Here is a 144179-nt window from a genome sequence, read left to right as displayed (position 1 = left end):
AGAAATACTCCTTAGCAACCCCCCCCCCCCCCCCCCCCCCCCTTCTCAGACAATCCTACAGGTGAAGAAGCCAGATGTGGAGGTCCTGTCCTGGTGTGGTTACACGTGGTCTGCGGTTGTGAGGCCGGTTGGATGAACTGCCAAATTCTCTAAAATGATGTTGGAGGCGGCTTATGGTAGAGAAATTAATATTAAATTCTGGCAACAGCTCTGTTGGACTTCATGCAGTCAGCATGCCAATTGCGCACACCCTCAACTTGAAACATTTGTGGCATTGTGTTGTGTGACGAAACTGCACATTTTAGAGTGGCCTTTTATTGTCCCCAGCACAAGTGCACCTGTGTAATGAACATGCTGTTTAATCAGCTTCTTGATAAGCCACACCTGTCAGGAGGATGGATTATCTTGGCAAAGGAGAAATGCTCATTAACAGGGATGTAAACACATTTCTGCACAAAATGAGATAAATAAGCTTTTGGGATATTTTATTTCAGCTCATGAAACATGGGACAAACACTTTACATGTTGCGTTTTATAATTTTGTTCAGTATACATCACCGTTGAAGACAATGTGAGTAATCAGATGATTGGAGTAGTCGCTGTGTGTGTGCGCCGAATACAACCGATGTAGACCTTACCGTGAAATGCTTACTTACAAGCCTTTAACCAACAATGCAGTTCAAGAAATAGAGTAAAGAAAATATTTTCTCTCTCTCTCTCATATGTATATGTGTATGTGTTTGGTATGAATTGCAGTAACTGTCTGGGAGTAGGGGACAGCCAGAGCACCATCCTACCTAAGAAGCTGGACTTAATTTTCCTCCCACTCAGGGTCAGCCTCAGTCCTGGCCACTGAGGATACTACAGCGCATAGATAACAGGGCCACAATGTTCAAGAGGATGTCACAGAATGTTGGACATGGAAATGTCTTCCATAGAGCTGACGTCTGTTCTAAGTGTTTCTACCACTAGTTTGGGTTTCTGACCCACCGTTTCCCTCATTGTGTGTCTCAGAGGGCGAGCTCTTTGCCTGGGTCCACAATAGCTACAGCTAGCTGGGGAACAGGACCATTAACCAGGGGGGGTGTTCACTGCTCAACAAGAGCAGGTTGGCAGACACTATGATCACTCGGCTACGCATGCCTCTCCCTAATGTCAATATGCCTTGTTCATTGCTGTTTTGATTAGTGATTATTGTCTTATTTCACTGTGGAGCACTGTCTAGCCCTGCTCAATATGCCTCAGTATTCACACCCTACCATACCTTTGTCTGTACATTATGCATTGAATCTATTCTACCGCGCCCAGAAACCTGCTCCTTTTACTCTCTGTTCCGAACGTACTAGACGGCCAGTTCTGACAGCCTTTAGCCGTACCCTTATCCTACTCCTCCTCTGCTCCTCTGGTGATGTAGAGGTGAATCCAGGCCCTGCAGTGCCTAGCTCCACTCCCATTCCCCAGGCGCTCTCATTTGTTGACTTCTGTAATCGTAAAAGCATTGGTTTCATGCATGTTAACATTAGAAGCCTCCTCCCTAAGTTTGTTTTATTCACTGCTTTAGCACACTCTGCCAACCTGGATGTCTCAACCTAGCCGTGTCTGAATCCTGGCTTAGGAAGACCACCAAAAACCCTGAAATTTCCATCCTAACTATAACATTTTCCGACAAGATAGAACTGCCAAAGGGGGCTGAGTTGCAATCTACTACAGAGACAGCCTGCAGAGTTCTGTCATACATACCAGGTCTGTGCCCAAACAGTTCAAGCTTCTACTTTTAAAAATCCACCTTTCCAGAAACAAGTCTCTCACTATTGCCGCTTGCTATAGACCACCTTCTGCCCCCAGCTGTTCCCTGGACACCATACTTGAATTGATTGCCCCCCATCTATCTTCAGAGCTCGTGCTGTTAGGTGACCTAAACTGGGACATGCTTAACACCCCGGCCATCCTACAATCTAAGCTTGAGGCCCTCAATCTCACACAAATGATCAATGAACCTACCAGGTACAACCCCAAATCCGTAAACACAGGCACCCTCATAGATATCATCCTAACCAACCTGCCCTCCAAATACACCTCTGCTGTCTTCAACCAGGATCTCAGCGATCACTGCCTCATTGCCTGCGTCTGTAATGGGTCTGCGGTCAAACGACCACCCCTCATCACTGTCCAACGCTCCCTAAAACACTTCAGTGAGCAGGCCTTTCTAATCGACCTGGCCCGGGTATCTTGGAAGGATACTGACCTCATCCCGTCAGTAGAGGATGCCTGGTTGTTCTTTAAAAGTGCCTTCCTCACCATCTTAAATAAGCATGCCCCATTCAAAAAATGTAGAACTAAGAACAGATATAGCCTGTGGTTCACTCCAGACCTGACTGCCCTTGAACAGCACAAAAACATCCTGTGGCGTATGGCATTAGCATCGAATAGCACCCGCGATATGCAACTTTACATGGAAGTTAGGAACCAATAAACACAGGCAGTTAGGAAAGCAAAGGCTAGCTTTTTCAAACAGAAATTTACATCCTGCAGCACAAACTCCAAAAAGTTCTGGAACACTGTAAAGTCCATGGAGAATAAGAGCACCTCCTCCAAGCTGCACACTGCACTGAGGCAAGGAAACACTGTCACCACCGATAAATCCACAATAATTGAGAATTTCAAGCAATTTTAAGCAATTTTCTACGGCTGGCCATGCTTTCCACCTGGCCACCCTACCCTGGTCAACAGCCCTGCAACCCCCACAGCAACTTGCCCAAGCCTCCCCATTTCTCCTTCACCCAAACCCAGATATAAAATCTGGATCCCTACAAATCAGCAGGGCTAGACAATCTGGACCCTCTTTCTAAAATGATCAGCCTGAAATTGTTGCAACCCCTATTACTAGCCTGTTCAACCTCTCTTTAATATCATCTGAGATCCCCAACGATTGGAAAGCTGCTGCGGTCATCCCCCTCTTCAAAGGGGGAGACTCTCTAGACCCAAACTGCTACAGACCTATATCTGCCTTTCTAAAGTCTTCAAAAGCCAAGTTAACAAACAGATCACAGACCATTTCAAATCCCACCGTACCTTCTCTGCTATGCAATCTGGTTTCCGATCTGGTGTTGGGTACACCTCAGCCACGCTCAAGGTACTAAACGATATCATAACCGCCATCGATAAGAGACAATACTGTGCAGCTGTATTAAACGACTTGGCAAAGGCTTTCAACTCTGTCAATCACAACATTCTTATTGGCAGACTCAACAGCCTTGGTTTCTCAAATGATTGCCTCGCCTGGTTCACCAACTACTTCTCAGACAGAGTTCAGTGTGTCAAATCGGAGGGCCTGTTGTCCGGACCACTGGCAGTCTCTATGGGGGTGCCACAGGGTTCAATTCTCGGGCCGACTCTTTTCTCTGTATACATCAATGATGTCTCTCTTGCTGCGGGTGATTCTCTGATTCACCTCTACGCATACGACACCATTCTGTACACTTCTGGCCCTTCTATGGACACTGTGTTAACAAACCTCCAGACGAGCTTCAATGCCATACAACTCTCCTTCCCTGGCCTCCAACTGCTCTTAAATGCAAGTAAAACTAAATGCATGCTCTTCAACCAATCGCTGCCCGCACCTGCCCGCCCGTCCAGCATGGACGCATACTCTGGACGGTTCTGACTTAGAATATGTGGACAATTACGAATACCTAGGTGTCTGGTTAGACTGTAAACTCTCCTTCCAGACTCACATTAAGCATCTCCAATCGAAAATTAAGTCTAGAATTGGCTTCCTATTTCGCAACAAAGCATCCTTCACTCATGCTGACAAACATACCCTCTTAAACTGACTATCCTGCCGATCCTTGACTTCGGCGATGTCATTTACAAAATAGCCTCCAACACTCTACTCAGAAAATTAGATGCAGTCTATCACAGTGCCATCCATTTTGTCACCAAAGCCCCATATACCAGCCACCACTGTGACCTGTATGCTCTCGTTGGGAGGGACAAGGTGCCCTGACCGACACTGGAGAGGTGAGGGGTGGAGGGACAAGGTGGCCCTGACCGACATTGGAGAAGTGAGGGGTGGAGGGACAAGATAAAGGAAATGGAGAGAGAGAGATTGGGAGATGAAAGGATAGAGAGATGGATGGATGGATGGATGGATGGATGGTGAGGTCCCGAGTTGCGCAGCGGTCTAAGGCACTGCATCGCAGTGCTGAGGCTCCACTACAGCCTGGGTTTTGGCCGGGGGGCTTTATTTGGCTCATCGCACTCTAGCGACTCCTTGTGGCGGGCCGGATACCTGAAAGCTGACTTCGGTCGTCCACTCCTGCATGGAGTGTGTTAAGAAGTAGGGGCTAGGTAAATCATGTTTCGGAGGATGCATGTTTCGACCTTCGACTCTCCCAAGCCCATTTAAGGAGTTGCAGCGATGAGACAAGGTTGCAACTGGGAAGAAAATGGGGTAGATTTTTTAAATATATATTTTTTAAATTGGATGGATTAGAAAGCAGGGAAAGACAGGGTGAAAGAGGAAATCTACCCTATATTTCTTTCTCCATGGAGGACTGCTTATATTCTAAATAACACTTGTGTCTGTCAGATAACCATCTGAGGGGCTTCCCAACAACATTCCACAGACCATGGGTTGAGATTGAGAAACAGTGCAGTCTAAACCCCTTACCATTGTGCCCTGGTCTAAACTCACTTACTGTGAACCTGTAAACCTAAGCTCTAATATAAAGGCCCTATTGTTAACATCTGTTGAGTCACCTTTATGTCACAGTGATCCAGTGACTATTAACATCTGTTGAGTCACCTTTATGTCACAGTGATCCAGTGACTATTAACATCTGTTGAGTCACCTTTATGTCACAGTGATCCAGTGACTATTAACATCTGTTGAGTCACCTTTATGTCACAGTGACCCAGTGATTATTAACATCTGTTGAGTCACCTTTATGTCACAGTGACCCAGTGACTATTAACATCTGTTGAGTCACCTTTATGTCACAGTGATCCAGCGCCTGACACCATTCTAGAATGAACCTGTTGTATTGTCAGGGTATTGCTGTTAGATCTGTACTATTACACCTGAAGAAAATCAAGTTAATCAGTTGAATGGGACTTTCTGGCTCTCCTGTATGCAGCCCTTCCTGTGTGCCCCTCCTGTATATCCCTCCTGTATGCGTGGGGCTACAATAACTGCCAGGTGGGGTCAGGGTCCACGGCCAACCAGCCCAACCACAGGAGTTTGTCCAACTGTCTGCAGAAGAAGGTGGCTGTTAGCGTCCCCTGCGGTCAAACCTCCTCTGGCTGTGGTTGAGAATGGAGAGTTGAGTGAGAGTGGCCACTGTTTGAACGTGGGTTTGATATTAAATGTGTTTAATATTTGTATTTAATCAGCCTGTGTGTGTTTCTCTCAGTTGTACTGCTGGGCAACAACAGGAATCAGCTGACACCTTTAATTACTCATGATATACAGTATTCTGCCAGGGAAGCCTACTTTGCAGGTAACATTTAATTGAGAAGGAGTGGGGAAAGTATGTCTAACCCACAAGATGGTTACCTCATCAACTGGCAACACACAGAGTGATAGACAAATGTGCACACCAAAGACAGACATGCAATATTGCTGGAAATGTATTGGCAGATATTGTGTTAGGTTTGACTTTTTAAAACTTCTTAGGGCTATGCCCCTTTTTTCTCCATTTCCTGCCTGAATGATGTGCCCAAAGTAAATTGCCTGTAGCTCAGGACCTGAAGACAGGATATGCATATAATTATTACCATTGGAAAGAAAACACTTTGAAGTTTGTAGAAATGTTACAATAATGTAGGAGAATATAACACAATAGATGTGGTAGTGGAAAATCCAAAGAAAAACAAACTGGAATTAATTCTTTTGAGAGACCATCCTCTTAGAAATGCAAGAGAAAGGTCATATTGAAAATTTGCCTCCTGGATGCAATTCCTATGGCTTCCACAGGGTGCCAGCAATTTGTGGTCAAGGTTTCAGGTTTGCAACTTCAAAAACAAATAAGAAATAACAGTTTTAGTAGAAGGACCAAGACTTGAAATTCGTGTTTGTGCGCTCCATGAAGAAATTACGCACCTGCTAAAATCGGTTTCCTATTGAACATACTTCTTTCCGAAATAAATATTATAGTTTGTTTACATTTTAGGGTATCTGAGGAGGAAATATAAACGTATTTTGACTTGTTGAAACAACGTTTAGGGGTAGATTTTCAGATTACTTTCTCTGCAAGTTGAACGAGTGGATTACTCAAATCGATGGCACCAACTAAACAGACTTTTTGTGATATAAAGAAGGAATTTATCTAACAAAACGACAATACAAATTATAGCTGGGACCCTTTGGATGACAAATCAGAGGAAGATTTTCAAAAGCAAGTGAATATTTAATCTTTATATGAGAATGTATGAAACCTGTGCCAGTGGAAAAATATTTTGATGTGGGGTGCCGTCCTCAAACAATCGCATGGCATGTTTTCGCTGTAATAGTTACTGTAAATCGGACAGTGCAGTTAGATTAACAGGAATGGAACCTTTCAGCCGATATAAGACACTTATATGTACCTAAATGCCATAATAATATTTATGATTATTTATTTGAATTGTGCGCCCTCCAGTTTCACTGGAAGTTGTCCCGCTAGCAGGACACCGATCCTTTTAAGCCAATAGTGGTTAACCAGGGGTGGAATTATGTCAATATTGAGTAGATTTCTTGTGAGATTTGTTTATGACAGTTTGTAGTGGAACATGTATACTTTCAGCTACTTACTCATAGGTGGGCTGCGACCTGTTGGACACCCCTGTTCTACACAGACAAAATAGACCTACCCTCAGAGGACGCTATTGGTCAGCCCCATACACAGCCACACCCACCAAGCCTTACTGACAAGGGGATTGATCAATATAGGGAAGGGTTAAAGACTCAGTGAGAGCTTGACTGCTACCAGTCAATCTCGTATATTGGGGTATAACTCCTCTATAGACCAAGGGTCATTGAGTTATAAAGGTCCAGAAACATGCAATACATACACATAACCAAGCAAACATCCAAAGTCAACAGTGATCCAGGCTGTCTATCCTGTATCGTTGTGTTAGGTCTGCTGGACCTGGCCACGGCCTACAGTGACAACCAGGCTGTCTATCCTGTATCGTTGTGTTAGGTCTGCTGGACCTGGCCACGGCCTACTGTGACAACCAGGCTGTCTATCCTGTATCGTTGTGTTAGGTCTGCTGGACCTGGCCACGGCCTACTGTGACAACCAGGCTGTCTATCCTGTATCGTTGTGTTAGGTCTGCTGGACCTGGCCACGGCCTACTGTGACAACCAGGCTGTCTATCCTGTATCGTTGTGTTAGGTCTGCTGGACCTGGCCACGGCCTACTGTGACAACCAGGCTGTCTATCCTGTATCGTTGTGTTAGGTCTGCTGGACCTGGCCACGGCCTACTGTGACAACCAGCCTGTCTATCCTGTATCGTTGTGTTAGGTCTGCTGGACCTGGCCACGGCCTACTGTGACAACCAGGCTGTCTATCCTGTATCGTTGTGTTAGGTCTGCTGGACCTGGCCACGGCCTACAGTGACAACCAGGCTGTCTATCCTGTATCGTTGTGTTACGTCTGCTGGACCTGGCCACGGCCTACAGTGACAACCAGCCTGTCTATCCTGTATCGTTGTGTTAGGTCTGCTGGACCTGGCCACGGCCTACAGTGACAACCAGGCTGTCTATCCTGTATCGTTGTGTAACGTCTGCTGGACCTGGCCACGGCCTACAGTGACAACCAGGCTGTCTATGCTGTATCGTTGTGTTAGGTCTGCTGGACCTGGCCACGGCCTACAGTGACAACCAGGCTGTCTATCCTGTATCGTTGTGTTACGTCTGCTGGACCTGGCCACGGCCTACAGTGACAACCAGCCTGTCTATCCTGTATCGTTGTGTTAGGTCTGCTGGACCTGGCCACGGCCTACTGTGACAACCAGGCTGTCTATCCTGTATCGTTGTGTAACGTCTGCTGGACCTGGCCACGGCCTACAGTGACAACCAGGCTGTCTATGCTGTATCGTTGTGTTAGGTCTGCTGGACCTGGCCACGGCCTACTGTGACAACCAGGCTGTCTATCCTGTATCGTTGTGTTAGGTCTGCTGGACCTGGCCACGGCCTACTGTGACAACCGCCTGAAGCGTCTGTCAGTACATCATCAAGAGAGTCTCACTGTTTGCCACGACGCAGAGGTCAGTCCCACCCCACACCTCACACCTAGCAACAGGTAACCCTTCATCCAATCTGCATTAACATACTTCACCCTGTAGCTGTGGTTAGGAGCAACTTCTACCAAGCCTACTCCAGGGTTGTGTTCATTAGTGCAACTTCTACCAAGCCTACTCCAGAGACGTGTTCATTAGGGCACACCGTAGCAAAGAAGGACGAGCGTTTGTCATTGGACAGGTTTAATTAGTACCCCCCAGTTTCAGACCGTTTTCTTCCATTTCGTGCCTATTGAACACAACCCAGGAGGGTTAGGTTCAGTTGAGTTCTGGCTTAATTGCTATTCCGGTGTGATGGTTGGAGTGCTAACTTCCAATTTCCTGTTTAACCCTGTCGTGTTTCTCGGATCTGGAGGAGTTCTGCTTTAAGTTCTGTGTGTACCACCCGACGGCGGTGAACCAGACTGCGGCCTTCTGGCAGATCCAATGCATCCTGTTCTAAGAGTTAATCTGCAGAGCCAGACGCTCTGGAACCAGAACTGACCACTGAAGCACGCTGATTCCCCTCCCACAGTCTCCCTCAAAGGGGGCTATGCTAAAGCTGCGCTAACAAGGTCCTGGCCTGCAGTCTGATACAGAGCCATCCAGCTGTCCCGTTAGCCTTAGTGTTAGCCACAGTGCCTGCTTCTGGTTGTGTCTACTGCACATGAGATTGGTGGCAAAGGACATTCAGAAGAAGCTACCCTAACCACTGTATTAGGGTTGTTAAAAACTTATTTGATATAGGGGGCAGCATTTTCACTTTTGGAGGAATTGCGTGCCCATAGTGAACTGCCTCCTACTCTGTCCCAGATGCTATTGGATAGAAAACACTCTGAAGTTTCTAAAACTGTTTGAATGATGTCTGTGAGTATAACAGAACTCATATGGCAGGCAAAAACCTGAGAAAAAATCCAAGCAGGAAGTGAGAATTCTGAGACTGGTTGATGTTAAAGTCATCGCCTATTCAATTCCCTGTAATATATGGATCTGTTTGCACTTCCTACGCCTTCCACTAGATGTCAACAGTCTGTAGAATGCTGAATGAAACCTCTAGTGTGATGTGTGGCCGGATGGGAGGTGTGTCAGTCATTGGTCTGGCAGATTGCCAGTTCTTGCTCACGCGCTTTCCTCATGATATCGCTTGGCGTTCCATTACTTATACAGACATGACGGAATGCTTCGGTTGGAACGTTATTGGATATATATGATAACAACATCCTGAAGATTGATTCTCTACTAAGTTTGACCAGTTTATTCGACTTGTAATATAACTTTTTGAAGTTTTCGTCCGACGTTTGCCTGCATCTGCGCGAGCGTTTGGACACGTGTACTACACATGCTAGCAAAAGTAGCTAATTGGACATAAGTAATGGACATTATCAAACAAAACAACGATTTATTGTGGAACTAGGACACCTGGCAGTGCATTCTGATGAACATAATCAAAGGTAAGGGAATATTTATGATGTAATTTCGTATTTCTGTAGACTCCAACATGGCGGAGAAATGTTGTTAAATCTGAGCGCCGTCTCAGATTATTGCATGGTGTGCGTTTTACGTAAAGTTTTTTTTAAATCTGACACAGCGGTTGCATTAAGAACAAGTGTATCTTTAATTCTGTGTAAAACATGTATCTTTCATCAAAGTTTATGATGAGTATTTCTGTTATTTGACGTGGCTCTCTGCAATTACTTCGGATATTTTAGAGGCATTTCTGAACATGGCGCCAATGTAAACCGAGATTTGTGGATATAAATAAGCACATTATCGAACAAAACATAAATGTATTGTGTAACATGATGTCCTATGAGTGTCATCTGATGAAGATCATCAAAGGTTAGTGATTAATTTTCTCTATTTCTGTTTTTGTGACTACTATCTTTTGCTGGGAAAATGGCTGTGTTTTCCTGTGGCTATGTACTGAGCTAACATAATCGTTTGGTGTGCTTTCGCCGTAAATCCTTTTTGAAATCAGACATGTTGGCTGGATTCACAACATGAGTAGCTTTAATTTGGTGTCTTTCATGAGTGATTTCATGAAAGATTGATTTTTATAGTAATATATTTGAATTTGGCGCGCTACATTTTTTCTGGATTTTGGCCAAGTGGGACGCTACCGTCCCACCTATCCTAGAGAAGTTAAAGAATTGTTCTGAGGACGTATTAGATATCACCTTCTGTCTACCTTTGCGATTTGGTAGTGTCATCCTGCGTCTCTGGAGGCCAGTGTTTTTATTTTCCCTTTGTTCCTTCCAATCGTACGTGTGGATTGAGTTTGTTCTTGACAAGTGAGGAGCACGTCTGCACTTCCTGATGTGCAGTGGGTTGTGGGAGTGTGGGAGATTTAGTATGTATCTTATCACTATGGCCATATATCACTCTGGTGATATCCATGCTGCAAAATTAAGAGGGTCTCAGGTTATAAAATGGTTGTCTTGTCATAGGGCTGGATTCAATCCATATCGTGGAAGAGCCGAGTAAAAATGTCAAGGTAATTTCCGATTGTGCAGACAACATCATGAAAATTCTGCCCACGCATCGATGAAGCCGTGCTTTGTGATGATTCTGAACGGTCAACTAGCTAGCGACAACGACACGAAGCTGCCATGGGCGGAATCGTACCTGGTTTGTTTTGGCTAGTTTTATGCCATGTGTTTTTAGGTGTTTTGACTGATTTCATGTCAATGCTAATATGTCTAAAAAATTCGCTAGCTAGCTAACCATGCCAGAGTTCCCGAAGAACATTGGGTTGGCTGAGTTATTGGATGCAGTATTTTCAGCCTGTGTTGAAAGATGTTACAGATTATTTCAGACATAAGGTATTGTTACTTTTCAGTAATGTATGTACTGTATCTCAGCTGTACAGAAATATTGTACAGGAATATTATAATTGCCTATTTTTATTATGCTTATGTAACAGTATAACTTTACGTCGTCCCCTCGCCCCGACACGGGCGCGAACCAGGGACCTTCTGCACACATCAACAACGGTCGCCTACGAAGCATCGTTACCCATCGCTCCACAAAGGCCACGGCTCTTGCAAAGCAAGGGGCAACACTACTTAAGTCTCAGAGCAAGTGACGTAACTGATTGAAATGCTACTAGCGCGCACCCGCTAACTAGCTAGCCATTTCACATCCGTTACACTCACCCCCCTTTCAACCTCCTCCTTTTCCGCAGCAACCAGTGATCCGGGTCAACAGCATCAATGTAACAGTATAACTTTAAACCGTCCCCTCGCCCCGACCCGGGCGCGAACCAGGGACCCTCTGCACACATCGACAACAGTCACCCACGAAGCAGCGTTACCCATCGCTCCACAAAAGCCACGGCTCTTGCAAAGCAAGGGGCAACACTACTTAAGTCTCAGAGCAAGTGACGTAACTGATTGAAATGCTACTAGCGCGCACCCGCTAACTAGCTAGCCATTTCACATCCGTTACACTTATTAAAAATCATTTGTAGATATATTTACTGACATACGGAGTGTGAGACGGCTGGGTCAGGTTGATATGGCGAGTGTCAGGTTCCAGTTATGATTCCATTCCAACAATCAGTCATTTATTTCTATGACATGACATAACTATGACATGACAATGACTACGACCACGACATGACTATGACATGACAATGACATGACTATGACATGACACAGACTCCAAAGTCTGTTCAAGAACGTTGAAGAACGTTTTGGGGAAAGGATACCTTCCGTACAAACCGTCACTCAACGCAGCAAACGTTTAATCCAACTGAAAACAGCCCAGGTGAGTAAAAAAAAAAATATAATACTAATCTTGTTGATGTTCTTTCTTAAAAAGGTATACCTGTTTTCACAATAGCCTAATAAAGGTAGGCAATCTGAAACCATGCTAAAATAGTGCACGTGACTTCCAGTAGTTTCCAAATAAACCGACATATGCAGCATTGACCTTTAATCCAATGTCCTGGAACACGGTAACTTTGCCTTTGAAAGCTGCTTGTCTACAAACATGATTGAATCCCAATCAAAGTATGAGCGAGGATTGCATTGTGTTTGGACAGGCAGCCGAATTTGTATATTTTTTCACTAATTGCTCTTTTGACCAATCACATATCTTTTTCAGAGCTTATCTGATTGGCCTAAACACCAGGCTTACATTGGTGGAAAAAGTACCCAATTGTCATACTTGAGTAAAAGTAAAGATGACTTAATAGAAAATGACAAGTGAAAGTCAGCCAGTAAAATACTACTTGAGTAAAAAGTCTAAAGGTATTTGAATTTATATATACTTAAGTTTCAAAAGTAAATGGAATTGCTAAAATGTACTTATGTATCAAAAGTATAAACCAGTTCTAATTCCTCATTAAGCAAAGCAAACAGCACCATTTATGTTTTTGGAGAGATAGCCAGGGGCACACTCCAACACTCAGGCATAATTTACAAACAAAGCGTTTGTGTTTAGTGAGTCCGTCAGATCAGAGACATTAGGGATGTTCTCTTGATAAGTATGTGATTTAGACAATTTTCCTGTCCTGCTAAGCATTCAAGATGTAACGAGTACTTTTAGATATCAGGGAAAATGGAGTAAAAAGTAAATTTTCTTTAGGAATGTAGTAAAGTAAAAGTTGGCAAAAATATAAATAGTAAAGATACCGCAAAAACGACTTAAGTACTTTAGACCATATCTTACAGCATGATGTAATAGTGAGGGTGGAGGACATAATATGCAGGTTCATGGTTCAAATCCAAGTGTGGTGTTTATTACCTCAGAATAAGGGAAACTCTAGTCTGCCACAGACAAGTGTGGTGTGTATTACCTCAGAATAAGGGAAACTCTAGTCTGCCACAGACAAGTTTGGTTCTTCATTTATTACTGAATGAATAAAAAGTGTGCAAACATGTAACAGTGCAGTTAAAAGAAAAGTGGATGAGCAATGAGACACATGCAAGTTGTTCCTACCCATATGATTTAGGAATAACTCTGAACCCTAATCATGTAGATTATAAGAAGTTCTAAGTACAGAAGACGTTAAACATTTCAGTCCGGGATATAAAAATGAATGCTTTGAGGTACTACGCAATGCAACGATTTCACATATAAATATACACTGAGTATACTAAACATTTGGAACACTTTAATATTGAGTTGCATCCCCCCCATTGCTCTCAGAACAGCCTCAATTCATCAGGGCATGGACTCTACAAGGTGTCGAAGGAGTTTCACAGGGATGTTGGCCCATGTTGACTCCATAGTAGTGTAAAGCTGGCTGTCCTTTTGGTGGTGGACCATTCTTGATACACACGGGAAACTGTTGAGTGTGAAAAACCCAGCAGTGCTGCAGTTCTTGACACAAACCAGTATGATTGGCACCTACTACCATACCCGTTTAAAGGGACTTAAATCGTTTGTCATGTCCATTCACCCTCTGAATGGCACACATACACAATCCATGTCACAAGGCTAAAACATCCTTCTGTAACCTGTCTCCTCCCCTTCATCTACACTGATTGAAGTGGATTTAACAAGTGACATCAATAAGGGATTATAGATTTCACCTGGTCAGTCTGTCATAGAAAGAGAAGGTGTTCTTAATGTTTAGTATACTTGCTATCAACACAATAGCAACACTTTTTGGGACCTATTTATATAAAAATATATATTGTTTAAAGTTAAAACATCCTTTTGTTCCTGGCAAGCAAAATGGCAGCCTCTTGTTTCATAATTGGTTCTCGGTCTCGGAGGTTGAACATACAGTATAAACAACAACAGTACTTTTTTGGGGGGGATTATAATATTGACAAGGTAAGAAAGTGGAACTACGTGAAAACTATTGTGAAATCAAATTCTCAATATGGCTGCAAAATGCACCCCATAAAATCTTGTGATGCCAATGAACTGAATGGGGGAAGGTGGATTATGGGGGTTGTAGTTGATCTGGCAGGGCTGCTTATCTCTTCAGGGCTGACCTGGCATCCCTTATGGCTGCCGTAGCTCTCTGTAACTCCATTTGCTTCTTCTTAAACTCTGAACAAAGGGGGAGAATACATTTAGATTTAGATTTCACAAGCTTTAAAAAAATAAGAAGCCTTAACATTCACACAATGCTATGAAAACTCCTGTTCACCAGTAATTAAACCACCAATTCTCACCTCTCTCCTGCTCTGAGAGCATCTGTGATAATTTTCCAGAAGCCTCCATCACTCTCAGAGAGAGATCATAATCTGAGAGCGAGAAACAAAGTCACTGATTCTGATAATATGCTCCCAACATGGATTCATTTTATACAACCCAACAGTGCCACTCACCCTCCTGACTGGCCTTATCCGACAGGATCCTATTGGAGATGCTGACCATGTCAGAGAAGAAGGTGGTGAAGATGGACTGTGTACAGCCTGCTTCATTACACCTTCCCCAGAACACTCTGCTGGCTGCAGAGTCAGAGCCAGAAGCAATAGGTGAACCCAGGCCTCCGGGCCCAGCCGGAGGACGATTGGAGACAGAGTGTGGAGAGGACACAGGGGTGAAACAGCAATCAGGGGGGACGGGTGAGACCGGTGGACTGGTACGAGTAGGTGTGTTGGTGACATTGAGTGGACCAGAGTGGACGGATGATATGGGACCAAGTGTGAGAGAGCTGCCATGTCGACCAGAGAGGACAGGTGAACCAGGACTAGCCGCAGAACACGGCTGAGAACTGCACACTGAGAGGAGAGAAAACAAAACATGTCTGCATTATCAAAGCTTTTCCAAGACTAAACTGATAAGTAGGGATAGTAAGGAGTGTAGGAGGTGAGTAGTTACCTGAGATGTTTGTGTCCTGAGAGGGTTCTTCAGACGCCACACACAGCATCACAGGCAGCAACAGACTCTGAGACTCAGCATCCAATATAGAGATACAGTAATGATCAAACCAATAGTTTAGGACCAGGATAGAGACACAGTAATGATCAATCCAATAGTTTAGGACCAGGATAGAGACACAGTAATGATCAAACCAATAGTTTAGGACCAGGATAGAGACACAGTAATGATCAAACCAATAGTTTAGGACCAGGATAGAGACACAGTAATGATCAAACCAATAGTTTAGGACCAGGATAGAGACACAGTAATGATCAAACCAATAGTTTAGGACCAGGATAGAGACACAGTAATGCCACAGGAAGTGTTGGACAAGAATAGTCAGAGTTGTGTAACTCACTGAGTCTATGACTGTATGGTCCCCATCGCTATCGTCTCTGTTTTCAGGTTCTGGCTGACATCCTGAGGAAAACCACAGTGGTTTTGTTATTATCAGGTTTGATATTAAACCTCCTGGCAATATGCTGTGTGTGTGTACCCTGACATGTTTTACCTGTGGTGAGAGCCTCAGCATGATTTCTGGGATGTAGAGAGAAATATTATTTTTCTAACGTCACTGTACAATACAGAGGCAGGCAACTGTTATCTCCCTCCCTCCCTTTCTAGAATATTTGGCATACACAGGAACCGCCTCAACACTGAAAAGATAACATGTCTCATGATTGGGTTTTCATACCCATCAGACTAAACATGCACTGCCACCATTGAAAGTAGTTTTATTGATACCAGACTGGAGCACCATCATCATTACCTGTGTTCAGAGAACACACCGTCTTCTAGATCAGACTCCAAAGGGGCTAACTCCATGTCAATTCCATTCACATCTCCGTCTGTTACAGAACATACACAAATACTAATCAATGCAATGTAACACTCGTCTTGGTAAAAACTATATTGAACAAAAATATAAATGCAACATGTAAAGTGTTTCGAGATAAAAGATCCCATAAATGTTCCATATGCACAAAAAGCTTATTTCTCTCATATTTCTTGCACAAATGTGTTTGCATCCCTGTTAGTGAGCATTTCTCTTTTGCCAAGATAATCCATCCAGCTGACAGGTGTGGTATATCAAGAAGCTGATTAAACAGCATAATCATTACACAGGTGCAGCTTGTGCTGGGGACAATAAAAGGCCACTAAAATGTGCAGTTTTGTCAGACAACACAATGCTACAGATGTCTCTGTAGCGAGTGTATCTGTAGCAAGTTTTGAGGGAGTGTGCAATTGGCACGCTGACTGCAGGAATGTCCACAAGAGCTGTTGCCAGAGAATTTAATGTTAATTCTCTGCCATAAGCCCCCTCCAACGTCATTTTAGAGAATTTGGCAGTACATCCAACCGGCCTCACAATCACAGACCACGTGTAACCACACCAGCCCAGGACCTCCACATCTGGCTTCATCACCTGTGGGATTGTCTGAGACCAGCCACTGGGACAGCTGATGAAACTGAGGAGTATTTCTGTCTGTAATAAAGCCCTTTTGTGGGGGAAAACCCATTCTGATTGGCTGGGCCTGGCTCCCCAGTGGGTGGGCCTATGCTCTCCCTGGCCCACCCATGGCTGCACATCTGCCAAATCATGTGAAATCCATAGATTAGGGCCTAATGAACTTATTTCAATTGACTGATTTCCTTATATGAACTGTAACTCAGTAAAATGTTTGAAATTGTTGCGTTTACATTTTTGTTCAGTATAAATATAAATCGACAATAATCAAGATAATGAAAAGGGATCCTACTGGAAGAATAAAGTAACCTGAGTTTGAGAAATCGTCCTGAATACTCTTGCTTCCCTTTCTGGACTTTTTTGATGATTTCACTTCCGGTCTGTGACAGAAAAAGTAACAACTTACAAAGTGTTCAGAAAAATAGTGCCCAGAGAATTAAAGAGACATATTTACATATTTAGCTTTTGACCTCAAAGAATGTTAATAAAGCTACATGCACTCAAAAAGCGAAACAGAACAGAGCAGGTCAGCATCAATGAAACAGATCACCCAACTTCAACATGCATACAGAATTCCATACTCACGTGCTAGAGGAGCTCAACCGTCTCTGTTTCAACAGCAAAAGCAAAGAGATTACGGTTCACTATGATATTATCATATATGATTACATGAGCATGTTCCATGACTTTCTTAACTGAAGACATACATCCATTCTCAACAGCTAAATACACACCTTGGGTGTTTGTTTCTGCCGTCGTTTAGTAGACATGTTGGAGTCACTATGGGAAGATGAGGGTCCTGCCACTGCATCAAGTCCTTTACAATTGAAACATACATTTCTACATGATAAATCTGATCTTTAAACTACAGGGAAACACAACCAAAGGAGAAGTCAAGTCTATGTTGATGTGAGTCATTGGAGACAAATGACTTACCTTTCAGCTCTTTCTGCAATGACTGTGGTTCATCCTTTTCACAATTTAACCTGAGTGACAGAGACAGACATGCCAGGCTCTCACAACTACATAATAAAGCACTGTACTGACATCAATGATAGAAATCAAGGAGCAAAGATGAATGGGATGGAAGGATGAAAGAAGGAAGAGATGACACACAGAAAGCTACCATTGCTGCAATGCTATCACACATTTTCCTACCTTAGGGACACAGACCTTCAAAAAGAATCACTATGAGACATAATAGTCACCCCAACCCGAACTCCCTAGCTCATGGACTAGGTCAGGTAGTCAGCATCAATGAAACAGATCACCCAACTTCAACATGTATACAGAATTCCATACTCACGTGCTAGAGGAGATCAACCGTCTCTGTTTCAACAGCAAAAGCAAAGAGATTACGGTTCACTATGATATTATCATATATGATTACATGAGCATGTTCCATGACTTTCTTAACTGAAGACATACATCCATTCTCAACAGCTAAATACACACCTTGGGTGTTTGTTTCTGCCGTCGTTTAGTAGACATGTTGGAGTCACTATGGGAAGATGAGGGTCCTGCCACTGCATCAAGTCCTTTACAATTGAAACATACATTTCTACATGATAAATCTGATCTTTAAACTACAGGGAAACACAACCAAAGGAGAAGTCAAGTCTATGTTGATGTGAGTATTTGGAGACAAATGACTTACCTTTCAGCTCTTTCTGCAATGACTGTGGTTTATGCTTTTCACAATACAACCTAGATGACAGAGACAGACATGCCAGGCTCTCACAACTACATAATAAAGCACTGTACTGACATTAATGATAGAAATCAAGGAGCAAAGATGTTGTTTTGGAATGAAAAACACCTCCTCATACTCACTTGTCAATGCCACTATCCATGTGTTCTAGACTGAGGCTTTCCTCTTTCCTCTCACAGACCAGACAAAACAACTGGAAATGGGAATGGAAATTGATTCATTTATTTGTATTTGCTTCTTAGAATTTAGCTGGATGATGTAGTTCAATGATGGCCAGCGGACAGGGATAGTGACCAGGTAATCAGTCATTTATAGGCCTAGCTATTAACTATCCATTCCACAAGTGTCCTGTATGTGTGTTATTACAGTTCAGTCAGTGGAATACAGACCTTGGGTGACGTTTCTCTATTGTTGTTCATCGCTGTTTCTGAATCCCCGTTGAAAGACAAAGCTCTACTCACTGTTTCATTGGTTGCTGTGTTGAGACAGAAACATCCCTCATCAACATGTCAAAGAAACACCTCAATAACTTACTGGACCTACCAGCTGGACCTGCCAGCTAGACCGGCAGAGGCTGCGTGTTTGTGTACAAAGCCAGGAAGATTTGCCCTGATTGACTAATAGGTATTTAAATCAACTAAACACATCCAGATGGATATTGGGATGAACAAATCAATTGATGTCTACTATATTAACAGTTACTCAGGTAACCTACAGGCATGAACCGGCCACCTCACCTGCTATCTCCAGATTATGCTTCTGACAGTACAACCTGTAAAACACAGAGACAGTCATAGAGACACATTTAATAACATGCTCATGACCTTTATCTACTTCCCCAGAATCAGATGAACTCATGGATGGCATTTGTATGTCTCTGCATCCAGTATGAAGGTAGTTAGAGGTAGTTTCGTGAGCCAATGCTAACAATCGTTAGCGCAATGACTGAAAGTCTATGGTAGCGCATTGCGCTAACCCTAGTATGCAACTTCCACCTGCACGCAGAGAGATAAAAATGGCATCCACAAGTTCATCTGACTGGGGAAGTAGATAACTATTGTTTGTTTGTTTTTGCCTTTTTCATTTGGACACTTGAAAACAAGATGGTGCATCTCAAAAGAATTCATCCTGCAAAATTTCAACTAAATAAATAAAGGGCTTCATTGCCAAAATCCTGAAGTATCCCTTTAAATTGGTCAGTGAGAACCACCTCTCATTTGCAATGAAGTTGAAAAATATATTTCACAGTTGTTTAGAAAGAAAAGACGTTGTGCCTTGCACTTACGTAAACTTCTCTTCTCTATGGTCATCGAAGTTTTGGGCCCCATCTCGCACAGCGCAGGGGTAGTGGTAGGACTTCTTACAGCGTTTCACCTCACATCCCACCGTGGCACCTTTCTTCTTACATCTGTAACAAATCTGGGTAGGAGAAAAAGTACAGTAAGCAACAGTTTGTTTTGTAATGGCTACATTAGATAACTAAACATAATACATAACTAGAGGATCTGACGAAAAGAGACTTAATTCCTTCAAACAACCAAGGGAAACAATAAAATAACCTCACCAGTCTGTTTCCCCTTTTCAACTCGATAAGGACGTCTTCCACAGAGAAACCAAACAGGTCGTCAAACTCTGGCGAATTCTGGCAAATAATCCCTGAGGAATACAGCTGCAATTCAGACAACACATGGAAGAGCAGAGAGTTAAAGGGGCAATCTGGGATTCAAACAACAATCTGGGATTATCATAGATGGTCAGTCCTTGCATCTATGAGTTTGAGTGGTTACATAACACGTATCTCCCCCCAAAAATACAAATACAAATAAAACACATAATAGGTCTAAATGTTAGGTAAACAATCAAATTCACAGATGGGAGGACTGACCATCCATGAGATCAACATTAGTTTTAACTATGTTTTGAACCATTCAGTGTGTGTTCACAATTACATTGTTTACAAACAAACAATGGAAAAAAGTTATTTTGGGGGTTCTGATTGGGTATGATAGTTGTACTAAACTCATAAGGCATGCAAGGCCGCGGGAAGATGTTTTGGGGTGGGGGATTTTCTCCCCGCTCTGCTGACGAGTATTTTTTCTCCTAATGCAGGGTTTCCAAACTCGGTCCTAGTTGGTTATTTGAATCAGCTGTGTGGTGCTAGGGCAAAAAACTAAACGTGCACCCAGTGGGGGCCCCAGGACCGAGTTTGGGAAGCTCTGGTCTAACCAAAACGACCTAGAAAAGCACTGTAATCGCTCAGCACAATTTTTTATTTATTTAACCTTTATTTAACTAGGCAAGACAGTTAAGAACAAATTCTTATTTACAATGACAGCCTACCCCAGCCAAACCATCCCCTAACCCGGGCGATGCTGGGCCAATTGTGCACTGCCCTATGGGACTCCCGATCATAGCCAGTTGTGATACTGCCAGGGATTAAACCAGGGTCTGTAGCACTGAGATGCAGTGCCTTAGACCGCTATGCCTCTAGGGAGCAGTTGGGGGACACCCAGAACCGAGTTTGGGGAAACCCTGGGGTAGACATAAATACAATAGGAAATTACTATGAAATAATACAATGTTTCAGTTTTGTATATTACTTTTTATATTTTTTATTACTTTATTTTGAATTCCTTAAAGTCATCTCATCTCTGCTCAGACAGTAGCAACCAAACAGCTCTCCATAGCTGATGTGAGCAAGAACTTTAGCCAGGTCAACATTCGCAAGGCCGCAGGGCCAGACGGATTACCAGGACGTGTACTTAGAGCATGCGCGGACCAACTGTCAAGTGTCTTCACTGACATTATCAACCTCTCCCTGACCGAGTCTGTAATACCTACATGTTTCAAGAAGACCACCATAGTCCCATGTGCCCAGGAACACTAAGGTAACCTGCCTAAATGACTACCGCCCCGTCACACTTCCATCTGTAGCCATGAAGTGCTTTGAAAGGCTGGTCATGGCTCACATCAACACCATCATCCCAGAAACCCTAGACCCACTCCAATTCGCATAGCGCCCCAACATATCCACAGATGACGCAATCTCAATTGTACTCCACACTGCCCTTTCCCACCTGGACAAAAGGAACACCTGTGTGTGAATGCTGTTCATTGACTACAGCTCAGCGTTCAACACCATAGTGCCGACTAAGCTCATCACTAAGCTAAGGACCCTGGGACTGAACACCTTCCTCTGTCACTGGACTTCCTGACGAGCCGCCCCCAGGTGGTCCTGGCTAAATTCCCAATCTGGCCCTCAAACCATCATGGTCACCTAATAATCCCCAGTTTACAATTGGCTCATTCATCCCTCTCCTCTCCCCTGTAACTATTCCCCAGGTCGTTGCTGCAAATGAGAACGTGTTCTCAGTCAACTTACCTGGTAAAATAACGGTAAAATAAATAAATAAATAAAATAAAGGATAGGTAACAACACATCTGCCACGCTGATCCTCAACACGGGGCCCCTCAGGGGTGTTCGCTTAGTCCCCTCCTGCACTCCCTGTTACCCACGACTGCGTGGCCAAGCACGACTCAAACACCATCATTAAGTTTGCTGACGACACAACGGTGGTAGGCCTGATCACCGACGAGACAGCCTATAGGCTGGAAGTGTGGTGCCAGGACAACAACCTCTCCCTCAACGTGAGCAGGACAAAAGAGCTGATCGTCGACAACAGGAAAAGGAGGGCCAAACAGGCCCCCATTAACATCAACAGGGCTGTAGTGGAGCAGGTCGAGAGCTTCAAGTTCCTTGGTGTCCACATCACCAACAAACTAGAATGGTCAAAACACACCAAGACAGTCGTGAAGAGGGCAGGACAAAGCCTATTTCCCCTCAGGAGACTGAAAACATTTGGCATGGGTCCCCAGATCCTCAAAAAGTTCTACAGCTGCACCATTGAGGGCATCCTGACTGGTTGCATCACTGCCTGGTATGTAAACTGTTCAGCATCCGACCATAGGGCGCTACAGAGGGTAGTGCGTACGGCCCAGTACATCACTGAGGCCAAGCTTCCTGCCATCCAGCGCCTCTATGCTAGTCGGTGTCAGAGGAAAGCCCAATGTTAAAAAGACTCCAGCCACCCAAGCGAAACTGTTCTCTCTGCTATTGCATGGCAAGCGGTACTGGAGCGCCAAGTCTAGGTCCAAAAGGCTCCTTCTACCCCCAAGCCAGACTGCTGAACAAATAATCAAATAGGCACCTGGACTATTTACATTGACGCTCCCATTTGTTTTCACACTGCTGCTACTCGCTGTTTATTACCCCTACCTACATATACAAATAACCTTGACTATCCTGTACCCCAGCACATTGACTCGGTACTGTTAACCCCTAAGGTTATATATAGCCTCGTTATTGTTTTACTTAAGTTTATTTTCTTAAATCTATTTTCTTGAAAATACATCGTTGATTAAGGGCTTTTAAGTAAGCATTTCATGGTAAGGTCTACCTACACCTGTTGTATTTGGCACATTTGACAAATCAAATTTGATTTGACCTTTCTCTGTACTCCCCGTACTGTCCTGTCTTTAGTCATCCTATTTAGCTAGGCTAGCTGCAGAGTTGTCTGACTATATCATTTGACTAGTTCTTCAAAGATGACGAGGAATACTTTCAAACTGTCTACCCATTTATCTCGTCGTTGTTGTGTAGATTCCTCTCTCATGCGAACTACGTGCATCCGACCTAATGTAGGAGGGATTCATGTGGCTGTTGAACTAATTACGAAACGGAAAAAAACAGCCCAAATGGATTATGGTCATTGTAGTTAATTATTACGTTTGCGCTGAACTAGGTTGAATATTTGCTTAATGAAAACTCCCTTTCGCCCAGCGTCCCACATCGTTCTTGAGATGATTTCTCTCGTGAATGATTTGATTTCTCTAGAGAAAAAGCGCGTTGGGATCACAAAAAAAATTAAAACGAACTAAATCGACGTCCGTTATTTAGTTGTTTAATAACAAAAAAATATTTCGGTTAATCGTTCATTATTACCCCCAAATAACTGGCCCACATCTCCAACCTAGGCCAGAGAAGACCTTTGCCTAGGGCTAACTGCATTGAGAATTTAAATGGGAAAGTAAACCACAAAGCCATGTGTAACAGTGTAACTTTATGGCGTCCCCTCGCCCCGACTCGGGCGCGAACCAGGGACCCTCTGCACACATTAACAACTGACACCCACGAAGCATCGTTACCCATCGCTCCACAAAAGCCGCGGTCTAGGTTCCGGAGCAAGTGACGTAACTGATTGAAACGCTATTAGCGCGTACCCGCTAACAATTTCACATCCGTTACACATGCAGCCTATCTAATCTGTAAAGGTGTCCTTCTTTAGTGGTCTCCTATCGTAACCAAGCCCAAATAGTGCCACACCAAAAACAGTACAATATGAAGATGGGCTAAAACTGCTCCTCCAATAGAAATCCCTCGATCACACTTGTAGGCATTGTCATGGCGACGTTGTCTAGCAAAGGCATAACAGTCGTGTACATGTGCACGCTGTCAAATCAAAGGCACTCCTTCGATATGAAGTTGGTTTTTACAAAAATGTAAATGTGTCACTTTCACGAGGTTGGAGCAACAAAATGTTCAACTAAGACACTGGCTCGAATCTATGTTGTGCTTTAGGATTGAGAAGTGTGCGCTCTGAATTTACGAATGGACATTCTGACAATGCTCTGAATTTACGAACGTCCAGAGCGCACACTTCCTAAACCGGTATGTTCCGCAAACGTTCCCGGAACTCTCGCGATGTTGCACCTTTGGGTTTAGAAACCCTGTGGCCCCACTGTCAACTGGGTTTACCACAGCTTGTTAGCTCAGTGTTTCCCAAACTCGGTCCTCTGGACCCCAAGGGGTGCACGCCGTAACACTACACAGCTGATTCAAATGATCAAATCTTGATGATTACTTTAATCAATCAAGTTTATTTTATATAGCCCTTCGTACATCAGCTAATATCTCGAAGTGCTGTACAGAGACCCAGCATAAAACCCCAAACAGCTAGAATGCAGGTGTAGAAGCACGGTGGCTAGGAAAAACTCCCTAGAAAGGCCAAAACCTAGGAAGAAACCTAGAGAGGAACCAGGCTATGAGGGGTGGCCAGTCCTCTTCTGGCTGTGCCGGGTGGAGATCAGCTGTGTAGTGCATAGGGAATACACCAAAACGATTCCTTGGGGATCTCGAGTGCTGGCGCAAAAATTCAAACGTGCACCCCTTGTGGTCAAGAGGACTGAGTTTGGAAAACCCTGTTAACTCGTTTTAGTTCTCTTTACTAGCCTATCAGTACCAAAATCTACAACCAAAGAAAAATTACCCGCGTAGTTTCAATAACAGGTCGCAGCAATAGAGCTTTTAATCTTACCAAGCAGTTCTGATGAGCGGTGACAGAACCTTTCGTTGATAGCGGTCCAGTTGTCCGATTTTCCTCGGACGTTTGACAAAGTACGCATTGGACTTTCTTACCATGTTGATCGGTACCCATCCTGTATGTGTTCGTGTATTATCTTTCGCAACAACTTCCCAAAATCAGAAAATTGTTCGCGCCAACCTCCGTTGTCAGTCTGCCACTTCGAAATTCCGTGTTGGCTGGGCATCCGGTTTCGCTTCTTCAGAAATTTTGTCGAGACAAGTCTAGGTGTGGTTTTAGTTTCATTCTACTTGGGGGTGCAAGAGGGCATTGTGCACTGCCAACCACAGTAAACGGCCGGGATCGTCAACTATACTTAACAAAAATACAAACGCAACAATGTCTAAGATTTGACTAAGTTAATGAGGAAATCATTCTATTGAAATAAATTAGGCCCTAATCTATGGATTTCACATGACTGGGAATACAATTATGCATCTGTTGTCAAAGACGCCCTAAAAGAAAGGGATCTCGTCATGGTCTTTCTGTGCATTCAAATTGCCATCGATAAAATGCAATGGTGTACCATCACCCCACCACCATGGGGCACTCTGTTCACAACATTGACATTAGCAAACCGCTGGCCCACATGACCATACACGTGGTCTGTGGTTAATTTCAAACCTTGCTCACGTTTGTTACCATCACGTGTCTCTATTTAGCTTATGAATAGTTGGGAACATATTTCTTAAATTAAAATCAACTGGAGCTCATTTCCTGGTGTTTTATGTCCACCAATGAAAATGTTTAAATATGTTTCTCAGAAAAGTTGCAGAACCCTGGTATAAGAATACATTTTGAGAAATCCTCTTTGCCACCTAGTTGTTTCCTCCCTTTCCACTGTAGAGCATGTGCAGAAACTTTGTCATTTGTACCTTTCACTATATAAAAAAAGTAAAGTTCAGGACATTTTTCCATCTGAAATAATCACAACTAATTTACATAACAAGTTTAATTCATTCCCAGAAGGTCACAGGTCTCAACTTTACTCTCAAGTATACTATATTACAGTGTATTCTAAATAATTAATCTTATAGTACTAGTGGACATAGTAACCGTTAATAAAACATTTGATCTACTAATTTGCACATTCAGTATATATTAAGTCTGTTAAGGGTTAGTGAGCATATAATATACAGTACAGAGGGAGACTAAGAATCACCTACTAACATCACCAATAACCTCAGAACCAATGTCTGTCAAAAGATTATATTACCAATTACTAATTTAATGTATAACATGCCACTCAAGTTAGTGGTCAGGGTGAAAAACTGCATTCAAATGTCACAGAGTTCAGATATCATAGAGTCAAATATCACAGAGTTAAAGGTTGAACATGGGTAGAAAAATATGTCAAATACAAAAGGTTTGAAATATTTACATTTCGGTTAAAAGGAGGATCTGTTTTTCCTGACGAGGGGATTGGACCATGGGATACTCCAGGTCCTATACCTTCCTAATTGTATCATATTACTCCAGCGCTAGCCTCCCTACACTGGCTTCCTGTTAAGGCAAGGGCTTATTTCAAGGTTTTACTGTTAACCTACAAAGCGTTACATGGGCTTGCTCCTACCTATCTTTCCGAGTTGGTCCTGCCGTACATACCTACACGTACGCTACAGTCACAAGACGCAGGCCTCCTAACTGTCCCTAGAATTTCTAAGCAAACAGCTGGAGGCAGGGCTTTCTCCTATAGATCTACATTTTTATGGAATGGTCTGCCTACCCATGTGAAAGACGCAGACTCGGTCTCAACTTTTAAGTCTTTACCGAAGACTCATCTCTTCAGTGGGTCATATGATTGAGTGTAGTCTGGCCCAGGAGTGTGAAGGTGAACGGAAAGGCTCTGGAGCAACTAAATGCCCTTGCTGTCTCTGCCTGGTCGGATCCCCTCTCTCCACTGGGATTCTCTGCCTCTAACCCTATTACAGGGGCTGAGTCACTGGCGCTCTTCCATGCCATCCCTAGGAGGGGTGCGTCACTCGAGTGGGTTGAGTCACTGACGTGATCTTCCTGTCTGGGTTGGCGCCCCCCCTTGGGTTGTGCCGTGGCGGAGATCTTTGTGGGCTATATTCGGCCTTGTCTCAGGATGGTAAGTTGGTGGCTGAAGATATCCCTCTAGTGGTGTGGGGGCTGTGCTTTGGCAAAGTGGGTGGGGTTATATCCTTCCTGTTTGGCCCTGTCCGGGGGTATCATCGGATGGGGCCACAGTGTCTCCTGACCCCTCCTGTCTCAGCCTCCAGTATTTATGCTGCAGTAGTTTATGTGTCAGGGGGCTAGGGTCAGTTTGTTATATCTGGAGTACTTCTCCTGTCTTATCCAGTGTCCTGTGTGAATTTAAGTATGCTCTCTAATTCTCTCTCTCGGAGGACCTGAGCCCTAGGACCATGCCTCAGGACGACCTGGCATGACTACTCCTTGCTGTCCCCAGTCCACCTGGCCGTGCTGCTGTTCCAGTTTCAACTGTTCTGCCTGCGCCTATGGAACCCTGACCTGTTCACCGGACGTGCTACCTGTCCTAGACCTGCTGTTTTCAACTCTCTAGAGACAGCAGGAGCGTTAGAGATACTCTTAATGATCAGCTATGAAAAGCCAACTGACATTTACTCCTGAGGTGCTGACTTGCTGCACCCTCAATAACTACTGTGATTATTATTATTTGACCATGCTGGTCATTTATGAACATCTTGGCCATGTTCTGTTATAATCTCCACCCGGCACAGCCAGAAGAGGACTGGCCACCCCTCATAGCCTGGTTCCTCTCTAGGTTTCTTCCTAGGTTTTGGCCTTTCTAGGGAGTTTTTCCTAGCCACCGTGCTTCTACACCTGCATTTCTGTACAGCACTTTGAGATATCAGCTGATGTACGAAGGGCTATATAAATACATTTGATTTGATTCAGTCAAGATGTCAGAAACTCCAGGCCCTGGTTATAACGCCTTATAAAACCGCTTTGATCTTCAGCGGTGCTCCGTCATGATGAGGTGAAGCTCATGACGCAAGCATCTCTCATGGCAGACCTGGCTGTCCTCACCGCTACAGTCTCTCTCTGTAGCTCCCTCAGTCTCTTCTCCATTTCTGGAAAAAGGAATAAAACAAAAAGGGCATCAGGGTGACAGCAGTTCTCTGGGCTCTGTGTCTGACTACTGGCCAGTGGGTGTGACCGGTCAGGGTACGAGCCCGGAGGGACTCCTGCATGCCACATGACTGTGTTAGCCCATCGAGCTTAAGCCTAGCCATTAGCTCGGGAAGATATCATTCTTCAGGTGTCAGGCAAGGTTACTTGTACTTCTGAACCAGAATTCCTATGAGGAGCTAACTTATGGGGACTTTATTCCATGCACCACAAAGTGTGTGTATTTTGTCTTAAAGGAAAATTCCACCCCAAAACTATCTTCTGGTATTTGTTTCATTAGTCCATTGTTGACATAGTCCCCAAATGTTTTACTTGTCAGCAATCAATTTTTCAAGATATGTAACTTTCAAACTACAGAAATCAACCCCTTTGAAAGATTCACATCTTGAAAACTTGATTGCTGACAAGCAAAACATTTTGGGGATGTTAAAATACTTTACCTTGGTCTCTTTTGGTAAAGATCTCTGGCAGCATCCCAGAGGCTTCCAGCACTTTCAGGGTGAGGTTGAAATCTGTGAACACAGGAAATTATTTAGGTTAATATTGTTACTTTCCCCAGTTTCTGTGTTGTGGGTTTGTATGTGTGTGTTTCAGGATGGCGTCCTGGATTCCAAGCAGCTGATTGGTCGGCCCCCGTTGCAGATTGGAGCTCTGACCCCACCCTCTCGTCAGGGGATACAGCTGTCTGCAATTACCGACTCCTTCTGCAGCTTGAAAAGCCAGTGTTCCTTTGTTAGGAGGGAGCTTCTTTGTATGTGCTGTGTTGGTTGTTAGTCTGGTAAATTTGTTGTAAAGTATTTTGTAGTAGCTACTTCTGAGGTATGTGTAACAGTTTAACTTCCGTCCCTTTCCTCGCCCCTACCTGGCCTCGAACCAGGGACCCTCTGCACACAACAACTGACACCCACGAAGCATCGTTACCCATCGCTCCACAAAAGCCGCGGCCCTTGCAGAGCAAGGGAAACTACTTCAAGGTCTCAGAGCAAGTGACGTCACCGATTGATACGCTATTAGCGCGCACCACGGCTAACTAGCTAGCCATTTCACATCGGTTACATATGCCAAAAGGACTTAGTGTTTTTGATTATTGAAATTGTTCACTTTACATTAGTAATTATTCTGTTTTTGTTCCCAGGGGGGAAGGTGAAGGCGCCGTGGGAGTGTTTAGGCAAGAGGCCTGTCGGGCATACATACAGGTAATCTGTAGTCTTTACTCTGTCTATGCACACTAGGTAAGACCTGGGCGGACCACCCCCAGTATTTTGGTTAGTGCACCAGGTGACTTTAACAGGTAGATAGGAGAGGGGGCTCTAACTTTCTTTGCTTCGGTTCCATCCAGCCCCCTTTCCCCACATTTACCGTGTTAAGGAAATAAATTCCCTGTAAACGGTAATATTCTCTGCCTCTGTCATCCTTACCCGCACCCACAATCACATACCTCTTTCACTCCACAGGGAGTTGTGTAGCAGGGTGTTGCGTTCCCTCCTCCAAGAGGCGTACGTAACAAAATGGGGGCTTATCCGACCCGTGACCTCTCGCACCCCCAAGCGAGAATCATACCCCTATACTGACACTAACATAAATGTATTACAAGCACACGCCCAACAAGGAGCAGTTTTACAATGGGCAACACTACAGTTGACAAGTGCACTTTGAAAACGTGCATGCTCCGGTTTAGTTAGCCGACAACCGTACCAAGCCGGTTTATCTATAAGGAGTCGCCCGTATCATTCCATTTAGTGCCCTTTAATTCCTCAGGTGTTCAGTCTCACCTTCCTCGCTGGCCTGCTGGGATGCGATCCTCTCAGTGATGGTGCTGAGACGGGAGGCGAACTCCGAGAAGATGAATTGTGTGCAGCCTGCCTGGTGGCACTTCCTGAAAAACTGTGAAGCCGGACTAGAATTGGACCCAGAACCAGACGAGCCAGGAGGCCCCGAATCCCCAGGCGACCCTGAACCACAGCTGGAGTCTGGGGATGGAACAGAAAGGGGAACAGTCAACTCCTGATAAGTGCACATTGGATATGTAAATAGGTAGGTAAATCAATCATAGTCCAAATGCTGCCGCAAATTATTTTCACTTGCGTCACTGTTTAGTTCAGTGCACACATTCACTATAGTCCCAACTCCACACACACACCTGTTTGGTCTGGGAGGAGGGAGTCCAGTTGTTCTACTTTGATGATGGACAGATGGCTCTTGGAGGACTGCCAAGACAGAAAGGAAGAGGTTTGAGTAGAAGAAATGAGGAGCAAAGGTGCTGTAACTTAGCCTGGTCCCAGATCTGTTTGTGCCATCATGCCACTGTCATGACAAGAAGCTGAATGATAACAGAAACGGACTGGTACCCAGGCAAACTGCAGCTAATTACAAGAGTAAAAGAAACATTCATTTGAGCAATGCTTTCCCAACTCACCTCCCCATTCTCATTCTTAAATGTTGGTCCCTCAAGTCCATACTGAAACCCAAACTGCTCTGGAGCTCCACCTACAGCATGAAAGAATCAGTATATGAGAGACATAACCACAATATCCTTCTTATGAGACAATCTGAAAGATCACATATTTGACTACACAGGACATCTTGGATTGAAACTTAATACAACAACAGAAACCAACCTTCTGTCAAGGCTATCTCTGAAGTATTGGGTTCTTGCCTGGGGGATGTTAAGAACACAGAAATACAAAGTTAAACCGTGAGAACAATGTACAGTCTGGCAAAGGCTTGGCCATTTTTAAAAAATACTAAAATCACACATTTATATGAACTAAATATAACTAGTCTGTCAGATTAGATTATGGTCTCTGACAATCTATACAGTGGCCTACACAAACGTGTTACCATTGTTTAAACACCCAATAAACATGATACACTGAATTGGGGAGCTGTCAATGTGTTGACTCCTAGTGGAACCCCTTCTACCAAAACCAATGAGTAAACTGACATTATTCAACTGCAGCGCTTTGCTGTACATGTTTTGTGTGCTGCTATTTTGGCCGGGTCTCTTGCAAAATAGATGTTTCATCTCAATGACACTAACCGGGTAAAAGTAAATTAAAGTACCCACTTTGACATCCCTCTTTTAGGGCATGGCTCATCTTCCTCATCCTCATGTGTGCTCTTCTTGGAAAGGGTCTTCTCTTCCTTTATTGCAGCTTCTCTTTTGCTGTACTTCAACGACTGAAAAATCATTCATACCACATAAGCATTAACAAAAAACATCATGGTATGTCATGTTCCAATAAGATTTACTATTAACGGCATAATACGCTGAACACAAATATAAAACGCAACATCCACCATACAGATGTGGCATACCAAGAAGCTGATTAAACAGCCGGATCATTACACATGTGGGGACAATGAAAGGCCACTAACATGTGCAGTTGTCACAACGCCACACCTGCATAGTCATGTGAAATCCATAGATTAGGGCCTAAAAAAGTTTCTTATATGAACTGTAACTCAGTAAAATCTTTGAAATTGTTGCATGATGTGTTTATATTTTTGTTCAGTATATCGTCGCCCACCAGATGTATACCAGAACAAGTGGTTGAGCTGCTTTTTTGTTTTAAAATTGTACATGTTGCCCCTGAAGATTTTGTTGGGTGGTTTTATAGACTACTCGTAAAACTTCAATTAATACCCCGGGCGTTTATTTACTTCAATTACTGAACACAACTGCTGGGTATTAGAGACAGACTTCTAATTGAGCCTTTAATTTACCCCCCCCCCCCCCCCCACCCCCACCTTGCAGTCTCGCCCTCATCGGATCCACCTTAGACAAATGTTGAATTCCTCATTCCTTTTGGATCAAATTCTGGGAATTTGATGTGCTTTCTTTTTGGTGGCGCCATTGCTTAGTCTGGCTGACACGACCCACGTGACCACACAGCAAGGAAGCTGACACTGATTTAGGTGTCAGCCAGACTACCCATGGCTAGCAACATTTCAGATAAACCTAAGTTCCCAAGGAATTTTTATAAAATTGAAGCTTATTTACTGAATTCCTACATAATTCGAACTCTCAAATATAATTTGGAGCACAGCAAAAACAAACAAAATGGACTCCAGACATATCCTTGCTATAGCTTCATTCACCCCAGTCAATATGGGATTTAACATTCTACAACATGTCATACAATAATTAGATGCTATGAACTAGCTCAGCACCGAGATTAAAACTAGTTTAGATTCATGTCACATCAAACAGCAGTTACTTAGCCAAAGTCATCTACTAAACACTTCGGTGGGGACTGCATGCAGCAAGGCAAACTGGTGATGTGACGTCATCGCAGCAATGGCAAAACAACATATAGCGACAAATCAAAGTGCCAATAGCCGATCTCACTGAAAAATAGTTGTCAACACTGCTCTCCATAAAGCCAGCCAGCCATAGTTGGTTGTTTAGTAACTATGGGGCAAAATCGACAGGTTTGGCTTAAATTGTCAAAAACATGCAAACTTTATTTTGTCTCCAATGTTTATTGAAAACAAATACACTTGCACTATAAGCACTTGTATCAAATACATTGTTAGTTTCATTTATTTAACTAGGAAAGTCAGTTAAGAACAAATTCTTATTTAAAATGACGGCCTACCCCCGGCCAAACTCTAACCCAGATGACGCTGGGCCAATTGTGCACCGCCCTATGGGACTTCCAATCGAACCAGGGTGAGTAGTGACCCCTCTAGCATTGAGATGCAGTGCCTTAGACCACTGTGCCACACGGGAGCGATGGTTACCTAGCTTGCGAATGTTTGCAATATTAGCATAGACATGGTATCAAGAACGAGATAAAACTAGCAGAAACGAGCAACCTATGATTCCCCACATGGAGCTTCATTGATGCTAGCAATCTGGCCATCCAGAAACACAAAATAAGGACTTCTGCCCATTGAATCTCCGCATCGTTGGTGACGTTGTCAACTAACCCATCTAGCTGTACAAACAGCCTTGCCTCATGCTTTTAGGCGTCCACATGGTCCTAAAGTCTGCCTAACAAACCGCTAAACTGCATTTGCCTTTTAAATCGGGATTGGAATGATTAGAATAGCCTATTTTAAATGCTTAAACTAGGGTATGTCGACTATTAAGTTTTACGGGTACCCTAATAACATGTACTAATATTCGATGGACAAACAAACATGGTGGATGATAATAATAATAGTTCTCTACTTTACCCCGACGGTCGTTTTTGATTTACCACCCAAAGCTTCTGTTACGATGGCTGGGTGCTTGTTTTTGATGTGGTTTAACATGCTGCCGTTGTTGTATCGGAGTACTGCTTTGTATAGCCGACATATACACATATCAATGCCTTTTCTGGTGAAATACATCTAAGATGTGCTACTTTGAGCACGTCACATCGCTTCCGTTTTAAATTGTGACAGCTTTTATCTAGTCAAAACCTTCCCTTTAGATCTCTGATGCACTAGCCAAATTAGCAAGTTAAAAAACACTATTTAGAGCGCGGTTTTAACAGAACGTCAAATCGATAAAAAATAATAATAATTCCCGGCTGGCATACAAGCGGATATCCGCAAATCCATGTAACGGAAATGTGCGCATGATTATTGAATCGATAGATTAGTCATGAATTAATATAATATAACTCCAAGAACTTTATTGATCGTCTCAAATATAGCTCTTAACATCAGCAAATGTATAGCTATTTAGTGCCGACTTGGTTTTTATACCTACTGTCTCTTGGGCGCTCCAATATCTATAGCTCCATTGCTTTTGTCTGGTTACCAGCACAGCGTCAGAAAAGACGGAGGTCTCAAATTTGTTCTGGTAACGTTAGTCCTTTTCGGAGGTCCAGTTTACCTGATGCCGAGACTCTAAATGCCTTTTCATGCCACTGGTGCTACCTCCTTTACATCTGATATTCCGGTCGCAGTGTTTACATTTTGCCAGTGCAGCTTCTATTCTGTCGAAGCTGTGCCACACAGCTGAACCAAAGCTGGGTGAACTTGGTGTAGACATTGTGAATGAAGAGAACAAATAAACAACCAAAACAGCAGAGTAACCTATGGGTTACCTTCACCAAAAGAGCTGCGTGAATGTCAGCGCAGATACTGTATATAATGACGAGATGGTTTTGTCTCCGCCCTAACAATGGAAGTCGTCCCAAAGGCGGGAATGTAGTCGGTTTATCGCTTTATTCCCGCGGACAGATTTTGACGGGAATGAACCCTCTCGCTTCGTCTCTTCCTCTCTGGTGAGAGTGACCAAAGAATTTATATTATTTCGACAAGATAGTCGAGTGACCGCTACAACAATGGAAATACATATCCTCAAACATGGAATACAGGCGAGAGCAGGTGGGACCATTCTAGCAAATTAGAGGGCAGATTCGCGTGTGAAAAAAAGGCACATCTTCGATAGTTTCTCTCTAAATTGCCACGTGCGTCCACTTATCAGTGCATTCGTAACAACCTAACCATTACTAAACTTCGTTTCGATCAAATAAGCCTCAAGTAGCAAGCAACTTTTGTTGACCAAATTCGACACTCACTGACCTCCATACAAAAATCCCTCACTTGTGGTCTTATTGTCGTGGACACATTTTGGGCGGCGTAAACCCGTTCACTAAGCTTCTTTCTCTCGAAATGACCAAACTTCGCCCATTTACCGTACACTTGGGGTCAAAACTAATGACGCATTTTGAATTTATGGCAACCTCTGAGTAATTAAGGTAGGCCTTACAAGCGGAGCTAGAAGAGAAACTTGTCTTTGTGACCAGTCCAGATATCACACTTTTACGAGTTTGCTGTAGTAGCCTACCTAAGAAATAAATAAAACACTTACAGGACTCTTACCTCTAACGGTCGCCATCAGCTCTCGCTGTGTTTTGATGTGTCTTAGCGACAGATGATGGATCCTTTCTAAATGGTTCAACATGGATGTTGTGCTACCGCTCGTCCGCTTCAGAACAGCCGCACACAGCTTGCATGTCACACTTTCGGAAGATATTTCATTGAAATATCTCCACGTATGACTTCTATATTTTTTACGGTCTCTGCTTCTACATGCCATATCTCACAACTGCTGGTTCTTAGTGTAATGGAAGGATAGTTTGAGCTATCTCAACCGCTAAGTACGGTCTTTGGTAGCCGTCTGGATCTGCGACATTTCATTGCGCATGTGCTGGGATTAAAAGTGAACATCTTCACCACTCCACATAGCCGACACATACAAAAGCAACATTTGAAAATAATAAATCAAGCATTCTGCTTGACAATAGCACGCATTTTATTTTAATTCTCACACGCACATAAACGAGTCCAATTTGAGCCCCCCACCAAAAAAAAAAACATAACCGCACAAACGGATCTATCGGACCCGACTGCAAACCGCCATTAGGAAAGACTGCTATCCCAACCCGAACCATGTGGAATTGAACCGACGGCCACAACCCGAGCTAACCACAATTGTCCTTCCTGCTGCGCATTTTAAGCTCCACGTTTTGCTACTCTGCAATCAATAGACTTACCGTGCATTTCTCAATGTGTTTTTTCAAGCTGGAAGTGCCTGTTCTATGGCTATCATAGGCTAACACCCGCTTGCACTTTTTGCACGCTGCGAATCCATCCACATGTTGTTTGTCAGCGTTAACGATTACTCCAAAATGATCCCATACATTTGATTTAACTCGTGCCCTGTTTTTCACGATTCTGAGCTCCCTATTTTTTATCTTTTGGGTCAAATTCTGGTTTTCCGTGATATGCTTTTTGCTTTCCATTTTTTTCGGTCTTCTCTGGCTGTGCGGGTAGGGTTATCCTGTGGGTAGTTTTCACTGTGTCAATGCGCGCTGCATGTGATGTAAACTGGCTGCAAACTACCATAGCAAAGAATAGTTTAGCTGTAGCCTTTTATACGCATTCTAGAATGACATTTACAACAATACAAAAACAGATAAGATGCAATACACACACTTTACACTGTTCATTTGAGCACTTTTTGGTTGATCTAGGGTTCTATTAGCCCTTGACTCTCAGTTGCATTACATTACACTAGTCATTGGACAAAGGCGTATTTTGTAGGAGTTTTAAGAGCCCGGATGCTCGGTCTGAACATTAACATGCATTGCTTGTGGTACAGTTTTGGGAGCATAAGGACATTATCTTTATCAGCTAGAAAATAAAAAGTTAAATTGATACACATTTATAGAGTTAGTGTCCCCACACGGGCATATCGCCATGTTACAGCACTATAACGGAGAACGGAGGCGACCACCTGTGCTAATTAGCTATCTAGCGTGTCCCCTGAACGCCTACTCTGGAAGTGCAGTTTCGTTGGATGGAGGCACCCATAGCTGTATGGATCTATTCAAATCTGCTACAGTAAGTGTGTTATTTTAAGTATTCTTTCTCGCCATAAGGGCTATATATTTCGAAATCTGTATTACAAGGGAGACAAGACAATGGTCTCATAGACTAGACGTAACATAGTAAACGTAAATTGGGAAAAGGCAGAACGCCGCCTAGAGTTTGAGAGCTAGGGCTCTATTCAACCTGTAGCGCCGAAGATCCGCTTTATAGCGAAATTGATAATTAATAGCAACGTTCCCATTGTCACGGAGACTGCATTCACGGGTAAACACAACATAGGTAGGCTCAATCGGAAACTACCGTTAAATTTTAACGCAGATCTTCCACGATATTTGGGTGATAAGATTTTAATCCAGCCCTTAAGGCTCTATTCAATCATATCTGCTTTAGCCGATATCCGCATAGTGGTTGTGTTGGAGGTGGAACTGCATTAGAGCTGTCAATCCACAAGTGGCTGCTGGCATTATATCTAAAGTGGACAATGCTAATTGGCTGCACAGTTGCATTAGGATAAAGCCCATAGAGCGAGAGGACTCATCTTTGTATCTGTGTCTGACAGTATTGAGGCTATCTCCATTTTGAAGTAGTCAATTTTCTTCTTCACAACTGGCTGATCCCTCTTGATCACCATGAGGGATTCAGCCAATGAAGTTCATTTTAGTCACATCAACCTTTTTATTGCCCAATTAACCTATAGTCACCCTGCCATCAACCAGATGTTTTCAGGGATACAGCTAATTCAACCCAACCTAATTTACCTTTCCCCTGAAAACCGGATGTGGGAACTCCGCTCAGGTGTTTTCTTTTATGCCTGCTACATTAGGTTAACCTATAGTAAACAAATCACTCACTTCCACAAACATACATAGCTTGTCCTACTAACATATTTTTCAGCATAACATCCTAGTTTAGATTACATTTTTTTTGTTGATTTAACCTTTAACTAGGCAAGTCAGTTAATAACAAATTCTTATTTACAATGATGGACTAGAAACAGTAGGTTAACTGCCTTGTTCAAGGGCAGAACGACAGATTTTTACATTGTCAGTTCGGGGATTTGTTCCACCAACCTTTCGGTTACTGGCCTAACACTAACACTAGGCTACCTGCACCCCTATCACATGTTTACTACATTTTTACTTGATTTAACTAGGCAAGTCAGTTAAGAACAAATTCTTATTTACAATGACAGGCCTCCTGAGGGGACGGGGCTGGGATGAAAACATGTATTATTTATATATATAAATAAAAATAGGACAAAATACACCAAGACAAGAGGGACAACACTACATAAAGAGAGACCTAAGACAACAACACATGACAACACAGCATGGTAGTGGTACAAACATTATTGGGAACAGACAACAGCACAAAGGGCAAGAAGGTAGAGACAACAATACATCACGCAAAGCCGATTAAACTGTCAGTAAGTGTCCATGATTGAGTATTTGAGTCTCATCCCAACAGCCAAGTTGGCAGAAGAACACATTACTCTGCAGCAGATGTGTTCAAAATCACACCCCTTGACTTACTGTAGTTATACTGTAATCAAAGTTCTGTTATAAGAAGTGGATTTGATAGGTTGCAGCAAACAAACGATCTAGTGTTTAACCTGTCATTACCTGACTGTATATACTGGGATGATGCGCTTTCAGATGTCTCTTGAGGTTGGTAGTATTTTCCCCCGTCAACTTGTGGGTGCAAACGCTGTCTTCTCCCGTGTAAACGTTGCATTCGGTCTTGTTTGAATCGACACGATTAGAAAAGTGGCTCCAAATGTTGCCCCTTTTTCTACCGGCAGCTTGTACCATTGGGAGAGTAGCCATGGCGTGTGCCTTATTTGCATCAATCATTTGTTGCCGCCAGATTGGAGAACGGTTGCCGGGCAGAGCGGTGACTAGTGAATGACCGGGGCACGATATGTATTTATTTTCCATCAATAACAGCTTTGCAACTTTGGCCTTACAATTCTGCTAATGTCCTCTATGCTTTTGATTCGACCAAACAAATTACACTGAAAAGGTCTCAATCTCTACGAAAACTCTTGTCCAGACAGTCTATGTACTAGTCAGATTTTAGCCTTGGAGATAGTCAATTTATTCAGTTATCCTCTCAATTGCCACTGGAAAATAGGTGTTTGATGACTATCTATCACTTTTCGTTGACAAAATTATTCATTTTTCCATCCAAACTTTTTATCCGCATAGGAAATTTAGACATTTCTGACTTGCTAACTGGTTGAACGCGGCATGTGTATGTAACAGTTTTGATTCCGTCCCTCTCCTCGCCTGGGTTCGAACCAGGGACCCTCTTGCACACATCGACGCTAGCCTACCAGACGAGCTAAATGGCTTTTATACTCGTTGAGGCAAGAAACACTGAACCATGCATGAGAGTACCAGCTGTTCCGGGCGACTGTGTGATCATGCTTTCCGTAGCCGATGTAAGACCTTTTAAACAGGTTAACATTCACAAGGATTACCAGGACGTGTACTCGGAGCATGCACTGACCAGTTGGCAAGTGTCTCTTACTGGCATTTTCAACCTCCCCCTGACCCAGTCTGTAATACTTACATGTTTCAAGCAGACCACCATAGTCCCTGTGCCCAAGAACACCAAGGTAACCTATCTGAATGACTATCTCCCCGTAGCACTCATTAGTACCATGAAATGCTTTGAAAGACTGGTCATGACTCACATCAACACCATCATCCCAGAAACCCCTAGACCCACTCCAATTCACATACCGCCCCAACGGATGACGCAATCTCTATTGCACTCCACACTGCCCATTCCCACCTGGATAAAAGGAACACACCTACGTGAGAATGCTGTTCATTGACTAAAGCTCAGCGTTCAACACCATAGTGCCCTCAAAGCTCATCACTAAGCTAAGGACCTGGGGCCCGAAAACCTCCCTCTGCAACTTGATCCTGGACTTCCTGACGGGGCGCTCCCAGATAGTGAGGGTTAGCAACCACACATCTGCCACACTGACTCTCAACACAAGGGCCCCTCAGGTGTGTACTTAGTCCCCTCCTATACTCCCTGTTCACCCACGACTGCGTGGCGAAGCATGCATCCAACACCATCAAGTTTGCAGACGACACGAAGGGTGGATCATCGACGATGTATGAGACAGCCAATATGGAGGAGGTCAGATACCTGGCAGTGTGATGCCAGGACAACAATCTCTCCCTCGATGTCATTAAGACAAAGGAGCTGATCGTGGACTACCGGAAAGAGAGGGCAAAGCTCGCCCCCATTCAAATCGATGGGGCTGTTGTGGAGTGGGTCGAGAGCTTAGTGTCCACGTCACTAAGGACTTATCATGGCCCAAACAAACCAACACAGTCGTGAAGAGGGCACTTTTCCATTAGCTCCCTACCATCCAGGACCTATATACTAGACAGTGTCAGAGGAAGGCCCTAACAATTGTCAGACTACAGCCACCCATGTTCTCTCTGCTACCGCATGGCAAGTGGTACTGGATCACGAAGTCTGGGACCAAAAAGCTTCTGAACAGCTTCTACCCCCAATCCATTATATTGCTGAATAGTTCATCAAATGGCTACCTGGACTATTTGTATTGATCCCCTATTTTTTTGCACGGACTTTCTTGCACTGGTTCTATGCACACTCAATGACTGTACACACACACACACACACACACACACACACACACACACACACACACACACACACACACACACACACACACACACACACACACACACACACACACACACACACACACACACACACACACACACACACACACACACACACACACACAAATATACACATACACATTGACGCCTGACACACTTTCACACTCTTCACATACGCTGCTGCTACTCTGTTTATTATCTATCCTGATGTACATATAGTGCATTCGGAAAGTATTCAGATCCCTTGACTTTTTCCACATTTTGTTACTTTGTAACCTTATTCTAAAATGGATTTAATTGATTTTCCCCCCTCAATCTACACACAATAACCCATAATGACAGAGCAAAAACAGGTTTTTAGAAATGTTTATGTTTAAAAAAACACATTTACATAAGTATTCAGACCCTTTACTTTGTTGAAGCACCTTTGGCAGCAATTACAGCCTCGAGTCTTCTTGGGTATGACGCTACAAGCTTGGCACCTGTATTTGGGGAGTTTCTCACATTTCTTCTCAGCAGATCCTCTCAAGCTCTGTCAGGTTGGATGGGGAGCATAGCTGCACAGCTATTTTCAGATCTCTCCAGAGATGTTTGATCCGGTTCAAGTCCGGGCTCTGGCTGGGCCACTCAAGGACATTCAGTGACTTGTCCCAAAGCCACTTCTGCGTTGTCTTGGCTGTGTGCTTAGGGTCGTTGTCCTATTGGAAGGGGAACCTTCACCCCAGTCTGAGGTCCTGAGTGCTCTGGAGCAGGTTTTCATCAAGGATCTCTCTGTACTTTGCTCCGTTCATCTTTCCCTCGATCCTGACTAGTCTCCCATTCCCTGCGGATGAAAAACATCCCTACAGCATGATGCTGCCGCCACCACCATGCTTCAACATAGGAATGGTGCCAGGTTGAGAGTCCTTTAGATGCCTTTTGGCAAACTCCAAGTGGGCTGTCATGTGCCTTTTACTGAGGAGTGCCTTCCATCGGTCCACTCTACCATAAAGGCCTGATTGATGGAGGGCTGCAGAGATGCGAGAACCTTCCAGAAGGACAACTTCACATAGGAACTCTGGAGCTCTGTCAGAGTGACCAAGAACATCAGGTTCTCTAGGAAGAGTCTTGGTGATTCCAAACTTCTTCCATTTAAGAATGGAGGCCATTGTGTTCTTGGGGACCTTCAATGCTGCAGACATCTTTTGGTGCACTTCCCCAGATCTGTCTCTGAGCTCTACGTAAAATTCCTTCAACCTCATGGCTTGGTTTTTGCTCAGACATGCACTGTCAACTGGGACCTTATATAGACGGGTGTGTGCCTTTCCAAATCATGTCCAATCAATTGAATTTGCTACAGGTGGATTCCAAGGATCATCAATAGAAAGGATCATCAATAGAAACAGGATGCACCTGAGCTCAATTTCAAGTCTCATAGCAAAGGGTCTGAATAGTTTTATGTAAATATTTTTAATACATTTGCAAAACTTTCTAAACCTGTTTTTGCATTGTCATTATGGGGTATTGTGTGTTTGAGGGAGAAAAAAGTCAAACATTTTATAAGGCTGTAACGTAACCAAATGTGGAAAAAGCCAAGGGGTCTGAATGCTTCCCGAATGCACTGTATTACGGAAATGACCTGGTACCCCTGCACATTGACTCAGTGGGGTACTCCTATTATATACTGTAGCCTCGTTATTTCATGATGTTACTATTTCATTTTAATTTTTTTGTCAAATTTTCTTACTTTTGAACTCTGCATTGTTGGGGAAGGGCTCGTAAGTAAGCATTTCACTGTAAAGTCAACAACTGTTGTATTCGACGCATGTGACAAATACATTTTGATTTGGTTAGCTAACATGCAAAGTACCTAAAAAGTATTAAGTAGTTGCTAAAATGCTACAGTTGTCCGTGATGAGATTCAAACCAGCAAACTTTTGGTTGCTAGATGTTCGTGTTACACGCCCAACCAACCACCCTACGTAACTTGTGTTATGGTAACGCATCATACTAATTTGAGTGTCCCGGATTGACGTTTACTATGTTACGTCTTGTGTGTGCAGTCTCCGGTCAAGACCCTGGTTACGACCACAAGCATGCAGATGAGCTTCCCATAGACGGTTTCTGACAGTTTGTGCAGAAATCCTTTGGTATTGCAAACCCACAGTTTCATCAGCTTTCCGGGTAGCTGGTCTCAGACGATCCTACAGGTGAAGAAGCCGGATGTGGAGGTCTTGGGCTGGCGTGGTTAGATGTGGTCTGCAGTTGTGATGCGGCTAACGGTAGAGAAATGCACATTCAATTCTCCGGCAACAACTCTGCCAATTGCATGCTCCCTCAACTTGAGACATCTGTATCATTGTGTGTGTGACCATTCTAGAGTGGCCTTTTATTGTACCCAGCATAAGGTGCACCTGTGTAATCGCCATGCTGTTTAATCAGCTTCTTGATATGCCACACCTCTCAGGGTGATGGATTATCTTGATAAAAGAGAAAAGCCCACCAACAGGGATGTAAACACATTTGAGAGAAATTAGCTTTTTGGGAAATTTCTGGAATCTTTTATTTCAGCTCATGAAACATGGGATCAACACTACATGTTGCATTTATATTTGTGTTCAGTGTAATTCTCCGAGAAATATTTGATGGTTTACACATTTTTGCATTGGATGGTTCTTTCATCAAGCAGGTTCCAGTCTATAAATATCTATCTTGGCTTTTCAAAAATTAGACATTAAAAAAAAAAAAAAAAAAAACACTGAGCTATTTAAGAAGCTGAGATTTAAAGTAAGTGTCTTTTTATAGAACATATCATGCCTCTCCTTAAAGAGCAGGAAGCAGGTTGTACAGGCAACCTTCCTGCCAGCTCTTGATTATATGGTGACAACATTTATCAGAATGCAGCAGCCACTACTGTAAAACCCTTGGATGCAGTGTACCATAGTGAGCTTTGCTTTATCACAGGTTTAATACTTATCACTGCATCATTTATCAGATCAGCCGCACCTCCTTAATTTCCATAGATCCCTTCACTTCTCTCTTATTATTTTACAAAGCTCTTTTGCACAAGCTTCCAACATCTCACTTCTATAAAAAAATATGGGGCACCTAACTCTTGATGCCCCTCGTGTCTCTACCAACGCAGGTAAATCAGTCTTTAGTTTTAACCCCCCCCCCCCCCAAGTTTGGAATAGTTTACAAACCTTATTAAGTCTTGAATCCCTGGTGCCAAAAGGGCAGTTTAGAACACGATGAGGAATGAGGATGAGGATGAGGAATGAACTCACTGAGGTTTGCAAGTGTTGTGGAGGTTTATTAGTGTGTTGGCTGGTTGCGGAGGTTTATTAGTGTGTTGGCTGGTTGCGGAGGTTTATTAGTGTGTTGGCTGGTTGCGGAGGTTTATTAGTGTGTTGGCTGGTTGCGGAGGTTTATCAGTGTGTTGGCTGGTTGCGGAGGTTTATTAGTGTGTTGGCTGGTTGCGGAGGTTTATCAGTGTGTTGGCTGGTTGCGGAGGTTTATTAGTGTGTTGGCTGGTTGCGGAGGTTTATTAGTGTGTTGGCTGGTTGCGGAGGTTTATTAGTGTGTTGGCTGGTTGCGGAGGTTTATCAGTGTGTTGGCTGGTTGCGGAGGTTTATCAGTGTGTTGGCTGGTTGCGGAGGTTTATCAGTGTGTTGGCTGGTTGCGGAGGTTTATCAGTGTGTTGGCTGGTTGCGGAGGTTTATCAGTGTGTTGGCTGGTTGCGGAGGTTTATCAGTGTGTTGGCTGGTTGCGGAGGTTTATTAGTGTGTTGGCTGGTTGCGGAGGTTTATCAGTGTGTTGGCTGGTTGCGGAGGTTTATTAGTGTGTTGGCTGGTTGCGGAGGTTTATTAGTGTGTTGGCTGGTTGCGGAGGTTTATTAGTGTGTTGGCTGGTTGCGGAGGTTTATTAGTGTGTTGGCTGGTTGCGGAGGTTTATTAGTGTGTTGGCTGGTTGCGGAGGTTTATTAGTGTGTTGGCTGGTTGCGGAGGTTTATTAGTGTGTTGGCTGGTTGCGGAGGTTTATTAGTGTGTTGGCTGGTTGCGGAGGTTTATTAGTGTGTTGGCTGGTTGTGTACTGTAGTTTTATTTTTTGCTGTTGCATTGATTTATTGAAATATAATTTTGTGAGTTGTTTGTTCTCGGAGAACTATTGTGAATGAGACCCTGGTCTCAATTGGGCTCCCCTGACTAAAAAAAACTGAAAAAAACCTCTGCAAGGCAGCTTTCAAATAACAGTAACCACTCACTGTCCAACAGGCAATAAGATAGTCATAGGCCTACTACCATAGGTCATACTGGTTACTTCCATGGTCACATGTTTGAGGTGATTGGTAACACTCAGAGGACAATCTGAAAAGCTAAACAAGGTATACTTGCATTCATAGTCTTTTTATTTACATTAGCTTTCAATTTAAAAATAAATAAAGAGTCTTGTCTATTTCTAGACAATCAAAGGAACCATGAATCTTGGGGGTGACAGAATTGTAACAGTGACACAGTGTTACATTCCCCAGTTTCTGTGTTGTGGTTTGTGTATTTGCATGTATGTATTTCAGGAAATAGCTTCCTGAAATTCTCCCCAAGCAGCTGATTGGTCAGCCCCATTGATGATGGGAGAGCTGACCCCGCCTCCTTGCCAGGACGCAGTTGTCTCCAATTACCAACTCCTTCTGATGCTATATAAGGCAGAGTTCTGTTGCTCAGAAGGGAGAGGAGGCTGATGGCTATATACTGTGTTGGTTGTTCTCAGAGGGAGATGATTGCTGAGCGAAAGGAGGAGGCTGATGGCTATATCATTTGTTGGTTGTTGAGAGTGAGACAGTACATACCATTCACTGTCTAGGCACACTAGGTAAGACCTGGGTGGACCACCCCCTGTATTTTGGTTAGCGCACCAGGTGGTGCTAAGTTAAGTAGTGGGTAGGCAGGTAAGATAGGAGAGGAGGCTTTGATATTTACTTTCTTTGGTTCCGTCCAGCCCCTTTTCCCCATATTATTACTGTGTGAAGGAATAAATTCCTAGAAAACGGTAAATTCTCTGGCTTTTGTCATTCTTACTCGCACCTACAGTCCCGTACCTCTTTCACACCACGGGGAGTTGAGTTTTCCTAGAGGCGTGCGTAACATAACGGGGGCTCATCCGGGATTCCATTAAACCCACCGGACCCTGCTGCACTGAGCTCTTTGTGGTTAGGGCTTGAGGTGTGATGGTAGGTTGTGAGTGTGGATGACTTGTTTAGTTATTGTGTTCAGTAGTCTGCAGTGTACAAGATGGCTGCCTCAGCTATCCAAGTTCATTGAAGTGCCCTCTGTTGATAGTTTGGTGCGGTTGCGGAAAGTAGACCTTTTCGCTGTAGCTGACCATTATGGAATCGTTATCCCTGAGAAAGGCTGAGATTTTGGTGCTAGTCAGGGAGGGTTTAGTGAGAGAACGAAGTCTCTCATTGCAAGATGAGGAGCGGGAGGCTTCAGGAGAGGAGATGGGTAGACCTTGCGATGCCAAGTCGGAGGACAGGGCGGAGGAAGGGGTTGCTCGTACCCCCTTTACATTGCCCCGATTTGACCCTTTATCTTCCGCTTCGGGTCGTTCAGACGGGACCGCTAGGCTGAAGGTGAGGCTGGCCCGTTTAGAAATGCAGCAAAAAGATAAAGAGATGCAGTTTTATCTTGAAATTAGGAAAATAGAAGCCGACAAGGAGGTGAGGATCCGACAACTGGAGCTAGATGCTGGTTCCAGTGCAACTCCACAAGCTGCTTATCAAGCCCACTTTGAAGTGAGTAGAAATATAGCTTTAGTCCCTCCATTTCGAGAGTCGGAAGTTGATTCATATTTCCCTGCTTTTGAGCGTTTGGCCGCTCCTGTTGCAATGTATATTGTCTGGTAAAGCCCAGGAAGTAGTAGCTGCTCTCTCGCTGGAAGACAGTTTACACTATGATACAGTTAAAACTACCGTGTTGCGGGCTTATGAGTTGGTGCCTGAAGCTTATAGGCAGCGCTTCAGGAACCACAAAAAACCCTCTCGCCATACGTTTGTTGAGTTTGCAAGGGACAAGGAGTCTCTGTTTAATCGCTGGTGTTGAGCCAGCAAAGCTAACACCTTTGCTGATATTCGGGAGTTGATGCTGTTGGAGGATTTTAACAGCAACCTTCCTGATAGAATTCTAGTTCATTTAAATGATCAGAAAGTGGCGACATTGGTCCAGGCAGCAGTGTTGGCAGATGAATACGCTTTGACACACAAGACTGTCTTTGGTGCGCCTCGTTTTGAAGGCCGAACGATTAGGTCATCAGTGCCTCGTTCAGGTCGCTTTTCCTCTGACAACCCTAAGCCTTTTCATGAAATCTGTGAATGTTTTTACTGTCACCAAAAGGGTCACGTGATTGCAGACTGCCCGGTTTTGAATAATAAACCGAAACGGTCCCAGTCACCGTCCCCAAAAATGAAAAGTTTAGTCAAGTCTTTGGCTCGTTTGTTGGCCCGAGGTATTGATTCAGCATTTGAGAAACCGGATCCTGTCTATGCTTCGTTTATCTCTGCCGCTGTGTTTCCTTAACTGGAGAACAAGCTGATCAAAAGCCTATACAAATCTTACGAGACACAGGGGCAATGCAGTCAGTAATCGTTACTGATGCCTACAGTACAAGACCAGGTACTTCAAAAACACATTGTAGAACACTACATCAATGAATTGATGGTGTCATAACTCAGAACAGTAAATAAATACAATTCACTATCCATTTAACAAACATTTCCTTTGTTTAAAAGAATATTACAGGCTACTGAGACAGGCTCCTGGATCTCCTCTTTAACAAGGTCACCCTTGATCCAGCACCGCATATGTGGAAGCTGTGCTAGCTGTCCATCCCAGGACCCCTGTCGGCCCCATGTGAGAGGCCTGACGAGGAGGCGGCCGTAGCTGGATTTGTCTCCCACTTCAGTCTTGGGGGTGACTGAAGCCTGCTTGACTGAAGCAGGGTATGCAGGTCCCCATCAATCTCTGTAGGTGGTGGAGTTTTCTAAAGTCAAAGTAATTGACGTTTACGTGATATGACATCACACTTTGTTACTTTGTATTGTTTCTTCAAGCATTCGGACAGGAGAGCAGTGTTACAAATTGTACGAGTGAAGGGGTCCTGCACACTGTTGGGTGGCTGGGTGCCTATATAAGGCATATGGCTCTAATATCTTTTAAATGTCAAATGATGTCTCACCATTATTTCTCACCTTAATTTATGTTGATCAATATTTCGGTTGTGCTGGCTTAATTTGTAAATGATCAAATAAATGTCTGAACATATTGTTATTTATAATGCTAATGAAGAGGCACCAATACATTGTCCAGTACACTCATTATATGCTTATGTTTTCATACACATTCCCTTATGTCTACGCTTCTAAGGTGTCTCGGGCTTTACTCATTCTGCTGAAGTGTATTCTGTAATTAGTTACAAAGCAATAGTCTGATTAAACTTCATATGGAGAAAAGGAATGCTGTATTCTATTTTGGAAACATGCAGCTTTGTTATTGGACTAATTATATGCATAAACACAGTGCAACTAGAATGATATGTAAACGTGACACACGTCAAGGCCATGAGAGCATTTTGCAGAGAAAATGGGTTCTGCATTACAATTTAGGTAAGGATTGTTGACCTTGTTACCAGGCCACGACCACAAGGGCGTTGTCAAGGCAAGCTCATGAATATAAGCTCTCAGCCTGCTCTTTCAGGCTTCCTGATAGTTAGAGATGAATGTACAGTTTCTCCAATTCTGAGCATTTTAATGGTGTAAAAATATTATGGGTTATGTTTTGGTCATGCAAAGGCTATTTTTACTTGGGAAATAGGATGATTGTGTGGTACGTTTTAGGATAAATTGTAGAAGTAGGTGGGGTTTAGGGTCATCACTAGTTAACACAGACACAAAGTCCTTTTTAATATAAAAAAACAGACAATGCTGACAGACTTTCTGAAAGAAAATAGTGAGGTAATAAACTATCTTTATAAATGATTGTAAAGCAATAAATAATTTAAAACTATACACTGGATTCTGAGTTATTAACAAAAGGAGGAAAGTTCACAGTACACATGGAGAAATCCCCGTAAAATGACTAGCATACATCCGAAGTCATGTTTAATACATGTGTGACTGGACAGCCGTTGGAGTGGATGAAAAAGGGATCTCAAAGTTAATTGACGAGGACAACCAACAGTGAATACTGTGACTGCTCTGTCTGAATCACAGGAGGTTGGAGGCACCTTAAATGGGGAGGACAAGGCTCATAGTAATGGCTGGAACGGAATAAATGGTTTCCATGCATTTGATACTATTCCATTCACTACATTCCAGGCCTATTTATGAGTAGTCCTTCCCTCAGCAGCCTCCTGTACTCTGAGTCATACAAAACTGTTGCAGGACAGGGTAAGCTAATTAAGAGGACAAGAGGGAAGAAGGCCAAGCAAGGGAGAAAGAGATTACATTACAGAGATAGAAATATGTAGAATAACATCTTTATCAAAGTACATAACTAGTCATTCACATCCCTCAGCTTTCAAATGCAGTGTCTCCTTGCTGTCCAACAGGCAATAAGATAGTCATAGGCCTACTACCATAGGTCATACTGGTTACTTCCATGGTCACATGTTTGAGGTGACTGTTGCTCTGAGTGTTACCAATCTGAATAGCTAAACAAGGTATACTTGCATTCATAGTCTTTTTATTTACAATAACTTTCTATTTGAAAAATAAAAAAGAGTCTTGTCTATTTCTAGACAATCAAAGGAACCATGATGTGGACCAACAGAATTGTAACAGTGACACAGGCCTACAGTACAACAAGACCGGGTCAACACGATCCATGTCATCCCTGACACCTGATCAGATTCAAAGAATTAGAATTCTAATTCATTCTAGAATGTTATTCAAAATCTATTGGTTATGTCAGGTTCCATCTTGTCCATGGCATTTTGTCTGCCGTAGTGCCATTGATATTAGCCTGCCCCAGGTCTGCTTGCATAGCTGACGATCAGATCTAGGAACAGTTCACCCGTCACCAATCCTAGACCTCATACTCCACTTGCTCATCCTGTGGATGAATGGATAGATGGATGAATGTAGCTTCTTAATACAAACACTGCACTGTGTCTCTACAATTACACCAGGGCACCAGATCCATTCTCTAATCAATGACACTACTATCTATAGACTGGTCACTGGAACACTGGCATTAGTTGGCATTTTCTTGAAGTGGCTGACCAGTATCCTAATCCAGGGGCTTGCCTCTGGATAAGGAGAGGCAAAGTTGGGTTTTGGGTGGGGGAGAAAGTACTGCTTTGTTGGGGGAGCCACCAGCTGGTGCTGTAGCGTTCGGCTCCGGAAACCAGGGGCGGCCTGATGTGGCCAGGGAAGGTTGGAGGGTTCAGGGCTTGATGTCAGAGGAGCTGGTGTTGGTCTCACAGCAGCTGGATGAAGTGCTGAGGTTCCCTGAGCCACTGCCCTCTGCAATATATACACACACACACACAAACACAGAGGTTAGAGGAGATGGTTTAGGAGAGATACGCACACACACATATAATTGTACCTAGATGGAGAGGTTGTACCTGAGCTGGTGAGAGACTGGCAGGACGTGGACTCTCCAATCAGGGTGTAAAGGTTGGCAGCAGCCACCCAGACCTCCTGCTTAGTCTTCAGATTCTTCACAAACCTGCAGAAACACACACAACCCCGTACGCCCAATCATCACTTAGCTACCTTTTACTATGATGTGTCCTAATGAATATTACCCTGTTTGAATAGACTATTGTGATAGTGTGAAACCCAGTGTCGAGGTAATATTCTCACCACTGGCCATCTTCTCCCTCTTTGATCAGCTGAACCGTTTCACCACTCTTGACTGACAGATCCTGGGCGCTACACTTCTCATAGTCAGACACCACTGTGTACTTCCCTGCACACTGCACACCGTCAAGATAGGGTGTTACATTGTATGTACGATTGTAAACTATTCTTTTAAAACGGTTTGTACGTGGCGCTACAAAACAGCTTGGAGTGGATGACAATCACCACACAGATACACACTCACCAGTTTCTTTCCCCCCTCGTCCTCAGGGTCTGAGGTTAGGGGCTCTTCAGTGCTAGAGTACCCATCATTCTCCTCGTTGGCGTCCAATGAGAGAGAGCCCTTGGTCCATCCTAGAGGAGGAAGGGAGAGAGGGGACATAAGAGTATGGTGTGGACACACACACACACACACACACACACACACACACACACACACACACACACGAGAGAGACAGAGTGAGAGCAGGCACTGCAGCAACTTCTGCTAGACCAGATACGGTCAGTGACGGGGTGGACCGCAATCAGAGAGAACAGGACCAAGTCCAGTGGAACTCAACCACAAAGCCATCAGTGAGCCTACAGTAATCGTGCTGGACCATTCAGAACCGCAACACCACTAAGCAACCAGGAACGTGCCCGTTTCTTGATAAATGTATTGCGTGTGCATACATACACTCAGGCCTGGGAACACAGTGTGTAGGGAGTGAGAATGATGTGGGGCAAACCTCTCAAGGAAATTCGGCAGCCATTTTGTGATCATTCCACATTTCAATAGTCTAAACCAGTCCAGTCGAGTGCTGTACGGTTACCTCTCCTCTTGGTCTGTAAGAGACTCGAGGTGCTGAGCCACCTGACTCTGCCCAGGTGGAGGTGAGCGTGAGGTCCTGGGTCTGAGAGAGATAGATACACACGACCCTAATGAAACACAGTCAAAGGGATAGACCGCAGCGAACGTGCTCAACCACAGTAAATGACCGAGCGTGGTAACTACGACCACTGTTGCCTGTCAGTCAACACAATGTTGACTGACAGGTCAATGAACCATGTTTTCTTTGTCTGAGGGGAGAAACTGCTGTGTGTAAAACAATCACCCTGACCAACCACGGTTGAAAGGATCAAATACAGTGACCGTGGTCGACCACAGAGTCAGTGAACAGAGTTATTATGGGATGGTGTACCTTTGAAGCCGAACGGAGTGGGATCACTCTTTATCTCATGACGTTTGGTTTTATGGTCAGGGCTTGTGGCAGAACCTAGCCGAATACAAGAGAAGAGAGTGAAGAGGAGCAGCTAGACACTATCAGGAAGTAGAAATCAGTAGTAGCACATCTTTAAAGTGGAAGTTACAGGAAGTATGTCTACTCTGTCAGTAGTAGCACACACCACAGGGTTGAAAAACAGAGATACAGGGTCTGAAGCGGTCTATTCACTATCAGCTACAGTACAGCTCTAATTGGTCGGCTAAAGCTATGGGACGAAGTTACCTCTCTAGACACTAATCTGTACCTGGCAGAGAGAGAGGCATCCTGGGTAAAGTTAAGCTTTTATTGTCAGGAGGTGAGAGGTCTGTGGAAGGAAGCATGCCGTTTTTTTCATATTGTAGGCTAGTGCTGACATTAGCCTTGTAAAGTCCTGTCATGATGTAGTAACGTAAGGTACTATGGCAGCCCCTGGTGGCGAGATAGTGCTATTACCTTTGCTGAAGTTGCTGAAGCCCTGCAAGGTAAAACGCTTTTTAGCTACTGCTGCTCTGTCTAAGGTAGGACTGGTCACTGCCTCGTCTGGGCCAGGAGAAGGAGAGGAGCAGGGAAGAGAGGGAAGGAGGGAGAGGCGAGTGGGATGAGAAACAGGAGAGTGACAGGGAGAGGTATGTGAGACACAATAGAAGAAAGGGAGCGAAAGATAGAAAGTGCAGTAATGAGAGAAAGACATCCGAAATAGAAAGAAGAGACCACATAGGGAAAAAGGTGTAAGAGAGGAAAGTGAAGAGAAAGATTAGTCATCTCATCAAAGAGGGAGAAGCAAAGTTTAGTAAAGTGTAAAAGTCAGAAGCTAGTGTTGTTTAGATGAACAAGGAAAGCTTTAGGAAAGTGATAAGTATTAGACACAGGTGAGAGTAAAGAATAGTGCTGAATTTAGCATTAGACCCAGTTGAAAGGTGGTGGTCTGAGCTGGGTTTGCGTTATACAGCAGACCCTCCTACCCCCCCTTTCTGTTCACCTTTGGTTTTTGGGGGGGAGTTAGCGTCAGGGTTGCTGGGTTCTCCCTTCTTCACCTTCATGCTCCTCTCCTCTCTTCTAAATGAACTGGGGAAACAGGAGGATGAAACGAGTCCGTCAGAAACACACTGCAACCCACTGAGGGTGCGCAACATGTTGTGTTCAGGTTAAAACCATGATCAATTCTGTACCCACAAAACCCAGAACCATGTGATTTATACTAGACATACTAGACTGGAAAATAAATCCTTTTCATTGGTGCAAGAGAGGCGAAGACAAGTTGCTTGGCTACCCAGACTCCTTGCGCCGGCCAAAAGCTACGTCATGCCCACGGACGTTAGTATCTTCTCCACAATGAGTCTGGATCTAAGTACCTCCCCGACCCAATTGTCATACTTGACTAAAAGTAAAAAGATGCCTTAATAGAAAATTACTCAAGTAAAAGTGAAAGTCACCCAGTAAAATACTACTTGAGTAAAAGTCAAAGTATTTGGATTTAAATATACTTACTAATCAAAAGTAAATGTAATTGCTAAAATATACTTAAGTATCAAAAGTAAAAGTATAAATAATTTCACATTCTTTAAATTATTAAGCCAGTGGTTCCCAACCTTTGTCAGTTACTGTACCACCAACTGAATGTTGCTCTGCCTGGAGGACCCCTGAAGTACCCCCTCATGTGCATTTTACCAGTAGGCCATTGGTCTCATGATTCTTCTCTAGTACCCCCTGTGGATAGGCCCAGTACCCCCAGGTGTCCTAGTACCCCCTGTGGATAGGCCCAGTACCCTCAGGTGTTCTAGTACCCCCTGTGGATAGGCCCAGTACCCTCAGGTGTTCTAGTACCCCCTGTGGATGGTCCCAGTACCCTCAGGGGACCTAGTACCCCTGGTTGGGCACCACTGTATTAAGCAAACCAGACGGCACGATTTGTATTTACGGATAGCAAGGGGCACATTCAAACACTCAGACATCCTTTACAAACAAAGCATTTGTGTTTAGTGAGTCCGTTAGATCAGAGACAGTAGGGATGACCAGGGATGTTCTCTTGATAAGTATGTGAATTAGACCACATTTTCCTGTAATGTAACAAGTACTTTTTGGTGTCAGGGAAAATGTATGGTGTAAAATGTACATCATTTTCTTTAGGAATGTAGTAAAGTAAAAGTTGTCAAAAATATAAATAGTAAAGTACAGAAACCCCAAATAAACAACTTAAGTAGTACTTTAAAGTATTTTGATAGGTCAATATGGGACAAATGTAGGAGAGGGTCTGTGATAGGTCAATATGGCACGGGGTGTGGGAGAGGGTCTGTGATAGGTCAATATGGCACGGGGTGTGGGAAAGGGTCTGCTAGGTCAATATGGAATGGAACACTTGTCACTTTAATAATGTTTACACATCTTGCATTACTCATCTCATATGTATATACTGTTTGTCTATACTATTATACTGTATCTTAGTCCGTTCCGCGCTGACATGGCACGACCATATGTATATAGTCTTATATTTATTATACTTAGATTTGTGAGTATTGGGTATATGTTGTGTAATTTGTTAGATATTACTGCACTGTTGGAGCTAGAAGCACAAGCATTTTGCTACACCTGCAATAACATCTGCTAACAACGTGTATGTGACCAATAAAATTTGATTTGATATGGGACAAGTGTGGGAGGGGGTCTGTGATTGGTCAATATGTGTCAGGTGACTGACCCGAGGCTGACAGGTTCTCCAGCGGTAGGAGGGAACTGGAAAAGTCCGTCTGACGACCTCTGTTGGCTGGCTTCTGGAAGACATGCAGGGAGATCTACCACAGTCCCACCTTATCATGAGCACTGAACAATGTAATACTCAATGTAATTAGAATATAATACACTCTAAGTATTAGAAAGAAAACAAATACTATATGACCCCAGGTCTACCTCTGTAGGCCTCCAGCTGTGTTGTCAGAACCTTCCGGATCTCGTTCACCCACGTCGTTTTCACCTCATTCGTCGGGGCCTGAATTACAACGATGAAACCCATTACTGGTTAGTGCAGATATATGTGTTACATTACAAACAGTCAGATGTGATTTGTGTATCATTGTAAAAAATAAATACATTGTCATGTAATCTATAGCAGTCGAATGGGCAGGATTTGAGTGCTGGTCACGCACCTGCACAATGTACACCTCCTCTCGTGAGTTGCACCAGACCTCAAACTTCTTGTTGTCACCTTTGGCATTCTCAGTGATGCCCACAGCACTCATCTGGTAGAAGGCGTACCGTGTTGGAAAATGTTACCTTCTAAAACATCTATTTTAACTCACTTGCAATATCAAACACTTGGTAAGACCGACAGACACACAACACAGACAGACAGACAGACTCACGCTAAGGGACTGTTTGAAGCTGTAGGAGGGGGCTTTCTCATAGCCCTCCCCGTTCTCTTCGCGTCTCTTACAGAAGAGCAGGGCTTTCTCGTGCAGGAACAGGTGTCTCTGCATAGGCTTGAAGCGGGCCATGTCCTTGACCTTGGCGTGACCTTTCTTGTGTTCCGTCCACACACTGAATGACCCCTGCATCAGCAGCCGGCCCAGGTCACCCAGGTGACCCTATCAGAGGAGGGGTCAGAGGTCAGGAGAAAGTTCATGTGTCATCATAAGCTATGGTGCTGCTGACTCATGTAATATTCACATCTCTGAAGTAATGTGATGTTGACGCCATGAAAGGAATATGTTTCATACAATATGCAGTACATTTGATACAATATGAACTACATTTGATACAATATGAACTACATTTGATACAATATGCAGTACATTTCCTACAATATGAAGTACATTTCATAACAATATGCAATACATTTGATACAATATGCAGTACATTTCATACAATATGAAGTACATTTCACAACAATATGCAGTACATTTCATAACAATATGCAATACATTTGATAACAATATGCAGTACATTTGATATAATATGCAGTACATTTCATACAATATGCAGTACATTTCATACAATATGCAGTACATTTGATACAATATGAAGTACATTTCATAACAATATGCAATACATTTCATACAATATGCAGTACATTTCATAACAATATGCAGTACATTTCATACAATATGAAGTACATTTCATAACAATATGCAGTACATTTCATACAATATGAAGTACATTTCATAACAATATGAAGTACATTTCATACAATATGCAGTACATTTCATAACAATATGCAGTACATTTCATACAATATGCAGTACATTTCATAACAATATGCAGTACATTTCATACAATATGCAGTACATTTCATACAATATGCAGTACATTTCATACAATATGCAGTACATTTCATAACAATATGCAGTACATTTCATAACAATATGCAGTACATTTCATAACAATATGCAATACATTTGATACAATATGCAGTACATTTGATACAAAATGAACTACATTTGATACAATATGCAGTACATTTCATACAATGTGAAGTTGAGCGATGATAAACTCACATCGTATCCAGTGATAGCAATGAGGTGCATGGAGTCATTGACAGCCTTCAAGATTCCCAGGATAGAGGTGAGCGCCTCCTGCAGGGCCTCTGTCCCCTCACAGCCCTTACTGTACTTTAGCAGCTCCTACAATTCAAAGACACACATTGACGTTTTGGATCTGTAATGGAATGGTGTATAAAGAACAAAGTACAAAGGATATTAATATGGACCTAAATATTTTAATGTTTGAGACAACAAAGCCAGAATCCTTAATTGGTGAAACTACCACGTCCCTTTGGGATATTACAACATCAAAGAAGTTACTACAAACAACCGACACAGTTTTCGCCATCTGACATCATTGCACGCACGATAGAACATCGGAATATGTACTGCAACTTTTTTTTACCACGATGCTGGATGCTTCTTTCATCAAAAAAACAAAAGAAGAACAGTGGTGCTGTGTCCCCTTTATGGATTTCATCTTTAAGGCATGAGGAAGTGAAGGTGAGAGGATGGAGCTGGGCTGATGAGGTATGGACTATAGGGGATGAGGGGCAGAGGGATGAACAGTGGTGCTGTTTCCCCAAATGCAGATTAGATCTTTAAAGATTATATACCTTCAACAGGAGCTGGTATTTGGTAATCCTCTGGACCGGTTTCAGGAGATAGGAATCCAAGCCCAGTTTATGTTCCAGCTTCTTCTGACATTCCTGGTGCAGACCAGAACAGGGAGAAAAGATTAGTAGGAAATCATAACCACTCAGGCCTGGAGCTTTTGGGGGTCTGTGTGTACCTCAGGGGAGGTGTGTATATGGTGTGTACCTCAGGGGAGGTGTGTATATGGTGTGTACATTAGGGGAGGTGTGTATATGGTGTGTACCTCAGGGGAGGTGTGTATATGGTGTGTACATTAGGGGAAGGTATATGGTGTGTACCCCAGGGGAGGTGTATATGGTGTGTACCTCAGGGGAGGTGTGTATATGGTGTGTACATTAGGGGAGGTGTGTATATGGTGTGTACCTCAGGGGAGGTGTATATGGTGTGTACCTCAGGGGAGGTGTGTATATGGTGTGTACCTCAGGGGAGGTGTGTATATGGTGTGTACCTCAGGGGAGGTGTGTATATGGTGTGTACCTCAGGGGAGGTGTGTATATGGTGTGTACCTCAGGGGAGGTGTATATGGTGTGTACCTCAGGGGAGGTGTGTATATGGTGTGTACATTAGAGGAGGTGTATATGGTGTGTACATTAGGGGAGGTGTGTATATGGTGTGTACATTAGGGGAGGTGTGTATATGGTGTGTACATTAGGGGAGGTGTGTATATGGTGTGTACATTAGGGGAGGTGTGTATATGGTGTGTACCTCAGGGGAGGTGTGTATATGGTGTGTACCTCAGGGGAGGTGTGTATATGGTGTGTACATTAGGGGAGGTGTGTATATGGTGTGTACATTAGGGGAGGTGTATATGGTGTGTACATTAGGGGAGGTGTATATGGTGTGTACATTAGGGGAGGTGTATATGGTGTGTACATTAGGGGAGGTGTGTATATGGTGTGTACATTAGGGGAGGTGTGTATATGGTGTGTACATTAGGGGAGGTGTATATGGTGTGTACATTAGGGGAGGTGTGTATATGGTGTGTACATTAGGGGAGGTGTATATGGTGTGTACATTAGGGGAGGTGTATATGGTGTGTACATTAGGGGAGGTGTGTATATGGTGTGTACCTCAGGGGAGGTGTGTATATGGTGTGTACCTCAGGGGAGGTGTGTATATGGTGTGTACCTCAGGGGAGGTGTGTATATGGTGTGTACCTCAGGGGAGGTGTGTATATGGTGTGTACATTAGGGGAGGTGTGTATATGGTGTGTACCTGGAAGAATGTGCAGTCGGAGCACTGTCTCCACAAGCTTTCAGAGCGAGGTTTATTCTGACAATACTTCTCATAGATCTGCAGGTCTGTCATCTGAGAGAGAGAGAGAAATTAAAGAAAAAAGAGAAATAGCCCTGCTTCACAATCAGACTAGTGATTTAGACGCCACATATCCCAGTTCAGTCTCCAATCACTGACCCTCCTCAGAAAACAACGACCCACAAGTTCCGGGCAGCCTTGGTACTCTTCTAACTCCCCCAGAAAGATCCTGGAAGATGACAAGAAACAGAGAGATCATCAGTCAGTTAATACAATGACAGTAGTTCTATCACTGTGTAAGCACCATTATTAACCGCTAGGGGGGCGTTCATTTACCTCTTGTGGAAGGTGTAGATCTCTGGCATGTTGCCAAACAGCACATCTTTCTTGTTCTGCAGAGGAGCGGGCATGAGGCTGGTCATGGCTGGATTGTCCATCTCTGAGGCATAGCCCTTAAATACACAGAGAAAGATGATTTAGGATGACCTAGAGACAGATCTCAGGTCAGTTTTGTGAACCAGCACCTCTAATGATTGAGCTCATGATGTGGAGAGGGTAAGCTGAATACTTAAGACAGATGCACACAGATGAAGACGACTGACAGGGTTCATAGGGTCCAGGGGAGAGGGATTGAGGATTAATTGGTCCAGGGGAGAGGGTTCATATGGTCCAGGGGAGAGGGATTGAGGATTAATGGGTCCAGGGGAGAGGGTTCATAGGGTCCAGGGGAGAGGGCTCATATGGTCCAGGGGAGAGGGATAAGAGGGTTAATATGGTCCAGGGGAGAGGGCTCATATGGTCCAGGGGAGAGGGATAAGAGGGTTAATATGGTCCAGGGGAGAGGGCTCATATGGTCCAGGGGAGAGGGATAAGAGGGTTAATATGGTCCAGGGGAGAGGGCTCATATGGTCCAGGGGAGAGGGATAAGAGGGTTAATATGGTCCAGGGGAGAGGGATTGAGGATTAATGGGTCCAGGGGAGAGGGCTCATATGGTCCAGGGGAGAGGGTTCATATGGTCCAGGGGAGAGGGATTGAGGGTTCATATGGTCCAGGGGAGAGGGATTGAGGGCTCATATGGTCCAGGGGAGAGGGTTCATATGGTCCAGGGGAGAGGGATTGAGGGTTCATATGGTCCAGGGGAGAGGGCTCATATGGTCCAGGGGAGAGGGATTGAGGGCTCATATGGTCCAGGGGAGAGGGTTCATATGGTCCAGGGGAGAAGGATAAGAGGGTTAATATGGTCCAGGGGAGAGGGATAAGAGGGTTAATATGGTCCAGGGGAGAGGGCTCATATGGTCCAGGGGAGAGGGTTCATATGGTCCAGGGGAGAGGGATAAGAGGGTTAATATGGTCCAGGGGAGAGGGATTGAGGATTAATGGGTCCAGGGGAGAGGGTTCATATGGTCCAGGGGAGAGGGATAAGAGGGTTAATATGGTCCAGGAGAGAGGGTTCATATGGTCCAGGGGAGAGGGTTCATATGGTCCAGGGGAGAGGGTTCATATGGTCCAGGGGAGAGGGTTCATAGGGTCCAGGGGAGAGGGTTCATATGGTTCAGGGGAGAGGGTTCATATGGTCCAGGGGAGAGGGTTCATATGGTCCAGGGGAGAGGGTTCATATGGTCCAGGGGAGAGGGTTCATATGGTCCAGGGGAGAGGGCTCATAGGGTCCAGGGGAGAGGGCTCATAGGGTCCAGGGGAGAGGGATTGAGGGTCCATATGGTACCGGGGAGAGGGTTCATATGGTCCAGGGGAGAGGGTTCATATGGTCCAGGGGAGAGGGTTCATATGGTCCAGGGGAGAGGGTTCATATGGTCCAGGGGAGAGGGTTCATATGGTCCAGGGGAGAGGGTTCATATGGTCCAGGGGAGAGGGTTCATATGGTTCAGGGGAGAGGATTCATATGGTCCAGGGGAGAGGGTTCATATGGTCCAGGGGAGAGGGTTCATATGATTCAGGGGAGAGGGTTCATATGGTCCAGGGGAGAGGGTTCATATGGTCCAGGGGAGAGGGTTCATATGGTTCAGGGGAGAGGGTTCATATGGTCCAGGGGAGAGGGTTCATATGGTTCAGGGGAGAGGGTTCATATGGTCCAGGGGAGAGGGTTCATATGGTTCAGGGGAGAGGGTTCATATGGTCCAGGGGAGAGGGTTCATATGGTCCAGGGGAGAGGGTTCATATGGTTCAGGGGAGAGGGTTCATATGGTCCAGGGGAGAGGGTTCATATGGTCCAGGGGAGAGGTACACACCTGTAGGACACAGTGCAGTTCCTCCACGTACCCCCTTTCTGTCTCCAGCAGCTCATTCATTACATGTCTACAGAGCGACATAGCACAGGTCAGACAGAGTATAGACAGGTCAGGCATGATTTAGACAGGTTTAGGGTTGCAATATTCCGGTAATTTTCCCCAAATTGCTAGGTTTTCCAGGAATCCCAGTTGGAAGACTCCCGGAATTGATAGGGAATAAGCAGGAAATCCAGAATCCTCCCACTATGTTTCTGGGAAAACTGGGAATTCTGGGAAAGTTACCGGAATTTTGCCTCCCTAAACGGGTCAGACATAATTATATTATAATAATATAGACGGTTCAGACATGATTATATTATAATAATATAGACGGTTCAGACATAATTATATTATAATAATATAGACGGTTCAGACATAATTATATTATAATAATATAGACGGTTCAGACATAATTATATTATAATAATATAGACGGTTCAGACATAATTATATTATAATAATATAGACGGTTCAGACATAATTATATTATAATAATATAGACGGGTCAGACATAATTATATTATAATAATATAGACGGGTCAGACATAATTATATTATAATAATATAGACGGTTCAGACATAATTATATTATAATAATATAGACGGTTCAGACATAATTATATTATAATAATATAGACGGGTCAGTTATAATTATATTATAATAATATAGACGGGTCAGACATAATTATATTATAATAATATAGACTGGTCAGTCATAATATTATAGTAATATAGACTGGTCAGACATAATTATATTATAATAATACAGACTGTTCAGGTGTTATAGGTTTCATACAGGCCATACATCATACAGACAACAGATGATTAGGGAGCCTTTATAATTCTTATTTCTATGGGGTGAAACACAACACAGAGAGGTCAGAGAAACATCAAAGACTCAATACAGACAGATGGTCAGACATAACGAAGACACTAGCCATCATACATCATAACAGCTGACAGAACACAGACAGAACTTACTTTCTGAGGATGGCCAGGTTCTCGTCCTCCTCTGACAGTGAGGTACTTCTGTTGCTCTGTAGCTGGCCCTCCACCTGTGAACACGGGATAGGATGAGGATCTACTGAAATTACTGGAGCTAGTGTCTCATTTAACATACATATTACTGGTATGATAATACTACCCCACAGTAAAAGACTGACCAAAGTAAGAGGAACCTCTACTTACTGTTCTACAGCTGACCCCATTCACAGAGTCTCCCTCTGAGCAACTCTTCTCCAGCACTCTCTTTGCTATGGCGCAGAGGAAGAGAGAGGTGCGGACATGAGGTGGGAAATTAACACTATACACGTATCTAAATATACATTGACTGTTCCAGTTAAAAGAGCATTAACTCTATGTCGGGACTGTATTTGTGAGGACAGAGTGCTGGTGGTATGTAAGGACTGGTGGTATATTAGGACTGGTGGTATGTAAGGACTGGTGGTATGTAAGGACTGGTGGTATGTAAGAACATGTGATATGTCGGGGCTCACCTGGCGAGGAGAGTGGGGACTTGATGAAGGCTTCAGGCCTTGGGGCCACAGGCTGGACTGGCCTGGTCTGTTTGGCTGCCAGCTTCTTCAGACTGACCATCCTCTTCTCAAACATCTCCTGCACGGACACCTGCTTCTGAAAGACTTTCTCTACTTGGTTCTGAGGGAGGAGGAGAGGAGGAGAGGAAAGGGGGAGACGAGAGGAGGAGAGGAAAGGTGGGAGATGAGAGGAGAGGAAAGGTGGGAGATGAGAGGAGAGGAAAGGGGGAGATGAGAGGAGAGGAAAGGGGGGAGATGAGAGGAAAGGGGGAGATGAGAGGAGAGGAAAGGGGGGAGATGAGAGGAGAGGAAAGGGGGGAGATGAGAGGAAAGGGGGAGATGAGAGGAGAGGAAAGGGGGGAGATGAGAGGAGAGGAAAGGGGGGAGATGAGAGGAAAGGGGGAGATGAGAGGAGAGGAAAGGGGGGAGATGAGAGGAGAGGAAAGAGGGGAGATGAGAGGAAAAGAGAGAGGAGTGCAGAGGACCAAGGAGCAACATTACTGTGGGACACTCACAGGCGTTGACAGCTGTTTGTTTTCTTTTCTTTGCGTTGACTTATTGACGTTATGATGACACATTTTAGTGACATCCAGACATGGATTCATGTCAGAGAGCTGGATCCCCTTACCCTGAAGTCCTGGTTGAGCACTGTCTTGTAATCACTGTAGATGGCGCTAGGATCAGTTAGTTTGTTCTGTCCCGCCGTATCTAGGTAACGCTCCATCTCCTGCAGCGCTGACTCCGCCCCTTCATGTGACTGACACTTGTCCACGGGTTGGGAGGCCAGCAGGTAGAGGCCATCACCACACCACTTAGCAGCCTGAGAGAGAGAGAGAGAGAGAGAGATAGGGAAAGTGAGTTTTTAGAGGTTAATGAGGTTGATTTGATTGACTTTATGTGTGTGTGTGTGTGCGTGCGCATGTGTGTGTGTGTGTGTGTGTGTGTGTGTGTGTGTATATATATATATATATATACAGTATATGTACAGTACCAGTCAAAAGTTTGGACACACCTACTCATTCAAGGGTTTTTCTTTATTTTACTATTTTCTACATTGTAGAATAATAGTGAAGACATAAAAACTATGAAATAATCTATGGAATCATGTAGTAAACCAAAAAGTGTTAAACAAATCAAAATATATGTTATATTTGAGATTCTTCAATGTAGCCACCCTTTGCCTTGAAGACAGCTTTGCACACTCTTGGTATTCTCTCAACCAGCTTCACCTGGAATGCTTTTCCAACAGTCTTGAAGGAGTTCCCACATATGCTGAGAACTTGTTGGCTGCTTTTTCTTCACTCTGCGGTACAACTCATCCCAAACCATCTCAATTGGGTTGAGGTCGGGTGATTGAGGAGGCCAGGTCATCGGCTGCAGCACTCCATTGCTCTCCTTGGTCAAATAGCCCTTACACAGCCTGGAGGTGTGTTGGGTCATTGTCCTGTTGAAAAACAAATTATAGTCCCACTAAGCGCAAACCAGATGGGATGGTGTATCGCTGCAGAATTCTGTGGTAGCCATGCTGGTTAAGTGTGCCTTGAATTCAAAATAAATCACCAGCAAAGCACCCCCACACCATCAAACCTCCTCCTCCATGCTTCACGGTTGAAACCACACATGTGGAGATCATCTGTTCACCTACTCTGCGTTTCACAAAGACACGCCGGTTGGAACCAAAAATCTCAAATTTGGACTCATCAGACCAAAGGGCATATTTCCACCGGTCTAATATCCATTGCTTGTGTTTCTTGGCCCAAGCAAGTCTCTTCTTCTTATTGGTATCCTTTAGTCAGTCCCTACAGGATTCCGCGATTCTGTGATCGCATAATTCCATTTCAAAATCAACCAATCAGCACATATTATGCGAGAGCTCACGATTTTGACCAATCCCCAGACTTTTAGCGCATAAAAGGGTCCAATCAAAAGTGGGTTCGTAATTTTAACCAATTACTGCACTGTTACCGTGTAAAATGGCCCAATCCAACAAAGTTTCCCCCCCTGGCCTGTCAGCGTATTCACGTGCGAAGATGATGGGTGATTGTTGATGGCTGATAGGCAGTACAATGAACAGAAATCAATCTCATTTGCCAACAAAAATAACAGCTAACGAGCGCGCAAAATTGAATAAAATGTTTTTTGTAAACTGGAGAAATTCAACAATCAACAGTCACTTCGAATAAGCAAAGCATATGAGAATGTCAGAGCAGTTCCCACAGCAGCGGCAGTCCCCCATGATTGAAGTGGTAGCATGGAAGACTGTGGTAAGCGCTGAAAGAATCAAGGTGAGTGGCGTTTTACTCAAACTTTAACTCCGCTAACCTTGGCTTTAGTAGGGTGGTCGGCATTCTGTTCTCCCCAGTCTAACCTTGGCTTTAGTAGGGTGGTCGGCACTCTGCTCTCCCCAGTCTAAACTTGGCTTTAGTAGGGTGGTCGGCACTCTGTTCTCCCCAGTCTAACCTTGGCTTTAGTAGGGTGGTCGGCACTCTGTTCTCCCAAGTCTAACCTTGGCTTTAGTAGGGTGGTCGGCACTCTGTTCTCCCCAGTCTAACCTTGGCTTTAGTAGGGTGGTCGGCACTCTGTTCTCCCCAGTCTAACCTTGGCTTTAGTAGGGTGGTCGGCACTCTGCTCTCCCAGTCTAACCTTGGCTTTAGTAGGGTGGTCGGCACTCTGTTCTCCCCAGTCTGTTCTATGGAGAGCGCTGCTCCATGCACTGAGTGTAATTTGTCAGCTTTGCCGTTATAAACTCTCTGTAAAACTTAATATGGATCACAAAAGCTAATACGGATCTTTCTGGATAAAAAAAAATGCAATCGTACATATCAATCACATTTTCTGTCCTTTATCTACCTTACAATCCCTTCAGAAAAAATCACAATCTCAAGTATTTTGAAGTCAACTTATTAGAAAGAGCACATATTACTTTTTTATTGCTGTATATGAAATTAACGTGAAAAAAACATAGCAAAATGTATCGCAGAATTTCAGAAAAGCTGCCGCAAAACCAAGCAGTTTAGTCCGCAGAAATCACAAAAAAAATTGCAAAAACCTGGAGGGACTGTTTAGTAGTGGTTTCTTTGCAGCAATTCGACCATGAAGGCCTGATTCACGCAGTGTCCTCTGAACAGTTGATGTTGAGATGTGTCTGTTACTTGAACTCTGTGAAGCATTTATTTGGGCTGCAATTTCTGAGGCTGGTAACTTTAATGAACTTATCCTCTGCAGCAGCATGAAGCACATTGAGGGAATGCCAAGAGTTTGCAAAACTGTCATCAAGGTAAAGGGTGGCTACATTCAATAATCTTAATCGTAACATATATTTAGATTTGTTAAACACTTTTTTGGTTACTACATGATTCCATAAGTGTTATTTCATAGTTTTGATGTCTTCACTATTATTCTACATAGTAAAAATAAAGAAAAACCCTTGAATGAGTAGGTGTGTCCAAACTTTTGACTGATACTATATATGTCTGTGTGTGTATATACAGTATATGTGTGTATATACAGTATATGTGTGTACAGTTGAAGTCGGAAATTTACATACACTTAGGTTGGAGTCAGTAAAACTCGTTTTTCAACCACTCCACAAATTTCTTGTTAACGAACTATAGTTTTGGCAAGTCGGTTAGGACATCTACTTTGTGCATGACAAGTCGTTTTTCCAACAATTGTTTACAGACAGATTATTTCACTTATAATTCACTGTATCACAATTCCAGTGGGTCAGAAGTTACCATACACTAAGTTGACTGTGCCTTTAAACAGCTTGGAAAATTCCAGAAAATTATGTCATGGCTTTAGAAGCTTCTGATAGGCTAATTGACATAATTTGAATCAATTGGCGGTATACCTGTGGATGTATTTAAAGGCCTACCTTCAAACTCAGTGCCTCTTTGCTTGACATCATGGGAAAATCAAAAGAAATCAGCCAAGACCTCAGAAAAAAAATGTAGACCTCCACAAGTCTGGTTCATTCTTGGGAGCAATTTCCAAACGCCTGAAGGTACCCCGTTCATCTGTACAAACAATAGTACGCAAGTATAAACACCATGACCCCACGCCGCCATCATACCGTTCAGGAAGGAGACGCATTCGGTCTCCTAGAGATGAACGTACTTTGTTGAGAAAAGTGCAAATCAATCCCAGAACAACAGCAAAGGACCTTGTGAAGATGCTGGAGGAAACAGGTACAAAAGTATCTATATCCACAGTAAAACGAGTCCTATATTGACAAGGCCGCTCAGCAAGGAAGAAGCCACTGCTCCAAAACCGTCATAAAAAAGCAAGACTACGGTTTGATACTGCACATGGGGACAAAGATCGTACTTTTTGGAGAAATGTCCTCTGGTCTGATGAAACAAAAATAGAACTGTTCGGCCATAATGACCATTGTTATGTTTGGAGGAAAAAGGGGGAGACTTGCAAGCTGAAGAACACCACCCCAACCGTGAAGCACGGGGGTGGCAACATCATGTTTTGGGGGTGCGTTGCTGCAGGAGGGACTGGTGCACTTCACAAAATAGAGGACATCATGAGGAGGAAAGTGATGTGGATATATTGAAGCAACATCTCAAGACATCAGTCAGGAAGTTAAAGCTTGGTCGCAAATGGGTCTTCCAAATGGACAATGACCCCAAGCATACTTCCAAAGTAGTGGCAAAATGGCTTAAGGACAACAAAGTCTAGGTATTGGAGTGGCCATCACAAAGCCCTGACCTCAATCCTACAGAAAATTTCTGGGCAGAACTGAAAAAGCGTGTGCGAGCAAGGAGGCCTACAAACCTGACTCAGTTACACCAGCTCTGTCAGGAGAAATGGGCCAAAATTCACCCAACTTATTGTGGGACACTTGTGGAAGGCTACCTGAAACGTTTGACCCAAGTTAAACAATTTAAAGGCAATGCTTCCAAATACTAATTGAGTGTATGTAAACTTCTGACCCACTGGGAATGTGATGAAGGAAACAAAAGCTGAAATAAATCATTCTCTCTACTATTATTCTGCCATTTCGAATTCTTAAAATAAAGTGGTGATCCTAACTGACCTAAGACAGGGAATGTCTACTAGGATTAAATGTCAGGAATTGTGAAAAACTTAGTTAAAATGTATTTGGCTATGTATGTAAACTTCCGACTTCAACTGTACACTACCGTTCAAAAGTTACTTAGAAATTTTCGTTTTTGAAAGAAAAAAAATGATCCATTAAAATAATATCAAATTGATCAGAAATACAGCGTAGACATTGTTAATGTTGTAAATGACTATTGTAGCTGGAAACGGCACATTTTCTATGGATATCTACCTAGGTGTACAGAGGCCCATTATCAGCAACCATCACTCCTGTGTTCCAATGGCACAATGTGTTAGCTAATCCAAGTTTATCATTTTAAAAGGCTAATTGATCTTTAGAAAATAATTTTGTAATTATGTTAGTACACCTGACAACTATTGTGCTGATTAAAGAACCAGTCAAACTGGCCTTGTTTAGACTAGTTGAGTATCTGGAGCATCAGCATCATTTGTGGGTTTGATTACAGGCTCAAAATGGCCAGAAACAAAGAACTTTGTTCTGAAACTCGTCAGTCTATTCTTGTTCTGAGAAATGAAGGCTATTCCATGCGTGAAATTGGCAATCCTCCACCAAATTTCACAGTGGGTGCGATCCCTGGAGAGGCCTACAAGCCACAGTGTCTCACACCCACTGTGACATTTGGTGGAGGATCTGTGATGATCTGGGGGTGCTTCAGCAAGGCTGGAATCGGGCAGATTTGTCTTTGTGAAGGACGCATGAATCAATCCTCGTACAAGGTTGTCCTGGAAGAAAACTTGCTTCCTTCTGCTCTGACAATGTTTCCAACTCTGAGGATTGTTTTTTCCAGCAGGACAATGCTCCATGCCACACAGCCAGGTCAATCAAGGTGTGGATGGAGGACCACCAGATCAAGACCCTGTCATGGCCAGCCCAATCTCCAGACCTGAACCCCGTTGAAAACCTCTGGAATGTGATCAAGAGGAAGATGGATGGTCACAAGCCATCAAACAAACCTGAGCTGTTTGAATTTTTGTGCCAGGAGTGGCATAAAGTCACCCAACGTCAATGTGAAAGACTGGTGGAGAGCATACCAAGACGCATGAAAGCTGTGATTGAAAATCAGGGTTATTCCACCAAATATTGATTTCTGAACTCTTCCTAAGTTAAAACATTAGTATTGTGTTGTTTAAAAATGAATATGAACTTATTGTCTTTGCATTATTCGAGGTCTGACAACACTGCATCTTTCTTGTTATTTTGACCAATTTTCTGCAAATAAATGCTCTAAATGACAATATTTTGAGTTGGAATTTGGGAGAAATGTTGTCAGTAGGTTATAGAATAAAACCAAAATGTTATTTTTACCCAAACATACCTATAAATAGTAAAACCATAGAAACGGATAATTTTGCAATGGTCTCTTAATTTTTTCCGGACTGTATATATATATATATATATATATATATATATATATATATATATATATATATATGTGTGTGTGTGTGTGTGTGTGTGTGTGTGTGTGTGTATATATATATACTGTATATCTGTGTATATACAGTACGTTTGTGTGTGTGTGTGTGTGTCTGTCCCTCTCACCCTCTCCAGGTTGTGGTGTAGCTCCATAGCTCTGAGTAGGTGATCTTTCCTTGCTCTCAGGGTGGAACTAAGTTCCTTGCTCACGGCTCGGAGCTCGCTGCATTTGGGCTGAATGGAGTCCTCAGCGTAGTGAGAGCTCTGGATCAACTCGTCACCCTCACGGGCCAAAGCTTGGGCTTCGTCCAATACCTCCTACAGAGAGAGAGAGTGTGTGAGATGGAGGGAGGGGGGAGGAGAGGGAGAGAGTGAGAGAGTGAAAGGGGGAGAGTGTGAGAGAAAGAGAGAGAGTGTGTGTGAGAGTAGGAGAGAGAGAGGGAGAGAGAGAGAGAGAGAGAGAGAGAGAGAGAGAGAAATAACAGGGAGATGATATTTGCTGTAGATAATATGTGTATCAGTGTGTGTGTTTACTTACTAAGACTCTCTCCTCGTGGCTGTTCAGGTCGCGGAAGATGTGATCAGCATGGGCAGGGTTTATTCCCACCTCTGAGAAAACTGTCAATCTATCTGCCACCTGGTCCAGCAGACATCTCATCTGGAAGAGCAACACACACAGAGGCAATGACCTTTGGTAGGACACACAAAGATCCAGATGTGCATGCATCAACACAGGTGGCTGTGTCACTGTCCCACAGATGTACCAAGATCAGCTGTGTCACTATGTTGCTCTGTGGTGTATTGCTTTCAGATACTGTAGCTAGTCTATGTTACCCAAGGTATACAGACGTCAGGTGTGTGTGTGTTGTCCCACTCACCTCTCTGAAGTTGTGTTCAAAGTGGCGGAGCTGCAGACATTGCTCCAGCTTGGCCTGGTGTGTCCCCCAGAACTCATCACACGCCCGCTCTGTCTCATCCAACTGGGACAACAGTCTGATAGAGGAGAGGAGAGAAGGAGAGAGGGATGGAGGAAGAGGGGAGAAGATGGATAGAGGATAGGGATTGACAGAGATGGGGAGGGTTAAAGAGAGAGAGAGAGACAGAGATGGGGGGGGGGGGCGAGAGAGCCAGACAGGGCCAGAGAAAAGTAGAGGAGAAACAAGACATTTGGACAATCTTTGCTGTCTCTGTGTGCGTTCTGTCCCTCTGTGTGCGTTCTGTCCCTCTGTGTGCGTTCTGTCCCTCTGTGTGCGTTCTGTCCCTCTGTGTGCGTTCTGTCCCTCTGTGTGCGTTCTGTCCCTCTGTGTGCGTTCTGTCCCTCTGTGTGCGTTCTGTCCCTCTGTGTGCGTTCTGTCCCTCTGTGTGCGTTCTGTCCCTCTGTGTGCGTTCTGTCCCTCTGTGTGCGTTCTGTCCCTCTGTGTGCGTTCTGTCCCTCTGTGTGCGTTCTGTCCCTCTGTGTGCGTTCTGTCCCTCTGTGTGCGTTCTGTCCCTCTGTGTGCGTTCTGTCCCTCTGTGTGCGTTCTGTCCCTCTGTGTGCGTTCTGTTCACTCTACTGATTTGAATGTGAAAGGTGCCAGACTGTGTTGTCGCTGTCAACAGAGTCTCCCAAAATACTCCATCTGACCCGAGAGCAGCCAGCACTGTCAGTCTTTATCATGGTGATGAGCATACGCTGCTGTGTGTTCTAAACTCGTGCATTGGTCTGGAGTGTTCTAGATTTCCTGTGTATAGTATATCTGACCCTACTGTGACCCTTGGTTCCCCGTGTGTGTTATAACCCCAGTGTTCTAGGTTCCCAGTGTGTGTTCTAACCCCAGTGTTCTAGCTCCTCTGTGTGTTCAACCCCAGTGTTCTAGCTCCTCTGTGTGTTCAACCCCAGTGTTCTAGGTTCACAGTGTGTGTTCAACCCTAGTGTTCTAGGTTCTCTGTCTGTTCAACCCCAGTGTTCTAGCTCCTCTGTGTGTTCAACCCCAGTGTTCTAGGTTCTCTGTCTGTTCAACCCCAGTGTTCTAGCTCCTCTGTGTGTTCAACCCCAGTGTTCTAGGTTCTCTGTCTGTTCAACCCCAGTGTTCTAGGTTCTCTGTGTGTTCAACCCCAGTGTTCTAGGTTCTCTGTGTGTTCAACCCCAGTGTTCTAGGTTCTCTGTATGTTCAACCCCAGTGTTCTAGGTTCTCTGTCTGTTCAACCCCAGTGTTCTAGGTTCTCTGTGTGTTCAACCCCAGTGTTCTAGGTTCTCTGTCTGTTCAACCCCAGTGTTCTATGTTCTCTGTGTGTTCAACCCCAGTGTTCTAGGTTCTCTGTCTGTTCAACCCCAGTGTTCTAGGTTCTCTGTGTGTTCAACCCCAGTGTTCTAGGTTCTCTGTCTGTTCAACCCCAGTGTTCTAGGTTCTCTGTCTGTTCAACCCCAGTGTTCTAGTTTCTCTGTGTGTTCAACCCCAGTGTTCTAGGTTCTCTGTCTGTTCAACCCCAGTGTTCTAGCTTGTATGTGTGTGTTCAACCCCAGTGTTCTAGGTTCTCTGTCTGTTCAACCCCAGTGTTCTAGGTTCTCTGTCTGTTCAACCCCAGTGTTCTAGCCTGTACGTGTGTGTTCTAAGTATAACCCTAGTGTTCTAGGCTGTTAGTGTATGGTCTAACCCCAGTGTCAAGGTTCCCAGTGTGTGTTCTAACCTCTGTATGGTGGCCAGGTTCTCCAGTTCGCCCTGGTTCATGTTGTGTTCGGGATCTCTGACCACTGGCTTATTAATACTCTCCAACAGTCTGCTGCCCTGTCCTAGAGCCACCTGCAGATCCTCCTGGAGGTGCACCCACATCCCAGCAGTCAGATACACACACTACCACTCTGAGTTCAGTAGTGTGGGATAAAGAACACTATACAACAGCTCATTTAGATTCAACACAGATGGATTGTCATTAAATACATTCAGCCTCAAGTTGTGTATTTGTCTATCTGGAGGACCAGGTGTGTGTGCGTGTATGTGTGTGTGTGTGTGTGTGTGTATGTGTGTCTTTGCGTGTGTGTGTGTATGTGTGTGTGTGTGTATGTGTGTGTGTATGCGTGTGTGCGTGTGTGTGTGTGTGTGCTCTGTACCTTCATCTTGTCTTTCTTGTCAGTGTGTGATCTCAGTAAGTTGGCAGTAGCCTGGATGTCATTGGGTAGTTCAGTCTCTGCTAGTTCTGTCCCAAACGACTGCAGGATCTGAGCTGTTCTCTTCACCATCAAAGCAAAGCTCTCCATGTCCTAGACACAGATGTATGAAACACATTAGTTGATAACATACATAACTTTACCGGTAAGAGTCATTAGTTCAAAAGTAGGAAACTGGGCTAAGGTGTTTATGATGTGTGTATTTACTGGCTATGTTTGAGTGTGTGTACTCACGGTACGGTGTGAGATCCACTGTTCGTGGCAGTACTCCTGCGCTCCTCCCAGCTCAGTAGTCAATTGTGTCTGGTCTATGTAGGAGTGAAGCTCAGTCACAGAACTCAACATAATCACCTACATGAACAGACACACAGACACAGACACACATTCAGGATAGAAAAACATAATAGTGAATCTAATGACAATAATTTAAAATGCTGTCTATTAATGTGTGTGTGTGTGTGTGTGTGTGTGGGGGCTGCTGTCTGTACGTACCGGCACCTTCATCTTGAACTCATCCTTGTTGAACTTGAACAGGATGTCTGATAGAGTCCTCTGGAATAATGTGGTGGGCCTCAATACCAGAACCAACTGCAGGTTCCCTGGGAACGAACCCTAGACAGACAGACAGACAGACAGACAGACAGACAGACAGACAGACAGACAGACAGACAGACAGACAGACAGAGAGAGAGAGAGAGGCATAGAGAGAGGGGTAGAGAGAGAGGGGATAGAGAGAGAGGGATAGAGAGAGGGGTAGAGAGGGGGGATAGAGAGTCAACAGTTCAACAGTTGCATCTGCCTCTTATACCAACAGTTGCATCTGCCTCTTATACCAACAGTTGCATCTGCCTCTTATACCAACAGTTGCATCTGCCTCTTATACCAACAGTTGCATCTGCCTCTTATACCAACAGTTGCATCTGCCTCTTATACCAACAGTTGCATCTGCCTCTTATACCAACAGTTGCATCTGCCTCTTATACCAACAGTTGCATGTTCGAATACAGCGATAGAAAGTTGTTTTTGATATTTTTGCTTTAAGCCTATCCCAAACCTTAACAGTGGTGGAAAAATGATCCAATTGTCATACTTGAGTAAAAGTAAAGATACCTTAATAGAAAATGACTCAAGTGAAAGAAAGTCACCCAGTAAAATACTGCTGTAGTCTAAAAGTATTTGGTTTTAAATATACTTAAGTATCAAAAGTAAATTGCATTTCTAAAATATACTCAGTTATCAGGTGTCTTCAGAAAGTATTTACACCCCTTGACTTTTTCCACATTTTGTTGTGCCACTTCTTGAATTTAAAAGGGATTAAATTGAGATTGTGGGTCACTGATCTACACACAATACCCCATAATATCAAAGTGGAATTGTGTGTTTAGAATGTTAACCAATTAATTAAAAATGAAAAGCTGAAATGTCTTGAGTGAATAAGTATTTAACCCTTGTGGCAAGCCTAAATAACTTCAGGAGTAAATATTTGCTAAACAGGTCACATAAGAAGTTGCATGGACTCACTCTGTGTGCAGTAATAGTGTTTAACATGATTTTTTTATGACTAACTCATCTCTGTACCCCAACACATACAATTATCTATAAGGTCCCTCAGTCGAGCAGTGAATTTCAAACACAGATTCAACCACAAAGACCAGGGATATTTTCAAATGCCTCTCATTGAATATCTCTTTGAGCATGGTGAAGTTATTAATTACACTTTGGATGGTGCATCAATACACCCAGTCACTACAAAGATACAGGGGTCCTTACTAATTTAGTTGCTGGAGAGGAAGGAAACCACTCAAGGATTTCACCATGAGGCAAATGGGGACTTTAAAACAGTTACAGAGTTTCATGCCTGTGATAAAACTGAGGATGGATCAACAACATTTTAGTTACTCCACAATAGTAACCTACATGACAGAGTGAAAAGAAGGAAGCCTGTACAGAATAAAAATATTCCAAAAATGCATCCTGTTTGCAATAAGACACTAAAGTAAAACTGCAAAAATGTGACAAACATTATTTATGTCTAGAATGCTAAGCGTTATGTTTGGGGCAAATCCAACACAACACATCACTGAGTACCTCTCTTCATATTTTCAAGCATGGTGGTGGCTGCATCATGTTATGGGTATGCTTGTCAATGGCAAGGACTAGGGAGTCTTTTGGGGATAAAAATAAACTAAATAGAGCAAAGCACAGGCAAAATCCTGGAGGAAAACAGCTTGAAAGTCTATGGCAAGACTTGAAAATGGCTCTCTAGCAATGATCAACAACCAACTTGATACACTTGAAGAATTTTCAAAATAATAAATGTGCAAATATTGTACAATTCAGGTGTGCAAAGCTCTTAGAGACTTACCCAGAAACACTCACAGCTGTAATCACTGCCTAGTTGGTAAGTTAGCCTAGTTGGTTTAACCAAAGAAAAAGCGAGCAACCTTCCTGCTAGCCATGATTGGCTGAGATAATGAGTGGGCTGGACATGCCGAGAGATGAGTTTGGATTGGTCTACGATATAGCATGTGTCTGTCTATTGGAGCAGGTCAGTATGTTTAGGTAATCGTGTCGAACGTGGCTTTAACATTTTTTTTATCACGTAGTAAAACTGCATAAACCTTATATCAAGTTAACATTATCTGGCTGGGTCGCTAGCTAACATTATGTGTATGATCTTATTCTTAGTGGAGGAACTTAATGTATTTATCTCTGGGATACAGAAAGTTAATGGAGTTAACTCTTGGATGCCAGCAAGCTGTCATCTAGCAGGAAACAGAGATTGTGAGAGAGAAAGAGAGAGAGACCGAAAGAGAGAGAGAGAAAGAGAGAGAGACCGAAAGAGAGAGAGAGACAGTAAGAGAGAGAGACGGCCTGAACACCAGCTGTGACTGGACAGGAAACACCAGGCTATGAGAGAGAGAGACACACACACCCGCACACACACAGAGGCACACGCGCACGCACACGCACACACACACACACACAGAGGCACACGTGCAAGCACACACGCACGCACACACACACACACACACACACACACACACACACACACACACACACACACACACACACTCGCCAGAAACACACACGCATGGTTACTCACTGCGATGCGGAGCAGGGTCCCCTTGACGGCAGCCCATCGGTCCTGCCGTCGGTCAATGACCAGAATGAAACCCACTCCTGCTGCAGACAGACTGGAAAAGAGAGAAAGGAGGACCACGGTCAACACAACCACTAACACCTGACCCCACTGCACATGACCATAACAAGAACACAGCTGGAGACTGGAGTGAGAGGAATAAGATTAAGTAGAACCACAGTGACTGGACATGACCAGAGAATGAACATTGAACCACAATGGTGAGAGAGGATAGAGATGAGTGTCTACTGCACGAGTAGTATCTCTCTGTCTGGCCAGAGTAGAGACACCTACCCTCTCAGTCAGCTTAGGTACAGGCAAGGTAAAGATGCTTCAAAAACACTGTCCTTAGTCCACGGTGAGAGAGGCATGACAGTCCTTCAAGTCACTGGTCCCCCAGAGAAAGCAGGTCCAATCCACACCCAGAGAAAACAGGTCCAATCCACACACAGAGAAAGCAGGTCCAATCCACACACAGAGAAAACAGGTCCAATCCACACACAGAGAAAGCAGGTCCAATCCACACACAGAGAAAGCAGGTCCAATCCACACACAGAGAAAGCAGGTCCAATCCACACACAGAGAAAGCAGGTCCAATCCACACACAGAGAAAGCAGGTCCAATCCACATACAGAGAAAGCAGGTCCAATCCACACACAGAGAAAACAGGTCCAATCCACGCACAGAGAAAGCAGGTCCAATCCACACACAGAGAAAACAGGTCCAATCCACACACAGAGAAAGCAGGTCCAATCCACATACAGAGAAAGCAGGTCCAATCCACACACAGAGAAAGCAGGTCCAATCCACATACAGAGAAAGCAGGTCCAATCCACACACAGAGAAAACAGGTCCAATCCACACACAGAGAAAGCAGGTCCAATCCACATACAGAGAAAGCAGGTCCAATCCACATACAGAGAAAGCAGGTCCAATCCACATACAGAGAAAGCAGGTCCAATCCACATACAGAAAACGGTAAAACAGCCCAAAATCAGAGGTTCTAAAACCCCAGCCCGCTGTAGTCTCAGGAGCAGCCAGGTCACCCGTGATACAAGTCAGTATTTGACGTCCATCCATGTCTGAGGATGTTGGGAGATGACGTGGAAACTGGCCACTAGGGGCAACAGTAAGTACTGTTACCTTAAAGTAGGTTTCGGTGTTGATAGTGTGTTGTGGACGGGGATGGATGCATGGGTGTAAGCATCTGCCAAAGGTTGCAAGTTCAAATATTTTTGTTTTAAGCCTATCCCAAACCTTAACCTATCTTGGGTAGGGGGCAGTATTTTCACGTCCGGATGAAAAGCGTGCCCAAAGTAAACTGGGTGGGTGTAGTGGAGAAAGTGTGTGCTAGACTGTCAAGGTGGAAATGGGTGCTACCCCAGCTGTCTTATAGGAGAAGGGTCCTGGTAGCTAATAATCTTGCTGCCTCTACCTTGTGGCACAGACTAATGATTTTACAGCCACCGGGGGGTCTGATACAAGAGCTTCAGAGGACCCTTGTCAATTTCTTCTGGTCTGTCTTAGGAGGAGGAGTGGGTGTAAGACACTATTAGGGGCAGGAGTGGGTGTAAGACACCATTAGGGGCAGGAGTGGGTGTAAGACACCATTAGGGGCAGGAGTGGGTGTAAGACACCATTAGGGGCAGGAGTGGGTGTAAGACACCATTAGGGGCAGGAGTGGGTGTAAGACACCATTAGGGGCAGGAGTGGGTGTAAGACACCATTAGGGGAAGGAGTGGGTGTAAGACACCATTAGGGGAAGGAGTAGGTGTAAGACACCATTAGGGGCAGGAGTGGGTGTAAGACACCATTAGGGGAAGGAGTGGGTGTAAGACACCATTAGGGGCAGGAGTGGGTGTAAGACACCATTAGGGGCAGGAGTGGGTGTAAGACACCATTAGGGAAAGGAGTGGGTGTAAGACACCATTAGGGGCAGGAGTGGGTGTAAGACACCGTTAGGGGAAGGAGTGGGTGTAAGACACCATTAGGGAAAGGAGTGGGTGTAAGACACCATTAGGGGCAGGAGTGGGTGTAAGAGCACCACCATTAGGGGCAGGAGTGGGTGTAAGACACCATTAGGGGAAGGAGTGGGTGTAAGACACCATTAGGGGCAGGAGTGGGTGTAAGAGCACCACCATTAGGGGCAGGAGTGGGTGTAAGAGCACCACCATTAGGGGCAGGAGTGGGTGTAAGACACCATTAGGGGCAGGAGTGGGTGTAAGACACCATTAGGGGCAGGAGTGGGTGTAAGACAACATTAGGGGCAGGATTGGGTGTAAGACACCATTAGGGGCAGGAGTGGGTGTAAGACGCCATTAGGTGAAGGAGTGGGTGTAAGACACCATTAGGGGCAGGAGTGGGTGTAAGAGCACCACCATTAGGGGCAGGATTGGGTGTAAGAGCACCACCATTAGGGAAAGGAGTGGGTGTAAGACACCATTAGGGGAAGGAGTGGGTGTAAGAGCACCACCATTAGGGGCAGGATTGGGTGCAAGAGCACCAGCATTAGGGGCAGGAGTGGGTGTAAGAGCACCATAATTAGGGGCAGGAGTGGGTGTAAGAGCACCACCATTAGGGGCAGGAGTGGTTGTAAGACACCATTAGGGGCAGGAGTGGGTGTAAGACACCATTAGGGGCAGGAGTGGGTGTAAGACACCATTAGGGGCAGGAGTGGGTGTAAGACACCATTAGGTGCAGGATTGGGTGTAAGACACCATTAGGGGCAGGAGTGGGTGTAAGACACCATTAGGGACAGGAGTGGGTGTAAGACACCATTAGGGGCAGGAGTGGGTGTAAGACACCATTAGGGACAGGAGTGGGTGTAAGACACCATTAGGGGCAGGAGTGGGTGTAAGACACCATTAGGGGAAGGAGTGGGTGTAAGACACCATTAGGGGCAGGATTGGGTGTAAGAGCACCACCATTAGGGGCAGGAGTGGGTGTAAGAGCACCACCATTAGGGGCAGGATTGGGTGTAAGAGCACCAGCATTAGGAGCAGGAGTGGGTGTAAGAGCACCATCATTAGGGGCAGGAGTGGGTGTAAGAGCACCACCATTAGGGGAAGGAGTGGGTGTAAGACACCATTAGGGGAAGGAATGGGTGTAAGACACCATTAGGGGCAGGATTGGGTGTAAGAGCACCACCATTAGGGGCAGGAGTGGGTGTAAGACACCATTAGGGGCAGGAGTGGGTGTAAGAGCACCACCATTAGGGGCAGGAGTGGGTGTAAGAGCACCACCATTAGGGGCAGGAGTGGGTGTAAGACACCATTAGGGGAAGGAGTGGGTGTAAGACACCATTAGGGGAAGGAGTGGGTGTAAGACTCCATTAGGGGAAGGAGTGGGTGTAAGAGCACCACCATCAGGGGCAGGATTGGGTGTAAGAGCACCACCATTAGGGGCAGGATTGGGTGTAAGAGCACCACCATTAGGGGCAGGAGTGGGTGTAAGACACCATTAGGGGAAGGAGTGGGTGTAAGACACCATTAGGGGAAGGAGTGGGTGTAAGACTCCATTAGGGGAAGGAGTGGGTGTAAGAGCACCACCATTAGGGGCAGGATTGGGTGTAAGAGCACCACCATTAGGGGCAGGATTGGGTGTAAGAGCACCACCATTAGGGGCAGGATTGGGTGTAAGAGCACCACCATTAGGGGCAGGATTGGGTGTAAGAGCACCACCATTAGGGGCAGGATTGGGTGTAAGAGCACCACCATTAGGGGCAGGATTGGGTGTAAGAGCACCACCATTAGGGGCAGGATTGGGTGTAAGAGCACCACCATTAGGGGCAGGATTGGGTGTAAGAGCAACACCATCAGGGGCAGGATTGGGTGTAAGAGCACCACCATTAGGGGCAGGATTGGGTGTAAGAGCACCACCATTAGGGGCAGGATTGGGTGTAAGAGCACCACCATTAGGGGCAGGAGTGGGTGTAAGAGCACCACCATTAGGGGCAGGAGTGGGTGTAAGACACCATTAGGGGAAGGAGTGGGTGTAAGACACCATTAGGGGAAGGAGTGGGTGTAAGACACCATTAGGGGCAGGAGTGGGTGTAAGACACCATTAGGGGAAGGAGTGGGTGTAAGACACCATTAGGGGCAGGAGTGGGTGTAAGAGCACCACCATTAGGGGCAGGATTGGGTGTAAGAGCACCACCATTAGGGGCAGGAGTGGGTGTAAGAGCACCACCATTAGGGGCAGGAGTGGGTGTAAGACACCATTAGGGGAAGGAGTGGGTGTAAGAGCACCACCATTAGGGGAAGGAGTGGGTGTAAGACACCATTAGGGTCAGGAGTGGGTGTAAGACACCATTAGGGGCCGGAGTGGGTGTAAGACACCATTAGGGACAGGAGTGGGTGTAAGACACCATTAGGGGCAGGAGTGGGTGTAAGACACCATTATGGGCAGGAGTGGGTGTAAGACACCATTTGGGGCAGGAGTGGGTGTAAGAGCACCACCATTAGGGGCAGGAGTGGGTGTAAGACACCATTAGGGGAAGGAGTGGGTGTAAGACACCATTAGGGGAAGGAGTGGGTGTAAGACTCCATTAGGGGAAGGAGTGGGTGTAAGAGCACCACCATTAGGGGCAGGATTGGGTGTAAGAGCACCACCATTAGGGGCAGGATTGGGTGTAAGAGCACCACCATTAGGGGCAGGATTGGGTGTAAGAGCACCACCATTAGGGGCAGGAGTGGGTGTAAGAGCACCACCATTAGGGGAAGGAGTGGGTGTAAGACACCATTAGGGGAAGGAGTGGGTGTAAGACACCATTAGGGGAAGGAGTGGGTGTAAGAGCACCACCATTAGGGGCAGGAGTGGGTGTAAGAGCACCACCATTATGGGCAGGATTGGGTGTAAGAGCACCACCATTAGGGGCAGGAGTGGGTGTAAGAGCACCACCATTAGGGGCAGGAGTGGGTGTAAGAGCACCACCATTGGGGGCAGGAGTAGGTGTAAGAGCACCACCATTAGGGGCAGGAATGGGTGTAAGAGCACCACCATTAGGGGCAGGAGTGGGTGTAAGAGCACCACCATTAGGGGCAGGATTGGGTGTAAGAGCACCACCATTAGGGGCAGGATTGGGTGTAAGAGCACCACCATTAGGGGCAGGATTGGGTGTAAGAGCACCACCATTAGGGGCAGGATTGGGTGTAAGAGCAACACCATCAGGGGCAGGATTGGGTGTAAGAGCACCACCATTAGGGGCAGGATTGGGTGTAAGAGCACCACCATTAGGGGCAGGATTGGGTGTAAGAGCACCACCATTAGGGGCAGGAGTGGGTGTAAGAGCACCACCATTAGGGGCAGGAGTGGGTGTAAGACACCATTAGGGGAAGGAGTGGGTGTAAGACACCATTAGGGGAAGGAGTGGGTGTAAGACACCATTAGGGGCAGGAGTGGGTGTAAGACACCATTAGGGGAAGGAGTGGGTGTAAGACACCATTAGGGGCAGGAGTGGGTGTAAGAGCACCACCATTAGGGGCAGGATTGGGTGTAAGAGCACCACCATTAGGGGCAGGAGTGGGTGTAAGAGCACCACCATTAGGGGCAGGAGTGGGTGTAAGACACCATTAGGGGAAGGAGTGGGTGTAAGAGCACCACCATTAGGGTCAGGAGTGGGTGTAAGACACCATTAGGGTCAGGAGTGGGTGTAAGACACCATTAGGGGCCGGAGTGGGTGTAAGACACCATTAGGGACAGGAGTGGGTGTAAGACACCATTAGGGGCAGGAGTGGGTGTAAGACACCATTATGGGCAGGAGTGGGTGTAAGACACCATTTGGGGCAGGAGTGGGTGTAAGAGCACCACCATTAGGGGCAGGAGTGGGTGTAAGACACCATTAGGGGAAGGAGTGGGTGTAAGACACCATTAGGGGAAGGAGTGGGTGTAAGACTCCATTAGGGGAAGGAGTGGGTGTAAGAGCACCACCATTAGGGGCAGGATTGGGTGTAAGAGCACCACCATTAGGGGCAGGATTGGGTGTAAGAGCACCACCATTAGGGGCAGGATTGGGTGTAAGAGCACCACCATTAGGGGCAGGAGTGGGTGTAAGAGCACCACCATTAGGGGAAGGAGTGGGTGTAAGACACCATTAGGGGAAGGAGTGGGTGTAAGACACCATTAGGGGCAGGATTGGGTGTAAGAGCACCACCATTAGGGGCAGGAGTGGGTGTAAGAGCACCACCATTATGGGCAGGATTGGGTGTAAGAGCACCACCATTAGGGGCAGGAGTGGGTGTAAGACACCATTAGGGGCAGGAGTGGGTGTAAGAGCACCACCATTAGGGGCAGGATTGGGTGTAAGAGCACCACCATTACGGGCAGGAGTGGGTGTAAGACACCATTAGGGGCAGGATTGGGTGTAAGAGCACCACCATTAGGGGCAGGAGTGGGTGTAAGAGCACCACCATTAGGGGCAGGAGTGGGTGTAAGACACCATTAGGGGAAGGAGTGGGTGTAAGAGCACCACCATTATGGGCAGGAGTGGGTGTAAGACACCATTTGGGGCAGGAGTGGGTGTAAGAGCACCACCATTAGGGGCAGGAGTGGGTGTAAGACACCATTAGGGGAAGGAGTGGGTGTAAGACACCATTAGGGGAAGGAGTGGGTGTAAGACTCCATTAGGGGAAGGAGTGGGTGTAAGAGCACCACCATTAGGGGCAGGATTGGGTGTAAGAGCACCACCATTAGGGGCAGGATTGGGTGTAAGAGCACCACCATTAGGGGCAGGATTGGGTGTAAGAGCACCACCATTAGGGGCAGGAGTGGGTGTAAGAGCACCACCATTAGGGGAAGGAGTGGGTGTAAGACACCATTAGGGGAAGGAGTGGGTGTAAGACACCATTAGGGGCAGGATTGGGTGTAAGAGCACCACCATTAGGGGCAGGAGTGGGTGTAAGAGCACCACCATTGGGGGCAGGAGTAGGTGTAAGAGCACCACCATTAGGGGCAGGAATGGGTGTAAGAGCACCACCATTAGGGGCAGGAGTGGGTGTAAGACACCATTAGGGGCAGGAGTGGGTGTAAGAGCACCACCATTAGGGGCAGGATTGGGTGTAAGAGCACCACCATTACGGGCAGGAGTGGGTGTAAGACACCATTAGGGGCAGGATTGGGTGTAAGAGCACCACCATTAGGGGCAGGAGTGGGTGTAGGCAGCAGCCTCTCTGAGTTAATGATTGCTGTTTAACAGTCTGATGGCCTTGAGATGGAAGCTGTTTTTCAATCTCTCTGTCCCAACTTTGATGCACCTGTACTGACTTCGCCTTCTGGATGGAAGCGGGGTGAACAGGTAGTTGCTCGGGTGGTTGTTGTCCTTGATGATCTTTTTGGCCTTCCTGTGACATCGGGTGCTGTAGGTGTCATGGAGGGCAGGTAGTTTGCCCCCGGTGATGCGTTGTGCAGACCGCACCACCCTCTGGAGAGCCTTGCGTTTGAGGGCGGTGCAGTTGCCATACCAGGCAGTGATACAGCCCTACAGGATGCTCTCTATTGTGCATCTATAAAAGTTTGTCAGGGTTTTTGGTGACAAACCAAATTTCTTCAGCCTCCTGAGGTTGAAGAGGCACTGTTGCGCCTTCTTTACCACACTGTCTGTGTGGGTGGACCATTTCAGTTTGTCTGTGATGTGAACGCCAGGGAACTTAAAATGTTACACCTTCTCCACTGCTGTCCCTTCGATATGGATAGGGGGGTGCTCCCTTTGCTCCACGATCATCTCCTTTGTTTTGTTGACTTTGAGTGAGAGGTTATTTTCCTGACACCACGCTCCGAGTGCCCTCACCTCCTCCCTGTAGGCTCGCCATTGTTGGTAATCAAGCCCACTACTGTTGTGTCGTCTGCAAACTTGACTGAGTTGGAGGCGTGCATGGCCACGCGGTCGTGGGTGAAAAAGGAGTACAGGAGAGGGCTGAGCACGCACCCCTGTGGGGCCCCAGTGTTGAGGGTCAGCGAAGTAGAGATGTTGTTTCCTACCTTCACCACCTGGGGGCGGCCTGTCAGAATGTCCAGGACCCAATTGCACAGGGCGGGGATGAGACCCAGGGCCTCCAGATTGAAGATGTGCTTGGAGGGTACTACGGTGTTGAATGCTGAGCTCTAGTCAATGAACAGCATTATTCCGTAGGTATTCCTTTTGTCCAGATGGGATAGGGCAGTGTGCAGTGTGATGTCGATTGCGTCATCTGTGGACCTGTTGGGGCGGTGTACAAACTGAAGTGGGTCTAGGGTGGCCGGTAAGGTGGAGGTGATATGATATGGGACGTCGGTGTCCGTGACATGGCTGGTTTTCTTTTTGTAGTCTGTGATTTCCTGCAGACCCTGAGCCATTGCATTGCGACTCCACCTTGTCTCTGTATGGCATTTAGCTTGTTTGATTGCCTTGTGGAAGGAATAACTACACTGTTTATAATCAGTCATGTTCCCAGACCTCTTTCCATGGTTAAATGCGGTGGTTCGCGCTTTCAGTTTTGTGGGAATGCCCCCATCCGTCCACAGTTTCTGGAACATATTCCAGTCCACGTGATCAAAACAATCTTGAAGCGTGGCTTCTGATTGGTCAGACCAGCGTTGCATGGTTCTCGTCACTGGTACATCCTGTTTGAGTTTCTGCCTAAAAGACGGTAGGAGCAAGATAGCGTCGTGGTCGGAATTGCCGAAGGGAGGGCTTTGTATGCATCGCGGAAGTTAGAGTAGCAGTGATCGAGTGTATTACCCCCGCACATAGTGCAATCAATATGCTGATAGAATTTAGGTAGCCTTGTTCTCAAATTTGCATTGTTAAAAATCCCAGCTACAATAAATGCAGCCTCAGGATGCATGATTTCCAGTTTACTTAGAGTCCAGGAAAGTTCCTTGAGGGCCGTCTTGGTGTCTGCTCGAGGGGAAATGTACACAGCTGTGACTATAACTGACGAGTATTTTCCTTTTGTAGGTAAAATGGCCGGCATTTGATTGTAAGGAATTCTAGGTCGGGTGAGCAGAAGGACTTGAGTTCCTGTATGTTGTTATGATTACATCATGAGTCGTTAATCATGAAGCCCTTCCTCTTCCCAGAGAGGTGTTTATCTCTGTTGGCGTGATGCATGGAGAAGCCCAGTGGCTGAACCGATTCCGACAACATATCCAGAGAGAGCCATGTTTCCGTGAAACAGAGAATGTTACAATCTCTGATGTCTATCTGGAAGGAAACCCTGGCTCGAATTTCGTCTACCTCAAATCAAATCAAATTTTATTGGTCACATGCAGATGTTAATGCGAGTGTAGCGAAATGCTTGTGCTTCTAGTTCCGACCATGCAGTAATATCGAACAAGTACCTTTTACACACAAGTATAAAGGAATACCGTCTACCTTGTTGTCTAGAAACTAGACATTGACGAGTAGTATACTCGGGAGCGAGTATACTACTCGCCAATACCCCTCCACAACCCTCAGCACAGACACATCCATTTACCTAACGTTCTCACTGACACAATGCCAATAATAGTAAGGCAAAAAATGACAGTTTATAACCAGAGGTTTCCCCTAACCACTGACACCCTTCTACCTCGAGCGTCATGTAACAGCATGTGGTATATATGAGCCTCTTGTGCCACCTGCTGGCCAGTTCCACACAGCAGTCAATGGGAGCTGAGGATAACACTTTTTTTTTGTGATATATTTTTTGAAATTGTACCTGTATTTAACTTGGCAAGTCAGTTAAGAACAAATTCTTATTTACAATGATGGCCTACCCCGGACGACGCTGGGACAATTGTGTGCCGCCCTATGTGACTCCCAATTACGGCCAGATGTGATACAGCCTGGATTCGAACCAGGGACTGTAGGGTACTGAGATGCAGTGTCTTAGTGCAAACCAGGGCTCCCGAGTGACGCAGCGGTCTATCAGGGATCCTTAGGACATCCCTACCCCCATTGAAGTAGATATTCAAAATGGTAAAGGTTAGGTTTAGGGTTAGACAGGGGTTATGTTTAGGGTAGGGGTTAGGTTTAGGGCATGATTGTCCCAAGGATTCCGGATTGCACTGACCCTGAAAATATAGTCCATACCATTGGCTGAGTTGATAACCCGTGAACCTACAGTAGGAACAATGCAGCTGGTGAACAAGGAAGTTTACAATGTTAACATGTTCAAAATCCTTCTGTCTCTCCTCCGTTCCTTCCCTCTGATCTGACTGGTTACCATGATAATAATAAATGCAGGTAGCTCGGAGAGAGAAAGTGTCTGCGAAGAAGCAAGAGGGGTAGGACATCAAGGTAGGGTGTGTGTGTGTGTGTGTGTGTGTGTGTGTGTGTGTGTGTGTGTGTGTGTGTGTGTATATATATACAGTACGTTGAATCTTACCTGGGGACGTTGGTCAAGTAAGTGAGCACGTTGTGGAACTCCCTCTCCTGAATCTCTCCGAAAGCAGAGAACTCTGGGAACACGATGATGGGGCTGCCGTTCTGCCCTCGGCCCCCTGGGAAAGAAACACAGAAGACTTCAGAACGAAGAGCACACTACAACAGAGAGTACACTAGAACAGAGAGTTCACTAGAACAGAGAGTACACTAGAACAAAGAGTACACTAGAACAGAGAGTACACTAGAACAGAGAGTACACTAGAACAGAGAGTACACTAGAACAGAGAGTTCACTAGAACAGAGAGTTCACTAGAACAGAGAGTGCCTAGAACAGAGAGTTCACTAGAACAGAGAAGGCTCATACGGAACCCAAACCGGCTGCGGGCGTACACCATCGTGCGACATTGTGCATACATTTATTTTGTCCCCCTACACCAAACACGATCACGACACGCAGGTTAAAATATCAAAACAAACTTTGAACCAATGTCAATTTGGGGACAGGTCGAAAATAATTAAACATGTATGGCAATTTAACTAGTTAGCTTGCACTTGCTAGCTAATTTGTCCTATTTAGCTAGCTTGCTGTTGCTAGCTAATTTGTCCTGGGATATAAACATTGAGTTGTTATTTTACCTGAAATGCACAAGGTCCTCTACTCCGACAATTAATCCACACATAAAACGGTCAACTGAATCGTTTCTAGTCATCTCTCCTCCTTCCAAGCTTTTTCATCTTAGAACTTATATGGTGATTGGCATCTACACTTTCATAGTATTACCACGACAGCCGGCAACAGTTAGTCTTTGAATCACCCACGCGGGTATAACCAATGAGGAGATGGCACGTGGGTATAAAGTCTGAAGTCTGCTTCTATAAACCAATGAGGAGATGGGAGAGGCAGGACTTGCGGCGCGATCTGCGTCAGAAATAGGAATGACTTCTATTTTAGCCCTTGGCAACGCAGACGCTCGTTGGCGCGCGCGAGCAGTGTGGGTGCAATAATTGAATAACATGTATTTCTAAATTTATTTTGCAACGCACACGACGTGTCCGGTCTGGTCAGCATGTCAGTCACAGTTCTTCTGTTGATTTTCTGACACAATTTAGATAAGGATTACCACAAGAGGGCGCCAGTAGGACTGACAAACCAGTCTGACTGTCGAGTTGAGAAACAAAATAGAGAAGGGGGCAGAGAGAGAGAGAAAAATTATGGAGGAGGGGGGGCAGAGTGAGTGAGAAACAGAATAGAGGAGAGAGAGAGAGAGAGAGAGAGAGAGAGAAACAGAATAGAGGAGGGGGGGCAGAGCAAGAGAGAGAGAGAGAGAGAAACAGAATAGAGGAGGGGGGGCAGAGCAAGAGAGAGAGAGAGAGAAACAGAATAGAGGAGGGGGGGCAGAGCAAGAGAGAGAGAGAGAGAGAAACAGAATAGAGGAGGGGGGGCAGAGCGAGAGAGAGAGAGAGAGAGAGAGAGAGAGAGAGAGAGAGAGAGAGAGAGAGGGTAGAGAGAGAGAGAGAGTTTACAAACACACACACAAACATACAGTACACTTATGGGGCAATTAGTCACACACACACACACACGGTCCTTGGCGGGAGCAGCTGCTCTATTAGCCCATGTGATCAGAATATCAATCTGTCTGCTTTCCCCTCTCCTATTATCACCCTAGCAACAGCAACTGCTCGCTCATCGTTTCACTCTGCCTGTTTTGATTCTGCTGCATCTGAGTAGAGGCAAGGCTCTCTGCAAAATGGACGCCGACAGGCAGAACATCCAATAAAGACTGCTACAGTCCCCAAGGTGACCTTATGCAGTGCATAAAGGGGGACAGAGACGGGGGAAACTGTGTGTGTGTGTGTGTGTGTGTGTGTGTGTGTGTGTGTGTGTGTGTGTGTGTGTGTGTGTGTGTGTGTGTGTGTGTCAGAGGGGAGGGGGTCTTCTATGCAACGAGGTGAATGCAGTGGTGAAGGGATTTAAGAGGCACTTGAAGTCTGCTCACAAGCTCTTCTGTATAGCTTTAAACCAGTTGACATGCTGTACAGAGACACATTGGATTGACAAAACAACTGGAAAAACAGAAACTTCATATTGGTTCACACACAACAGAAACCGATATACACATATGTAAATACACACACTAAACAAACACACAGTCAGGTCAAGAGAAGGAGTCCTAACCTGTGTATGAATACTCCTACTAACAGCACTAACTGTACTATTTGTGACTTAAATTGAGTATGTAGTATGCTTATTGGTCATAGTATGGATATAGTTAGTATGCCAAAAGTTCCCCGGATGTCGTGCAAAATTTGCCAAAATACGAAGTATACGAGCAGTGGACACCATTTCCGTGCTTTTAGGGCCCATAATAGAATTCTTCCGAAAATGGGCGTGGCTTCACAACGTTTTGAGATTTCAAGAAAATGGCGGGAAATATGCAGCTGAAGTCTGACAAGAGCGGATACAAATTCATTGCTTTAATTAATAATGACAAAAGTTAAGAAAATGTTGAGCAATGTAATAAAGTAATGAGTTTTCAAATAAGTTACGATACACGTTATGTTTGCTGATAATTTGTTAGCTACGCTATCCTTACAAACCGGGTACGCTATCCATTACAGTAGGTACCGGGTATGTTAGCTAGGTACCTAACGTTAGTTGGCTACTAATACATTGAACTTGCCAGGCAGTACATTAACTAAATGCTATCTAACTAACTACCCAACCTTGATTGAATTGATTATTCATGTCATTCTTAAATAAGTGGTATAGTCGTTGTGAGTTCTCAATGGACATTGTTAATTCTGGTTATCTAGTCCGAATTCAGAGCATTCTAGTCAATGTGCCAGAGCGCAGAATAACTGATTGATTTACGAACGCCCGTTGAATATGGCCGGTGTCAGTAAACGTCAGCAAAAACAAGCGTAATTAAATTGTTGCCAGGAGCACAGTTACAGTCACCAACACTCTGGATAACATGAAAACAGCCTAATCAGCTCTGCTAGGGAGAGTAAAATGGTCAGAGTGATGTGTTCTCTCATTTGTGTCTGGAGGTAGCTAGCAAGCTAACCAGTTAGCTTGGGTGCATGATTGTCGTTGTGAGGTCAGAAAGCTCGGATCAACCCTACTCCTCGGTCAGAGAGTACAGTGAACGCTACGAGAGTGAAAGGCTCTGGATTTACAAATGGACAATCTGACAACATTCTGAATTTACAAACGGACAATCTCAAAACGCTCTGAGTTTACAAACAGATAATCTGACAACGCTCTGAGTTTACAAACGGATAATCTGACAACGCTCTGAATTTACAAACAGACAATCTGACAACGCTCTGAATTTACAAACAGACAATCTGACAACGCTCTGAGTTTACAAACAGACAATCTGACAACGCTCTGAGTTTACAAACAGACAATCTGACAAGGCTTTGAGTTTACAAACAGACAATCTGACAAGGCTCTGAGTTTACAAACAGACAATCTGACAACGCTCTGAGTTTACAAACAGACAATCTGACAACGCTCTGAATTTACAAACATACAATCTGACAACGCTCTGAGTTTACAAACAGACAATCTGACAACGCTCTGAGTTTACAAACAGATAATCTGACAACGCTCTGAATTTAAAAACAGACAATCTGACAACGCTCTGAGTTTACAAACAGATAATCTGACAACGCTCTGAGTTTACAAACAGACAATCTGACAACGCTCTGAGTTTACAAACAGACAATCTGACAACGCTCTGAGTTTACAAACGGATAATCTGACAACGCTCTGGATTTTTGCACTCTGGCAGTCCAGATTGGATTTACAAACACACCCAAAATCATAGAAATGTCTAGCCTGTCATTTGTTTTGCTAACAAGCTAGCAAGAGGTTGCATAGCAACAGCATCAACTTCTGGTAGACAAGCGAAGTGCTAGTACGCTCAACTGAAATTATACAGTTTGTTTATAGTACACTAAAATTAACTGGTGGTATATATTATGTAGTATATACTCATTAAGTAGGTAGTATACAGTATGTTAGTATGGGTATTCGAACAGAGCTCCAGTGTACTGTAGCTGGACTGGACTGGATTTACGCTGGACTAACTGTGATGAGTAGAAAAACAAGCAGAAAAACGGGAGAGGAGAGATTTGAATGACAAATCCTGAGGGGTGAAGTAAGATCCAGGTCACCCGTGATACAAGCCAGTATTTGGGGCGGCAGGTAGCCTAGTGGTTAGAGCGTTGGGCCAGTAACCAAAAGGTTGCTAGAGCAAATCCCTGAGCTGACAATGTAAAAATCTGTGGTTCTGCCCTTGAACAAGGCAGTTAACTCACTGTTCCTCGGCCGTCATTGTAAATAAGAATTTGTTCTTAACTGACTTGCCTAGTTAAATAAAATAAATACTTTTGACGTCCATCCATGTCTGAGATTGTTGGGAGATGATGTGGAAACTGGCCACTAGGGGCAATAGTGAGTGCTGTTACGTTCAAGTAGGTTTCAGTTTTGCTAGTCTGTGGATGGTGGATGGGCGTAAGCATCTGCCTCTGATTCCAAAGTTTTCAAGTTCAATTCCAGCAATAGAAAGTTGATTTAAAAAAATGAAGCCTATCACTAACCTTAACCATTCATAGTTAATACCTAAACTTAACCTTAAACACTTTGAAATTTGACGTTTGGAAAAACTTCGAAATATGACGTTTAAGAAACATGGATGAACATCTAATTTTGACGTGAGGCTGTTAGAGCTGGTCTGAAGCAGACAGTTCATCTGAACTATATCAGGAAGAAGAACAGTATTCACCTGTCTTATGTGTGAAACTACTGTATAGCAGACATCTCTGTATTATGACAGGCAGGCAGGCAGGCAGGCAGACAGGCAGGAAATATTACCTAAGAGGAAGGCGAACTTCTTCCTAAGGTCAGGGGTGATGTCGATGGCACAGAGGGGGCTGCTCTCCTGCTGCATGATCTCATCTGGAGGAGGAGGAGCAGGAGGAGGACACAACACAGTCAGAATCACAGGACATGAGGGGTTAACACAGTCAGAATCACAGGACATGAGGGGTTAACACAGTCAGAATCACAGGACATGAGGGGTTAACACAGTCAGAATCACAGGACATGAGGGGTTAACACAGTCAGAATCACAGGACATGAGGGGTTAACACAGTCAGAATCACAGGTCATGAGGGGTTAACACAGTCAGAATCACAGGACATGAGGGGTTAACACAGTCAGAATCACAGGACATGAGGGGTTAACACAGTCAGAATCACAGGACATGAGGGGTTAACACAGTCAGAATCACAGGACATGAGGGGTTAACACAGTCATGTTCTTTGGGGAAGAGAATATAATTGAATGAAAGAACCATCACAAAGGTAGAAAAGAACTATACATACTCTCTCACACAAAAACAGGAAGTTAGTATGGCACATAGTCTGGCCAGTATAAAGAAGTTCATAATAGTGAATGAACAATAATCTGAAACTCAGACCAGAGAGCAAAATGCTACAAAGCATCCTAGTAAGGAGCGGTCACCACACATATTTGGGTCCTGACCCACTAGGGTTGAACCCATTTAGTCGACTGGTCGATTGTTTGGTCGATAGGCTGTTGGTCGACTGAGATTTTTTTAGTCGAGCAGTAGTCAAACATTTTTTAATACGTATGGCACATGAGACAGTAATTTATGTAAAAGCATTCAATATATTATTATTATTGCTACATGTCCTGGGTGGCGTAGCAGTCAAAAGTTCTGCAACGCAGTGCTGAGGCGCCACTACAGCCTGGGGTTCGATTCCACAACCGGGCGTATTGATCTCTGGCTCCCTCGTTAGTAAACTGTGTTTCTTAATTTTTAATCGCAGTGCTTAAAGCATCAGACAAGTTCAGTAGCCAACATATAGTTGATTTTATTCAAACATAGGGTGTGTCTATATATGGAAAAATACACTTTTAAAATTTAGACTGATCAATTGTTAAAGAACAGACGATTCCTGGTCAACCAAGATTTTTTGTAGTCAGGGATGGCCCTATGACCCAACATCATCCACAGTGTACCCAGTTCTATCCCCCCATGAACTCCCATCATGGGGATTAGAATAATCAGATTATGGGCACGATCCCCAGAAGCTGGAAGTAGGGTAACCCCAGGTAGTGAAAGTGGAGATGGGCTGAGGCTGCTGTGAGAGGCCTAGGCTGCTGTGAGGATCCCAGGCTGCTGTGAGGATCCTAGGCTGCTGTGAGAGGCCCAGGCTGCTGTGAGGATCCCAGGCTGCTGTGAGAGGCCCAGGGAGCTGTGAGAGGCCCAGGCTGCTGTGAGGATCCCAGGCTGCTGTGAGAGGCCCAGGCTGCTGTGAGGATCCAAGGCTGCTGTGAGAGGCCCAAGGCTGCTGTGAGAGGCCCAGGCTGCTGTGAGAGGCCCAGGCTGCTGTGAGGATCCCAGGCTGCTGTGAGGATCCCAGGCTGCTGTGAGGATCCTAGGCTGCTGTGAGGATCCCAGGCTGCTGTGAGGATCCTAGGCTGCTGTGAGGATCCTAGGCTGCTGTGAGAGGCCCAGGCTGCTGTGAGGATCCCAGGGGGCTGTGAGAGGCCCAGGCTGCTGTGAGAGGCCCAGGCTGCTGTGAGGATCCCAGGCTGCTGTGAGAGGCCCAGGCTGCTGTGAGGATCCAAGGCTGCTGTGAGGATCTCAGGCTGCTGTGAGGATCCCAGGCTGCTGTGAGGATCCCAGGCTGCTGTGAGGATCCCAGGCTGCTGTGAGAGGCCCAGGCTGCTGTGAGAGGCCCAGGGGGCTGTGAGAGGCCCAGGCTGCTGTGAGGATCCCAGGCTGCTGTGAGGATCCCAGGCTGCTGTGAGAGGCCCAGGGGGCTGTGAGAGGCCCAGGCTGCTGTGAGGATCCTAGGCTGCTGTGAGAGGCCCAGGCTGCTGTGAGGATCCCAGGCTGCTGTGAGAGGCCCAGGGGGCTGTGAGAGGCCCAGGCTGCTGTGAGGATCCCAGGCTGCTGTGAGAGGCCCAGGCTGCTGTGAGGATCCCAGGCTGCTGTGAGGATCCCAGGCTGCTGTGAGAGGCCCAGGCTGCTGTGAGAGGCCCAGGCTGCTGTGAGAGGCCCAGGCTGCTGTGAGGATCCCAGGATGCTGTGAGGATCCCAGGCTGCTGTGAGGATCCCAGGCTGCTGTGAGAGGCCCAGGTCAACAGGGAGAGGCCCAGGTCAGCAGGGAGAGGCCCAGGTCAGCAGGGAGAGGCCCAGGTCAGCAGGGAGAGAATGGCAAGGTCTTGGATCGTTGCTGGTACACAGCAGAGTATGTTAGCGAAACTTGCCCAATTTGACGAGCACGGAGTGAGATTCCCAAAGGCTACAATTTCGCTCCAGAAGTACTCAAATTAGTGGTCACTTCAGGAGCTCAGGGCCCAGCATGCATCTGTAGTCTACCTGTGTGTTGCTATAGCCCCTTGCTTTAGCTATTGTCATGGAGTTCACTAAATATTTACATTAAGAAACAGATAAAACACACAGGTGTAAAATCAAGGTGACTTACAAAGATGAGGACCAAGAGCAAGAGAGGGAGTGTGGTGATGTAGTGTCCACAACAACAAATCTGATCTTTTAAACGTTTCGTTCATTTTTGTTACATTATTTATACAATTGGCCATAATTGATTTTGGCCCAATAGCCCTGGAATATCGCCATGTTCAAGAAGCTTTCCGTTTTGATTGGGTTATTTTGCCTAAAAACTTTTAGTCCTACCTATAGAAAAAAACTAAAAACTCTGCATCTCTGCCCAGGCTGGCAAGAGTGGCCAAAAGCGTGTTTAGCATCCCCTTTGGCTCTGCATGTCGTTTAAATTCTGAGTGCTTTATGTCCTTATCAGCCTATTGTGTCACACTCGCAGATGCTTTATAATGTATTTCTTTGTAGGCTCTAGCCTTGAAATAATTTGAATAATATAGCCTGAATAATTCATTTTCTTTCCTTCTTAGTCTCCCTGTCTGGCTCCTGACCCATTTAGAGTGTTTATATGCAGTTTAATATGACATGTAGCACATTTCAAATGTGCTCTTCTTACATTCACCTTTCATGTTCAATACTTCAAAACCAAATGGCAGGTCCAGGTAGTCACAAAAAATAGATTGCTGTTGGTTAAATTGGGATTTGAATTAATGTATGCAAATTTGCAGTGGCAGTTTTTCTTCCTGTGTGCACAGAGCGGTTTTCAGCGGAACTGTTGGAAAGGAAGTGGAGCGCCCAAAGCAGTGGACAAGCACCACTTCATCAGCAATGAGTGGGATTTCAAACTGCTCAACTCTTCTCACATACTCTGGTACACTGAAACAAAACTAGGTCAGAGACACTGTGACACACAGCCCCAAATCTCTCATTCTTTACTCAGCATATTTTTACCCATAACTGGAATTCTCTAAAAGCGGAACAGCATTCTGTCAACGCCATTGTTCTTTAGTACCTGCATGTGTGTACTTCCTATAGAAAATACTGTACTTGTACAGTTCCTCAGAAAATGCACAGCTGTTGGCTAATATTTCTGTTGTTCATTTGTAATATTAAAGAGTTTTGGTAGCATGATACTCTTTGTATATGATTTATTATATATTATATAGTTGCAATCTGCGTGTACTTATTTTTCTTGCTCCAGTTTGGGAGACTGGTCCAATTCTACACAGTAAGGGACAGATCGAAATGTACTCGGGGGGAGGGGCTGTTCCAACTCAAGGTGTCATACTAAAAAAATGCACCACCTTCCATAAATAATATCTTCACATAAATAATATTTTCACATGACCCTTCCCTTTTACAGTACAATAAATGGAACACCTTCCCCCCTCATAGAATGAACTCTAAATAATGTTTACGACCACAAATAACAATAACTGTAGCGAACCTGTGTTTATAAACGTGGATATAAACGTGGATTCAGCGTGCTTTTGTGGCTCAGTTGATGCTACGCAGGACTATGGGCCAGAAGGTTGAGGTCTCGCTGACCACCACCGACAGCAAACTCTCCCTGCCTGTTTCTTACACTACGGTCAGAGCAGGCTGCAGACAATGATCAGCTAGGGGGAAATCAGATTTTCAACAATTTGATGCCATATTTATAATTATATAAAATATATTGAACAAATTTTCCACCAACAGGTTTCTGTGCCAATGCACCACACAACCAATAAACAAAGCAGACCTATTTCGGCACTTCAATATCATGGTTCGTGTTTTCAACACCCCAATAAATAGATTATGTCAATCTGGACAAACAGAAAATACATTCCTCCCTACCTTGTAGGCTTACCCAGTACAGAAGGCTTGGCTTGAAAATCTCAGAATGCCATTACATTTTTTGGTGTTTTGTAACAGATCAAAATGAAATTAAATCAAATTTTATTTGTCACATGCGCTAGACTACAGGTGTAGACCTTACTGTGAAATGCTTACTTACAAGCCCTTAACCAACAATGCAGTTTTAAGAAAATAAGAATTAAGAAATGATTTACTAAATAAACTAAAGTAAGAAAACTAACACAACAAAATAACAACAGCATGGCTATATACAGGGGGTACCAGTACCGAGTCAATGAGTGACAATGCATAGCTAATAAACATGATTAGCCACGTTCAGCAGTCTTATGGCTTGGGGTAGAAGCTGTTTAGGAGCTTTTTGGACCTAGACGTGGATCTCCGGTACCGCTTGCCGGAGAGAAGAGTATATGACTTGTGTGGCTGTAGCGCCTTACGGTCAGATGCCGAGCCGTTGCCATACCAGGCGGTGATGCAGCCGGTTAGGTTGTTCTCGATGGTGCAGCTGTAGAACTTTTTCAGGATCTGGGGACCCATGCCAAATGTTTTCAGTCTCCTGAGTGGTAATAGGCATTGTCGTGCCCTCTTCACGACTGTTAGGACCATGATTGTTTGTTGGTGATGTGGACACCAAGGAACTTGAAGCTCATGACCCGCTCCACTACATCCCCGTCTACGTGAATGGGGGTGTGTTTGGCTCTCCAGAGAAGAAGACAGACGTTTTATGTGTCCCCAACCAATTGTGTTTTTTGTTCGTTTATTTGCATTTTTGGAAACTTATTTTGTGCATAATGTTGCCGCTACTGTCTCTTATGACCAAAAGTAACTTCTGGACATCAGGACTGTGATTACTCACCACAGCCTGGCAGAATCCTTTTTTTCCTTTAACGAGCCTGACGAGCCCGATATACTGCTTTCTCGGGAACAGGCTGTCACGTTCCTGACCTTATTTCCTTTGTTTAGTCTTTGTTTAGTTGGTCAGGACGTGAGCTGGGTAGGTGTAGACTATGTTATGTGTTTCTATGTGTAGGTTTGTTGTTTGGCCTAATATGGTTCTCAATCAGAGGCAGGTGTTTGTCATTGTCTCTGATTGGGAACCATATTAAGGTAGCCTGTTTTCACTGTTTGTTTGTGGGTGATTGTTCCTGTTCGTGCGTTCATGTGTTTTACGTTCTCAGGTTCAGGACTGTAGCGTTTTCGGTTCCTTCTGTCAGTTTGTTGTTTTTGTTTAGTTTGTATAGTGTTCGTTTCGTTTCGTCTTCGTTGTTTAATAAATTCAAGTATGTATTCAAACCACGCTGCGCTTTGGTCCGATCCTTGCTCCTCCTCAGACGAGGAGGATTACGACATTCGTTACACAGGCCCAGATCCCCGTGATTTGCGTGAAGAGGTGGAGAAAAAGGGGCCAAAGGGGCCAAAGGGCAGGCTGCCTAGTGAGAATTCATAGGCGATTGAAAAACGCCCACTTCCTTCCATTCTGCTAGCAAACGTGCAATCGTTGGAGAATAAAACCGATGACCTACTCGCAAGATTAAACTACCAACGGGACATTCAAATTGTAAAATCTTATGCCTCACGGCGTCGTGGCTGAACGATGACACTATCAACATACTGGTTATACGCTGCACCGGCAGGATAGAACAGCAACCTTGTCTGGTAAGACAAGGGGCGGCAGGTCTCTGACTTCCTCCCTATAGGCTGTCTCATCATTGTGGGTGATCAGGTCACTGTTGTGTCGTTAATAAACTTAATGTTGGTGTTGGAGTTGTGCTTGGCCACGTAGTCCAGGGTGAACAGGGAGTAGAGGAGGGCACTAAGCATGCACCCCTGAGTGGCCCCCGTGTTGAGGATCAGTGTGGCAGATGTGTTCTTGCCTCCCCTTACCACCTGGGGATGGCCCGTCAGGAAGTCCAGGATACAGTTACAGAGGGAAGTGTTTAGTCCTGAGGTCCTTAGCTTAGTGATGAGCTTTGTGGGCACTATGGTGTTGAACGCTGAGTTGTAGTCAATGAACAGCATTCTCACATACTGTGCCTTCGGAAAGTATTCAGACCCCTTGTCTTTTTCGAGATTTTGTTATGTTATAGGCTTATTCTAAAATGGAAAACAGGTTTAGACATTTTTGCAAATGTATAAAAAAACAAAAATACCTTATTTACATAAGAATTCAGGCCTTTTGCTATGAGTCCTTTGATAAATTTCCATTGATCATCCTTGAGATGTTTCTACAACTTGGAGTACATCTGTGGTAAATTGAATTGATTGGACATGATTTGGAAAAGCACACACCTGTCTATATAAAGGTCCCACAGTTGACAGTACATGTCAGAGCAAAAACCAAGCCATGAGGTCGAAGGAATTGTCCGTAGAGCTCCGTGACAGGATTGTGTCGAGGCACAGATCTGGGGAAGGGTACCAAAAACTGTCTGCAGCATTGAAGGTCCCCAAGAACACAGTGGCCTCCATCATTCTTAAATGGAAGAAGTTTGGAACCACCAAGACTCTTCCTAGAGCTGGACGCCCGGCCAATCTGAGCAATTGGGGGAGAAGGGCCTTGGTAAGGGAGATGACAACAACATTCATGAATATGCTGATTCTGTGAGCGAGTTTATTAGCAAGTGCATCCGTGATGTTGTACCCACGGTGACAATTAAAACCTTCCCCAACCAGAAACAATGGATTGGTGGCAGCATTCGCGCCATCAACTGAAAGCGCGAACCACTGCTTTTAATCAGGGCGACCGGAAACATGACCGAATACAAACAGTGTAGTTATTCCCTCCCAAGGCAATCAAACAAGCTAAGCGTCAGTATAGAGACAAAGAGTCACAAATCAGAGTCGCAAATCAACGGCTCAAACACGAGAGGTATGTGGCAGGGTCTACAGTCAATCACGGACTACAAAAAGAAAACCAGCTCCGTCGCGGACCCCAATGTCTTGCTCCCAGACAAACTAAACAACTTCTTTGCTCACTTTGAGGACAATACAGTGCCACCGACACGGCCCCCTACCAAAACCTGCGGACTCTCCTTCACCGCAGCCAACGTGAGTAAAACATTTAAACGTGTTAACCCTCTCAAGGCTGCCGGCCCAGACGGCATCCCAAGCTGCGTCCTATGGGCATGTGCAGACCAGCTGGCTGGTGTGTTTATGGACATATTCAATCAATCCCTATCCCAGTCTGCTGTTCCCACATGCTTCAAGAGGGCCATCATTGTTCCTGTACCCAAGAAAGCTAAGGTAACTGAGCTAAACGACTATCGCCCCGTAGCACTCACTTCCATCATCATGAAGTGCTTTGAGAGACTAGTCAAGGATCATATCACCTCCACGCTACCTGACACCCTAGACCCACTCCAATTTGCTTACCGCCCCAATAGATCCACAGACGACGCAATCGCAATCACACTGCCCTAACCCATCTGGACAAGAAGAATACCTATGTAAGAATGCTGTTCATCAACTACAGCTCAGCATTTAACACCATAGTACCCTCCAAACTCGTCATTAAGCTCGAGACCCTGGGTCTCGACCCCGCCCTGTGCAACTGGGTCCTGAACTTCCTGACGGGCTGCCCCCAGGTGGTGAGGGTAGGAAACAACATCTCCACCCCACTGATCCTCAACACTGGGGCCCCACAAGGGTGCGTTCTCAGCCCTCTCCTGTACTCCCTGTTCACCCAGGACTGCTTGGCCATGCACGCCTCCAAATCAATCATCAAGAGCATCCTGTCGGGCTGTATCACTGCCGGGTACGGCAACTGCTCCGCCCACAACCGCAAGGCTCTCCAGAGGGTAGTGAGGTCTGCATAACGCATCACCGTGGGCAAACTACCTGCCCTCCAGGACACCTACACCACCCAATATCACAGGAAGGCCAAAAAGATCATCAAGGACAACAACCACCCGAGCCACTATCTGTTCACCCCACAATCATCCAGAAGGCGAGGTCCGTACAGGTGCATCAAAGCTGGTACTGAGAGAATGAAAAACAGCTTCTATCTCAAGGCCATCAGACTGTTAAACAGCCACCACTAACATTTAGTGGCCGCTGCCAACATACTGACTCAAATCTTTAGCCACTTAAATAATACAAAATTGGATGTAATAAATGTACCACTAGTCACTTTAAACAGTACCACTTTATATCATGTTTACATACCCTACATTACTCATCTCATAATATATACTGTACTCTATAAAATCTACTGCATCTTGCCTATGCCGTTCAGCCATCGCTCATCCATATATTTATATGTGCATATTCTCATTCATTCCTTTGCACTTGTGTGTATAAGGTAGTTGTTGTGAAATTGTTAGATTACTTGTTAGATATTACTGCATGGTCAGAACTAGAAGCACAAGCATTTCACTACACTCGCATTAAGATCTGCTAACCATGTGTATGTGACCAATAAAATTTTATTTGAAAGGCATTGTAGGTGTTTCTTTTGTCCAGGTGGGAAAGGGCAGTGTGAGGTGCAATTGAGATTGCATCGTCTGTGTTTCTGTTGGGGTGGTATGCGAATTGTAGTGGATCTAGGGTTTCCGGGATGATAGTTGATGAGAGCCATGACCAGCCTTTCAAAGCACTTCATGGCTACAGATGTGAGTGCTAGGGGTCGGTAGTCATTTAGGCAGGTTACCTTGGCATTCTTGGTACAGGGACTATGGTGGTCTACTTGAAACATTTAGGTATTACAGACTCTTTCAGGGAGAGGTTGAAAATGTCAGTGAAGACACTTGCCAGTTGGTCCGTGCATGCTCTGAGTTCATGTCCTGGTAATACGTCTGGCCCCGCAGCCTTGTGAATGTTGACCTGTTTAAAGGTCGTACTCACATTGGCTATGGTGAACATGATCCCACAGTCATCCGAAACAGCTGGTGCTCTCATGCATGCTTCAGTGTTGCTTGCCTTAAAGCAAGTATAAAAGGCATTTAACCAGTCTGGTAATCTGCGTCACTGGGCAGCTTGCGGCTGGGTTTCCCTTTGTAGTCCGTAATAGTTTGCAAACCCTGCGACATTCGACGAGTATCAGAGCCAATGTAGTAGGATTCAATCTTTGTCCTGTGTTGACGCGTTGCCTGTTCGTTGGTTCATCTCATTGCCATAGCAGGATTTCTCATAAGCGTCTGGATTAGTGTCCCTCTCATTGAAAGCAGCAGCTCTAGCCTTTATCCATGTTGCCTGTAATCCATGGCTTCTGGTTGGGATATGTACGTACGGTCACTTGTGGGGACGACGTCATCAATGCACTAATTGATGAAGCCGGTGACTGAGGTGACATACTCCTCAATACCATCGGACGAATCCCAGAACATATTCTAGTCTGTGCTAGCAAAACAATCAGTAAAAAAAAAGGAATATTTGGCACTGGGAAGATTTTAATTAACCGGACATTTGAGCCTATTTATTAATTGGTTTCTAGGCTACGTTCCTAAAACAATAAGTGTCCACCTCATGGTTCAACTGTCAGAGATTTGAGCACTACATGTTTCAGGGCATTGTATTCATAGGTCTATAGGGTTAGGTGTCCACTCTATGATATTAACTTTTCAATACATATTCATATCTATCTATCTATCTATCTATCTATGCACACACACACACACAAATATATATATAGACGTATATAAAGGAAGATAAGCTTAGGCCTAACCCCAGAGAGATAGAGAGAGATGCCGATTGCATGCTACAAAACCGACATGCCTTTATGTCAGATGCTATACAGATATCGACGTACAGGAGGCTAATTCATAACTTTTCGATCAGAATATTTTGTATAAAGATAACCATTATATTATTCGATTATAGGAAGAACTGTGGTACTGTAGGCCTGAAACAGTCTTCCTCACCTGAAGTTCAGCTGTTGGAGTCAGTTAGTAGTACCAGGACGCACTGCATTCATATGATAGGCCTGCAGTAGCTAAAGCTTAATAATAGCTGCTGCATACCAAACCTTCACAAACGTTTCTAAACTTTATTAGGGTAATATCAAAAGTAAGATAAGTCATTGTGTTAAGGTTGTCGTAGTCGTTCTCCTCCTCAGTAGGTATTCATGCAAATATAGATTTTAACACAAAAATAAAAACATACAACTGACTATGTTGCAGAACATATATAGAACATGTGGCAAACAGTAACAGAACGGTACACCAAATGGTTCCGGGACACAGCTCCAGCTTTGGTTTTTGTCAAGTTTTCTATCTGCTCTTTGAAGTCTTTGAAGTCTGAACAAACAACAAACACTACAAATTACGAAACTCTATAAACGTGACTAACCTGAAAAGAGTCCTGTGTGGCCCAAACACTGACACAGGAAACAAACACCCACAAAACACCAGTGAAACCCTGGCTGCCTTAGTATGACTCTCAATCAGGGACAAACGATACACACCTGTCTCTGATTGAGAATCATACCAGGCCGAACACAAAATCCCAACATAGAAAAACAAACCTAGACCAACCCACCCAACTCACGCCCTGACCAACTAAAACAAATACATAACAAAGGAAAACAGGTCAGGAACGTGACACATTGTTTATAGGGAAAATCAATCAATAACCAATACGCACTACCCTCCCCTATGTCCAATAACAAATACACACTACCCTCCCCTATGTCCAATTGTTACGATAATCCTCCTCCTCTTCATCAGAAGAGGAGGAGCAGGGATTGAACCAAGGTGCAGCGCGTTGAAATGACATGATGAATTTATTTAACAAGACAAAACGAACTATACTTGAAAATGATACAAAATAACAAAACGAAAGTAGACAGACCTGAACGACGAACTTACATACAACGTGAAGAACGAAATGAACAGGAACAGACTACATGAAATGAACAAACCGTAAACAGTCCCGTATGGTGCAAACATTGACACAGACACAGGAGACAACCACCCACAAACAAACAGTGAGAATGCCCTACCTAAATATGACTCTTAATTAGAGGCAAACGCAAACCACCTGCCTCTAATCAAGAGCCATACCAGGCAAACCAAAACCAACATAGAAACAGATAACATAGAATGCCCACCCAACCTCACGTCCTGACCAACTAACACACAAAAACTAACATAAATAGGTCAGGAACGTGACACCAATAACAAACAACACACAACCCTCCCCTATGTCCAATAACAAACAACACACGACCCTCCACTATGTCCAATAACAAACAACACACGACCCTCCCCTATGCCCAATAACAAACAACACACAACCCTCCCCTATGTCCAATAACAAATACACACTACCCTCCCCTATGCCCAATAACAAACACACACTACCCTCCCCTATGCCCAATAACAAACAACACACTACCCTCCCCTATGTCCAATAACAAACAACACACTACCCTCCCCTATGCACAATAACAAACAACACACAACCCTCCCCTATGTCCAATAACAAACAACACACTACCCTCCCCTATGCCCAATAACAAACAATACACTACCCTCCCCTATGTCCAATAACAAACAACACACAACCCTCCCCTATGTCCAATAACAAACAACACACTACCCTCCCCTATGTCCAATAACAAACAACACACAACCCTCCCCTATGTCCAATAACAAGCAATACACAACCCTCCCCTATGCCCAATAACAAACACACACTACCCTCCCCTATGTCCAATAACAAACAACACACAACCCTCCCCTATGCCCAATAACAAACACACACTACCCTCCCCTATGTCTAATAACAATACACACGACCCTTCCCAAATAAAATAAAAAAACAGCCTTTTGATCTGTTTCTAAGGGGACTGGAGACTCCTGGTAAATAGGTCAAGTCAACTGGTCTTCTAGTAAATCATTGATGCTGCTTTTACCTCAAACCCTCAGAGCCAAGTCAGCATAAATACAGTCTCATCCACCTCACTCCTATCCCTGGGATGACATACAATAATAGTATGCGTCCTAGAAACTCAAACAAGATGGTTCCGTAGTGCACATACACCACTCCCATGCTAGTCTCAGCCAATCCAACAAAGAGGTTTATCTGCATCAATTTAGAAACAGCTATATACAGTTATACAGTATGCTCAAGCAGTTCTTTGAGCAGGTAGTGTGTATACTGTGGGAGACAGTCCTACTGTTGAAACTGGGTGCCCAACAGTGCAGTGGACAACAGATCGATGGAACAGAAAGCCACCGTGATGCTCTACGGTGCTATAGGATTACAGATTACAGACACACAGACAGAAAGCCACAGTGATGCTCTACGGTGCTATAGGATTACAGATTACAGACACACAGACAGAAAGCCACAGTGATGCTCTACGGTGCTATAGGATTACAGATTACAGACACACAGACAGAAAGCCACAGTGATGCTCTACGGTGCTATAGGATTACAGATTACAGACACACAGACAGAAAGACACAGTGATGCTCTACGGTGCTATGGGATTACAGATTACAGACACACAGATAGGAGGATGTGTGCGTGTCTATCTATCTGAATTCAGGGACAGAAATAGAGAAGGAGTCTTGATGGAAAGTTCTCCTAAAGACGTTTGCATATTTCATGTTAGAAACCAGCCGGGCAGACTTTCTAGGGCCACAACAACCAACCCTGTCTATTTCAATGATGTCACTTCAAACCGCTAAGCAGGGCTTAGCTCATGGTTCCCAAGGCTCAGATGGTTGAAGCTTGGTGATAGCTACATGGGCAATATATGTATACTGAACATAATGTATGTGGTACCTGTAAAATACCCGATCTGAGCCTCACTTACGTACTATATGACAGTGTGGAGATAGAAGGCTGAAAGCAGTAGAGTTGGGGTCAATTCGGAATTTCTGAATTGAATTCAACCCATTAATTTCAATTAATACACACCCCACAGGAAGCAATTAGCCCGACTAACCGGTGCCCCCACACATTGGCTACCCGGACTATCTGCATTGTGTCCCGCTACTGCTACTCTCTGTTTATCATATATGCATAGTCACTTTAACCATACCTACATGTACATATTACCTCAATCATCCCGACTAACCGGTGCTGTTATTTTATCCTGTCTTTTTACAGTTATTTTTCTTTACTTATCTGTTGTTCACCTAATACACTGTTGGTTAGGGCCTGTAAGTAAGCATTTCACTCTAAGGTCTGCACCTGTTGTATTCGGCGCACGTGATAAATAAACTGATTTGATTTGATTTTAATTTAATTTGAATTAAAGGAAATAGAGTTTCATTTAAAGCAATTCAAAGAAATTCAATTGAGACATGAAGCATGAATGTCTCATTCTTTTGACAAATATTTTACTAAAAGCATCGGCCACTTATTACTGCAAATAATACAGATAACATTTCAAATATTATTGTCACAGTATTTTTTTGCATTTTTGTCATAAGATTAGGTTGACCCCTTACATCCTGTAATGATGCATTCAAGGGATTTTATATTTATTTATATTTAATGACATGTAAGAGAATGATTAATTATTATAAACCTACAAAGGGATCTTAGAATATTTCCAGACTACTGTAATTATTGATAATTAATTTAAAGAGAATGAGTCTTTAAAAAAATGATAATGTTTCTTCCAAATGTTTTACAAAGTATTGGTCACCATCTATCAACATATACTGTACATACACTACTGTTCTAAAGTTTGGGGTCATTTTCCATGAAAACATACATGAAATGAGTTGCAAAATGAATAGGAAATATAGTCAAGTTGTTGACAAGGTTATAAATAATGATTTTTAATTTAAACAATAACTGTGTCCTTCAAACTTTGCTTTCGTCAAAGAATCCTCAGAAATTACAGCCTTGCAGACCTTTGGCATTCTAGTTGTCAATTTGTTGAGGTAATCTGAAGAGATTTCACACCATGCTTCCTGAAGCACCTCACACAAATTGGAATGGCTTGATGGGCACGTCTAACGGTCAAGCTGCTCCCACAACAGCTCAATAGGGTTGAGATCCCGTGACTGTGCTGGCTACTCCTCTGTCCAGTGTCTGTGTTCTGTTGCCCATCTTAATATTTTATTTTGATTGGCCAGTCTGAGATATGGCTTTTTCTTTGCAACTCTGCCTAGAAGGTCAGCATCCCGGAATCGCCTCTTCACTGTTGATGTTGAGACTGGTGTTTTGCTGTTACTATTTAATGAAGCTGTCGGTTGAGGACTTGTGAGGCGTCTGTTTCTCAAACTAGACTATCTAATGTACTTTTCCTCTTGCTCAGTTGTGTACCGGGGCCACCCACTCCTCTTCCTATCTGGTTAGAGCCAGTTTGCGCTATTCTGTGAAGGGAGTAGTACACAGCGTTGTACGAGATCTTAATTTTCTTGGCAATTTCTCGAATAGACTGACGAGTTTCAGAAGAAAGTTCTTTGTTTCTGGCCATGTTGAGCCTGTAATCGAACCCACAAATGCTGATGCTCCAGATACTCAACTAGTCTAATGAAGGCCAGTTTTATTGCTTCTTTAATCAGGACAACAGTTTTCAGCTGTGCTAACATAATTACAAAATGATTTTCTAATGATCAATTAGCCTTTTAAAATGATAAACTTGGATTAGCTAACACAACGTACCATTGGAACACAGGAGTGATGGTTGCTGATAATGGGCCTCTGTACGCCTATGTAGATATTCCATAAAAAATCTGCCGTTTCCAGTTACAAAAGTAATTTACAACGTTAGCAATGTCTACACTGTATTTCTGATCAATTTGATGTTATTTTAATGGACAAAACATTTGCTTTTCTTTCAAAAACAAGGACATTTCTGAGTTACCCCAAATTTTTGAACGGTAGTGTATGTATAGTGATTAACTTGTAAAAACAAAGGAGGAAGGGAAGTGCTGCTAAGCTACACAATAGTAGATTTTGGTAGATAGAAGCTGCTAAGGTACACAATAGTAGGTTTTAGTAGACAGAAGGTGCTAAGGTACACAATAACAGGTTTTGGTAGACAGAAGCTGCTAAGCTACACAATAGTAGGTTTTGGTAGACAGAAGGTGCTAAGGTACACAATAGTAGGTTTTGGTAGACAGAAGCTGATAAGGTACACAATAGTAGGTTTTGGTAGACAGAAGCTGCTAAGGTACACAATAGTAGGTTTTGGTAGACAGAAGCTGCTAAGGTACACAATAGTAGGTTTTGTTAGATAGAAGCTGCTAAGGTACACAATAGTAGGTTTTGGTAGATAGAAGCTGCTAAGGTACACAATAGTAGATTTTGGTAGACAGAAGCTGCTAAGGTACACAATAGTAGGTTTTGGTAGACAGACGCTGTTAAGGTACACAATAGTAGGTTTTGGTAGACAGAAGCTGCTAAGGTACACAATAGTAGGTTTTGGTAGACAGACGCTGTTAAGGTACACAATAGTAGGTTTTGGTAGATAGAAGCTGCTAAGGTACACAATAGTAGATTTTGGTAGATAGAAGCTGCTAAGGTACACAATGGTAGGTTTTGGTAGACAGAAGGTGCTAAGGTACACAATAGTAGGTTTTGGTAGACAGAAGCTGCTAAGGTACACAATAGTAGATTTTGGTAGATAGAAGCTGCTAAGGTACACAATAGTAGGTTTTGGTAGACAAAAGGTGCTAAGGTACACAATAGTAGGTTTTGGTAGACAGAAGGTGCTAAGGTACACAATAGTAGGTTTTGGTAGACAGAAGGTGCTAAGGTACACAATAACAGGTTTTGGTAGACAGAAGGTGCTAAGGTACACAATAGTAGGTTTTGGTAGACAGAAGGTGCTAAGGTACACAATAGTAGGTTTTAGTAGACAGAAGGTGCTATGGTACACAATAACAGGTTTTGGTAGACAGACGCTGCTAAGGTACACAATAGTAGGTTTTAGTAGGCCAAGCCTTCCCTTCTGGACATTACATCAGTTTAAGGGTAGGACCACTGCAGTTACGCAACACTCCGACATTTATGTTTTCTGAAGAAGAGCATTTCCCCATATCCATTCATCCCATCCCATCCTCTACAGATAAAGTGAGAATTTTCATTGAAAGAGACACAAGGTATACCCTACGATGTCCAGAGCCTGCTGGTTTTCTGTTCTACGTGATCATTAATTGCACACACCTGGTGTCCCAGGTCTGTACCAGTCCCTGATTAGACGGGAAAAAATGGAAAAAAACGCAGTGGAAGTAGCATCGAGGTTCCAGAGTTTAAGGGTTCTAGAGCAACAAGGTCACAGAAAATCTCACAGAAAACAGAGCGATGGAAGGGGAGCTACAGTGAACATAGACAGTATTGACTTTTCTGTGAGCTTCCTGGGTGTGTGTGTTCCTGTCACTTCAACACTATGTCAACACAGAGACTCCTCAAACTGACACGTTATACAAAAAATAAGATAATGTTTGCAGTGTCACCTCAGCGTTATCAGAGCAGCCAACTTCAGCACCAAAACAGCACATGATAGTCACTTCAACAATGTCCATGGTCTACTGTAAGCAACATGGGTCACACTTGATTTATATAGTCCCATACAGATTGTCTGCAGATTGTTATACAGTACTATCTGTCGATAAACAGATGCTTGCTAAGGTTACAGTTAGGTTTAGAAAAGGGTTAGTGTAAGGGTTAAGGTTAGGGTAAGGTTTATGGTTAAGATAAGGGTTAAGGTTAGGGGATACTTAGTTGAAATGTTGTTGACAGTTACTGAACATTTACAAACCATCTACTTGGGACTGTGCAGATAAAGTGTTACCTCAACATGTACACTGGTGTACAGACAACCAACCAACCTAAAGACAGACAGTAAGACCAACCAGTACCTGTCCTGTGCTCGAGCCCCAGCCAGCGTGGTGATGTCATGGTACACTCTGCTCAGAGGTATGCCCAGCCAGGCTCACCTTCTCTGGGTAATCATGCTGTTAACCGTTGTTGCAGCCGTATCCAGAAATACACACCATCATGTCTGTCACTTTCTGTTTCCTTCTCTCTGTCTCTCTCTCTCTACAGACACACCCCCTTACCCACATATACTCTGTAAATATTGAAGCAGTGCTGTAAAGAGACTTAGACCCCCCCGGGCTCTTAGTTTGGCAATGAGGGGACCGATCAGGTGACATCCTCTGCCTCAGTGCATAACTGCACAGAGTTTTCTCTCACACACAGCATGTATCAAAAGATGAAGCAAAGAAATAAATATTGAAACACATAAATTCTAACATCCTGGTTGGGTGGGAGTGTACGCCTTGTGTCTTTTATGTGGAGGAGGCTATGGATTAGTTGGCTGAGTGTGTGACTGTGACTCTCTCTCTCTCTCTCCCTCTCTCCCTCTCTCCCTCTCTCTCTCTCTCTCTCTCTCTCTCTCTAATTACATCTGTTATACAGTATATCCAAACACTGCCAATCAAAGGTTTTAACCAATCAGGAGTATAAGTGATTCCAGGACAGGAGGGGCTTATGATTCATCCCTCCCAGTCACTACACATGCATCATCTATTAAATCCCTCTCTGTGAAGACAGCAGCAGAGACATACCTCACACAACATGCTGTGACATCACAGAGAGAGGTACATACAGTATATCTCCCGGTTTAGGGTGCTAGGTTGGTGACATCACAAGGAATATAGTCGTGATGCAAATGTTTAGATTATGAAGCAAATGTCAACAAAAAGACATGCTTTGGTTAAGAATGTAAGGTTTGTAACATCACACAGAGAGGTTGTAACATCGCAGAAGAGCACTACTGGTAGAAATGTAGGGTGCGTTTGTAAATTCAATCTGGAGTTTCAGAGTATGCTCAGAGTGCCCTCTGGGCGTTTCAGATTGTCAGTTCGTAAATTCAGTTTGAGCGTTCAGAGTGCACACTAGACGCTCTGGCCGAGGAGTACGGTTGATCCAAGCTTTCTGGCCTCACAACGGAGAGTCAAGCATCCAAGCTAACTGGTTAACATTGTTATCCAGAGCGTTGATGATTGTAACTGCTGCAGGCAACAATTTCATTACACTTTTTTTGCCGACTTTTACTGACACCGGTCATATTCAACAGGTGTTGAGCGTTCGTAAATTCATCAGTTATTCTGCACTCTGGCACACTCAGATGAGAGTGCTCTGAAATCGGAGTAGATAGCCAGAGGGAATTTACGAACGCACCCGTAATGTTAGCGGTTGTGAAATCACAAAGAGAAGGGAACATAGCTACTGGTAAACATTTCTGTGACATCATAAAGAAAAGTGGGGATCAACTCAAAATTGCTGTTCAGTGACATCACAAAGATACTCTTGGTGCATGTGCACATAATAACACTTTTAAGAAATCCAGCATGTGACATCACAGAGAGAGCAGCGATGTCTGTGATTGGGGTGGCAGGTGGTTTAAATCTGCCCTGACAGCCGGCCAGGTGACCCACGGAGGCCGTGGCGATGGATTCTACAGCACAGGAATCTACACAGCACCCAACACACAAGACATTAACACATAGCAATGATACGTAGAGATGATCAGACTCAACCCATAACCTTCTTCACACCTTACAGATCAAACTAACACCATCACTTGGCTACTGTACAGTCTATACACTCAATTGCACTATCATAGCAGGAAGCAGAGGTCCTACCTGTTTCCATTTACAGTTAAGATGTCCTAGCTAGTTCCTCTCTGGGTCAATTCTACATGTCATGATTATTGATCAAAAGCATGTTACTGCTGTATGAGCCTATCACCCACCCAGACAGGCCAGGCTGTCTGCCCACGGTGTGGCTCAATGGCTGATAACAGATATTGATTAAGAAGTATTGAGTGACTGATCATTGGAGAGAGACAAAAGCTTCTTCCTTTTATCATGGGACTTCAAAGCTGAAACCTAAGCTGAGGAACAAGAACACCAGGAGTTAGAAAGGAGGGATTCTGAAGGAAACTTCACGAGACTGAAACACGTTAATTAAATACCATATACACCCTTGTACTTGTCACTTTCTGTGACATAGGGTTTCTTCCCTGGCTGCTGGTTGGTTGGTTGGTTACTTATGCCCGGAGGTGATTGGACAGTCCCAGTGTTAGTCAAGCAGCTGCTGATACGAACACACAGACTTAGTAACAGCTCTCATCCATCCATCTTGCATACTTAGCATGGTGCCCTCTGACACACCAAGATACACAGTCATCACGCCCCTGGCAGATCCCACAGAGATATCATATCAATGCCCAGTACAATACATCATCAAGCCTTCAGGGTTCAGGCCATTATAATAGGTGTGGCTGGCAGCAGGTACAGTTGAAGTCGGAAGTTTACCTTCACTTAGGTTGGAGTCATTAAAACTTGTTTTTCAACTACTCCACAAATTTCTTGTTAACAAACTATAGTTTTGGCAAGTCGGTTAGGACATCTACTTTGTGCATGACACAAGTCATTTTTCCAACAATTGTTTACAGACAGATTATTTCACTTATAATTCACTGTATTACAATTCCAGTGGGTCAGAAGTTTACATACACTAAATTGACTGTGCCTTTAAACAGCTTGGAAAATTCCAGAAAATTATGTCATGGCTTTAGAAGCTTCTGATAGGCTAATTGACATCATTTGAGTCAATTGGAGGTGTACCTGTGGATATATTTCAAGGCCTACCTTCAAACTCAGTGCCTCTTTGCATGGGAAAATCAAAAGAAATCAGCCAAGACCTCATAAAAAACATTGTAGACCTCTGGTTCATCCTTGGGAGCAATTTCTAAACGCCTGAAGGTACCATGTTCATCTGTACAAACAATACTATGCAAGTATAAACACCATGGGACCAGGCAGCCGTCATACCGCTCAGGAAGGAGATGCGTTCTGTCTCCTAGAGAAGAACGTACTTTGGTGCGAAAAGTGCAAATCAATCCCAGAACAACAGCAAAGGACCTTGTGAAGATCCTGGAGGAAACAAGTACAAAAGTATCTATATCCTCAGTTAAACGAGTTCTATATTGACATAACCTGAAAGGCCACTCAGCAAAGAAGATGCCACAGCTCCAAAACCACCATAATTAAGCCAGACTACTGTTTGCAACTGCACATGGGGATAACGATTTTACTTTTGGAGAAATGTCCTCTGGTCTGATGAAACAAAAATAAAACTGTTTGGTCATAATGACAGTTGTCATGTTTGGAGGAAAACTGTGTGGAGGAAAACTGTGAGGAAAGTGATGTGGATATATTGAAGCAACATCTCAAGACATCAGTCAGGAAGTTAAAGCTTGGTCACAAATGGGTCTTCCAAATGGACAATAACCCCAAGCATACTTCCAAAGTTGTGGCAAAATGGCTTGAGGACAACAAAGTCAAGGTATTGGAGTGGCCATCACAAAGCCCTGACCTCAATCCTATAGAACATTTGTGAGAATAACTGAAAAGCGTGTGCAAGCAAGGAGGTCTAGAAACCTGACTCAGTTACACCAGCTCTGTCAGGAGGAATGGGCCAAAATTCACCCAACTTAGTGTGGGAAGCTTGTGGAAGGCTACCCGAAACGTTTGACCAAAGTTAAACAATTTAAAGGCAATGCATCCAAATACTAATTGAGTGTATGCAAACTTCTGACCCACTGGGAATGTGATGAAAGAAATAAAAGCTGAAATAAATCCTTCTCTCTACTATTATTCTGACATTTCACATTCTTAAAATAAAGTGGTGATCCTAACTGATCTAAGACAGGGAATTTTTACTAGGATTAAATGTCAGGAATTGTGAAAACAGAGTTTAAATGTATTTGGCTAAGGTGTATGTAAACTTCCGACTTCAACTGTATATCAGGTGATGATTCCCACCAGGAATACAGAGCATAGACATAAAGATAGATTCTATCTCTGGACACAGAAACCATTAGAGGTCCTGGATCTCCGTCTCCACCATCTATCTCCACCTCTCTGCTTCTAGGAACGTCAGCCAGTATCGGTGATAATGTCACAATGACATAAACTGTGACGCAGGAGGATGATGTGGCAAAAAAGAGTGGATTTCTGCCAAATGCTGTTTTTGAGGCAGGCTTGGTTTTAAATGAATTATTTTCGTGAGCTACAGTACAGAAGGAGAATTAGAGTCACATGTCACTCTCTCTTTAGGTGGTCTGAATGGGCCAGACCCTGGTTCAGGCCCCCCCGAAGACAATCAGATAAGACCACATCCTCCCTACACAGGAAATCAAACATCTGTCCACTAATAGCCCACATCCATTATGTGTTTATGTGTGTTGCTCTGACTTATTTTCTTCAGAACAAGGAGTACATCCAGGAACTATGCACACACACACACACACACACACACACACACACACACACACACACACACACACACACACACACACACACACACACACACACACACACACACACACACACACACACACACACACACACACACACACACACACACACACACACACACACACACACACACACACACAGGCTACACCTGGGTTTACTGTACAGCTTATGTTTGTGTGTGGGGAGTCAAACATTCGTGGGTCAGTCACACTAATGCTCTTTCCATGACATAGACTGAACAGGTGAATCCAGGTGAAAGCTATGATCCCTTATTGTCCCTTGCCAAATCCACTTCAAATCAGTGTAGATGAAGGGGAGGAGACTGGTTAAAGAAGGATTTTTAATCCTCAAGACAACAGACATGGATTGTGTATGTGTGCCATTCAGAGGGTGAATGGACAAGACAAAATATTTGAGTGCCTTTGAACTGGGTGTGGTAGTAGTATGGTACACAGTATTAAATGAACCCATTGTTTCACAGCATCTGGTTCCTCTTCTGTATGGTAATATTGATTTGATCCTGTTCCTCTTTCCATGGCTTCCTCATGTATAGATTTTACAACATCATGGTTAAGTCCCAAATCACACACGTATCTCCACATAGGGAACTACTATTGACCCAGGACTGAAGTAGTGTTAAAAAGAAGTGTTCTAAAGTAGTGTTCTAAAGTAGTGCACTACACTACCGGCCAAAAGTTTTAGAACACCTACTCATTCAAGGGTTTTTCTTTATTTATACTGTTTTCTACATTGTGGAATAATAGTGAAGACATCAATACACACATGGAATCATGTAGTAACCTAAAAAGTGTTAAACAAATCAAAATATATTTTATATTTCAGATTCTTCAAATAGCCACCCTTTGCCTCGATGACAGCTTTGCACACTCTTGGCATTCTCTCAACCAGCTTCACCTGGAATGCTTTTCAACAGTCTTGAAGAGTTCCCAACTATGCTGAACACTTGTTGACTGTTTTTCTTTCACTCTGCGGTCCGACTCATCCCAAACCATCTCAATTGGGTTGAGGTCAGGGTATTGTGGAGGGCAGGTCATCTGATGCAGCACTCCATCACTCTCCTTCTTGGTCAAATAGCCCTTGCACAGCCTGGAGGTGTATTGGGTCATTGTCCTGTTGAAAAACAAATGATAGTCCCACTAAGCCCAAACCAGATGGGATGGCTTATTGCTGCAGAATGCTGTGGTAGCCATGCTGGTTAAGTGTGCCTTGAATTCTAAATAAATATCAGACAGTGTCACCAGCAAAGCACCCTCACACCCTCACACCATCACACCTCCTCCTCCATGCTTTATAGTGGGAACCACACATGCGGAGATCAAATGTTCACCTACTCTGCGTCTCACAAAGACACAGCGGTTGGAACCAAAAATCTCCAATTTGGACTCCAGACCAAAGGACAGATTTCCACCGGTCTAACGTCCATTGATCGTGTTTCTTGGCCCAAGCAAGTCTCTTCTTATTATTGGTGTCCTTTAGTAGTGGTTTCTTTGCAGCAATTCGACCATGAAGGCCTGATTCACGCAGTTTCCTCTGAACAGTTGATGTTGAGATGTGTCTGTTACTTGAACTCTGTGAAGCATTTATTTGGGCTGCAATTTCTGAGGCTGGTAACTCTAATGAACTTATCCTCTGCAGCAGAGGTAACTCTGGGTCTTCCATTCCTGTGGCGGCCCTCAAGAGAGCCAGTTTCATCATAGGGCTTGATGGTTTTTGCGACTGCACTTGAAGAAACGTTCAAAGTTATTGACATTTTCCGAATTGACTGACCTTCATGTCTTAAAGTAATGATGGACTGTCGTTTCTCTTTGCTTATTTGAGCTGTTCTTGCCATAATATGGACTTGGTCTTTTACCAAATAGGGCTATCTTTTGTATACCCACCCTACCTTGTAACAACACAAATGACTGGTTCAAACGCATTAAGAAGGAAAGAAATTCAACAAATTAACAAGGCACACCTGTTAGTTGAAATACATTCCAGGTGACCACCTCATGAAGCTGGTTGAGAGAATGCCAAGAGTGTGCATAGCTGTCATCAACGCAAAGGGTGGCTTTTTGAAGAATCTCAAATCTAAAATATATATATTTGTTTAACACTTTTTTGGTGACTACATGATTCCATATGTGTTATTTCATAGTTTTGATGTTTTCACTAATATTCTACAATGTAGAAAATAGTACAAATAAAGAAAAACCCTTGAATGAGTAGGTGTTTTAAAACTTGTGCCCGGTAGTGTACATGATGAATACAAGGTTTGAGTGCTCTGGTCATGATGACACTGAAGGAATTAGTAAATGCATCAATGTCGACACTGGATTTCCATAGCCACAGTGGACAGATAAAATACAACTGGCCATTTCCTTGTCATCCACAACACACAGTCTGTAGAGGGATTCAAATGAGATGGGAGAGAGAAAAAACAAGAGGGAGAAAATAGATCCTTCACATAAAAGAAAGACTGATCACAGCCAAAACAGAGAGAGGAGTAGAGAGATTTAGTCGACGAGAGAAAGACATATGGTCAGGGAAAAAGAGAGTTGGAAGTTAAAACGGAGAGGTGGTGAGAGAAATAGAGCGAGAGAGCAAGAGACAGAGAGTGAAAGAGAGAGAAAGGGAGAGAGAGCGAAAGAGAGAGAGCTGTGCTGTAACACTCACATTGTAACCAGTAGCAGCAGCGGGAGAAACAGTGGTATCTCTCTACCTCCTCCAGAGAAATCCCAACAGACATCCCTCTTTTCCCCTCCACTGGCCTCAAACACACCTTCAACTTTCCCTCCATACTTCTGCTATTTGTCTCTCCCTCAATCCATCCCCCAGATTCCACTTTCTCCCCCTCCCCCTCCACCCATATCCTTGTATCTATCTCCGTCCCTCTCTTCATATTTTCCCATGAACATATATCTGATAGTTCCTTCATGTGCGATTCCTACACTCTCTCCCCTGTCAACCTTGAGTCTAAACATTCACTTCTGTTCAAAAGTTTGGGGTCACTTAGAAATGTCATTGTTTTTCAAAGAAAAGCATAAAAAAAATAACATCAAATTGATCAGAAATACAGTGTAGACATTGTTAATGTAGTAAATGGAATATCTATATAGTCATACAGAGGCCCATTATCAGCAACCATCACTCACTCCTGTGTTCCAATGGCACGTTGTATTAGCTAATCCAAGTTTATCATTTTAAAAAGGCTAATTGATCATTAGAAAATCCTGCAATTATGTTAGCACAGCTGAAAACTGTTGTTCTGATTAAAGAAGCAATAAAACTGTCCTTCTTTAGACTAGTTGAGTATCTGGAGCATCAGCATTTGTGGGTTTGATTACAGGCTCAAAATGTTCAGAAACAAAGACCTTTCTTCTGAAACTCATCAGTCTATTCTTGTTCTGAGAAATGAAGGCTAATCCATGCGAGAAATTGCCAAGAAAATTAAGATTTCGTACGACGCTGTGTACTACTCCCTTCACAGAACAGAGCAAACTGGCTCTAACCAGAATAAAAAGAGGAGTGGGAGGCCCCGGTGCGCAACTGAGCAAGAGAACAAGTAGATTAGAGTGTCTAGTTTGAGAAACAGACGCCTCACAAGTCCTCAACTGGTAGCTTCATTAAATAGTACCCGAAAAACACCAGTCTCAACGTCAACAGTGAAGAGGCGATTCCGGGATGCTGGCCTTCTAGGCATTCCAGCAACACCATTCAAAGAAAGAGGCTATTCTATCTGTCTGTCTGTCTGTCTGTCTGTCTGTCTGTCTGTCTGTCTGTCTGTCTGTCTGTCTGTCTGTCTGTGTCTGTCTGTGTCTGTCTGTCTTTTCTGTCACCAACTATCTCAATCAAAGAGCGCATTCTTCCAAAACCATTCAAAGACCTGATTCTAAACGGACTTCTCAATGACAGATACTGTTCTGACAAAATGTAGTCATTCAGAGGCTATTGATAGATGGCTTGTTAAAAGATTCCATTCTACCACAAATGAGGCCATTCTTACCCATTCTATTTAAATTATCAAACTATTATCTGGCCCTATATACAGGCACTGTAGTACTAAAACAGTTAAGTCTCAAATGTTATACAAAACCAAATGAACGTGTTTGTGGGAGATACGTGTGTTTGCTCTATGACCCGGGGACAGGGGTGGCTGAGGTTAGGAGTGTGTCAGTCATAAAGCCAGAGACAAGTACGCTACAACACTTATACTGATCCAATGCCTCCACTATCTGGAGAGGGAGAATGGTGGACTACTGTGGTATATAAGCTTTGCAAGAAAGTCATGAATAATGAAGGGTGAAGAGGGAGAAAGAGAAAGAGAGTGAGAGAGGTAGTGAGTGAGAAATGTAGTGAGTGAGGGGGGTAGTGAGTGAGAGAGGTAGTGAGTGAGAGAGTAGTGAGTGAGAGAGGTAGTGAGTGAGAGGCAGTGAGTGAGAGGTAGGTAGTGAGTGAGGTAGTGAGTAAGAGAAGTAGTTAGTGAGAGAGGTAGTGAGTGAGAGAGGTAGTGAGCGAGAGAGGTAGTGAGTGAGAGAGGTAGTTAGTGAAAGAGGTAGTGAGTGAGAGAGGTAGTGAGTGAGAGAGGTAGTTAGTGAGAAAGGTAGTGAGTGAGAGAGGTAGTTAGTGACCGAGGTAGTGAGTGAGAGAGGTAGTGAGTTAGAGAGGTAGTTAGTGAGAGAGGTAGTGAGTGAGAGAGGTAGTTAGTGAGAGAGATAGGTAGTGAGTGAGAGAAAGAAAGAGAGACTTATTTGACAGTCTTACTCTGTTCATGAACCTTGGAAGGAAGGTGGTGACAGTATTGTCCCTTGTTTGACCCCTACTCTGCAACACCGTGCTCTGACACCCAGGGGACATTCAGGGTTTACACCACAGGTGGGATTAACAGAGATGCTGGGGGAGGAGACACATGTAGTACACACTAGCTATACATCAACCCCTTCCATTTCATACAGACCATAATGTTGACTACTGGGGAACAGAGAGAGGTTGCAATGAGCAGTGACATTTAGTGAGAGCCAGACTCAGTCACTCTAAATATCTACAAGACCTTCATGGAGAAAGAAACTGGTACACATAAACAAGAGTCATGGAGCAAGCTGCATACATTTCAGCAAGGCAAGGTTATACATGCAGCGTAGCATCACTGTAGACTCACGCACACAAGCATACACACACACACACACACACACACACACACACACACACACACACACACACACACACACACACACACACACACACACACACACACACACACACACACACACACACACACACAAACACACACACACACACACACACACACACACACACACACACACACACACACACACACACACACACACACACACACACACACACACACACACACACACACACACACACACAAACACACAAACACACAAACACACAGGCAGACACACAGCTAAGACCAAAACTGACTCACTCGATCTCAGTGGCACCAGGGGTATCTTTTCCCCACTGCTGCTTCTCCGAGTCAGAGGGCTCCTCCTCAGCTTCCTCAGCATGTCTCTCCCCCTGTCTGGAGTCCTGGCTCTGGAGGTTCTCTACTGATGTTATCGCTACAGTATCCACTATTTCAAACTACTCCCACTGTGCAACTACTATAAAAATACACTCATAATAGCTAACTTGTATTGCTTCTAACACTGTGCTTTTTAATTCTCTCCCAAACGGTGCTACTGTCACTGCTACCACATGACGTATAACAACCATACAGTCAGTGCTCTGTGGACCGTGTTCAATCCAACTGCTCAGACTACTGCTTGTCTCCTTTTATACTTGTTAAAGTGTCCCAGGGTATCTTGGGTTAGGACTCTACACACACACCCTAGTGGGGAGCAGGGAAGCCCACAGGAAACCCTGTGATGGTCTGGGCTCGCTGCTCTAAAGAAATCCAGCCAGGCTTTCAATCCTCGAGGAAATGACCCACGAAACACACACACACACGCTCTCTCCTACCGTTCCACTTCCAGTCCGTCCGGCTGGCTGTGGGGGTGAAAGGGGAGGCCAGGCCAGAGATGTCCAGGCTCTGGATCATCTCACTCAGTCTGTTCATGATCCGGGTGGGCACCTCGCCTGCCCCTTCCAGCAGAAACTCATGCACAGACATGAGGGAACGGGCTGCTCCCACACTCACAGAAACACACACATCCAGAGGCACCCCGACAGAGACGCAGGCAGACCGCTCCGAAAACTCACTCCAAGAGGTTCTTGTCCGATACACACACACACGAAAAGATCTGGCTCTGTTGCAATGTACTATCACTCACAGGAGTGATTCAGCACACACTCACATGCAGGCTGTGAGGCGAGGTGTGGATTTAGCCTACTATAGTGCACACAGGCCAATGTACAGTAAAGTCCAGGTAGAGATCATATACACAGCCAGAAACAAGTGTCCAGTTCCATCCAAGATGAGCCAACCTGAGCCGAGCCAACCTGAGCCGAGCCAACCTGAGCCGAGCCAACCTGAGCCGAGCCAACCTGAGCCGAGCCAACCTGAGCCGAGCCAAAGTGCTCTGAGTCCGTCTGTCACTTCTGCCTCAACCAAGACTGACTGATCTGCAACGTGCCCGGCATTGAACCTCATCACGACCGAGCTGTCAATAGCTCAGGGAGCCAGAGTGCAGCACAGACACTTTGAGAGAGAAGGAGTAAAGAGCGGGAGGGGAGGAGGAGAGGAGGAGGAGAGAAGAGGAGAGGTGGAGGGGTAGAAATATAGGGCAGCCATTTAAGCACAAATCCCCTTCTGCTGGGGCTAATTATACAGCCATCACTTCTTCTGCTCTAATCTCTCTCTCTCCCTCTTCCCTCCGTGTCCAGTCTATCCCTTGTCCCATGGTGAAATGCAAACACAATCAGTCATGCCAGTGAATCACAGATGGCTCAGTAGTTCAATGAAGGCTCTGGACTACTAGAGGACTTAAATGTTCAGTTGAGAAAGCTGAGAAGTGCTGTGGCTAGTCGTTGACTGGGGGAGCTGGTCATACTGGAAGATTCGCTGTCTCTACTGTTATTGTGAATAGTTGATGAGGAAAAGGGCAGCTGCTGAGAGTTTGGGATTTAGGCATATAAACTAGGAATACGTGTTATTAGTTAGTCAGGGTTATTAGTCATTCAGGATTATTAGTCAGTCAGGGTTATCAGTCAGTCAGGGTTATTAGTTAGTCAGGGTTATTAGTCAGTCAGGGTTATTAGCTAGTCAGGGTTATTAGTCAGTCAGGGTTATAAATTAGTCAGGGTTATCCGTCAGTCAGGGTTATTAGCTAGTCAGGGTTATTAGTCAGTCAGGGTTATAAGTTAGTCAGGGTTATCCGTCAGTCAGGGTTATTAGTCAGTCAGGGTTATTAGTCAGTCAGGGTTATCAGCCAGTCAGGGTTATTAGTCATTCAGGGTTATTAGTTAGTCAGTGTTATTAGTCATTCAGGGTTATTAGTTAGTCAGGGCTATTAGCCAGTCAGGGTTATTAGCTAGTCAGGGTTATCAGTCAGTCAGGGTTATTAGTCAGTCAGGGTTATTAGCTAGATAGGGTTATTAGTCAGTCAGGGTTATTAGCTAGTCAGGGTTATTAGTCAGTCAAGGTTATCAGTCAGTCAGGGTTCTTGGTCAGTCAGGGTTATTAGCTGGTCAGGGTTATTAGTCAGTCAGGGTTATTAGTCAGTCGGGGTTATTAGTCAGCCAGGGTTATTAGTTAGTCAGGGTTATTAGTTAGTCAGGGTTATTAGTTAGTCAGGGTTATTAGTTAGTCAGGGTTATTGGTTAGTCAGGGTTATTAGTTAGTCAGGGTTATTAGTTAGTCAGTGTTATTAGCAGTAGGGGACAGGCAAGCTAACAGACTATGCTTCCTGCTCCTGTTGTGCTACTGACTTTGAATACAGATGAGAGGAGCGCCTCTCTCTCTCCCATACTGATGAGAACACTGCAGAGGAGGAAAGAGGCACACCACACCATCACCATCCCACTCTATACCCTCTCACTCTATACCCTCTCCTCTCATCACACCCCCACTCTATACCCTCTCTACTCCTCTCTCATCCCCCTCCCACTCTATACCCTCTCCTCTCTCCATCACCCTCCCACTCTATATCCTCTCTTCTTTCTCTCCATCACCCTCCCACTCTATACCCTCTCCTCTCTTTATCTCTCCATCACCATCCCACTCTATACCATCTCATCTCTTTCTCTCTCCATCACCATCCCACTCTATACCCCCAACTCTCCACTTCATCACCATCCCACTCCATACCCTCTCCTCTCCTCTCTCTCCCATCACCCTCCCACTCTATACCCTCTAATCTTTCTCTCCATCACCCTCCCACTCTATACCATCTCCACTCCTCTCTCCATCACCCTCCCACTCTATACCCTCTCTTCTCCATCACCCCCCACTATATACCCTCTCCTCTCTCCATCACCCTCCCACTCTATACCCTCTCATCTTTCTCTCCATCACCCTCCCACTCTATACCCTCTCATCTTTCTCTACATCACCCTTCCACTCTATACCCTCTCCTCTCTCCATCACCCTCCCACTCTATACCCTCTCATCTTTCTCTCCATCACCCTTCCACTCTATACCCTCTCCTCTCTCTCATCACCCTCCCACTCTATATCCTCTCTTCTTTCTCTCCATCACCCTCCCACTCTATACCCTCTCCTTCTCCATCACCCTCCCACTCTATACACTCTCCTCTCTCTCTCTCTCCATCACCCTGTCACTCTATACCCTCTCCTCTCTCTCTATCACCCTCCCACTCTATACCCTCTCCTCTCTTTATCTCTCCATCACCCTCCCACTCTATCTACACCCCCAACTCTCCTCTCCATCACCATCCCACTCCATACCCTCTCCTCTCCTCTCATCACCCTCCCACTTTATACTCTCTCCTCTCTCTCTCTCCCATCACCCTCCCACTCTATACCCTCTCATCTTTCTCTCATCACCCTTCCACTCTATACCCTCTCCTCTCTCCATCACCCTCCCACTCTAGACCCTCTCCTCTCCATCACCCTCCCACTCTATACCCTCTCCTCTCTCTCTCCATCACCCTCCCACTCTATATCCTCTCCTCTACTCTCTCATCACCCTCCCACTTTATACCCTCTCCTCTCTCTCTCCATCACCCTCCCACTCAATACCCTCTCCTCTACTCTCTCATCACCCTCCCACTCTATACCCTCTCCATCACACTCCCACTCTATACCCTCTCCATCACCCTCGCACTCTATACCCTCTCCTCTCTCCATCACCCTCCCACTCTATACACTCTCCTCTCTATCACCCTCCTGCTCTATACCCTCTTTTCTGTATCACCCTCCTGCTCTATACCTTCTCCACTCCATCACCCTCCCCCTGTATATCCTCTCCTCTCCATCACCCTCCCATTGTATACCCCCTCTCTCTCTCTGTCTCCATCACCCTGCCACTCTATACCCTCTCCTCTCTCTCTCATCACCCTCCCACTCTATACCATCTTCTCTCTTTCTCTCTCCATCACCATCCCACTCTATACCCTCTCCTCTCTTTATCTCTCCATCACCCTCCCACTCTATCTACTCCCCCAACTCTCCTCTCCATCACCATCCCACTCCATACCCTCTCCTCTCCTCTCTCTATCATCACCCTCCCACTTTATACTCTCTCCTCTCTCTCTCTCTCCCATCACTCTATAACATCTCCACTCCTCTCCATCACCCTCCCACTCTATACCCTCTCCTCTATCCATCACCCTCCCACTCTATACCCTCTCCTCTCTCCATCACCCTCCCACTCTATACCCTCTCCATCACCCTCCCACTCTATACACTCTCCTCTCTATCACACTCCTGCTCTATACCCTCTTTTCTGTATCACCCTCCTGCTCTATACCCTCTCCTCTCCATCACCCTCCCACTCTAGACCCTCTCCTCTCCATCACCCTCCCACTCTGTACCCTCTCCTCTACTCTCTCATCACCCTCCCACTTTATACCCTCTCATCTTTCTCTCCATCACCCTCCCACTCTATACCCTCTCATCGTTCTCTCCATCACCCTCCCACTCTATATCCTCTCCTCTACTCTCTCATCAACCTCCCACTTTATACCCTCTCATCGTTCTCTCCATCACCCTCCCACTCTATACCCTCTCCATCACCCTCCCACTCTATACCCTCTTCTCTCTCCATCACCCTCCCACGCTATACCCTCTCCTCTCTCAATCACCCTGCCACTCTATACCCTCTCCTCTATCACTCCATCACCCTCCCACTCTATACCCTCTCTCTCTCATTCACCCTCCCACTCTATACCTTCTCCACTCCATCACCCTCCCCCTGTATATCCTCTCCTCTCCATCACCCTCCCATTGTATACCCCCCTCTCTCTCTCTCTCTCTCTCTCTCTCTCTCTCTCTCTCTCTCTCTCTCTCTCTCTCTCTCTCTCTCTCTCTCTCTCTCTCCATCACCCTCCCACTCTATAACATCTCCTCTCCATCACCCTCCCATTGTATACCCTCTACTCTCCCTCTCCATCACCCTCCACTCTATACCCTCTCCTCTCTCTCCATCATCCTCTCAATAAATACCCTTTCTATCACCCTCCCACTCTATACCCTCTACACCTCTCTCTCTCATCACCCTCCCACTCTATACCCTCTCCTCTCTTTCTCCACCACCCTCCCACTCTATACCATCTCCCCTCTCTCTCATCACCCTCCCACTCTATACCCTCTCCTCTCTCTCTCATCACCCTCCCACTCTATACCCTCTCATCTTTCTCTCCATGACCCTCCCACTCTATACCCTCTCCACTCTCCCCCTCCCCCTCCCCCTCCCACGCTATACCCACTCCTCTTTCTCTCCATATCCCTCTCACGCTATAACCTTTCCACTCCATCACCCTCCGACTGTATACCCTCTCCTCTCCATCACCCACCCATTGTATACCCTCTCCTCTCATCACCTTCCCACTCTATAACCCCTCCATCACCCTCCACGCTATACCCTCTCCTCTCTCTCCATCATCCTCCCAATATAAACCCTCTCCACTTCTCTCTCATCACCCTCCCACTCTATGCCATCTCCACTCTCCATCACCCTCCCGCTCTATAGCCTCTCCTCCTACTCTCTCATTCCCCTCCCACTCTATATCCTCTCTTCTTTCTCTCCATCACCCTACCACACTAAACACTCTCCTCTCTCTCTCCATCACCCTCCCACTCTATACCAACTCCTCTTTCTCTCCATACCATCTCACTCTATAACCTTTCCTCACCATCACCCTCCCACTCTATAACCCCTCCATCACCCTCCACTCTATACCCTCTCCTCTCTCTCCATCATCCTCCCAATAAAAACCCTCTCCATCACCCTCCCTCTTCCATCACCCTCCCACTCTATGCCCTCTCCATCACCCTCCCACTCTATACACTCTCCTCTCTATCACCCTCCTGCTCTATACCCTTTTTTCTGTATCACAACTCCTGCTCTATACCTTCTCCATCACCCTCCCATTCTATACCCTCTCCTCTCCATCACCCTCCCACTCTATACCCTCTCCTCTCTCTCTCCATCACCCTCCCACTCTATACCCTCTCCTCTCTCTCTCCAACACCCTCCCACTCTATACACTCTCCTCCCTCTCACATCACGCTCCAACTCTATACCCTCTCCATCACCCTCCCAATCTCAACCCCCTCCTCTCTCCATCACCCTTCCCCTATATACCCTCTCCTCTCTATCATCCTCCTGCTCTATACCGGCTCCTCTCTATCACCCTCCTGCTCCATATCCTCTTTTCTGTATCACCCTCCTGCTCTATACCCTCTCCTCTCTCTCTCTCATCACCCTCCCACTTTATACCCACTCATCTTTCTCTCCATCACCCTCCCACTCTATACACTCTCCACTCATCTCTCACAACCCTCCCACTCTATACCCTCTCCTCTCTCTCTCCCCCTCCCCCTCCCACTCTATACCCACTCCTCTTTCTCTCCATCACCCTCTCACACTATAACCTTTCCTCTCCATCACCCTCCCACTGTATACCCTCTCCTCTCCATCACCCTCCCATTGCATACCCTCTCCATTACCCTCCCACTCTATACCCTCTCCACTCCATCACCCTCCGACTGTATACCCTCTCCTCTCCATCACCCACCCATTGTATACCCTCTCCTCTCCCTCACCTTCCCACTCTATAACCCCTCCATCACACTCCACTCTATACCCTCTCCTCTCTATCATCCTCCCAATATAAACCCTCTCCATCACCCTCCCACTTTATACCCTCTCTACTCCTCTCTCATCACCCTCCCACTCTATGCCATCTCCTCTCTCCATCACCCCCCCACTCTATACCCTCTCCCCTCTCTCTCTCATTCCCCTCCCACTCTATATCCTCTCTTCTTTCTCTCCATCACCCTACCACACTAAACACTCTCCTCTCTCTCTCCATCACCCTCCCACTCTATACCCACTCCTCTTTCTCTCCATACCATCTCACTCTATAACCTTTCCTCTCCATCACCCTCCCACTCTATACCCTCTCCACTCCATCACCTTCCGACTGTATACCCTCTCCACTCCATCACCTTCCGACTGTATACCCTCTCCTCTCCCTCACCCTCCCACTCTATACCCTCTCCATCACCCTCCCACTCTATGCCCTCTCCATCACCCTCCCACTCTATGCCCTCTCCATCACCCTCCCACTCTATACCCTCTCCATCACCCTCCCACTCTATGCCCTCTCCATCACCCTCCCACTCTATACCCTCTCCATCACCCTCCCACTCTATGCCCTCTCCATCACCCTCCCACTCTATACACTCTCCTCTCCATCACCCTCCCACTCTATGCCCTCTCCATCACCCTCCCACTCTATACACTCTCCATCACCCTCCCACTCTATACCCTCTCCATCACCCTCCCACTCTATATCCTCTCCATCACCCTCCCACTCTATACACTCTCCTCTCCATCACCCTCCCACTCTATACCCTCTCCATCACCCTCCCACTCTATGCCCTCTCCATCACCCTCCCACTCTATGCCCTCTCCATCACCCTCCCACTCTATACACTCTCCTCTCCATCACCCTCCCACTTTATGCCCTCTCCATCAACCTCCCACTCTATGCCCTATCCATCACCCTCCCACTCTATACCCTCTCCATCACCCTCCCACTCTATGCCCTCTCCATCACCCTCCCACTCTATGCCCTATCCATCACCCTCCCACTCTATACCCTCTCCATCACCCTCCCACTCTATGCCCTCTCCATCACCCTCCCACTCTATGCCCTCTCCATCACCCTCCCACTCTATGCCCTCTCCATCACCCTCCCACTCTATACACTCTCCTCTCCATCACCCTCCCACTCTATATCCTCTCTATCACCCTCCCACTCTATATCCTCTCTATCACCCTCCCACTCTATGCCCTCTCCATCACCCTCCCACTCTATACACTCTCCTCTCTATCACCCTCCTGCTCTATACCCTCTTTTCTGTATCACAACTCCCACTCTATACCCTCTCCTCTCTTTCTCATCACCCTCCCACTCTATACCCTCTCATCTTTCTCTCCATGACCCTCCCACTCTATACCCTCTCCTCTCTCTCTCTCCCCCTCACCCTCCCACGCTATACCCACTCCTCTTTCTCTCCATCACCCTCTCACGCTATAACCTTTCCTATCCATCACCCTCCCACTGTATACCCTCTCCTCTCCATCACCCTCCCATTGCATACCCTCTCCATTACCCTCCCACTCTATACCCTCTCCACTCCATCACCCTCCGACTGTATACCCTCTCCTCTCCATCACCCACCCATTGTATACCCTCTCCTCTCCCTCACCTTCCCACTCTATAACCCCTCCATCACACTCCACTCTATACCCTCTCCTCTCTCTCTATCATCCTCCCAATATAAACCCTCTCCATCACCCTCCCACTTTATACCCTCTCCACTTCTCTCTCATCACCCTCCCACTCTATAGCCTCTCCTCTCTCCATCACCCTCCCACTCTATACCCTCTCTACTCCTCTCTCATCACCCTCCCACTCTATGATATCTCCTCTCTCCATCACCCTCCCACTCTATACCCTCTCCTCTCTCTCTCTCATTCCCCTCCCACTCTATATCCTCTCTTCTTTCTCTCCATCCCCCTACCACACTAAACACTCTCCTCTCTCTCTCCATCACCCTCCCACTCTATACCCACTCCTCTTTCTCTCCATACCATCTCACTCTATAACCTTTTATCTCCATCACCCTCCCACTGTATACCCTCTCCTCTCCATCACCCTCCCATTGCAAACCCTCTCCATTACCCTCCCACTCTATACCCTCTCCATCACCCTCCCACTCTATGCCCTCTCCATCACCCTCCCACTCTATACACTCTCCTCTCTATCACCCTCCTGCTCTATACCCTCTTTTCTGTATCACAACTCCTGCTCTATACCCTCTCCTCTCCATCACCCTCCCACTCTATACCCTCTCCTCTTTATCATCCTCCTGCTCTATACCCTCTCCTCTCTATCACCCTCCTGCTCTATACCCTCTTTTCTGTATCACCCTCCTGCTCTATACCCTCTCCTCTCCTCTCCATCACCCTCCCACTCTATAGCCTCTCCTCTCTCTCTCCATCACCCTCCCACTCTATACCCTCTCCTCTACTCTCTCTCTCTCATCACCCTCCCACATTATACCCACTCATCTTTCTCTCCATCACCCTCCCACTCTATACTCTCTCATCTTTCTCTCCATCACCCTACCATACTAAACACTCTCCTCTCTCTCTCCATCACCCTCCCACTCTATACCCACTCCTCTTTCTCTCCATACCATCTCACTCTATAACCTTTCCTCTCCATCACCCTCCCACTGTATACCCTCTCCACTCCATCACCCTCCAACTGTATACCCTCTCCATCACCCTCCCATTGCATACCCTCTCCATTACCCTGCCACTCTATACCCTCTCCACTCCACCACCCTCCGACTGTATACCCTCTCCATCACCCACCCATTGCATACCCTCTCCCTCTCCATTACCCTCCCACTCTATACCCTCTCCACTCCATCACCCTCCGACTGTATACCCTCTCCTCTCCCTCACCCTCCCACTCTATAACCCCTCCATCACCCTCCACTCTATACCCTCTCCTCTCTCTCCATCATCCTCCCAATAGAAACCCTCTCCATCACCCTCCCACTTCCATCACCCTCCCACTCTATACCCTCTCCATCACCCTCCCACTCTATACCCTCTACATCACCCTCCCACTCTATACCCTCTCCTCTCTATCACCCTCCTGCTCTATACCCTCTTTTCTGTATCACAACTCCTGCTCTATATCCTCTCCTCTCCTCTCCTCTCCATCACCCTCCCACTCTATACCCTCTCCTCCCTCTCACATCACGCTCCAACTCTATTCCCTCTCCATCACCCTCCCAATCTCAACCCCCTCCCCTCTCCATCACCCTTCCCCTATATACCATCTCCTCTCTCCATCACCCTCCCACTCTCTAACCTCTCCCCTCTCTCTCCATCACCCTACCACTCTATACCCTCTCCTCTCTATCATCCTCCTGCTCTATATCCTCTTTTCTGTATCACCCTCCTGCTCTATACCCTCTTTTCTGTATCACCCTCCTGCTCTATACCCTCTCCATCACCCTACCACTCTATACCCTCTCCTCTCCATCACCCTCCCACTCTATACCCTCTCCTCTCTCCATCACCCTCCACTCTATACCCTCTCCATCACCCTCCCACTCTATACCCTCTCCTCATCACCCTCCCACTCTATACCCTCATCACCCACGCACGCACGCATGCACGCACGCACGCACGCACGCACGCGCGCGCACGCACGCACGCACACACACACACACACACACACACACACACACACACACACACACACACACACACACACACACACACACACACACACACACACACACACACACACACACACACACACACACACACACACACCACTCACACACAGCTTAATTCAACACTCCGAACATTGAAACCCAGTTCCCTGTTTGTCAAGCTTGAGACTGAGTTGTGGCTAGAGAATTCTGGGCTAGAATGAAAACGTGCCCATCCTGGCAATCCCCAAGGAATGGGCTGAGAAACACTGATCTAAAACCAGCATGGGCTCCTGGCAACCGTGCTGTTCAGAAACCACAGAAACAGGAGTCAAGGTGAAGCTGTTCTGACTGTGGACAAAATTAGTTTTCCATCTGCCTCAAATCATGCAGCCAGAAAACCAGGAAAATTGTCAGACACACTCCCTGTGTTATAATGCTGTAACATGATCTGAAGCCAGTCAAACCCTACTTATGTAAACCCCATGAGCAGAAATAGAAGCATAGTTATTAAATAGAATTACAAGGCTTTTCATTGTCACGCACAATATCAACCATTTTTTCAGATGATGGCCACTATTATAAGACAGATTAGTTACAGGGTAAATCCATTTGAATTCTATCACTTTTTGACGGCACCCCTTTTGATTTGAACAAAACCTTCCATACGTATTTGCCTGTTGTAGAAGTGCTCAGAAAGTGACTTTTTTTGGACCTGAATACCAAAACATTCAATAGATAAAGGTGCTCAAAGGGGACCTATTTAGCATAACCCACCATACCATGAGACTTTCATGTCTTCATCACTGGAATAGAAAAACGGCTAAGATTTATTTAATTTAAAAGCGTACAAACAGGGTTGTCATATTTTACAATAATCTTTTTTTTTAAATGTCATTTTTTAACATTTAACATGAATGATCTAAAGATGCGTAAACTCCAATTTTCTTTCATATTGGCATATGTTGTAGCTTAGTCCCTATTTACATCATCTGAGGTTTTTGTGTTGTGCCCGGGCATCAATTGAGAAACAACATGAATATCTAAGTTGACATTTGATGGTGGGTGGACTGGCGGCCATCCTTGTGGTTGTCATTAGAATTCAACATTTTAATTCAAACGTGTACCAGCTAAATTGCAGTGATCTGAAGGGAGGGGTCCATTCTATGAGTTATCTTTCTATGACTGAAATGACACCCACCCTATATTCAAGAGCATGCTGTGCCAACCGATGGCAGGCACAACATAAAAACCTCAGATTATGTAAAATAGTGTCTAAGCTAGTTTTTAGATAATGTTTTTAGCAGTGGAGGCTGTTGGGAGGAGCTATAGGAGTACAGGCTCATTGTAATGGCTGGAATATAATGAATGGAACGGTATCAAACATGTCAAACATATGGAAACCACATGTTTGACTCTGTTCCATTAATTCTATTCCAGCCATTACAATGAGCCTGTCCTCCTATAGCTCCTCCCAACAGCCTCCACTGGTTTTTAGATAACTGACAGTAGAGGTTAAAAAATGCCATAGTTCTTCTTAAAAATGTAGGACATTAGAAAAATGTTTGACAACCCTGTTTGTAAGCGTTTAAATTATATAAAACTCAACGGTTTATCTTTTCAAGCAATGAAGACATGGATGTCTCATGGTATAGTGGGGCACGCAAAATGGGTCAACTTTGAGCACCTTTATCTCCTGAATGTTTTGGCATTCAGGTCCAAAAAGTCACTTTCTGACCACTTCTACCATGGGCAAACATGTGTGGAGAGTTGTTTTTAAATCAAAAGGGATGCTGTCAAAAATGTATTTGACCAGTATTGCTGCAGCAAAATAATCCAGCATCAACAGGATTTGAACGTTTAGTCCATAATGTTGCTTGATTAGTGGTTAGGCTATTAGCTGGTCAAAATGAGGCAACACGAGAAGTGGAAAACTTCTGTGTGTTATTGTAGGTTTTCAGTGAATTTATGTACATCACTAAGCTTATCTGCATTTCCTGTGGCGCAGGAAAATTCTCAGCAACAAAAGAGTGATCAAATGAAGATCCTACATCTGTAGATGTGCCAGTGGGTGGATTGACTGGAAGTAGGTCAAATCAGCCAGTCAGGAAATAGAGAGAAGTGATCTCCACACACTCTGCTGATTACAACACGTTATATTCCTGATGAGAGAGAGAGTCTTTCTGCAGCAAGGTGCAGTTCAGATTAGAAATCACAAAGACAGAACTAGAATTTAGTCAGCCAGGGCGGTGTTGTCTGGTGTGTGTGCGTGTCACACTGCAAGTTGAGTTGAATTGTACAGCGCAGAACGCACAGTATACAGACAGTAATAGATGATGACTAAATCTTTATCTCTCTTTGACTCTCTCTGCTGTCTACTATGATCAGTGTGAGGGTTCAGGGTGAGAGTCTGTCCTATTTCTCTCTCATGGCCGGAGGGAAATCTCAATCTCCCTAACAACAGACAAAACAAAAAGACTGCAAAAACAAAGTCATCAAAGACCCGAGAGACAGGTGATTTGTCCAAAGAAACACAGGGAGGATTCTGTCTTTATGTGAGGCAGTCTTGGTCCAGTAATATGAGGTTTGGAAGACCTTGAGGACTAGGAAGGGTGGATTTCCTACCTGTCCATGACTCCTTCCTCTCTCCATCACTCACCTGTCCATGACTCCCTCCTCTCTACCATCACTCACCTGTCCATGACTCCTTCCTCTCTACCATCACTCACCTGTCCATGACTCCTTCCTCTCTACCATCACTCACCTGTCCATGACTCCTTCCTCTCTACCATCACTCACCTGTCCATGACTCCTTCCTCTCTACCATCACTCACCTGTCCATGACTCCTTCCTCTCTACCATCACTCACCTGTCCATGACTCCTTCCTATCTACCATCATTCACCTGTCCATGACTCCTTCCTCTCTACCATCACTCACCTGTCCATGACTCCTTCCTATCTACCATCACTCACCTGTCCATGACTCCTTCCTCTCTACCATCACTCACCTGTCCATGACTCCTTCCTATCTACCATCACTCACCTGTCCATGACTCCCTCCTCTCTACCATCACTCACCTGTCCATGACTCCTTCCTCTCTCCATCACTCACCTGTCCATGACTCCTTCCTCTCTACCATCACTCACCTGTCCATGACTCCTTCCTCTCTACCATCACTCACCTGTCCATGACTCCTTCCTCTCTACCATCACTCACCTGTCCATGACTCCTTCCTCTCTCCATCACTCACCTGTCCATGACTCCTTCCTCTCTCCATCACTCACCTGTCCATGACTCCTTCCTCTCTACCATCACTCACCTGTCCATGACTCCTTCCTCTCTCCATCACTCACCTGTCCATGACTCCTTCCTCTCTCCATCACTCACCTGTCCATGACTCCTTCCTCTCTACCATCACTCACCTGTCCATGACTCCTTCCTCTCTACCATCACTCACCTGTCCATGACTCCTTCCTCTCTCCATCACTCACCTGTCCATGACTCCTTCCTCTCTCCATCACTCACCTGTCCATGACTCCTTCCTCTCTACCATCACTCACCTGTCCATGACTCCTTCCTCTCTCCATCACTCACCTCTCCATGACTCCCTCCTCTCTACCATCACTCACCTGTCCATGACTCCTTCCTCTCTCCATCACTCACCTGTCCATGACTCCTTCCTCTCTACCATCACTCACCTGTCCATGATGCCTTCCTCTCTCCATCACTCACCTGTCCATGACTCCTTCCTCTCTACCATCACTCACCTGTCTATGACTCCTTCCTCTCTACCATCACTCACCTGTCCATGACTCCTTCCTCTCTCCATCACTCACCTGTCCATGATACCATCCTCTCTACCATCACTCACCTGTCTATGACTCCTTCCTCTCTCCATCACTCACCTGTCCATGACTCCTTCCTCTCTACCATCACTCACCTGTCCATGATGCCTTCCTCTCTACCATCACTCACCTGTCCATGACTCTTTCCTCTCTACCATCACTCACCTGTCCATGACTCCTTCCTCTCTGCCATCACTCACCTGTCCATGACTCCTTCCTCTCTCCATCACTCACCTGTCCATGACTCCTTCCTCTCTGCCATCACTCACCTGTCCATGACTCCTTCCTCTCTGCCATCACTCACCTGTCCATGATACCTTCCTCTCTACCATCACTCAACTGTCTATGACTCCTTCCTCTCTGCCATCACTCACCTGCCCATGACTCCTTCCTCCCTCCATCACTCACCTGTCCATGATGCCTTCCTCTCTACCATCACTCACCTGTCCATGACTCCTTCCTCTCTGCCATCACTCACCTGTACATGACTCCTTCCTCTCCGCCATCACTCACCTGTCCATGACTCCTTCCTCTCTCCATCACTCACCTGTCCATGACTCCTTCCTCTCTACCATCACTCACCTGTCCATGACTCCTTCCTCTCTACCATCACTCACCTGTCCATGACTCCTTCCTCTCTCCATCACTCACCTGTCCATGATACCATCCTCTCTACCATCACTCACCTGTCTATGACTCCTTCCTCTCTACCATCACTCACCTGTCCATGACTCCTTCCTCTCTACCATCACTCACCTGTCCATGACTCCTTCCTCTCTGACATCACTCACCTGTCCATGATGCCTTCCTCTCTGACATCACTCACCTGTCCATGACTCCTTCCTCTCTCCATCACTCACCTGTCCATGACTCCTTCCTCTCTACCATCACTCACCTGTCCATGACTCCTTCCTATCTGCCATCACTCACCAGTCCATGACTCCTTCCTCTCTCCATCACTCACCTGTCCATGACTCCTTCCTCTCTACCATCACTCACCTGTCCATGACTCCTTCCTCTCTGCCATCACTCACCTGTCCATGACTCCTTCCTATCTGCCATCACTCACCTGTCCATGACTCCTTCCTCTCTACCATCACTCACCTGTCCATGACTCCTTCCTCTCTGCCATCACTCACCTGTCCATGACTCCTTCCTCTCTCCATCACTCTCTCCATCACTCACCTGTCCATGACTCCTTCCTCTCTCCATCACTCACCTGTCCATGACTCCTTCCTCTCTACCATCACTCACCTGTCCATGACTCCTTCCTCTCTACCATCACTCACCTGTCCATGACTCCTTCCTCTCTGCCATCACATCACACAGCATCCAACACACACATGAACTGAACATGAGCCCCACTAATACAGTCACACCACACATACACACAAACACTCCTCTAATAACATCTCCAAAGCTTGTATGAATCCATTGAGCTGACGACCATAACATTGACACTGGTGTTGCCATGGTAACAGTTATATCTGTTCACAGTATTGTCAAGTACAGTAGGAAGATATATCACCTCTCTAAGTCTGTCTGACCAACATCCATCTCACCAATATCTGGAGAGCTGCCTCCTTGGGCCTAAAGCTGATATTGTATATTTTATTGTCACATATACCGGAGAGGTGCAGTGAAATGTGTTGTTTTTCAGGATCAACCATAATAGTATGGCGCAAATGGAGCAGATAAAGGTTAAGTGCCTTGCTCAAGGGCACATCAACAGATTTTTTATCTTGTCGGCTCGGGTATTCAAAATGCTCGGGTCGACTGGCCCCACACTCGGCCCAAGTGTGTGTGTGAAGTGGGTATACACTCATTTTGCCAAAATTATTCCCCAAACGGCCGGCCCAGCGAAGGGAAGGTGCCCTGTGCGAAGCATTCTATGAGAAACAATGACATACACTCTGAATGACCTAAAATCATAAATCCCATATTGTTCTTTCACAGTCAGGCCAACCCAATCTGTACGGTGCAGTAGGCTAATAGTAGGCCTACTATAGAGCCCCACAGTGGAGGTGTCATAATACCCATAAAACCTAGTGGTCAAACAGGGAAATGGTTCCAATCATTTTCCCACCATTAATATTTCCCATAGGGGATTTTAGAAACTCTTACAATAAGGGCTGTGTTTCGTGTAGGCTTACCCTGGTGTGCATTTTTGTTAACCATGTAAATCTATTTTTTGGGGGGGCTTGCCTGTTTTTCATGTTATTTTGGCATTAATACGAGTCACATCAGTTTGCAAACAATGTAAAATATATATATATATCATTGAGTTAATAAAGCCGCATACCAACATGGTCTCTTTCTTGTTTTCTTGAGGAAGGCAGCTCCAAAATGCAGGTGTTTCAGCCTGGCTCAGTGCTTTCTGTGGTGGTTATATCTACGGTAGCTTTGATTGGACTTTCAAAATCTTAGCTAGCAGCCATCATCATGAATAAAGTCGACAATCTACTGGAAAATCCTTGTCATATGAAGAGAAATAATGAAGATAAATTATAGATAAAACTTATCAGTCCTCATCGGCCATTGAACATAAACATTACCCAACAAGTTGCAAATTCAACAATGAGTGGTTTGGAAGGAATCAGTGACAGTGGCTAACCGCAAGCAATGCAATTGGGAAGTCAGGAAGAAACGAGCTCAGACTGGGAAAATACGTTTTGAACGGTCATCCAACTCGGAATTGTAAATCTCTTTCTCTTTCTTTGATGACAAAATTTGCCCATGAAGGACCACCGCTCCACCTTCCTGAGCACATCACAAAAAGGTGAGTCCAAAAATGTCTCATTTGCTGCTGCGTAAATTAAGTAATACGCCAGGGAGATATGTATACTGTAGCTAAGAAAGTAATACTAAGTGTATGTTGTGTAGTAAGCTGTTAGTAGCCCATGTGCCTCACCCTAATCATTTGGTCTATTTTCACCTCTTAATTTCACCTACTGTTCTGACTTGGTGGTACACATGTAGCCTATAACCTGTTTTAGAGAAATTTCACCATCTAATATTGTAAGAGATTTCATTGTCCGCTTATATGCCCCCTTTATTTATCCTACGGTTCTGACTTGGTGTACAGGGAAAATACTGTAAGAGCAGCCCATGTTCTGCATTCTGTCGCTGTACATTTCAAAAGTGCTGAACAGAGTTATATTGACTACGTCCATCTTAGCTCGCTCATTAATGTCTTAATCGAAATTATGGAATGCCTCTTATCCTCTCATCGTTCCCTTATGCCATAGTTTGTACATCTAAATTGTCAGTAGAAACCACATTTGTTTAAGCAAGTCAGTCATATCAGCTATGTTTTTTTAAAGGCAGTAAATGAGGCTGAATGAACTGTTTCGCTGCCAGACAAGGCTCCACTGATAGCCAGGTGTAGCAGTGGTAAGGATTCACTCCATGGTGCTGAAAAGAAAGCTCTGCTGTTGGGACAGCTTTATGTAGGCCTTAACAGTTTGTGGGCACCGTTTGTCGCCATTATAGTGCAATTCATGTATTGTTTAGTGCTGTGTAGTGGCTTTGCTGGCATGCATCTAAAAGAAATTGGGGGGAGTTTGCCCCTGCAAGATTTACATTCTGGGCCGACATACAAGTTCCTTACTTTTTTCCCCTTCTACTTCTACTTAATTTCTGCCCTCCGAAATCATATTTGTTATATAAATAGGCCCTTTTAATTTTGTCTGTCTTGCCGTTCCAAATAAAATGTAATATTTTTTGTTCATATAATTTAATAAGCAGGTCACTAGGTGTAGGCAAAACCATAAGCAAATATGTAAACTGTGATATGACTAAAGAGTTAATAAGGTGATTTTTCCACAAATAGACAGGTATTTTCCTTTCCGGAGTAGCAAGATCTTATCTATTTTTGCTAACTTTCTATACAAATTTATTGGAGTGAGATCATTTCTTTCTTTTGGGATTTGTATACCGAGTATGCCCACATCTCCGTCCGACCATTTAATTGGTAAACTACATGGTAATGTAAAATTAGCATTTCTTTGTGATCCAATACGTAATATCACTTATCATAATTTGGTTTTAATCCAGAGAGGATAGCAAAAGTATCTAGATTCTCTATGAGGCCGTGGAGAGATTCTAATTGTAGTTTTAAAAGATAACATGAATCATCAGCGTACAATAACATCTTAGTTTTCAAGTTACGGATTTCTAATCCCTTAATATTATTGTTTGATCTAATTTTAACAGCTAACATTTCAATGGCAATAATAAAGAGATATGCCGATAGTGGACACCCTTGTTTTACTCCTCTAGATAGTTTAAAACTTTCTGAGATGTAGCCATTATTTACTATTCTACACCTAGAGTTACTATACATAACTTTAACCCATTTTATAAGAGATTCCCCACAATTAAAATATTCTAGGCATTTATATGTAAACTCCAGTCATACTTTATCAAAAGCCTTTTCAAAGTCAGCTATGAAGACCAGGCTGTATTAAAGAACATAAATGGTTAAAGAAAAGTGTGATAAATAAAAACATATACCAATTTAATTTAAGGACCAAAATATTGACAGCTGTGCCATATAAATTGCAAAATAGAGATTTTCGATGTACCCATTCCATGGCACATGGTTTATGAATTGATACGCAAAACAACGCCGGATTCAAAACTTCTCATTTTTAAATTTAAATTATTATACAAAATTCTTGCAACCAATAGAATGTTATATATATGGGGGTTACAATCTTCCCAGCTCTGCAGATTTTGCTGTGAAATTTAAGCTATGAGAATAGAAAGGTTCAGTACTTTTGTGAAGCGTCACAGCTCAGTTGAAAAATATGTGGCAAATAGAAATCCAAATTGGAGTATGTTGAGAGATAGATGGGAGGGGTTGAATGGAGCTGAAGGGTGGGACTAATAACAAGATAACCATTGTAAAACATACGGGGTCTGTAAAATGTATATAGGTTCAGAACTCTTGTGAAAATGCACAGTTACAAATAGAAATCAAACTGGATGGACATCAGAAATAGAGGAAGGACTAAAAACAAACAAAATATAACTATTGTAAAATAGATTGTGTCTGTAAAATGTGTATAAGATGTATAAACTGAAGGTAGAAGCCTAAGTGTTTATTAGTTTACTCCAATTGGGGGATCGGTGGTAGGGTTTGCGTGGAATAATAAAGGAATATTCTTTAAAAAGTATGTATATCTATATAGGTATGTGTATGTATATATGTGCATATGTATGCATGCGTGTATGGATATATATATTCCCCCAAAATATATGGGGGTTTGGAAATGATGCAGACAATTACATTGATGGAAGCAACAATCTTTCCGCAATATTAAAAATAAAAATAAAAAATGTAATAAAAATAAAAGATTTACATGCTAAAATCACCACTGGTGATGATTAAGAAGTGAGTATACACAATGCCCACTGAAAAATAAGTGGGTTTACGGTGTACACCTTTGTATACCCTCCACTACACCACTGTTTGCATGCATGTGCGCGTTGGTGAATCGGTGCATGTGTGTGTGTGTGTGTTTGTGTGTGTGTGTGTATGCATGTGCTCGTACGTGTGTGTGGGTGTGTGTGTGTATGCATGTACTCATGTGTGTGTGTGTGTGTATGCATGTGCTCGTGTGTGTGTGTGTGTGCATGTGCTCGTACGTGTGTGTGTGTGTGTGCATGTGCTCGTACGTGTGTGTGTGTGTGTGTGTATACATGTGCTCGTGTGTGTGTGTGTGTGTGTGTGTGTGTGTATACATGTGCGTGTGTGTGCGTGTGTGCGTGTGTGCGTGTGTGTGTGTGTGTGTGTGTGTGTGTGTGTGTGTGTGTGTGTGTGTGTGTGTGTGTGTGTGTGTGTGTGTGTGTGTGTATGCATGTGCTCGTACGTGTGTGTGTGTTTCTAGTGCCTGGTCTCAGAGAGCTAGCTAACAGAAATGTGTAACTCAACAGAAGGCCAGATATTATAGGCCTGTATACACTGAGCGTACAAAACATTAAGAACACCTTCCTAATATTGAGTTGCACCCCGTTTTTGACCTCAGAACAGACTCAATTCGTCGTGCTAGTGACTCTACAAGGTGTCGAAAACATTCCACAGGGATGCTGGTCCATGTTGATTCCAATGCTTCCCACAGTTGTGCAAAGTTGGTTGGATGTCCTTTGGGTGGTAGACCATTCTTGCTACACATGGGAAACTGTTGAGGGTGAAAAACCCAGCAGCGTTGAAGTTCTTGACACAAACCGGTGCGCCTGGCACCTACTACCATACAACTTTCAAAGGCACTTAAATATTTTGTCTTGCCAATTCAGCCTCTGATTGGCACACATGCACAATCCATGTCTCAATTGTCTCAAGGCTTAAAAATCCTTCTTTAACCTGTCTCCTCCCAACTGATTGAAGTGGATTTAACAAGTGACATCAATAAGGGATCAGAGCTTTCACCTGGTCAATCTATGTCATGGAAAGAGCATCCTTAATGTTTTGTACACTCAGTGTAAGTACAGACCTTTACATTTTAGTCATTTAGCAGACACTCTTATCCAGAGAGACTTACAGGTGAAAGTAGGGTTAAGTGCTGTGGTCAAGAGCACATCAGATTTTTCACCTAATCAGATCGAGGATTCGAACCAGCAACCTTTTGCTTACTGGCCCAATGCTCCTAACCCGCTAGGCTACCTAAATCTTTCAACATAAAACCACACAGTCTCTGGCCTTTTTAGAGACTACGGTAGGAAGGAATGTCAGAGGAGATGTTATGTATATATCAAATCTAGATACGATGCCGCGAGATACTGACGTGAAGCGCCAAGATCTGCAACATCTGGTCTCCTATTACAGTCCTACACGCTGCAGCATCTGGTCTCCTATTACAGTCCTACACGCTGCAGCATCTGGTCTCCTATTACAGTCCTACACGCTGCAGCATCTGGTCTCCTATTACAGTCCTACACGCTGCAGCATCTGGTCTCCTATTACAGTCCTACACGCTGCAGCATCTGGTCTCCTATTACAGTCCTACACGCTGCAGCATCTGGTCTCCTATTACAGTCCTACACGCTGCAGCATCTGGTCTCCTATTACAGTCCTACACGCTGCAGCATCTGGTCTCCTATTACAGTCCTACACGCTGCAGCATCTGGTCTCCTATTACAGTCCTACACGCTGCAGCATCTGGTCTCCTATTACAGTCCTACACGCTGCAGCATCTGGTCTCCTATTACAGTCCTACACGCTGCAGCATCTGGTCTCCTATTACAGTCCTACACGCTGTAGCATCTGGTCTCCTATTACAGTCCTACACGCTGCAGCATCTGGTCTCCTATTACAGTCCTACACGCTGCAGCATCTGGTCTCCTATTACAGTCCTACACGCTGCAGCATCTGGTCTCCTATTACAGTCCTACACGCTGCAGCATCTGGTCTCCTATTACAGTCCTACACGCTGCAGCATCTGGTCTCCTATTACAGTCCTACACGCCTACTGTTGTCAAAACGTACCACATCTGAACACTTGGAACTTCAGGAAAGAGGTGTGAAAGAAATGGTGTAAACGGGTGATTGTGTGTCTCTAATGAGACCTATCTGACGTGGTTATGCCGTCATACAGTAATTACTATGTAATACGGTAGGTATCTACAATAACAATCTAGCTTACTCATCTAGTTCTCTATTCAACCAATCAGCCAATATATTCCTGATTGCAGTATCCCAGAGCTGCAGGGGTTCTGATGATTTAGGTCAATATCACACGACACACAGACACACATTACATTTTAGCTCACACAGCGTCACAGAACATAGCTACAGTAAGTAGCTATGATCGGTGCATCAGACAAGAATGACATATGCTGTACATACGTACATACTATTTACATAGGCATTCCTATAGATAGCCATACTGTTGACACATACCAACATTTTGGATGACCAGTCTGAGTCTTTCTAACATCGTTCCAAGCGCCATCTCCTCCGTCTTCATCCACAGCATCATCCTCAGGAGGGGGAACGGGAGCCCGGCTACCCAGAGAAGGGACTCCGTGGCTGGAGATAGATGGAGCCTGCCTGTGTGTATGTCTGGTGCTCCAAACAGCCGATGCTGTGGAGGAGGGAGCGAGGGGGACTGGCGTAGCTGCTTAGCCAAAGGGAGAGGAGGCAAGAGGGGGAGACTGCAGAGTTACTAGCCCAGGGTAAGGATTCTACGGAGGGGGAGAAAGAGACGAGAGGTGTGCCTGGCTGGCTGACTCACACTGCAGATGGTGTGGATGGAGTGAGAGATGCTGCAGAAAGGAGAGAGAAGCGAGGGATGTTTCAGAGAGAAGAGAGGATGCTGGCTGCAGAGAGAGGATGGGGAGGATGCTGAAGCTGTGATAGATGCAGACGTCCCCGGCTGCACTGATGGAGAGATGCAGAGTGGGGGATGCCAGCAGTGGAGAAGAGAAGGAGGAAAGGAGGAGGGGAGGACACTGAACATGTACGCATGCAACCTTCAGTAGCAACATGCGCATGCAGACCTAGAGAGAAGGAGTGGAGAGGGGGGATTGCAGGCAAGTCCAATTTTTGCAGACGCGCGCGCGCACACACACACACACACACACACACACACACACACACACACACACACACACACACACACACACACACACACACACACACACACACACACACACACACACACACACACACACACACACACACACACACACACACACACACAAATGATGGGACTGAGGCTTGGCTGCAGTCGTAACAATAAAAGGAGAGGTCAGTTTGATTTAAAGTCTCAATGCAGCTCTGAGAAAGAACATGACTGAAAGAGACACGGAGGGAGACAGAGAGGGAAAGAGACAGGGCGGTAAATAGAGAGGGAAAGAGACAGGGCGGTAGATAGAGAGGGAAAGAGACAGGGAGGGAGACAGAGAGGGAAAGAGAGGGAGGGAGACAGAGAGGGAAAGAGAGGGAGGGAGACAGAGAGAGGGAAAGAGACAGGGCGGTAGATAGAGAGGGAAAGAGACAGGGCGGTAGATAGAGAGGGAAAGAGACAGGGAGGGAGACAGAGAGGGAAAGAGAGGGAGGGAGACAGAGAGGGGGAAAGAGAGGGGGAAAGAGACATGGCGGTAGATAGAGAGGGAAAGAGACAGGGCGGTAGATAGAGAGGGAAAGAGACAGGGAGGGAGACAGAGAGGGAAACAGAGGGAGGGAGACAGAGAGGGAAAGAGACAGGGAGTGAGACAGAGAGGGAAAGAGACAGGGAGTGAGACAGAGAGGGAAAGAGACAGGGAGAGGGACAGAGAGAGGGAGGGAGACAGAGAGAGGGAAAGAGACAGGGAGTGAGACAGAGAGAGGGAAAGAGACAGGGAGTGAGACAGAGAGAGGGAAAGAGACAGGGAGAGGGAAAGAGACAGGGAGTGAGACAGAGAGGGAAAGAGACAGGGCGGTAGATAGAGAGGGAAAGAGACAGGGCGGTAGATAGAGAGGGAAAGAGACAGGGCGGTAGATAGAGAGGGAAAGAGACAGGGCGGTAGATAGAGAGGGAAAGAGACAGGGAGGGAGACAGAGAGGGAAAGAGAGGGAGGGAGACAGAGAGGGAAAGAGAGGGAGGGAGACAGAGAGAGGGAAAGAGAGGGGGAAAGAGACATGGCGGTAGATAGAGAGGGAAAGAGACAGGGCGGTAGATAGAGAGGGAAAGAGACAGGGCGGTAGATAGAGAGGGAAAGAGACAGGGAGGGAGACAGAGAGGGAAAGGGAGGAGATGGAGACAGAGAGGGAAAGAGAGGAGATGGAGACAGAGAGGGAAAGAGACAGGGAGTGAGACAGAGAGGGAAAGAGACAGGGAGTGAGACAGAGAGGGAAAGAGACAGGGAGAGGGACAGAGAGAGGGAGGGAGACAGAGAGAGGGAAAGAGACAGGGAGTGAGACAGAGAGAGGGAAAGAGACAGGGAGTGAGACAGAGAGAGGGAAAGAGACAGGGAGAGGGAAAGAGACAGGGAGTGAGACAGAGAGAGGGAAAGAGACAGGGAGTGAGACAGAGAGAGGGAATGAGAGGGAGGGAGACAGAGAGGGAAAGACAGGGAGTGAGACAGAGAGAGCGAAAGAGTGGGAGGGAGACAGGGAGTGAGACAGAGAGAGGGAAAGAGAGGGAGGGAGACAGAGAGGGAAAGACAGGGAGTGAGACAGAGAGAGCGAAAGAGAGGGAGGGAGACAGGGAGAGGGAAAGAGACAGGGAGTGAGACAGAGAGAGGGAAAGAGACAGGGAGAGGGAAAGAGACAGGGAGTGAGACAGAGAGAGGGAAAGAGACAGGGAGTGAGACAGAGAGAGGGAATGAGAGGGAGGGAGACAGAGAGGGAAAGACAGGGAGTGAGACAGAGAGAGCGAAAGAGAGGGAGCGAGACAGGGAGAGGGAAAGAGACAGGGCGGTAGATAGAGAGGGAAAGAGACAGGGCGGTAGATAGAGAGGGAAAGAGACAGGGAGGGAGACAGAGAGGGAAAGAGAGGGAGGGAGACAGAGAGGGGGAAAGAGAGGGGGAAAGAGACATGGCGGTAGATAGAGAGGGAAAGAGACAGGGCGGTAGATAGAGAGGGAAAGAGACAGGGAGGGAGACAGAGAGGGAAAGAGAGGGAGGGAGACAGAGAGGGAAAGAGACAGGGAGTGAGACAGAGAGGGAAAGAGACAGGGAGTGAGACAGAGAGGGAAAGAGACAGGGAGTGAGACAGAGAGGGAAAGAGACAGGGAGAGGGACAGAGAGAGGGAGTGAGACAGAGAGAGGGAAAGAGACAGGGAGTGAGACAGAGAGAGGGAAAGAGACAGGGAGAGGGAAAGAGACAGGGAGTGAGACAGAGAGGGAAAGAGACAGGGCGGTAGATAGAGAGGGAAAGAGACAGGGCGGTAGATAGAGAGGGAAAGAGACAGGGCGGTAGATAGAGAGGGAAAGAGACAGGGCGGTAGATAGAGAGGGAAAGAGACAGGGAGGGAGACAGAGAGGGAAAGAGAGGGAGGGAGACAGAGAGGGAAAGAGAGGGAGGGAGACAGAGAGAGGGAAAGAGAGGGGGAAAGAGACATGGCGGTAGATAGAGAGGGAAAGAGACAGGGCGGTAGATAGAGAGGGAAAGAGACAGGGAGTGAGACAGAGAGAGGGAAAGAGACAGGGAGTGAGACAGAGAGAGGGAATGAGAGGGAGGGAGACAGAGAGGGAAAGACAGGGAGTGAGACAGAGAGAGCGAAAGAGAGGGAGGGAGACAGGGAGAGGGAAAGAGACAGGGAGTGAGACAGAGAGAGGGAAAGAGACAGGGAGTGAGACAGAGAGAGGGAAAGAGACAGGGAGGGAGACAGAGAGAGGGAAAGAGACAGGGAGTGAGACAGAGAGAGGGAAAGAGACAGGGAGAGAGACAGAGAGAGGGAAAGAGACAGGGAGTGAGACATAGAGAGGGAAAGAGACAGGGAGTGAGACAGAGAGAGGGAAAGAGACAGGGAGGGAGACAGAGAGAGGGAAAGAGACAGGGAGTGAGACAGAGAGAGGGAAAGAGAGGGAGGGAGACAGAGAGAGGGGAAGAGAGGGAGGGAGACAGAGAGAGGGGAAGAGAGGGAGGGAGACAGGGAGAGGGAAAGAGACAGGGAGGGAGACAGAGAGAGGGAAAGAGACAGGGAGGGAGACAGAGAGAGGGAAAGAGACAGGGAGTGAGACATAGAGAAGGAAGGAGAGGGAGGGAGACAGAGAGAGGGAAAGAGACAGGGAGTGAGACAGAGAGAGGGAAAGAGACAGGGAGTGAGGCATAGAGAAGGAAGGAGAGGGAGGGAGACAGAGAGAGGGAAAGAGACAGGGAGGGAGACAGAGAGAGGGAAAGAGACAGGGAGTGAGACATAGAGAGGGAAAGAGACAGGGAGTGAGACAGAGAGAGGGAAAGAGACAGGGAGTGAGACATAGAAAAGGAAAGAGAGGGAGGGAGACAGGGTGGGGGAGGGGGGAGTAGAGAAAAGTTAAAGGGAGAAAAAGATAAAAATTTTACATCCTCCTTATTAACAACATGATGATTCATTCTTTGGGGTTGTTTTCTATACAGGCTCTGGGATTAGCTGTTCTCTATCACCACCAAGTGGCCACTCTGTGTCATTACAGCCCATTACTGCAGTGCAGAGACACAGGCCTCTTCAATTTAGCCAGGTCACCTATATCCTTCAATAAGAATGCAGATACTGTGACATATAGGAAGACAGGATGGAGTTCGACAAACCGGTGTGTTTTAGAATTTCTTTATTACAAGCAGAATGACATCACAGAGCTTTGCCCTCATTCGCTAAAGACAGGCAGGCAAAATGTCAGATGAACATATTTTAAACTCTTTGTATAAAAACAACCTTGAAAACTGCTCATGAATACAAACAGTAGTGTAGCTTTCTATGTGATACAGCATACTGTTGGCCTTTAGAGAGCACACTGTAGTAGCTGACGTTTCTATGTGATACAGCATACTGTTGGCCTTTAGAGAGCACACTGTAGTAGCTGACGTTTCTATGTGATACAGCATACTGTTGGCCTTTAGAGAGCACACTGTAGTAGCTGACGTTTCTATGTGATACAGCATACTGTTGGCCTTTAGAGAGCACACTGTAGTAGCTGACGTTTCTATGTGATACAGCATACTGTTGGCCTTTAGAGAGCACACTGTAGTAGCTGACGTTTCTATGTGATACAGCATACTGTTGGCCTTTAGAGAGCACACTGTAGTAGCTGATGTTTCTATGTGATACAGCATACTGTTGGCCTTTAGAGAGCACACTGTAGGAGCTGACGTTTCTATGTGATACAGCATACTGTTGGCCTTTAGAGAGCACACTGTAGTAGCTGACGTTTCTATGTGATACAGCATACTGTTGGCCTTTAGAGAGCACACTGTAGGAGCTGACGTTTCTATGTGATACAGCATACTGTTGGCCTTTAGAGAGCACACTGTAGGAGCTGACGTTTCTATGTGATACAGCATACTGTTGGCCTTTAGAGAGCACACTGTAGTAGCTGATGTTTCATTTCATTTGTGAGAGTAGCACAAGTTCAGAAGCAGTATGGTGAGAGCACTTGGAGCCGTGCTGATAATGTGTTTAGAAAAGAAGTGGACATTCTGGTCAGCGACAGTCACAGGGATGGTGTGTTTAACCAATGAGAGACAGAGACAGACAGACATCCAAAATATTCATTGACTAATCAAGTTATTTGGTCAATTTTTCTCTCACTGTGATCTTGAGAACAGAAAATGTAACACAAAAGAGTTTATGAGACGAGTGATGGGTGACTACACAGAAATATAATCTCTGTGGGTGACTACATAGAAATATAATCTCTGTGGGTGACTACATAGAAATATAATCTCTGTAGGTGACTACATAGAACTATAATCTCTGTGGGTGACTACATAGAAATATAATCTCTGTGAGTGACTACATAGAAATATAATCTCTGTAGGTGACTACATAGAAATATAATCTCTGTGGGTGACTACATAGAAATAAAATCTCTGTGGGTGACTACATAGAAATATAATCTCTGTGGGTGACTACATAGAAATATAATCTCTGTGCGTGACTACATAGAAATATAATCTCTGTGGGTGACTACATAGAAATATAATCTCTGTAGGTGACTACATAGAA

At 45.0% G+C, this 144179-nt stretch overlaps 3 protein-coding genes across 24 annotated transcripts; all 3 read right to left on the bottom strand.

Moving 5' to 3' along the window:
- Positions 1-13098: 13098 nt before the first annotated feature.
- On the bottom strand, positions 13099-25221 carry LOC129820744 (uncharacterized). 4 transcript variants are annotated; one of them, XM_055877670.1, is made up of 20 exons: positions 24648-25221; positions 19838-19942; positions 19559-19692; positions 19011-19045; positions 18663-18748; positions 18396-18466; positions 18220-18269; positions 18018-18100; positions 17869-17891; positions 17499-17548; positions 17297-17379; positions 17148-17170; positions 16872-16942; positions 15864-15942; positions 15606-15631; positions 15453-15514; positions 15053-15134; positions 14557-14952; positions 14401-14472; positions 13099-14275 (listed from the first exon to the last, which is right to left on the bottom strand). In XM_055877670.1, the coding sequence occupies exons 1-20, from the start codon at positions 24765-24767 to the stop codon at positions 14199-14201; spliced, it is 1728 nt and encodes a 575-aa protein (XP_055733645.1). In that variant the 5' UTR covers positions 24768-25221; the 3' UTR covers positions 13099-14198. The 4 variants fall into 4 exon arrangements, with proteins under 4 accessions (XP_055733645.1, XP_055733646.1, XP_055733647.1 ...); XM_055877671.1 differs by having other exon boundaries at positions 15053-15125; XM_055877672.1 differs by having other exon boundaries at positions 15053-15119.
- Positions 25222-25629: 408 nt separating this feature from the next.
- LOC129820745 (uncharacterized) lies at positions 25630-35653 on the bottom strand. Of its 11 annotated transcripts, none has more exons than XM_055877674.1 (8): positions 35327-35653; positions 30895-31007; positions 30446-30483; positions 30244-30314; positions 29968-30034; positions 29600-29797; positions 28268-28339; positions 25630-27769 (listed from the first exon to the last, which is right to left on the bottom strand). In XM_055877674.1, exons 1-8 carry the CDS (start codon positions 35573-35575, stop codon positions 27666-27668), a joined length of 912 nt encoding a protein of 303 aa, XP_055733649.1. In that variant the 5' UTR covers positions 35576-35653; the 3' UTR covers positions 25630-27665. The 11 variants fall into 11 exon arrangements, with proteins under 11 accessions (XP_055733649.1, XP_055733650.1, XP_055733654.1 ...); XM_055877675.1 differs by lacking the exon at positions 35327-35653 and adding an exon at positions 34642-34869; XM_055877679.1 differs by lacking the exon at positions 35327-35653 and adding an exon at positions 34653-34744.
- Positions 35654-47740: 12087 nt separating this feature from the next.
- Positions 47741-139058, bottom strand: LOC129820742 (guanine nucleotide exchange factor DBS-like). 9 transcript variants are annotated; one of them, XM_055877669.1, is made up of 34 exons: positions 138451-138604; positions 89147-89230; positions 84260-84374; positions 73881-73971; positions 71267-71386; positions 71009-71125; positions 70718-70867; positions 70297-70421; positions 68508-68622; positions 68168-68287; positions 67756-67947; positions 61750-61941; positions 61083-61242; positions 60775-60839; positions 60568-60641; positions 59548-59614; positions 57637-57752; positions 57460-57529; positions 57262-57354; positions 56007-56099; positions 55405-55530; positions 54274-54495; positions 54058-54150; positions 53822-53900; positions 53613-53685; positions 51897-51982; positions 51371-51457; positions 51183-51242; positions 50855-50929; positions 50486-50566; positions 49918-50027; positions 49677-49789; positions 49436-49539; positions 47741-49331 (listed from the first exon to the last, which is right to left on the bottom strand). In XM_055877669.1, the coding sequence occupies exons 1-34, from the start codon at positions 138527-138529 to the stop codon at positions 49252-49254; spliced, it is 3627 nt and encodes a 1208-aa protein (XP_055733644.1). In that variant the 5' UTR covers positions 138530-138604; the 3' UTR covers positions 47741-49251. The 9 variants fall into 9 exon arrangements, with proteins under 9 accessions (XP_055733644.1, XP_055733639.1, XP_055733635.1 ...); XM_055877664.1 differs by lacking the exons at positions 50486-50566; positions 51183-51242 and having other exon boundaries at positions 53613-53706; positions 138451-139058; XM_055877660.1 differs by lacking the exons at positions 50486-50566; positions 51183-51242 and having other exon boundaries at positions 138451-138603.
- Between the last annotated feature and the right edge of the window lie 5121 nt (positions 139059-144179).

This window comes from Salvelinus fontinalis, chromosome 23 (assembly GCF_029448725.1).
Source record: "Salvelinus fontinalis isolate EN_2023a chromosome 23, ASM2944872v1, whole genome shotgun sequence".
Lineage (NCBI taxonomy): Eukaryota > Metazoa > Chordata > Actinopteri > Salmoniformes > Salmonidae > Salvelinus > Salvelinus fontinalis.
This window is presented reverse-complemented; position numbering and strand designations above follow the sequence as displayed.

Excerpts from the sequence above, each read along its gene's own strand:
- LOC129820742 (XM_055877669.1), bottom strand. The coding sequence starts at position 138,529 with ATGATGCTGTGGATGAAGACGGAGGAGATGGCGCTTGGAACGATGTTA. Across the intron at positions 70,422-70,717 it reads ACAAGAAAGACAAGATGAAG|GAGGATCTGCAGGTGGCTCT; the intron begins GTACAGAGCACA and ends GTGCACCTCCAG. Across the intron at positions 49,332-49,435 it reads CCAGTCTCTCACCAGCTCAG|AGGGCAGTGGCTCAGGGAAC; the intron begins GTACAACCTCTC and ends TATATATTGCAG.
- LOC129820744 (XM_055877670.1), bottom strand. The coding sequence starts at position 24,767 with ATGGGTACCGATCAACATGGTAAGAAAGTCCAATGCGTACTTTGTCAA. Across the intron at positions 17,380-17,498 it reads ATTGCAGAAAGAGCTGAAAG|GACTTGATGCAGTGGCAGGA; the intron begins GTAAGTCATTTG and ends TCAATTGTAAAG. Across the intron at positions 15,135-15,452 it reads ACCATACAGTCATAGACTCA|GATGCTGAGTCTCAGAGTCT; the intron begins GTGAGTTACACA and ends ATCTCTATATTG.
- LOC129820745 (XM_055877674.1), bottom strand. The coding sequence starts at position 35,575 with ATGGAAAGCAAAAAGCATATCACGGAAAACCAGAATTTGACCCAAAAG. Across the intron at positions 30,484-30,894 it reads CCTAAAAGAGGGATGTCAAA|GCAAGAACCCAATACTTCAG; the intron begins GTGGGTACTTTA and ends AACATCCCCCAG. Across the intron at positions 30,315-30,445 it reads AGAGATAGCCTTGACAGAAG|GTGGAGCTCCAGAGCAGTTT; the intron begins GTTGGTTTCTGT and ends TTCATGCTGTAG.